The following is a 144179-nucleotide window of genomic DNA, read 5'->3' as shown; positions in this document are numbered from 1 at the left end:
CAAAGACAATAGCAATCAATTGAAATTGAGATATGAAATATTTTTTATGTACACAAGTGATGACTGCAGCTGACTGAAAGTTTTCTAAATTGTAACACTTAAATCTCAACCTTTGTGTTTAAAAAACCCTAGAGCCATGCACATTTTATTCTGTTAAAGGCAGCTATACGACAAAATCTGGATTACATACCTAAAATTCAATTACAAAAGAGCACACAGTTATTGTTCTTTCGATTAAAGGAAATAATATGTCATTGAAAGTTACGCAACGTAATGATTTTTATTGTGATATTTATGAAAAAAAACACAAATTGCATTGCTGCTTATTATCGACAAAGTATGTATGTAAAGAGGTTGTCCTGTAATGTTTAAACATAACTAGTCAAATCATATGCCTTTTGTTTTGTATGTTGATTCAGGAAACAAGTACAGTAACAGGAGTGAAAATTCTAATAACAGGAGGTGCGGGATATCTTGGCTCTACTTTGGCATCTTTACTTTTGGATAAAGGTCATGAGGTCACTATTTTCGATATTTTTATGTGGGGCATAACCCCTGTACTGCCGATCGCAGATAACATCAACCTTGAAATCATTAAAGGTGATATCTGTGATAAGGAACTTCTTGCCAATGTGATGACCGGAAAGGACGCAATAGTTCATCTTGCTGCTATTGTCGGCTACCCGGCATGCGATAATGATCCAGAATGCGCAATTAATACGAATATCGTAGGAACAGATAATATCACGAAATTAAAAATTTGAAACGGGATCTATTTCCGGTTCTAAAATGTAAACACGTAAAAATGTCTATCATGTAAATCAACGCATTTTGTGTGAATTACTGAACGCTTAAAAAGGAATTTATGTGTGTTATATATATAAAGGAATAGCTTCAAAATGGTATGAACATTTATGAAATCTATAAAGTATTTATGGTGATATTTATACAGAACTTTTTAGTATACATTTAATAAATAGGTGTAAAAAGCACATAGACAGTATTGCCAAAAAATCGTCACGCTTGGTTAGGTATAACAGTAATGACTATTATAGGATAGATATAACGGGAACTAACGGTTATCACGTACTCTGCTTGATCGCTTGTGACTTTTGATCATATAAATTATGAATGTTAAAGGCGGAACAACAAAACGAAAAAAAGAATCCACCACTAGCTGTAGCGACTTAGACTCTAGTGCTATAACGAACTCATTTAGCTCCTTAAATGAAACAACAGAAGAAACAGACCCAATGAATAAAAGTTTAGGAAAAGACCTACGAATAAAAAACAACCCCAATAACTCAAAGTCTCATCAAAGAAAACAAAAAAGTAAAAAACAAAAAACCGCGGCATCACCTGAATTGATAGAAACGAACGTGGAGATGAAACTAGAACAAAAACTAGACAAAATCGATGAAAAACTCAACAACGTTTTAACAAAAGATGACAGGTCATTCATCAGAGACATAATAAAAGACACATTTGAAGAAATGAAGGAACAATTATTAGGATCAGTCATCATTTTTAGAAGATGAAATTTATAACAAATCAGACTCCACTTCAAAACTTAATTCAGAGATAAGCGAAAACAAACATGTTATAGAAACAAGAATAGAAAAATCAGAAGAAAAGATGAACACTGAATTAAAAATATTAAAATTAGAAAACGAAAAATTAAAAGAAAATGCAAATGATCAAGAACAATACAGTCGAAGGAATAACCTTCGTATCACGGGAATAAAAGAAGATTCTCCCCAACAGTCTTCATTACAGACAAAAATACAATTCCAGAAAATGTGCAAAGACAATCTCGGATTGGTTGTTCTCGATGAAGAAATCGACATTGCACATAGAATTGGTCAGTTCAAGACAGGCAGTAACCGTCCAATAATTGTAAAATTCGTAAGAAGGCAAACGAAAGTTAATATCATGAAAAATGCAAAGTCACTTAAAGGAACCAGAATATATTTGAATGAAGATCTTACACACTCCAATCAGCAAGCTTTAATGTCATTACGTTTAAAAGATCCCAAACGAATCGAAAAAGCATGGTCTTTCGAAGGCAAATTATTTGCCATATTTAAGTCAACGAACCCCTTAAGACCAGACAACACAACAACACGGCTGATCAAATTCTCAGAATATGACCAATGGCTTTCGCTCCCGTGGCCGGCTCGTGAGATTGGAGGAAATTCTTCCGAAAAATCTACAACGAATGTTTGGAACAGAAAATAAAACATAACACGTTGAAAACAAACATATAAATACCAACAAATCAAATGAAGACTCTTAAGTGAAAAAAGGTAAATACATGTACATCATGAGAAAAGAGAAATGTTTAACAAAAGACGCATAAAAACTATTGTTATTGAACATTAAACTTTGTTGAGTTAGCTTCTTTAAATTAACGTTTTATAGTTTAAGTAACTTTCTCGTATCACTCCTGTTTTTTTGTTTGTTTTTTTTTAATCCCAATTATAACATAGATAGTTATACACGAATTTTGACACAAATATGTTATTTTCCTTTTCTGACACATTGTACATTCGTTTAGATATTTGTATAAAAACAATTTTAAATTTACAATGAAAAATAAATGAAATACGCTGTTACCCCACAGATTATTTATAGACAGCTTTTCGTTTTCGACGCACATGATATTGACTGTAATATCACATTATGAATACTAGAATATACATACATAAATTATATTAACATTGTTCAATCTTAAATAACATAATAACATTTGATTGTTTTATTTTTATTTTTTTCTCATTATTTTCTGACCAAAGAAGGTTTATTAGTATGGGGTAATAAGTCGTTTATACAAGATATTCCTTTGTGCTGTTTCTCTTCTCCCTTTCATGTTTTTCGATAGAAGAGAAACATATTACAAGGGTATAGACAATACGAATGTCAAATTGAATAAAAATATAGTTGCCTTGCGGTTAAGTTTATTAGATTTAATAGTGTGAATGTCAAAATGAATGTAATATGTTTTTGTTGCGATTTAATTTATTACATTTGATAGTTTGAATGTCAAAATGTAGGTAAAATCGTTCTGTTGGGTTTGAATTTATTACATTTTATAGTACGAATGTCAAAATGTTGCGATTAAATGTATTACATTTGATATTATGAGTGGCAAAATGAATATAATATGTTTTGTTGTGGTTAATTTTTTTTTTTACATTTGAGAGTATGAATGTCAAAATGAATGTCAAGTTTTTGTTTTCGGTAAAAGTTACACCATTAAATAGTATAAATGAACGTCAAAACGAATATAATATACTTTGTTTGCGGTTAATTTATTTAGATTATGGTACTATGATTGTCAAATTTCAAATTGTCAAAATAAATACACTATATTTAGCTTGTAGTTGAACGTATTAGGACTGATAGTATAAAGGTAAAAATTAATGTAATATATTCTGCTTGCTGTATTTATGTTAAAATGAATGTGATATATTTTGTTTTCAGTTAAATCTACTAGATTTGATGGTATGAATGTCAAAGGGAATACAATGTATTTTGCTTGCGGTATTTATGTACAAATAAATGTAAAGTGTTTTGTCTTCAGTTAAATCGATTAGATTTGATAGTGTGAATGTCAAAATGAATGTAACATGATTTGTATTAGATTTGATAGTATGAATGTCAAACTGTATGTAATGTGATTTGCTAGCAATTACATTTATTAGATTTGATGGTAGGAGTTTTCAAAATGAGTGTAATATTTTTTGCTTGCTGTTTAAATTAATTAGATTTGATATTAAGAAATATAAGATATATAAATGATTTTGATAGTACTGATACCAAAATTAGATAGATATTTTTTTTTCTGTTTCATCCTCTTATTCCAAATGTCACCTAAAATTCCTTCATAACTCATTTCAGAATAAAGTAACTTTAGTAATTATTGGACAATGACTTAATAAACATAAATATTTTTCTGTTAAAAAATTTTAATCCATAACATTTAGTTTTTTCTCTCCAAATATTCACATCTTTAAATGATATGTAAGAGTGTATGTTAGGTACCATAATAATATTCTCTTTCTGATATGTCATGTTGCATTATTTTGGTTTTTGTTGTTGTTGTTTCATTCATTTTTAATTCCTGATAGTAGATAAAAATGACGTAATGACTGTTTAACATTGATTTGCACCGAATATATGTATATGTATGTCATATTTGGTTTACTTAGGATTTAACTTAATAGCGATCAAGCTTAGATTAAAATTTATTATTGTTTTTTTTAACATACATGTAATGTTACCAAACAATTCATTAGGTATTAATAAAAAATGTCATAGTTCATTTACAATAGATAAAACATCAATTTAAACAATATTTAGTAGCGGTCATGTAATTCACAACTTAATCCTCTTTGCAGGAAGACTTTTATACTTGAACAATTTTTAACTGCTTTGGTAGTATATAAATTTTCTTCATCGATTCAATTTAATGTCTAAAACTACTATCTTTACTTATAATGTTAACGGAATTTCTGGAAAAGACAAGAGAATTGCTATTTTTCAATGGTTGAAAACACAAAAGGTTGACATAAGCCTTCTCCAAGAAGTGCATTTCAAACAGGCTGATAAAGAAAAGTGGGAAAAAGAATGGGATGGAACAATAATCAATAGTGGGAATTCAAGTAATCAGTTAGGCGTATCAGTTCTTTTCAGAAATGGTTTAAATATTCACATTCTAAATACTTTTGAAATTGAGATCGGACGTGTATTAGCACTTCATGTAAAGATTGAAAACAAAGAGGTATTTATCATAAATGTATACGGCCCAAATAAAGATGATATTGATATTTTCTGTAAATTAGAAGCCTTCGTTAAAGACAGAAGTGATCACCTTTTTATTATAGGAGGAGATTTTAATGTAGTGCTAGAACCTAATATTGACAAACAAGGTGGTAACCCTCATACACATTTGAAATGTCGCAAAAAAATAAAAAGTATACTTGAAACTTTTCAACTTAATGATATATTTCGGGTACAAAATCCGTTCACTAAAAGATTTACTTGGCGCTCAAAAGTACGGTTAAATATAGCGTGTAGATTAGATTATTTTGTTCTTTCAAATGATTTGGTAAATATTGTTGAAAAATCCGGCATAAAGCCTAGTTTTAAATCTTTAAATTTTGATCCTATAGTGAGAGGACCTGGTGTTTTTAAACTAAATAATAGTTTACTTTTAAATATGGAATTTAAAGACAGAATTAAAAATGCCATAACTGAAATACGTTCTCTTAATACAGACACAAACCCTTTAGTCAGATGGGAAGTTATTAAAAGTACAATACGAAATGAAACTATAAGATTTTCAAAATATAAAAAGAAAACAGAAACAGAACAAATTCAAAAACTTATGACAGAAATCGAAAAAATTGAAACTGAGATAGCCTGCAATTTTGACGAAAATTTAAATAGAAATTTAGAGTTGAAAAAATCAGAATTAGAACAATTTCATAATGAAAATATCAATGGAATTATAACGAGAATAAAAAGTTTTAAATTAGACAACAGTGAAAAAAACATTAAATTGCTAAAAAACTTAGAGACTAGAAATGCTGAAAGAAAACTTATTAATAATCTAAATGTCAATGGTAATGTTACGTCAAACCAAAATGAACTTCTGAATGAGCAAAAAAAATATTATGAAAGTCTGTACAGTGAAAGGATACAAAGAGACTCAACATATGACTTTTATGATGAAAATAAAATCCCTAAACTAAACGACAACGAGCAAGTATTATGTTAAGGAATTATTACAGAAGGAGAGTGTATCGAAGCAATTAAAACCATGAAAAATGGGAAAAGTCCTGGATCAGATGGTATAAACGTTGAATTTTATAAAATGTTTTGGAATGAAATTAATAATGATCTAATAAATTCTCTTAATTATTCATTCGAAACTGAATATTTAAGTCAGTTGCAGGCACAGAGTTTAATTACCTTAATCCCAAAACCAAAAAAAGATTTATCACTTGTTTCAAACTGGCGGCCAATAAGTTTATTAAACGTTGACTATAAAATACTGAGTAAAGTAATTGCTAATAGAATTAAACGTGTACTAAATAACTTGATCGACAATAGCCAAACTGGATTTATTAAAGGCAGATACATTGGTGAAAATATAAGATTGATTTATGATGTAATCGAGTACGCAGAACAAAACGAAAAACCTGGAATATTATTTTTTGCTGATTTTGAAAAAGCTTTTGATAGTTTGAATCATAATTTTATTTTAAAAACACTCGATCTATTTAACTTTGGACCAAATTTAAAAATGTGGGTAAAATTGTTATACAAAAATCCAACAAGTTGTATTCTTTACAATGGTTTCTTGTCGGACTCATTTAATATCAGACAAGGAGTCCGACAAGGCTGTCCTTTATCTCCTTACATTTTTATTTTAGCAATTGAACTCCTCTCCATAGCAATAAGAGAAAATACAAATATTAAAGGATTTAATATATTTGATATAGAAGTAAAAAACAGCATGTTTGCTGATGATGCAACAATATTATTAGATGGTACAAATAACAGTTTCAAAGAAATGTTAAATATATTTGAACAATTTTCATTCATCTCGGGTCTAAATCTTAATTATAGTAAATGTACAGCTCTAAGAATAGGCCCACTGCGAAACCAGCACGACCTTATATAGTAGAAAAAAATATAGTAATATTTCATGGACATCAGAAAGTGTCAAAACACTAGGAATAACATTTCATTCAAAAACTGACCATATCTTCAAATTAAATTACGATAACAGATTATCTCAATTCCAAATAGACATAAACAGATGGAAAGCTAGACATCTCACAACAATTGGTAATATCTCAGTATTGAAATCATTAATAATTCCAAAATTAACTTTCCTGTTTTCTGTTCTACCCAATCCTCCAAATAAAACTGTAAATACAATTAAACAACAATGTTATGAATTTATATGGAGCTCAAAAAGGGATAAAGTCAAACGGGATGTGATAATACAGGAGTACAAAAACGGAGGTCTAAATATGATTGACATTCCTATATTTTTGAACTCAATAAAATCGAACTGGATAAAAAGAATAATAAACGATTCAAATGATGGGTTGTGGAAAGAAATAATAAAGAAAAATATAAATCATTAGGTGGAATATCTTTATTTAAATACAATATAAACACAAAAGATATATTGAAATTTAAAATCAAAAATAAATTTATACACGAAGTATTAGTAGCTTGGAGTGAAATCAATTTTAATGAAAATCCGAAAAATATTTCAGAACAAATTCTTTGGCAAAATTGAAACATAAAAAATAACAATAGCCTTCTCTATTTCAGACAGTGGAGAAACAAAAATATATACCATGTAAAAGATATCTATGATACAAACGCGAAAAAATTTAAAACTTTTAGTCAATTAAAAACTGAATATAACATTCCTAATACTGAGTTTTTAAATTACCATAGACTTATCTCTTCAATCCCAACATGTTGGAAAAGAAAATTAGATAATGTCATTCTTTCTGTAACAACTGAGGAAATAAATATTTATGAGCTTTTAGAAAAAACAGAAACACATCTCCTAAATAGAAAATTAACACAGGTTCAAAAAGAAAGAAAGCTAAAATACCAGAATGAAAAACTAAAATCCCAGTTAAAATGGGAGGCAGTATTTCCAGATAAAAATTTCAATTGGCAACAAATATATTTAAATGCGTTTGATATTTGTAAGGATAATATTTTGCAAAATTTTTATTTTGATTTCTTACATAGAAATATTGCAACTAACAAATTTCTCTTTAGATGTAAATTAGTGGAGTCTAGTCTTTGTGATTTTTGTAATATGGAAATAGATAGCATAGAACATATATTTTGGACCTGTCAACAAACACAAATTTTCTGGAATGAATTGTTTAAATGGTTGGTTGAAATTGGTATACATGCAACCCAAGACAAATTTTTGTCCTTTTTTCATTCACGAAATAAAATTTTATCATATATTCTCTTATTTGCCAAATATTATATATATAGTTGTAAAACAAAAAAGAAAATACCAAATAATCTTGTGTTTAAAAGAAAATTGATTGATAGAATATCTTTAGAAAAATACATAGCATTTCAAAATGATTCTCTTGATGATTTCAACAGGAAGTGGAATAACTTTCTAATAATGCTATAAGAACTGATTGATGATATGTCAGAAGTATATTACCAAAGCAGCCTTTCTTTCTTAATATTACCATTTTTTTTATCTTATCGTAGTTTTTTATTCTCTTGCAAATTATCCTTTTATATTTTAGCACCTCCCCAAATTGTCAGTATTTTTCCAACTGACTCAAGAAATTTTTTTAAAAATTGATTTAAAAAACTCTATCTTGTTTAAAATATAATATCCTTTCTCTTAACTTTTTCTTAAAGAGATGCACGTTTAAGCTCTTTGAAATTATTTTAAAATGTCTACAACAACATATATATTAGTTTGTAACGTATGTTATGTAAAATAATTAATTGAAAAATGTAAAATGAATGTATTATGTAAAAAGGAAAAGTAAATAAAAGGGCCTTAAAGGTGGTTCAAAAAAAAAAAAAAAAAAAAATTAAAAACTGAAAATCAAATACTAGTTTACGCGAGCACAGGATCTTGCTATGGCGCTGTATAAGGATTATGCACTGAAGAAACGAGCACCAGTCCACTTACACTATACGGCAGCAGTAAAGCAGAAGGGGAGAAAATGGTTCTTTGTGTTGGTGGAATCGCGCTTAGACTTGCAACTGTGTTTGGTTTGTCTCCACGCCTTAGATTAGATCTTCTTGTAAACGATCTTACATACAAAGCTGTTGCATGCAAGCAATTCGACCTATACGAAGGAAGTTTCCGGCGTACATTCTTACACGTGAGAGACGCTGCTTTGGCATTTATTTTTGCTCTTGAGCATGCATCAGAAATGGAAGGACAGGCATACAACGTAGGTGATGAAAAAATGAATATGTCAAAGTCTCAATTGGCAAATCTTGTTCAGAAAAATGTTAAAGGAAGCAAAGTAACCGAATCAGATTTGGGTGAAGATAAGGACAAGAGAGATTACGAAGTGTCGTATGCTAAGATACAAAAGCTCGGATACAAGTCTACAATATCGGTAGAGCAAGGAATCAGGGGCATGCTGAAAGTGTTTCCGTATCTACTTCCTGATGATCTTTGCATGTACAAAAATATTTAGAGTTATTACCTTAGTTTGTTTGTAACATTCCAGTGTTGTTGGCATGGCATAATTACACATGACATTGTGCTTTTTAAAAGACATAGCAGTGATTATTACAAATTTATATAACATTTAAATTCTTTTCTTCGCCGTAAATCTGGTGCAGTGACTGTGAAATTATCCATGTCGAGATAACCAATATTTATGGAAAGAATGTCTACTATTTAGAGGATATATACAAAGGATATATATTTTAAATTTGTCTGAGTAAGATGAAATTTTATTTCATTGAATGGGCTAAAACAAAATTTTCTGTCAAGCGGCATAGCCACCGATGAGACTTATGTTTTGAAGGCCCAAGATGAAGTAGAAATACATCTATAACAAGAAACAAACCAATTTCTTTTTATTTTATGCCTAAATACAAGTTTATTCATTTTTTTTCAATATCAACTTGACTATCAAAATTTGTTTTCCCTTAAAGGTACATGTAGCCTCAATTTTAGACGAATATTTCATAAATGCATGAAGTATATCGCTAAAACATAAGTTCAATAATCAACGTTAAATGGCAATGATATTGTTGATTATAAACAAAATATATGAATGATCGCTTGTTTCAATAATTAAAACAAACAATTCTAGGAGATGAAAAAGTTACCCCTCAGATCAACGAAAAAGGGCGGAGTATACTGTATGTGTAGAAATATTCGCGGGTTTCAAGTTTTCGCGATCTTCGCGGTGACATTCGATACGCGAATTTATGTTCAGCGCGAATATATCTACACTAATAATTTCTTAATAGTCATATTTTCGCGCATCAATAGAACAATGTATATCAGTGTGTTCACGGCTGCCATAAGTCTGGTATCCGTGGCGCTTTCAAAGAGTGATGTTACTGTTGTATAAACTGTACATGTAACATTTAGCTCTGTATATAAATCAGTTTGCTAGTGTATTATTGTTTGACTGATCTGATTATCGGATTCTTGTATAAGTTTAAACATGTTTGAACAATACCATTGCATCACGCTATTTATTTCATAGACTGAGTCATAAACGTCTTGACATATGATCAGATTATATTTTGTTTTTCTAAACAAACAATACAAATAACACAAACATTAACGATTCTAACTGATGAAAACATGGAAAACAAAACACAATTACTCAGCCAACATTTTAACAAAATTGGTGAAAAGATTATGGTCTCATTCAGTGCTGTTGAAAACTGTGAAAAATCACGCACGTTAACGGACATTCTTTTGTTTGCCATAATCTGTCCGCTAGACAAATAAGTGTCATTGTTCTGTACAAAAGTGTATTGTTTGACACCAGGCGTTGAAAATAACTGTGAAGCTCCGCAATGATTACAGTAAAAACTATGTAAAATGAAAGATGACTGCTTGCGAAAACTATTGCCTAATCGTGTAAGAGTAATTCCCTTATTTTTTTACCTGAAGGGTGTACGCGAATTTATGATTTTCGGAAGTCATCTCCGCGAATTCAAAATAGCGCGAATATTTGTATATACCTCCAAATACAGTATTATATTAGTCAATCCTGAGCCATGAAAGCGATCGCCATTTTTTAAAAGTGTGTGTCACGCGAGGGAATAATAACTTGTATTTGACTAGGAGTGATTTCATTTGCATTTGAAAATGTTAAATCTATCACAAGAAATTGCTCGTAGCATACGTGAACATGCCCAAATATAATCAAGTCCGGTTTTGAATGAGGAAGGAAGTGTAATTATCAGACTGTTATGAATGATATAAACAATAGAGAAAATATTTTGGTGATTGACAAATTAAATGAATTGAACTATTTTAATTTTCATCTTTTATGCTTCCAAATGTATGGTTTATGCTGTGTGGCGGCCGGAAAAAGTCTACCCGCACATACAATCAATTTTGTTACATTTTCATCCAAAAGGGATTGTCGACGTTCATGTTCTGCCTACATTTCCCAGTTAGAATAAAAGAGTCCCTCCCCTGATTTCACCGCCTCTTATTTATATTACAACAATATTTCTTTTTAACAGATGTAGCTGACAGCGGTGCACTCCAAACAGTTATTGAAGTCAACGTTTTAATAACGTACAACCTGTGCTTCAACGTTATTCAGTCAATGACCGTTACTGCCTCTCAACGTAATATCCGTTTTCCCTTCCATCATTTAATCTCTTCTGCCACTTAAACACTTATGACCGTGCGATTTCATTTTCTTTGTTCGCCTGCTGATTTCTTTTCAAATGATTTTGTTGGTGTCATTCCCAAATAACAATAAAACTTTATGATTTTTTAATTCCTGCGTCTATAATGTTCCCGTTGTAAACAATAACCCTAGCGTCTGGCGTTTCTAGCGATATTAACAAGCATTAATAGAACTGACCTCTACATTTAAAAAAAAATACTAAAATGACATTATGGAAGAAGCATGTAATGTTTAGCGGTTTCCTACGTTGATTAATAGTTTTAAGCAAAATCAAAATCATTGCGCTTTCTACCGTGCGTCGGGTGCCGTTTATAGCTTAATTTAATATAAAATCATTATTCATTGATGGAGCTAACTGTTTTCTTTCAAAATATGTTGATAAAATTCTACAATTTATGCTGATAAAATTCATTACAATACACGTTGACGTTCAATAGATATTTAAAAAGTCTACGAGTTTTTGGATTAACTCTTGTATGTGTGTCTAATCAAAAGAGCCAAAAAGTCCCAAAAAGCCATTTTTCCTTGGAAATTACTGTTAATGTTGCCTTAAGTCCTCAGCACTAAGCCAAGTAATAAGCTTTCTTCTCAATATTAACAAAGCTGTTCAAAAATTAGATTCTGTAACACCAAAACGATCTGCAATCCTAACAGTATATGTTCAAACAATATACCACAAAGTTGTCTTTCAACGCTAATAGGGTATCCTCTTCTTCCTGGTCATGAATTCAGGAACATCTTTGATATAATCTTAAAGAAAATGAAATGTCTGAGATATCATGTGAACCAAAGCTACAGTTTTCATCTGTTTAATGAGGGACAACTTTCTCTACACAGCATTGAGTTCACATAAAACTCAAATGTATCTGGTAATTTTAACAAAAAGTATAGCAACTTATTGTTGAATTGAAACTTTTGGCATCTTCAATAAATCGCACAATCATAAATATTGTTGTAAAGATTTTACATGCATACTAACGATGCGTTTTGCCGCTCTGAAAACCATCTTCTGAGGGAGTATTTTTTAAATCACGATTTTAAGGGATTATTCAAAAGTTCCAATGGTATAATATCTTTATAATTACTTAATATTTTCACATACCTGATATTGATAATCAATATTCTTCTTAAAAGGACAAATCATCTTTTTCTGTGTCAACTGAAGTCGAGTCTTACTAGACTAGATGCCACTACGGAGAGTCAAAATGTATGACATAGGAATGGCTATGCAGATCAAACACGACATTTATGTTGATAACGTTATGACAGGTACAAAGATAATGACGCACTTAAACTAAAACTGAAATCTAAAGAAATATTCGATTATACTTCCATGAATCAATGAGAATGGGTATTAAACAGTGATACAGTAATAATGCAATAGTCATTCAAGATCGAGCTGAAGTGGAACACACAACGGTTGGATAAAAAATTAGATACTTTCACTAAGACAACCTAACATACAAAGTGATAACCATAGCTTATCAAAGAGATTTATTCTCGATATAATTATGTCAAAGTTTGATATGTTTGGTATGTTTGTTTACAAAAGAAGTTTGGTTAGAAATAAGATCAGATTTCAGAGTTTTCATTCCAAAGATTCTTATCAATACATCATTGGGAGCATTTGATATACATGTTACTTTGTTTTTGTGACGCATCTTTGAAATCGTACACAACTTCTACCTACCTTCACCAGAATACTTATAGCCGGATGAAAGTTGATCTCGTGTTTGCTAAATCAGGTTTAGACCTGCCGGTTAAAACAATGTCAGTTTCAAGGCTAGAATTACTAAGTGTTTTGATAAGTGTAAGATGTTTATAATTTTAACATGAACAGTTGAAATAGAAAATTGGCGAATCATACATTCGGACAGATTCCAGTATGTAAAAGTCTGGCTAAAAACGAACAAACCACTTCCCGTTTTCATTAACAACCGCATCAAAGAGATCGATTCATGTAGAGCAACCAAATTTAATTATGTGATTCAAAGGTTAACCAAGCCGACATTGCCTAAAGAGGATCAAAAATTAATGACCTACACGTCCAGTTTTAGTGGAAAAGACCTGCAAGACTAACAGACACTTTTAACGTGTTTTCAAATATATCGAAGAGTGATATTGAATTCAGATATTGAAAGTACATTGTACATCGGTTGTGAAAAAATGGAAATTTGGGAAACGTGTTATATGATGGAGAAAAAGTGTCAAATACATTGATGGGAGTTAAGGGAGCAAATAAATTAACGCTCCCTTTTAAATAATTGATAGTTCAAAATTTGTCTGTTGACAAATTATCCGTATTACTGCACTCTCTTAACAATTTATAAAGAAAAATAAAACAAAAATGTGAGAATGATTCACTGACATCTGAGGAATTAGACGCTTTGGAGAAAATGTAGATCGATACTTACAAAAAAAATAATGAAGCTTTATCTGGAATACACAAAAATGACTACAGTTGAGAGAGCTTTTAAGCAAGGCTTTCAACGAAAGCTTCTAGAACAGGGCTACCGCTATCGTATGAAAATATTTTTCAAAATTTTACGATCGAAATTTTGATTTAATTTCAAAATTCAATAGTGATTTAAAAACACTTCTGTGACAATAGATTAACCAGCCTGGTTTTTATGGCGATGTGATCTACAAAGTTCGTAAGATTTTGGGTCATGGTAATTTTCTCTACTGTTTTTTCTAAAATCATTAAAAGTTTTATTAAGAGAGGTTATGACCCTTATATTTAAAGACATACTACATGCTTAAGCTCAACTCTTTTATTTCATAATCAAAGGCCTCCGGCCCAAAATATATATCAAACAAAAAAGCAGCATTTGTACCAGGTTATGTAAATATAATATTAGTATTTATGACAACGTCCATTAACATCAATAAAATAGCAGTATTTATGACGTTGTCATCTTATTTCAATACAATAGCAGTATTTATGACACTGTCCATCTACCCCAACATAATAGCAGTATTTATGACATTGTCTATTAACTTCAATACAATAGCAGTATTTATGACATTGTCTATTAACTTCAATATAATAGCAGCATCCATGACTCTGTCTATTTACTTCAATACAATAGCAGTATTTATAACATTGTCTAATAACTTATATATAATAGCAATATTTATGACATTGTCTTCTAACCTCAACACAACAGCTTAGAGTTCAACCCTTTCACAGTTGGACACTGCGCTTCCATCTTTTGATTTTGTTTAAACTACCCAGTAGTTCTTATTCTGCTGACCGTTCCAAGGGGACGCCCCTCTGTGTTCCTAGGATTTATGTCTTGTTGTTTCATACTGTTTTGGTTACACTTTTGTTTGTCTCCCTTGTTGTTTTCTCGTCTACGGTACGTATCTTCCCTTTTGTCCCTAGTTTTATTTCTTTATTTCTCCCTTTCCTGAATTATCTATCCCCTTCCCCTGTGCCTTTTTACTTAGTGGGCCTATCAATCAATCAATCATTTATTTGTTTTCTTTGATTTTCATTTCGTTAGCGGTTACTATTATTTCTTCAATGTATAATTGTAGTGATAAGCCTGACCGTGCTCTCCCTTGCGCCCTGTCTTGTGTTTATTTAGGGTCTTCCTTGGCTCATTGCCACTATTTCTAATTGGTTGGTCGAGTAGGTGTTGCGTTCAATGAGCGCCGCCTTTCCTTGTTGATCTTGTTTATCATATTGGACTTTTTTTATGAAGAAGCAATTCTCCGAGCAAAGGAAGATAAGGAAATTTAGGATTGACAGAGGGAGCAAGGTAACCATTGTTGATCCCAAAAAGCGATATGCTGACAAAATTGATCGTTGAAAGGATTCATAAACACAACTTTCATAGGAGTGTTTCGAAAAGCTTCCTGAAGTGCGGTTTAAGTTCTGGACGTTCTGCTGTGAAATTGGTTTTAGGAAAGTGTAAAACTTATCGTTGTTATGAAAGTAGACTATATAAGAGGCACTTTGCACCATTGCCGTCTTCTAGAGTAAAAAAACAGTACCCTATTCTTAAAATGGACTTGATTTCTTCGGACCGCTCTTGATTTAAATAAAATAAGGGCAACAGAAGATGTGAATTTTTATTTGTCGTGTAATAAGCTACCAGTACCATTCAAATTGAGACTTTTAGAAGAAATGTCAGAAGAGGAAATCCTGTATGGATACAAACGTTTTTCTTAAAGAGGGTCACGGACAGAAATTGTTATTGACAGTTGGTAAAGTCGCTGTCCAAAGCTGCAAGTGAAACAAAAAACATCATATAGAGAAATATTTTCAAATTCTAGAATTTTTATAATCAAAAACAAATGCATTGTAGAATTAGCTCCGTGGATGGGAGGAGCAATGAAAGACTAGTGGGCATTGTCAATAAGTGTCATAACAAGGTCATGAATTACTTACTTTAATTCAATTACAAACAGTATTATAAGCAGTTGAAGCAACAATAAATTCAAAACCACTGGCGAACGTAAAAGATGATTTTATTTTAAATATTACACTTAAAACGAATCATTTCCTATGCTTGAATCAGAATATTGGCATTCTGACGATGGTGACAGAAGATTTTTCTGTACATATAAGTAGAAGTGATAAATTACTGGCAATATGGAAAGAATTCAACATGTTTTAAAAGGGTTCTAGAGAATTTGGAGAAACGAATAGTTGACAAACCTTCGGGAACGTATTGAGCCAGAATTGATAAAACAATCTGGACAAAGTGTGATCACTCGGAAGCATTAATTACAACAAAATTAAATGAAAATTACAGACTCGGTTTGAGTGAGTCTGTACATGAAAATGAATTAAAAATTTATAAAAATGTTAGTTCACACGAGGCGTCACAAGACAGAACAACGACAGGAAATGTTATTTATCTGTAATTGTGTACATTTTCTTTATTTCCTTTCTTATGAAATGGTATGATACAACCTTTGATCCAGATTTTAAGAAAAATGGAAAATTCTAAATATTGTTTAACGCTCTGTTATATGTTCAGATAAAATCTTGCTGTCTTCTATAAAATATTCATTGAATAGACTATCTATCCCAGTCGTGATATTTAAATAGTGTTATGCAGATCTACTTATGTACTTTTGTAAAGTAATATTTCCATCTATGAAAAAAACAGGATCAAAATCATTTAACTGATAGACCTTGTTAAAATATTCTGCTCTTTCATTCAAAGAAAACTATTTACCACAGAGAACATAGCTTCAAAATATGTTTTAAAATAATGCAAAAGTATTTCACAATTATTACTTCCCCTTTTGCTTTAAAAATAGCGCAAAAAATCACGTGGCTTACTTCTTCAAAATCTAATTTATTATATTTTCAAAATCTTTGTTGCCATTGAAATTACGTGGCTTACTTTTTTTAAATTATCAATACATTTGTTGCCATTTAAAACAATGAGGCATAAACAACATATTTATACGTGGCTTTAAAGATATACTATGCTCAAATTTGATATTAGAAAATATTAATAATTGATAAAAGTCTATTTCTAAATATAAAATAAACATGTTTTGACTTCACACTTAGTTGATATGTTATGTTTAAAAGTTTGCATATTATAGTGGTCACGGTATAAATATATAATATAATTAAAAAAACTGGCAGTTTCTTAAGAAAATATCAACTTTACTTCACCGGTAATAGGTAAATTAGTTTTTTCATAATTTTATTAACAATAGGCATATTCAATAAGAATTTTATAAATTTCAATAAATTTCTGCGATTAAAATACTCCAAAATAAGCATAGTTTATCTTTAAGTTGAACTTATTATAATCGAACAGATTATGAATGTGACATATTTATAAATAAATTGCATTTTTTGTGCAATTAATTGATTTGTTTTCTTGCAGTCTAAATCAAACCATTTAAAAGAATCATCAATTTTAGATACGTCAAATCTTGGAAATGTACATGTTTGTTTTTTTTTACAAAAGAGGATCTGTCACCTCCCTTACAACACCCGTGAATTTCAACGTATTACTTACACTGCTTATATAATTTACATCACATCTCAATTATACATCATTCAGGGAGGCTATGCTGCTAATTATTCAAGAACGATATAATCCTTTATCATAATCATTATCCATTTATCTTTTATACTCATAGTTTAATACTTTAGATCCATCTACATTAACTGAGTTAAGAAATGTCAAATAAAGCATCGTGACCGTTAAATTCATTAAAATAGCTGACATGACATTTGTTATAGTTTCAGAGTCTTTACCATTTGATAATAACTAATCTTTCCAGCTAGTATCAGTGTAGTTCTAACATGTAAAAACACCTTTTCCGAAATCCTCACCTTAGCGATTGTTTGCTTTTCTAAGGGAGATAGTTTACATCTGTCTATTGCTTTATTTCCATATGAGTTACTTCCTTTGTCTATTGAAAATCATGGCAAGAGTGCATCAATACAATAATCATCTGATGCGATGTCAGCCACGAATTGATCACATCTTATATAGTCATGTTTTAATGATGTCCTTGTATTACAATCACCTGAAACTATATAATTTTACAAACAGTTAAATTATAACATGAAAACCCTCATAATACAACACTGCAATACAACTCTTTAGCAAGCAGTTTATGAAACCATGTGTTAATATCACATTTGTAATCATTTTAAAGTGAACGAAATCAGATTTTAGTATGATTTATTACGGAGTAGAATGTCATCATAATATTATTAAAAAAGAACTTTTCTGCAAATAACAATATTAAAATATTTTATATAATTCTGTTTGAAATAATTGAGAGATTTTCGTGATAAATAACAACTGGAAAATAAAATACACGGAAATATTATTTAAAGCTTATCTAGTATTGTTTATATCTAATTTTTATTTGTGTATTAAATTTTCCACATTTCAGTTTCTTTCATTCTTTTCTTACATATTGGCCCATAAATTATTTTCACGCTAATTTGTGAAAAATCACCAACAATTTAGTAATTTCCATATGGATTATTGTTTTCAACAGATCAAAAACGGTTCATCTGAAAACAAAATTTGCCAAATCATTACCAAGAAGAAGGGGAACGATGAATTATACCTGAAACAGTCATTAAAGAATTTGTAGCATCTAACTTTACGGAAAAGTTTATTTTAAACATATAACGCAATATTCGAAATATTTCAAATTTGAAATTATAAAACTTGTCAATTTTTTTCTTTGAACATTCATGGATTGTCAGTGTCCCTTTGCCGATATTTAGAATATAAGTATTTTCATATTTGTAACATTTTTTTACAATATCTTTTTATAATTTATTTATAATCACATACTTATCTTTTTCATAAATAGTATCATACATTCATCGATCTTTTGAATTAATAATAATTATATTAGCATAATATCTATCTAACTTGAAACTAATTTAAATGATTAAATTGATTTTTACTGCAATAAAATTTAACTTATTTTCCCTTAATCATTCTATTTATTTATTTTCCAAAATTACTTTATTTATATAAAATAAGATTCATAAAAGGGAGTGAATATGGATGCTCCGGGCTCTTTGCAAGAATTTATGATATTAAGTTTGGGATGGATTCGAACCTTCGTGCACGAACTTTCCGTGCTTTAAGAAGTAAACAGATTTTAAACAATCTCATTTAAATTTGTAAAACAGTTTTCGCTTTACACAGAGAGTAATGTAAATGTATAAACAAATGCAGAATAATTGTTATCCGGAGCTTAGAAATAACATGTTGTGTTCATCACAAGTTAAAACAAAAAACAAGCTGCTCATTTAGATCCGTGCTCAGATATATATTTTGTTATGCACATTTAAACGGAAACTGACATATCAGTAAGGTAGCATGTGTTTTGTTTTGAATAGAGCAGAGATGTTTCAAATTCATATGTGTATGATCCATTCATTAGCATAGCGATTAATCTGGACACGCGTCAATTTGATAGTCTACAGTTGTTAATAAGGAACGCCCATTTTAATGACATTTGGGATGAGCATACATGATGTAGCCAATGCGATTGACAGTGTTATAGAAACGACAGAATGATTCTAGATTTGTTTTAGTTTAGCTGCAACACATTTCGTTTTAAAACGTTGATTATACAAATAAACGTGATTAAATAATTTTCGGAATATACTAGTTTTGACAATTAATGTGAATTTTGTGTGATATTCATCGCGTTTTATCTGGATTTATTTGTGATGTCTTTATGGAGTAAAGTTTGTTTATTTCTAATTAAATGGATAGTTATTTATACTGTTAAAAGGAATATTTTTCTTTGTCGTAGTATTGAGGATTTCGTTTTTAAATTCTAGTCATTGTCTTTTTAATTTATGTTTTGATTTGGTTTATTATTGTTTATTTGATATAGATCGTGCAATACAACTGTTTTAACTTGTGACGGTATATAAGTATCACGGAATTATGAAGAAATTATTTTCGCAGATCGGAAAAAGAATACCAAATAAAACAAGAATAAATGCCGACGTTGTGTTGGGAAAATTAATATTGTAAAAGTAGTTAAACACATATAAAGAAAATATAAGAATAAAGGTAGACAGATAATCGGTCATTTGGAAAAAGTATTTTATTATTTTGTTTACTGACATTAGATGATGGTAACGTTTCTATCTATACTCGTTATTTAAGATTTACTGAGTAATCTGTATTATAAACAATATCGCACCATAATTGTATTTGCCATCGCTCCGATAAAAAAGCCGTTGAATTATTGTTATTAATAATTTGAACCAGGATGTTTTCATTTATTTTGTTAGGATGTATATATACCGGCTGTATCAGACGTAAAACTTTTCTGTAAGGAATATTTAGTGATCAATTAACTTTGTAATTCCGTCAGTAAATGACTGTGATGATTTTGCTTCTTTATGAATTAAACATAATTATTCTTACAATGATCATAAATTTTGTTTCTTTTGAAAATAATGTATAACCTTACAAGCAAGGTAGTACCGTAATGTTTATTCAAATATAAGTTTAGTTTAGAAATATATGAGTGAATGAAAGATTATTTTACAAAATATTAAAAGGTGTTACTTGATTATTTTATAAATTGCCTTTCAGTATGCAGCGAAATTACAGTGAAATAACAAAATATTATACACAGTAACCGGACTATATCTGAATGAGGGTTAACAAATATATCTTAAATAAAGGGAAGTATACCCCGTCGCTTATAACAAGAAGCACATAATAAGCATGCAATTTGTTTTGTATGTAAGATCAAAACATATGTCACTCGTGAACACCAATTTTATTATTTTCATTCATGGCTACGCTACCCGTAAATATATTACATCTGGTATTAACTATTTTAACCATATTTCGACCTTACATACAAAACAAGCAAATATATTCTATATAATAAACGTATTAGTGATATAAATGTGCATCAATGTGTATTATAATTCCCTTATTGTCAGTCATTTAATAAATCATAAACGAGGGTTTGATTCCCTCAACAAAGCATTATTAGACGGGACGGATTGACTGGCTCAATTTAAATAAATTAAGAAATGAATAGATAAATACATTATGTTATTTATTATCATATAGATCAAGTAAACGACCAATATGATAATAAAGAAACAATATAAATATATATTAAATAAACAAATGTGTAATTTTCCTTTTGTATTATTTGCAATGTTTTGTGTTCTCTTTGCTTCATCTTCTCAATTTATTTCAGTTATTATATCTAAGTATTCACTGAATATTATCTTTGATACATCTCCAACACTTATATTATCTTTTTTGCATTTACCTTTACCTTAATGTTCAAACATTTAAGATTTGTTTCATCTCCTTGCTGAACTAAATCTGAATTCAATATACAATTTAAATAAAATAAATAGATAAATAAATAAATATATAAATAAGTAAATAAATAAATAAATTACCTATGAAAAGAATTATCGCAGATAAATGAAAGGAAATTCTGTAGACCTCAGTCTGCATTACTTTTATTTCATTACATCTTTTTGAGAACATATTTGTTTAAATAGGTAATTTTATAAGTTAATGCATAAATAAATATATGGATTAGAAAAACACAAATTAATAAGAAGATAAAAAAGTACATTATGAGCCATGCATGAGGGTTCGATTCCCTCCCCAGGCAGTATTTTATGCTGGTGAAAACGGGACAGATAGGCTGGTGCTCCACATGGTTTCATTTAAATATTCAACGAAAAATTTTAGCAAAAAGGTAAATATAATATATAAAAGTAATTAATTCTTTTTATTTGTTAAACAATAAATAAAGATACGTATATCTTTATTTTGTATGACCATCGTTGTATCTTCTAGCTGATCTCAGTCTTGTTTTTATTGTATTTCTTGCATTAAATAATTGACCGTATTATGTGTACAATATTATTTTCGTTATTTTGCTCCTGCGCCTTAACATTTTTATTTTTTCCTTCTTCGCTTTATCTCCAAGCGGGCGCTATACCTCATTAGTACTTATTTGTGTATTTATTTCTAATATATCTATATTTCTATAGCATATTGAGTTTTCCTCATCTTCTCAAGGACCTTGAATTTTCATGAGGCTTCTTATCTTTTTCTTATGTTATCATTGTTAAATTTGGTGATTCTTAATCTTCATATGTATAGACGACATCTCCATAGTCTTGCAATCTGATCGTGATACTTCAGAAATAAATAAATAAATAAATAGAAACATAAACAAACACAACAACTACAGATAAATTAAAAACGAAATTAATAAATTAAATAATTATTTGATCATTTAATATATGACCACCTTAACGGTCGCTATAAGGAACTGACAAATTGAAAACATAGATCAGTTATATGTCTTATGCAAAATGTATTTTAATAACCAAACTTTACCGTACGATAACACATTTATAGGCACTTTTCTGAATTTAAGCTTGGGCGTTAAAAGGCCTTTTTTTCAGAAATGAGGAACCTTTAAATAATGCATAATATCATCCTTATCATAAGATGTTACCCAATTAATTAGTGTTAAGAAACAATTATTAACATTCAGCTAACGATCTAAACAATCAATCTTAAAAGTTATGAAATACGTATCAAATGTTACCCGACCCCAATCATTTTAACATGTGTTTGACCATTTTGCTACTTAAAACGTTTCATTAAAAACCCTAAATTTTCTTAAAAGTATATTGGTTGATCCTGTAAAATATTGAATATTTTTAGCGAGTAGTTTTTGATTTTGTTAGACTTTGAAAATATAAATCACCATAGGTCGGTTATACCTTATCAAATGAATAGATTACAAAAATGTTTAGATAAATAAATAAAAATAACGGTAATAGAAAAAGTATTAAATGAGCCATGCATGTGGGTTCGATTCCCTCCCCAGGCAGTATTTTATGATGGTGCAAACGAGACAGATAGCCTTGTGGTCCCTCATGGCTTTATTTATATACTTATCAAAGCGTCTAATTTTTTTACTACTACATGTTTAAGAAGAAAGAATTATCGCAGATAAAAGTATGCATTACTTTTATTTCATTACATCTTTTTTAAAACATATTTGTTTAAATAGATAATTTTATTAGTTAATGGATAAATAAATAAATGGATTAGAAAAACACAAATAAATAAGTAGATAAAAAGAAGTACATTATCAGCCAGGCATGAGGTTCGATTCCCTCCCCAGGCAGTATTGTATGCTGTTGAAAAGGAGACAGATAGCCTGGTGGTCCACATGGTTTCATTTAAATACTCAACGGACAATTTTAGCAAAAAGATAAGCATAGTATATTAAAGTAATTAAATATTTTAATTTGTTAAACAATAAATAGAGACACCTATATCTTTATTTTGTATGACCATCGTTGTATCTTCTAGCTGATCTCAGTCTTGTTTTTATTGTATTTCTTGCATTAAATAATTGACCGTATTATGTGTACAATATTATTTTCGTTATTTTGCTCCTGCGCCTTAACATCTTTATTCTTTTCCTTCTTCGCGTTATCTCCAAGCGGGCGCTATACCTCATTAGTACTTATTTGTGTATTTATTTTTAATATATCTATATGTCTATAGCATATCGAGTTTTCCTAATCTTCTCAATGACCTGGAATTTTCATGAGGCTTTTTATCTTTTCCTTATGTTATCATTGTTAAATTTGGTGATTCTTAATCTTCATATGTATAGACGACATCTCCATAGTCTTGTCATCTGATCGTGATACTTCAGAAATAAATAAATAAATAGAAACATAAACAAACACAACAACTACAGATAAATTAAAAAAGAAATTAATAAATTAAATAATTATTTGATCATTTAATATATGACCACCTTAACGGTCGCTATAAGGAACTGACAAATTGAAAACATAGATCAGTTATATGCTTTAAACGACACCTTCATGCAAAATGTATTTTAATAACCAAACTTTACCCGTACGGTTACATAGTTATAGGCACTTTTCTGAATTTAAGCTTAAGTTTCATTAAAAACCCTAAATTTTCTTAAAAGTATATTGGTTGATCCTGTAAAATATTGAATATTTTTACCGAGTAGTTTTTGATTTTGTTAGACTTTGAAAATATAAATCACCATAGGTCGGTTATACCTTATCAAATGATTAGATTACAAAAATGTTTAAATAAATAAATAAAAAATAACGGTAATAGAAAAAGTATTAAATGAGCCATGCATGTGGGTTCGATTCCCTCCCCAGGCAGTATTTTATGATGGTGCAAACGAGACAGATAGCCTTGTGGTCCCTCATGGCTTTATTTATATACTTATCAAAACGACTAATTTTCTTACTGCTACATGTTTAAGAAGAAAGAATTATCGCAGATAAAAGTATGCATTACTTTTATTTCATTACATCTTTTTTAAAACATATTTGTTTAAATAGATAATTTTATTAGTTAATGGATAAATCAAAAACGAAATTAATAAATTAAATAATTATTTGATCATTTAATATATGACCACCTTAACGGTCGCTATAAGGAACTGACAAATTGAAAACATAGATAAGTTATATGTCTTAAACTACACCTTCATGCAAAATGTATTTTAATAACCAAACTTTACCCGTACGATAACATAGTTATAGGCATTTTTTTTATTTTAAGCTTGGGCGTTAAAAGGTCTTTTTCAGAAATGAGGAACCTTTAAATAATTCATAATATCATCCTTATCATAAGATGTTACCCAATTAATTATTGTTAAGAAACAAATATTAACATTCAGCTAACGATCCAAACAATCAATCTTAAAAGTTATAAAATACGTATCAAATGTTACCCGACCCCAATCATTTTAACATGTGTTTGACCATTTTGCTACTTAAAACGTTTCATTAAAAACCTTAAATTTTCTTAAAAGTATATTGGTTGATCCTGTAAAATATTGAATATTTTTACCGAGTAGTTTTTGATTTTATTAGACTTTGAAAATATAAATTACCATAGGTTGGTCATACCTTATCAAATGAATAGATTACAAAAATGTTTAGATAAATAAATAAAAATAACTGTAATAGAAAAAGTATTAAATGAGTCATGCATGAGGGTTCGATTCCCTTCCCAGGCAGTATTTTATGCTGGTGCAAACGAGACAGATAGCCTGGTGGTCCCTCATGGCTTTATTTATATACTTATCAAAACGACTAATTTTCTTACTGCTACATGTTTAAGAGGAAAGAATTATCGCAGATAAAAGTATGCATTACTTTTATTTCATTACATCTTTTTTAAAACATATTTGTTTAAATAGATAATTTTATAAGTTAATGGATAAATAAATAAATAAATGGATTAGAAAAACACAAATAAATAAGTAGATAAAAAGAAGTACATTATCAGCCAGGCATGAGGTTCGATTCCCTCCCCAGGCAGTATTGTGGGAACAGATAGCCTGGTGGTCCACATGGTTTCATTTAAATACTCAACGGACAATTTTAGCAAAAAGATAAGCATAGTATATTAAAGTAATTAAATATTTTAATTTGTAAAACAATAAATAGAGACACCTATATCTTTATTTTGTATGACCATCGTTGTATCTTCTAGCTGATCTCAGTCTTATTTTTATTGTATTTCTTGCATTAAATAATTGACTGTTTTATGTGTACAATATTATTTTGGTTATTTTGCTTCTGCGCCTTAACATTTTTATTCTTTTATCTCCAAGCGGGCGCTATACCTCATTAGTACGTATTTGTGTATTTATTTCTAATATATCTATATTTCTATAGCATATTGAGTTTTCCTCATCTTCTCAAGGACCTTGAATTTTCATGAGGCTTCTTATCTTTTTCTTATATTATCATTGTTAAATTTGGTGATTCGTAATCTCCATATGTATAGACGACATCTCCATAGTCTTGCAATCTGATCGTGATACTTCAGAAAAAAATAAATAAATAGAAACATAAAAAAACACAACAACTACAGATAAATTAAAAAAACAAATTAATAAATTAAATAATTATTTGATCATTTAGGCACTTTTCTGAATTTAAGCTTAAGTTTAATTAAAACCCTAAATTTTCTTAAAAGTATATTGATTGATCCTGTAAAATATTGAATATTTTTACCGAGTAGTTTTTGATTTTATTAGACTTTCAAAATATAAATTGCCATATGTTGGCCATACCTTATCAAATGAATAAATTACAAAAATGTTTAGATAAATAAATGAAAATAACGGTAATAGAAAAAGTATTAAATGAGCCATGCATGAGGGTTCGATTCCCTCCACAGGCAGTATTTTATGCTGATGCAAACGGGTCGCACATGGTTTTATTTATATACTGATCAAAACGACTAATTTTAAAGGAAAATTTCATAAATAATGTAGTCAGTCTTCATTTTATACATGTAAGACGAGTATATTTTTCATCAAAAATGGGACCTTATATTTGGTACACTTATTAATTTTCTTACATTTATTCCTTTGTTTCAGCTTCTCTGCGACTGTTTTTATTTCTTGTTATGTTTGTTACAGAGCGTCACTGACCTTAACAATCATTCTATATCATTTATGTTAACATCCTTGAGGACTTCACACTTTATGCCTTTAATCTTTTCAATCTCCTTCTATATTCATTATTTATAACATTATTTGCATTCCCCATGGACATTCATCTTCATGCCTTTATTTTTTTCTTTTCGTGGAACTATACTACATTCGATATAAAATGAAAGAAATTCAATAAATTAATAATTCATTCGAAATAGATTTAATGACAATAATCTTCCGTTTACCTGTGTAATGTAAATATCTACGTTAAATTGACTCTCTCGTTACTCTGCATTCCTTGTTTTTGCAGTTGCATTGAAACAACTTATATGCCTATTTTTCTTCTTTAATTATGATATTATTAATGTTGCATAAATTCATGGCCCTTTACCATCATGTCGCATAAGAAATTTAAGTTGAACTTTAACTAAATAACTTAAATAATCTGTTTAGCTCCCAGTTAAAATAATATCTGCAATCGAAAAATAATGAAAGGAATAGATATATCAAGAAATTCTCAATTTTATTTATAAAATTAATTAAGCAAACCTTCAATGTCATACCTTGATCATCTTCCCTTTCTTAGAAAACGTAAGCCTGTGTAAGCTAAACACGTGGTCAACAGGTAGCTAATATTCGTGTTGAATAACGTGCGCACGTGATAGTTAACACATTAACATGTTTACTTAAATATGCAGATATGCAGGAACAAATTCCATTGTAAATTGACTAGCCTTTCGTTTTCGTATCTAGTTAATTTTGAACCAGTGGACATTGTTTTTTGTCAGTTGTTTATACTTAATAATTGTTACTATGAATAACGCTTTTGTCTTCATTTCTTCGTTTAGACAACTGTGAGATTCTTAAGGACGCATTTGCTATTTTGATTCTGATTGATCTGTACATATATCTCTATTTACTGTCTGTAAAATGTTATTAATTTGTTACATGTATCATGCTCTTCAATATTGGAGGAAAAACGATATTATAACGTGTATGTATTATGGGAAATAAGTTTTAAAAAAGTTGTAAGGACATACACTTGTATAAGCTCTTGTATGCGCAAGTTATAATAAACTATCGGGTGCAATGAAAGTATGTATTCAAAACACGTGTATACTGAACAGTAACAAATTTGCACGTGATAAATAAATTATTTCAAATGGCCCCTTTATATTAATGTACATAAAATGGGCCAATGGAATATTTCATGTGCAAATTTCATTTTCAGTTAAGTTTTAAGAAAATACTTAGTTTCAAATTTGTGAGAAGAAAAGGGTTAAAAAATCATCCATTGGAATTTCATTTGAAATCATTTTGTTGTCAATTTAACTAAAATGAGGATAAGGTTCGATAAGGTTCTACTGGTTAAAAGGTAAAGAAGGAACTATTGGGACATACATGACGTTGTAACTTCTAATTAGAAAGTAGATAATAATTTTGAGTGCACTGTCGCCGAATAATGTACTGTTCGAGTTCAAAAAGGCAGGATGATAATGACAAACGCAGATATGTCGGGACATAAATAACAAAGCTTTTGATTGATAAATGCATGTTAGAGTAGAATGAAATAAATAATTAAATAAATATAAACTAGTAATATATATTTACATTCTAAAATGCTATTAAAATGGAATTGATAAAAATATGTTGAACTACATTAAACGTAGAAGTAATTTTCCTCATGCCATATGGTTATAGTCTAAAATATGTAAACAAATATGGCTGTCGGGGACTGGTAAGCATACATAAATTAGGTATTATACCTTCGGATATTTATATTTTCCGTGTTTTTTCTAGATGATTATGTAAATTAAATGTTTTGACTAGATGAAAAAAGGGGTTTTTCCCCTTTTATAACAGGATCCGTTTACAAGGACCTTTATTTTCTCCTTAGTAAATTCATTTTACATTTTACTTCCCTTTTGCAAATTATCATGTTTTTCTTTTTGGGCTGACCGTTGAAATTATCTGTTCATGTATCAAATAAATATTTTGTATGTATTTATGTGTACTTGGTTCAGAGATCACAAATTTCGACATACAAACAGAATGATTTCTAGGTATTGTTTCTCACTGACTTTATAAAAAAACACCTCACGATTCAAGCATCAGACAAAATATAGAGATAGGGAAAAATGGAATTAGATTATATTGATATTTTAAATTTTGAATTGATATTGAATTACTGGTGAAATAATACTCCCGTCAGGTACTGTATCCTGGCATTACGGTAATTTGAACATCTGCTTATTTGTAATAGTAGAGCCATCATTTAACTCGGTAGACTGATCTGAAGAGAATCGCCATTGATCATTTACTTAGATAGGATTGGTAAATTTATTTTGTTTCTGTCAATTTTCTAGAAACATTTTGAAGTATAATATTAACATTTGGCTGATGCTACAGCTCCTATAGTTTAAATGGTAAAACGCCTCTGGTTTATTGATAACACATACAAACTAAGAGGAGTTCTGAGTTCAAATCTCAGTGGGAGCAAGAACATTGGCTACACAACATTAAAAAACAAGCAACAAAACATGTAATAATAATGTAAAAAGATAAACATGGGATAATTTTGGTACATGTAAAATGCTTAGTCTTCCCTTTAGACTAATGCTTTTGTAACTTAAGAAGATTTTGCTATTAAAATGTCCAGATAATGCCATACAAAGTAAATAAATATTCTACAATATTTACAATATTTATTTAAAACCAGAAATGTGGATAATAGAAATAAGCAGCTCCTATATACCTTATTGAAATATCATTCATGCCTATCAAAAAGTGGAAAGTAAGACATTTTGTAGCAGTAGATTTGATCCTTTTATAATAATTATAAGCCATTTGAAAGTCTGATATTTTATTTATTGCTGCATGTTAAAATATTGGTAACATTATATGCCTTTTACTCAAAAGAAAATGAGCAGAACATACTCACGGAGCGAGTTTTTCGTCATATGCATAGATATGTAACAAAAGTTGATAAATAGTTCTCTTCAAAACAAGGTGAATTATTTATCTGAATAGAAACTTGCAGGTAAAGCCAAATAATGTATAAGCTTACAGAAAATGTTTTTATATATTTATTTTGATAACTGGTTATTAATAATAAGTTTTAATTTTAGCAAGCACGCATGATATCTATACTGGTTAGGAAGTTGCCTATCTCTTTCATCTATGTCTCTGTTAAAATCGTTCTTTTACAGTTCAACATATAGATAAATGTAAGGCTAGTAAGAAGAAATAGATGATATTCAGAAATTTGTTTAATAAATAATACAAATTAAAAACATGAGAAAAATGCATTTGTCTCATAATTTGGGACATTTTGTCGCTGTATTACGAAAAGGTGTCTGGCTAAATTGGGGGAAATTATACGGCAATTTGGATGATTTGAAAAAAAAATATGAGTTGATAAAAAATAAAGCATGCATAGCCAAAGTACCTGTTTCTTCCTTTTTAAGAAAATGTTGAAATTTTCCCAAACGTTGAACAAAAAAAATGGATCCCTAGCCCTTGGACTATTTTTTTTGTTGTTGTTGTTTGAGCTTTTCTTACATCTAAACTGCTTTCTACTTTACTTATTCAGTCACGTGTTCACGTGTTAAAATAAAGGTTCCTTTATTTACTTAACATAAAAGGGGAATGAAATATATTCAATTTGCCACGTGTGCACGTGTCGTCATACGTGCGCATGGGGTATTTTTAAGTACACAATGACAACAATGACAACTCAGTGAAATCACGCGTAAGCTGATAACCTATTTTATAAATATGAAATACAAAATACACGCGTAAAGAATTTGGTTTCTTCGGGTTTTAAGGTGGAAGAAATTGGCATTATTTTGAATATACAGAACATATTTATCAATTTATTTTCTCATATTTGTTTTCATTTATATACCTATTTAATTTACTTTTTGATTCTTAATTTTCTTATTTATATATATTTTATATCTATATATTTATACAGTGTTTTTGATATTTAAATGAAGTCATGTGCTATTTGTCCTGTTTGCACCATCAGGGAGGGAAATTAACCCCCATGAATTGCTAATTTAATACTTCAGATTAACGATAAAAGTAACATTTTATGCATCAATTATTTTCACTCATTCAAAATATTATCTTATATTTTCAGGATATTGTATTACATATAACATATATATCTATCAAATATTCTGTCATCTCTGAACTAGACAATTTTTAATTACAATAATAAAATCATATCCAGAATTATCAGGTAAATATTATAAGAAACAAGTTATTTTTCAAATAAGAAAAATAATATAATAAATTCATTTGCAAAGAAATACTTCTTTTGTTTTATTTTAAAACAATTGCAGCATTATAATCAATTAGAATTAAAACTATTTACAACTGTTACCATAAATACCCCAAGTTTAATAAAAGAAATGACTACTACTTTTCGTTTTCGTTTTACTTTATTTTATTTTATTACAAAACAATTTAACACGCAGTTCGGAATTAGAATGTCTGTATAAGTATACATTCAGGGAAATATCATATATAAAACTGGATGATTTGTTTAGTTTTCTTTTGTGAGTAGAGTATTTAACACAAGTTATACAGTATCAAAAAGATAAATGATCAGACAATAGATTTCGCTAGTCATTTTAGTGGAAATATGGATATTTAGGGTTTAACCATGCTGGATAAAATATACAATTTTTCTGCTCCACTTTAAATAAAAGGGTTTAATTGCATAAACACTTAATATATTTTCTTCTTTACCCAGTACAAGAATTTATCAAAATGTTGTCATTTCAGTGTATATATTAGTTCGTTAGTTTTTAATTTATCTCCATTTGTCAGGACTAAGTTAAATCACTATAATACCGCCCAAAGTATAAGTTATATGTAGTAAATATAAACATACGCAATTTTAATAAAAGTCAAAACAAATATTCATGGAAAAAATTAAAAAGGGAATAAATAGAGAGTAAAACAAAACCTTAAACAATACTGTGTATTAAGATGAATAATGCCCATGAGTGTTCATTGAATGAGATATCGTTTTACAAGTGTATTTCAACATGTACAATCTTAACCATTTAAAACAATTATTTCAAAATATATTTGAATATATCCAAGTGCGTATATTCAAACAATATCTCGTATGCTGTTCCTATATTATACAGGCTTTTGTCTCAATGAAATTTTAATTTTCATTGTCTCTTGCATACTTGATTCTTACAAATAACATTGAAATGGATGTCCCTACATCTGCAACAATATTCTAGCAAACTGTTACTTGTTTTAATTATTCGATATGCTAATGAACGGCTTGCGCGTATACAAAATTCAAAAAACTGGAAAGGGTTTTATACAACAAAACAATCGCAACTTAATGATATGTCAATTCCCGTTTTGATATGTACAACAGGCCGGATTGCACGAGTTAATAAGATATTTACACGTGCTAGATTATATCGTGCGCAAGTGGTAGGTAATATAGCAGTTTTCTATTTGTGCATTATATGAGTACCGTTAACCTCTACGTGCGCACGTGTAAGCAATTGTGTGTTTGATATTTTAAAATAGTTATAACAGTGGGGCGCGGTAATGCTAAAAACATTTAAGCTACTGGTTAGAATTAAATATAAATTAAATTATAAAGTTAATTATAACGTTCTCTTTGGTTCAATTCATAGTTGAAGTCAAGTTTTTTTCTATAAATATAGGAATTATTTTCACAATAAATATTTCATAAGGGTATCCGCCAGTCATAAAATATTTATTTTATACCACTCGATGAAAATAAATCCTGCATGTACTGCATGATTTTTTTATTTTTCTGTTTATCATTATATTCATTTTCTTTTCTTTTAGGCCATTATAATTTGAAAGACTTACCCTTGGATGTTGTATATTGGCTGAATATAGAATAGAATAGTCCGGCAAGGCAGCAGTGAAAAAACGGAAAAATATGTTTATTGCACTGAAGAATAAAAATTTACAGTGAAAATACGGCAAAATGAAAATACACATTTCATTTCATCAATATTTCATTTCTAAGTATATAATAAAGTTACGATTTTCAATCATGTGAACAAATAAAATATCATAGTGGTTGAAACTAACGCTAGCTCAAAGTCCTCGAGGAGATGTAACGAAGAGGGAATATGAAGAATGAAATCCAAGAAATGAACACGATAAGAATGCATGTCATCGATAAAAGTATGAAAACAGGGATAGAAAAAGAAATGACTAAAGAAATAAAAGGTGTGGAAAATAAAATCAACAATGTCAAAATTTGTTGTTAATTCATAAATAGATTATTTATTTATACAATATTCTATACGTAATGTTATTTAAAACCTTACGAAGGTAAAGGTCTGCGTGGGGATGGAAATATAAAAAAAGACATAAAAATGATGTCAAGAAAATAATATTTTCTAAAAGTTACAGCAGAATAATTAAATTATTATTATTATTATTATTATTATTATTATTATTATTATTATTATTATTATTATTATTATTATTATTATTCCATTTTATTTATTTATGCCAGCTCAAGAAATTCATATCAACGAAATCAATTTTTTTCTTAATAAAGACACTTAGTTACAAAAAATGATATGCAGATTTTTTTCTTGTGAGATGAACATCCTAAAAAGTCAAACGTCACAAGCAGGGATGACAAAACAATAGAATCATTTTATGACATTGTAATGAGAAAACTGAATGAGATGTTTGGGGCTTAAAGTTGTGAGCCCTATTTTGCTATTTCGATTATTATTATTATTATTTGCATTTTATTTCAATTATAAATCTAAATATTATTCTTCTTACTTTACATATTCTGATTATTTTCTTTAATCTATAAATTTCTTCATCTATGTATTTATTATTTATACCATGTTATCAATTCCAGACGAATTAAACTTTCAGCTACAAAAAATTTCTGCATGGTCACAACAAGGGATGGTTGATCATAATCTTCGAGTTGTCGCTCTTTCTCTTTGGCAGACCGTGAATATCAATGAAAATACTAAAATTGAAATTTAAACGCTCATAACTCAATGAAATTTAAATTTCTTAATTTAGACCAATATAGGAATATGTCTCAGTTTCTCTAGATAGCTGTCCTGGTGTAGAAAAAGGAAACCCTTAAAAACCCATCGCAATATGAAGCTGCAAGAATAGTAACTGGTCTTACACGCTCTGTTTCAAATTATAAATTATTAAATGAAATCGGTTTGGGTTCTCTATCAGACCGGCGGAAAACGCAAAAAAATACTATTTGTTTATAAAGAGAACATGGGTTTTTAGCAACTTATATTTCTGAATTATTCCCAACAAAGGTCAACGATGATCGGAGAAATAACCTTCACAAAGACGCACAGAAATTTATTCCGGATCTGTGCTCATTTCGTGTGTTAAACTATGGAATGAACTTTAACAAAGTATTCGCGATGCTCCAACCCTTTCAAATTTCATAAATTAAATGAAACATAATTTTATACCACCTGAAGTACCTAATTATTTTTAAGCGGTGAACGTACTTCTTTCATTCATCGAGCTAAACTAAGAAACAATTATTTTGGCAAATAGAACTTTTCACGCTTGCAATTCAGACAATTCTTTTTTATTCCTTCCAGCTTCCTTTTTATTTATTTGCTATTTATTTGGAAGAAACCTATTACTTACTGATGTCAAAATGATTTTTCTTCTGTGAAGTACAGATTTTGATATAATTGAAAATACAATACAAGTAACAACCAGATCAGGACTTGAACCTGAGACCTTCCTATAACCATGTCTATACAAAGTCTAGGCTGCTCTACCAGCTGAGCTATCTGGTCAACTTGTAATTGTAAACGATATTTGTTCTCTTTCTACTGATTTTAATTATTTATTTATTTCTATGTATTGATATTTAATACCTAAGGAAGATTAAGGTCCACGAGGAGATGGAAATATAAACAAAGGCATGGCAAAATTATGTTTTTGCTTTATTTTCAAAGCAAGTCATAAAATATTTATCTTATACCACTCGATTAATTTTTTTTTCTTTTCATTTTGGCCATAAAAATATCAAAGACTTACCCTTAGATTTTTGTTCTCTTTCTACTGATTTTAATTTACCACCGGTTAACAATTCATTATAGTAAATTTAGTAATTTATTTATTTATTTATTTATTTATTTATTTATTTATTTATTTATTTATTTATTTATTTATTTATTTATTTATTTATTTATTTATTGTAATAAAACTCTCATTAATGCTACTCAAATATTAAGCTATTGATGAAAGTCTGTAAAGTGATATGACGAAGCGAAGGTATTAAGGTCCACGAGGAGCTGGAAGGAATACGAAAGAATGTATATTAATGGTTTAAGAGGTAATATAGGTTTCTGAGGAAATGTAACAAATATTCAAGTGTGTAGATTAATGTTAACAAGGGAGTGTAAGATTTCACGAGATGATCAAACAAAAACGAAGGTAAGTTAATTGAAGTCGACAGGATAAAAGTAAGGGCCATGAGGAGATGGAACAAATACGAAGGTAAGGAGATCATTGTCAACGTCATTGTTGAAATAAGACGAATACATTAATTAAAAGATTAAAAACACCAAGAGAAGACAAGTATTCATGAGAGGTTCGAACAAATACGAGATTATGGAGATAATTGTCACCAAGTGAAGAACAGTGTCCTTGTGGAGTTGGACAAGTTCGAAAGTATGTAAATGTAAGACAACAAGAGAAGATCAGGGTAAATGAGAAGATGGAACATATACGACGGTACGAAAATTAATGCCAACAAAAATACAAAATAAGGTCCCTGAGACTGCTATTTTACTGTCAAGAAGGAGGGTGAATAATATTATCTGGCGTCTGATGAAAGACAAAATCCGAAACGCTAGATGGGGAAGGTAAAACTGAAGTCAAAACAGGTGTTTATAATATATTAATTTATTAATTTATTTATTTCTATGTTTGATATTTAATACCTAAGGAAGATTAAGGTCCATGAGGAGATGGAAATATAAACAAAGGCATGGCAAGAATTTATTTTCTTTGCTTTATTTTCAAAACATATATTTCATAAGGGTATCCGCCAGTCATAAAATATTTATTTTATACCACTCGATTAAAATTAATCCTCTATTTGAAGAACAAAAAATTTTCTGGTTTAATAATCAATTCATTTTGGCCATAAAAATATTAAAGACTAAATTTTTGTCTTTCTATTGATTTAATTTATTTTCATTTATTTATTTTTATTATTTATTATTTTTATTGTTTATAAAACTCTCATTAATGTTATACTCTCAAATATTAAATAAAGCTATTGATAAAAGTTTGATATAACGAAGGTATTAAGGTCCACGAGGAGCTGGAAGGAATACGAAAGAATGTATATTAATGTTTTAAGAGGTAATATAGGTTTCTGAGGAAATGAAACAAATATTAAAGTGTGTAAATTAATGTTAACAAGGGAGTGTAAGATTTCATTTGTATTATTTATTTATTTATTTATTTCTATGTTTGATATTTAATATCTAAGGGAGATTAAGGTCCACGAGGAGATGGAAATATAAACAAAGGATTGGCCAGAATTTTTTTATTTTTTTGCTTTATTTTCAAAATATATATTTCATAAGGGTATCCGCCAGTCATAAAATATTTATTTTATACCACTCGATTAAAATTAATCCTGTATTTGAAGAACAAAAAAAATGATTTTTTTATTTTCTGTTTAATAATCAATACATTTTTTTTTCTTTTCATTTTGGCCATAAAAATATTAAAGACTTACCCTTAGATTTTTGTTCTCTTTCTTCTGATTTTAATTTGCCACCGGTTGACAATTCATTATAGTAGATTTATTTATTTATTTATTTCATTTTATTTATTTATTTATTTCATTTTATTTATTTATTTATTTATTTATTGTAATAAAACTCTCATTAATGCTACTCAAATTATTAAGCTATTGATGAAAGTCTGTAAAGTGATATGACGAAGCGAAGGTATTAAGGTCCACGAGGAGCTGGAAGGAATACGAAAGAATGTATATTAATGTTTTAAGAGGTAATATAGGTTTCTGAGGAAATGTAACAAATATTCAAGTGTGTAGATTAATATTAACAAGGGAGTGTAAGATTTCACGAGATGATCAAAAAAAACGAAGGTAAGTTAATTGAAGTCGACAGGATAAAAGTAAGGTCCATGAGGAGATGGAACAAATACGAAGGTAAGGAGATCATTGTCAACGTCATTGTTGAAATAAGACGAATACATTAATTAAAAGATTAAAAACACCAAGAGTAGACAAGTTTTCATGAGAGGTTAAAACAAATACGAGATTATGGAGATAATTGTCACCAAGTGAAGAACAGTGTCCTTGTGGAGTTGGAAAAGTTCGAAAGTATGTAAAAGTAAGACAACAAGAGAAGATTAGGGTAAATGAGAAGAAGGAACATATACGACGGTACGTAAATTAATGCTAACAAAAATACAAAATAAGGTCCTTGAGACTGTTATTTTACTGTCCAGAAGGAGGATGAAAAATAATATCTGGCGTCTGATGAAAGACAAAATCCGAAACGCTAGATGGGGAAGGTAAAACTGAAGTCAAATCAGGTGTTTATAATATATTAATTAATTTATTTATTTAATTATTTCTATGTTTGATATTTAATACCTAAGGAAGATTAAGGTCCACGAGGAGATGGAAATATAAACAAAGGCATGGCAAGAATTTATTTTCTTTGCTTTTTTTTCAAAATATATATTTCATAAGGGTATCCGCCAGTCATAAAATATTTATTTTATATCACTCGATTAAAATTAATACTCTATTTGAAGAACAAAAAAATTGGTTGACAATTCATTATAGTAAATTTATTTATTTATTTATTTATTTATTTATTTATTTATTTATTTATTTATTTATTTATTTATTTAGTTATTTATTGTTATAAAACTCTCATTAATGCTACCCAAATATTAAGCTATTGATGATAGTCTGTAAAGTAATATAACGAAGGTATTAAGGTCCACGAGGAGCTGGAAGGAATACGAAAGAATGTATATTATTGTTTTAAGAGGTAATATAGGTTTCTGAGGAAATGTAACACATATTAATGTGTGTAGATTAATGTTAACAAGGGAGTGTAAGATTTCATTTGTATTATTTATTTATTTATTTATTTCTATGTTTGATATTTAATATCTAAGGAAGATTAAGGTCCACGAGGAGATGGAAATATAAACAAAGGATTGGCCAGAATTTTTTTATTTTTTTGCTTTATTTTCAAAATATATATTTCATAAGGGTATCCGCCAGTCATAAAATATTTATTTTATACCACTCGATTAAAATTAATCCTCTATTTGAAGAACAAAAAAAATGATTTTTTTTATTTTCTGTTTAATAATCAATACATTTTTTTTTCTTTTCATTTTGGCCATAAAAATATTAAAGACTTACCCTTAGATTTTTGTTCTCTTTCTACTGATTTTAATTTGCCACCGGTTGACAATTCATTATAGTAAATTTATTTATTTATTTATTTCATTTATTTATTTATTTATTTATTTATTTATTTATTTATTTATTTATTCTAATAAAACTCTCATTAATGCTACTCAAATATTAAGCTATTGATGAAAGTCTGTAAAGTGATATAACGAAGCGAAGGTATTAAGGTCCACGAGGAGCTGGAAGGTATACGAAAGAATGTATATTAATGTTTTAAGAGGTAATATAGGTTTCTGAGGAAATGTAACAAATATTCAAGTGTGTAGATTAATGTTAACAAGGGCGTGTAAGATTTCACGAGATGATCAAACAAAAACGAAGGGTAGTTAATTGAAGTCGACAGGATAAAAGTAAGGTCCATGAGGAGATGGAACAAATACGAAGGTAAGGAGATCATTGTCACCGTCATTGTTGAAATAAGACGAATACATTAATTAAAAGATTAAAAACACCAAGAGAAGACAAGTTTTCATGAGAGGTTAGAACAAATACGAGATTATGGAGATAATTGTCACCAAGTGAAGAACAGTGTCCTTGTGGAGTTGGACAAGTTCGAAAGTATGTAAATGTAAGACAACAAGAGAAGATTAGGGTAAATGAGAAGATGGAACATATACGACGGTACGTAAATTAATGCCAACAAAAATACAAAATAAGGTCCTTGAGACTGTTATTTTACTGTCCAGAAGGAGGATGAATAATAATATCTGGCGTCTGATGAAAGACAAAATCCGAAACGCTAGATGGGGAAGGTAAAACTGAAGTCAAATCAGGTGTTTATAATATATTAATTAATTTATTTATTTATTTATTTCTATGTTTGATATTTAATACCTAAGGAAGATTAAGGTCCACGAGGAGATGGAAATATAAACAAAGGCATGGCAAGAATTTATTTTCTTTGCTTTATTTTCAAAATATAAATTTCATAAGGGTATCCGCCAGTCATAAAATATTTATTTTATACCACTCGATTAAAATTAATCCTCTATTTGAAGAACAAAAAAATTGGTTGACAATTCATTATAGTAAATTTATTTATTTATTTATTTATTTATTTAGTTATTTATTGTTATAAAACTCTCATTAATGCTACCCAAATATTAAGCTATTGATGATAGTCTGTAAAGTAATATAACGAAGGTATTAAGGTCCACGAGGAGCTGGAAGGAATACGAAAGAATGTATATTATTGTTTTAAGAGGTAATATAGGTTTCTGAGGAAATGTAACAAATATTAATGTGTGTAGATTAATGTTAATAAGGGAGTGTAAGATTTCATTTGTATTATTTATTTATTTATTTATTTATTTCTATGTTTGATATTTAATATCTAAGGAAGATTAAGGTCCACGAGGAGATGGAAATATAAACAAAGGCATGGCAAGAATTTTTTAATTTTGTTTGCTTTATTTTCAAAATATATATTTCATAAGGGTATCCGCCAGTCATAAAATATTTATTTTATACCACTCGATTAAAATTAATCCTGTATTTGAAGAACAAAAAAAATGATTTTTTTATCTTCTGTTTAATAATCAATACATATTTTTTCTTTTCATTTTGGCCATAAAAATATTAAAGACTTACCCTTAGATTTTTGTTCTCTTTCTACTGATTTTAATTTGCCACCGGTTGACAATTCATTATAGTAGATTTATTTATTTATTTATTTCATTTTATTTATTTATTTATTTATTTATTTATTTATTTATTTATTTATTTATTTATTTATTTATTGTAATAAAACTCTCATTAATGCTACTCAAATATTAAGCTATTGATGAAAGTTTGATATAACGAAGGTATTAAGGTCCACGAGGAGCTGGAAGGAATACGAAAGAATGTGTATTAATGTTTTAAGAGGTAATATAGGTTTCTGAGGAAATGTTACAAATATTAAAGTGTGTAGATTAATGTTAACAAGGGAGTGTAAGATTTCACGAGATGATCAAACAAAAACGAAGGTAAGTTAATTGAAGTCGACAGGATAAAAGTAAGGTCCATGAGGAGATGGAACAAATACGAAGGTAAGGAGATCATTGTCAACGTCATTGTTGAAATAAGACGAATACATTAATTAAAAGATTAAAAACACCAAGAGAAGACAAGTATTCATGAGAGGTTCGAACAAATACGAGATTATGGAGATAATTGTCACCAAGTGAAGAACAGTGTCCTTGTGGAGTTGGACAAGTTCGAAAGTATGCAAATGTAAGACAACAAGAGAAGATTAGGGTAAATGAGAAGATGGAACAGATACGACGGTACGTAAATTAATGCCAACAAAAATACAAAATAAGGTCCTTGAGACTGTTATTTTACTGTCCAGAAGGAGGATGAATAATAATATCTGGCGTCTGATGAAAGACAAAATTCGAAACACTAGATGGGGAAGGTAAAACTGAAGTCAAATCAGGTGTTTCATACAAGAAAATTATAATTATTTATCCTTTATGTTTTATCTATGGATAAATGCCAACAAGGAGATGGATTGAGAAAAAATGAAAATTCGGGTCCACGGAATATAATATACAATTAAGACCAAGGTCCGATAGGAAATGTATAAAAGTTAAGAATTATGTGAATATATAAATATTATTATAGCTTCCATTTTTTGTTATCTTTTTATTATTTTTTATTTTTCAATAAGTAAATGCATATCGAGAAGGATCACAGATGAGGCTATAATGAACGTTAAAATTTTCTAAAGATATTGTAAGTATGATATGGATGTCACGTGTACATGTGTTAAGATAAAATTAGGGGGTGCGATTAAGAAAGATAAAAAGTATGAATATTAAAGTCTCGAGAACATTCATCCGTAATATTTTAAATAATTGTATGCCTTAATAAGGAGATGAAAAAAAATAATGCAAAGTCATAAATATTTACATCCTCGAGGGATGATATTGCTAGAAGATAAAGGTCTACAAGTAGATTATAGTGAGTTTCAATTCATCTACTAATTCATATTTGTTTTATTAAATTCAAAATAATAATTAAGATCCATTATTTTCTTTATAGAAAAGGGAAATCAAACATATTTCATTCATCACGTGCACACGTGTAGTATTACAGAGTTTTCAAATGAGTTTCCTACCAATCATCTTAAAACGATTATACCGTGCGAAACCTTGAACAACCTGTAAAGCAAAATGTAAAACAAAATCTTATACAATACTTAAAGTTATTCCATTAAATTATGTAAAGTATCCGCCTTTGTATAAGATAACTAATCACAATATTTTTCTACACATATATTTTAACATGTACTTTAAATCTAATCAGTTAAGAAATATTTTTTGAAAAATCCGAGTTAGTTATCCAAACAACGTCTAGAAGCACTATGACGTTCTTTTTCACACGGAAATTTGTCTCAATAAAAATCTTAATTCTATTGGCAGTTGCAGGAATAATCTTAAAATAAACAGTAAAATGGGCGTTACTATATAAAGAAGAATATTCTATCAAACTGTTACTGATTTTAGTTGTTGTTATGCTAATAAATTGCTTGCGACCATGCTAATTTCAAGCATGATAAGGAGTTTTTAATTTCACAATCTATCGAATCTAAATTACATGTCAGTAGCGGGATGGAAGATGCAGATCACTATTCTTTCAGATGTAAAACAGTTTACCGAACAAAGACGCAACTTATATTTAGCAACTAGACAACTTTTCACGCTTGAAATTCTGACAAAACCTTTTATATGGAAAAACCTATTACTTACTGATGTCGAAATGATTTTTCTTCTGTGAAGTACAGATTTTGATATAATTGAAAATATAATACAAGTAACAACCAGATCAGGACTTGAACCTGAGACCTTCTTACAACCATGTCTACACAATGTCTAGGCTGCTCTACCATCTGAGCTATCTGGTCAACTTAATACTGATTTTAATTTGCCTCCGGTTGACAACATATTTCAGTAAATTTATTTTAACATAATGTTAGAAGACTAAATGACAGAAGAATATAGACGAGTACAAAGAGGATACAATAAGTTTTTTCTATTTAAACAGGATTTACTTTCATTGAGTATTATGAAAATAAATAAATCATGAGTAACGATAGCCACGAATGAAATATGATAATTATCATATCACAAAAATATCAACAAAAGTGAAACTGAATAAAAATGAAACTTACACAATATGTATAGAGATTCAGGTCCTTACTTGAGAGAAGATTAAAAAGAAGGTCCACGTGCAGATAATAGATAATATGAATTTCTTTACTTATTATTAACTTAATAATTAATATTCATTTATTTATTTATTTATTCATTTATTTATCTATTTATTTATTTATTTATTTATTTTTATTTATTTATATGTAATGATATTCAATTAATATTTATTTAACACGTGCACGTTCACTTTTCCTGCACACATTTGTGTTAGTAACTTGTAGAAAATACTAGTTTCTTTTTATTATTTTTATGTCTTTTTTTCTATTTATTAATATGCCTCTTTGTCTACTTTAGATTCAAAAGAAACTCATAATAATTTTATTTAGCACGAGCGCAACGTGTAACGACATGATTGCCAACGTGGGCGTACGACTATCCTTTTGAGAACGCGCATGATGATAAATCTCGTGCACTCAAATTTTAAACCACGTATGCTCGTCTCAATTATTAGGATTGCACGTGCTATTTTATAATGTTAATAACGTCTGCAACGTTGAAACTATTTAACAGGCGCTTACTCGTTGACAATAATAATAAAAGTAAAGATTAATATAATTATTTTGTTGTCATTCTGGCGACAGTAAGGATAAGATTTTTACGGGATTATAGGTGCGAGAAATTGGCATTTTGAATATAAATAGAGTTATGCTTAATAAACCATTTATTGTATCATATTTCTTTTCAATAATATTCCTATTTAATGTAATTTCTAATTCTAAATTTCATTATTTATATATTTATTCTTGTACATCTATTTATTTATACAGTGTCGTTGATATCTAAATGAAGCCATGTGGGACCACCAGGCTATCTGTCCCGTTTGCACCAGCATAAAAAACTGCCTGGGAGGGAATCGAACTCTCATGCATGGCTCATTGACGATAATGGTATCATTTTGTACATCAATTGTTTTCACTCACTGAAATATTATCTTATATTTATATAGATAAATAATTACATGTATATTTATCTATCAATTATTCTGATACCTCTTACCTAGACATTTCATACTTATATTTCAAACAATGAAAACATCAAAACATCATTTCCGGTATCAGGTGCACTTGTTAATTATTTTAGGAAACATTTTATTTATCAAATAAGAATAACATTCATCTAATAATAAAAGTTATTTATTAAACACTCACACCATCATAGCTTATTGCAAATAATTAAAATTGTTTAATATAAATACCTGAATGTTAATAAAATAAATTACCAACAATGCATTTGTTAGTTTTTAATTCAACTCCGTTAGTCAGGAGTAGGTAAAATCCCTGTATACGACCCTAAGTGTAAATATATTTATTTCATAAATGTTAAGTAAATATAGACATATATTTATATAACACAAGCTAAAACATTGATTTAAGTAAAAGCAGAAATGAATATAGAGTTTCAACTAAGAAATACTCCTATATAATATGATGTTTTAAAATAATGCATACGCTTTTACTTTGAATGAAATACATAGATACATTAATACCTCGCATGTGCATTTAAACATGTAAAGTCTTAACAACTTCAAATGATTATTATTTCACAATGTAATTGTAAATATTCAAGTGAGAATATCTAAACACAATCTAGAAACATTACGCTGTTCCTTTTTCAGAAAGACATTTGTCTTCATGAAATTTTAATTTCCATTGGCTATTGCATATTTAATCCTCAAAACTGACATTAAAATAGGCGTCCCTATATAAACATCAATATTCTTCAAACTGTTACATGTTTTAATTATTCAATATGCTAATGGATGGCTAGCGCGAATGCAAATTTCAAAAACATAACAAGGTTTTATATAACAAAATCAATCCTAACTAAATGAGATGTCAGTTAGCGTTGTTTTGATGTATGCAACAGGCAGGACATGCACGTGTTAATGAAATATGTGCACGTGTTAGTTTATTTCGTGCGCACGTGGAATCTAATATAGCTGTTTTCTTTTACGTGGACAATTTTAAGGTATACTCTCAACCCAAATGTATTTAAAATTTAAACAAAGTTTACCTTATGATTAACAAGTTATGGACATTTATCTTAATTAATCTTAACTAAAACTTAGGTATTAAAAGGGTTCTTTTTCAGAAATTATTTAATTTTATCTAATTAAATTTATTTATTTTCATAAGTAAATTGGTTGATCTTGTCAAATATAAAATACTTTTACCGTATAGTTTATATTTTTGTTCGACTTAGAACATATCTGGTACCATAATTGTTATCAAATTTGGCATATTTTAACTAATAAATACCGAAAATAATTATATAATTAAAATCAAAGCATCCTTTTCTTTCCAAAAGTGATCTAAGAGAATACATACGTAAATAATGTTTAAAGGAAAGAAGAGAAAAAAAAATAAACAAAACAACAAAAAACAAAAAAAAAATGTTTCCCCTTCTGGGATTGCACCCGAGCCACTCATATTAACGCGTAAACATTTGTAGACAAAACTGTTGATGCCAACTTGAGTGTTTTATATATGGGCACGTAAAAATGAATAATTGTGTATGTAATACCAAAGAGATCGGAATTTAACACGTGCACGGATTATAGTTATCTCGTGCGCATCTATAAATTACCAGGTATGCTTCCGCTGACAAACAATATTAAACACGTTCAAATCTACTACTTGCACGTGGGCACGTGATGAATAAGATAGTTTAAGTCACAAATATATTGCTACAAATAAAACAGAAAATAGAAAATATTTTACTTATCAGGCAAGCACGTGTAAGTATTGCGTATGAACGCGTTAACCATTAATCGTCAATATATGCATGCGTATTAGCTATAATGAGCTCTTTTTGATTTAAACGTGAAAAAAATACAGTTCCACATGCGCACGTGGTAAACATAACGTTCTTACTTGGTTTTACTATGTGTACATTGTATTACTATGTTGACATATTTGTACTAACCTGTGCCTACGCTTTATCACGTTCACGCAGAAAGGCTTATACGTATCACATATAAATGAAACGTGCGCACGTTTTATTTTAAGTACCAACATAGTGGTCAACACGTGCACGCCTATCAGCACTTATATGCCAACGTAACAAGCTAATGCTGGTGTAAAAAATAAAAATGTGCACACGTTATGAATAAGAATATTTCTGATATCCCATTTATGCATAAAAGCGCACGGGTAAGTTTTCTTCGTACGAATTATTATATTACCTAGAATGCAAATAAAAGCGTTTAAAGGGCCCACGTGAAATTTAACCCGTTAATATGTTGACAACTACTTTGTGTCACCATGCAAGCACGAGGGACGTTATGTTGACAACATAATGCACGTGTTACTCTTTATGTCCGCAGATATTTTTAATTAATGCCTATGTGATGCTTACAAGCTAGCAGGATGTATGAAACACTTGCGCACGCAATAACAAGCAATATTTAATACATTCCAAGGTTGAAAATTTACACGTGCGCTCGTGATGAATAGAATATTATAACGTCCCCATTATCATAAAACATAAATAAGAAGATTGGAACTCATAAAATATGTACGTCCAATTATAACATGGGAACGTGATAATCATTGATTGTCAATATTACTGAAGATATATGCTACTAGGTTAGCACGTTATGATTAAAACGTGAAAATGTGTTTTTAACAACGTTCGCACTCGTTAAATGCAATCTTTTTAACGTAGTTCTATTACGTGATTTTTTTTAATTATTACATTGTTGGTAGAAAGAAACACGTGTTGAAGATCCACGAGGAGATAAAAACAAAGATGAAACAATAATGTCCAGCATTAAATAGATAAAATATAAATATATAAAACATAAAGTTGTATGTCCTCGAAACAAGATTGAGCAAAGAGTGTGTAGTATGAAGACAAGGGTGGTAAGGGAATGACCAAAGAAAAAAATGTGAAGAATATATCAACGATGTCAAAATTTATTCTTAGTTCATTATTTATTTATTTATTTATTTATTTATTTATTTATTTATTTATTTATTTATTTATTTATTTATTTATTTATTTATTTATTTATTTATTTATTTTCTTGTATCGATATTTAATACCTGAGGAAGATTAAGGTCCACGAGGAGATGGAAATATTAACAAAGGCATGGCAAGAATATTGCTTTATTTTCAAAATATATATTTCATAAGGGTATCAGCCATTCATTAAATATTTATTTTATACCACTCGATTAAAATTAATCCTGTATTTGAAGAACAAAAAATTGACTTTTTTATTTTTCTGTTTAATAATCAATACATTTTTTTCTTTTCATTTTGGCCATAAAAATATTAAAGACTTACCCTTACATTTTGTATGTTGGCTAAATATATAGAAAATAATCCGACAAGACAGCAGTGAAAAAACGGAAAATATGTTTCATTGCAGTGAAGAATAAGAAATATATTTATTTATTTATATGTATTGATATTTAATACCTAAGGAAGATTAAGGTCCACGAGGAGATGGAAATATAAACAAAGGCATGGTAAGAATATTTTTTTACGAATCGGTGCAGCATCAATGAAAAAAGAAAATAAACATAAATGTCAATGAAAAGAGAAAAATTAGAAAGGTTTATATGAAAGTTCTTATAAAGATTTAAGTAAGATGTTAAGGAATTCAGATAAAAAGGAGATATATCGGGAATAACGAGGGATAAAATTTGAGATGCATGAAGAAACAAATCATGATAAAGGGGAATGAATATTATATTAGATATCTGATAATAAAATAATTATAATTAGAAATGAAATGTTAAATGAAAAACGAGATAAAACAAAGATACTTAATCCATTGTGCCCTACTAGATAATAATAAATATATATTTATTTATCTTAAAGTCCAAATCAAATATCACATTCTTTCTTCACTAAAAATAAAAGATAAGAAATGAAAAGTATTGTTATTATCAAGTGGGCATGTGTATATATTAAAATGGAAACACGTTAACCATTGGTAACGAATAAAATATTTACTACTCGCGTAAAAATTAACACGTGCACACGAATCTACTTACAAGTGTGTATGTTTTAAATACTATGTTCGCACGTGGAATAATCACAAATTTAACAAGAGTACATGTCAATGTTTAAGTGTGTCCATGTTTGACTTACAGGTTTCTCGTGCCCACGTGAAAGTAAAAACATGCACACGTGGTACCTAAAAGTGAGCAAGTAAGAGTCAACACGTGCATGCATATTAGCTATTAAATGAATATACATCCCTTATATACCTCAGTATAATTTCACTGTAAGCAATCTATAATAAAATAACAAGTATAGTTTTCCATAAAAATATATAATTAATTTGTGATTAATATATTGTACTTTGCTTTGTGAGAAGAGCATATAAATAGAAGCCAAAATAAAGATAAATAGGAAATAAAATAAAAGAAATAGAATTATTTTATTGTCATTTTACAAAAATTGAGGGATTTAAATGCGGTAGAATTTAGTAAACATTTTAATAATTTGAAAAATATCTATTTATACGGTGTCTTTAATATCTAAATGAAGCCATGTGGGACCACCAGGCTATCTGTCCCGTTTGTACCAGCATAAAATACTGCCTGGGGAGGGAATCGAACCCTCGTGCATGACTCATTTAAGACAGACAAAGAGAGTATCATTTTACACATCAATGCAAACCAAAACATCTCACTAGAATTCTGAATTCTGAACAAACTATTCGTATATACTTCAATGTTATATAACATTTATAAATCACCCGTCTACTTCTGCTATCTATGAACAAAATAAAATAAAATAAATTTAAAATAAAATTTTAACTAACACTTTCAAAATAAAATAAATTTAAAATTATATTTTTATCTAACAATAACAAAATAAAATAAAATAAATTTAAAATAAACTTTTTAACTAACACACACTTCAATAAAATAGAAAGTCAGCAAAGATATTCAAGAAAATATTACATTTGCATCTAGATGATATGTAGTATTTCTCATTTCTTTTGAGAAAAGCGGAACATAATTAACAGAGTGAAATTCCCAGCCATGAGAACATCAGGGACGATATCTACTTTTTTCCAATTTCAGTGAAAAATGAGGATTAGGAAAATCAGGGTTTGATACGGGGATATGAGGGCACGTTTGTTGATGTATGGGATTTTTCTTTAATCATTGTATAACATGAAACATCTCAAAACATAATTATAACAGTTACATATTTCATGTTTATCGAGTATATTATATCTACATGATGTCAGCTATTTTCTTCATTGGTTTATTTCATATCTATACAATATTCTAGACAACGTCAATTCAAAGTCATTCTTGATTTTACAATTTGTTTATTAAGTTTTAATGAACATGACACAATTATGTATAATTACAATATTGCTGTCTTAAGTTTAACATATTTATTTTCTGAATATATATTACATATAAACATATATTATGATATGACAGTTACAAACATATATTTATTTTCAAACATATATTTAAAGAAAATTATAACAGTGTAAAACATCATATATAATACAGTGTTTGTACATATATTCCTGTAATTAGTGTTCATATGTTTATCCTTAGAATTATATTCATGAGTAAAATAACCCTTACAGCATAAATTAAGATACATAGTTTATCACACAAAGAGTTACATGTATTTTAAGATAATATACATTTCCATTTATTATGTATAATCCACGTTGAGTACTATTCGAACTAATAGAATTCTAAATGTATGATGCCATTTCCTATTTCAAACACACCTTTGTCAAAATAAAATCTAAGTTTCCATTGGTTATTGTATGTATAATCCAATACACGTTCAATAACATGGGCGTGTTCTTTCATTAACCACATTATGCTATCAACTTGTAACTTGTTTTAAATTATTCGCCATGCTAATCGATACATTAAAGGTGGTCCTATGTGGCTTGTTGTCATTAAGAGCTGCGTCCCGTGATTGTCGTTTTGCCTTGTTGATTTTTGCTTTCATATATTTGAACACACGTAAATGTTAAACATATGTGCTCAATGGCAAAGATGTTTTCTTAACAAAACCAATTGTATTTATACGAGATGTCATTTCCCGTTTTGATATCTATAACAAAAACTCTTTATGTAATCAAGGATCGAAATTTTTGTAGTGAACGTTTCTGATAACCACAAAGTGTTGTATCCTTCGAGAGTCTATAAACATTAAACATAAAATATCCATAAAACAAGATCCTCGTCCGAAGTAAAACTAGTTAACTTGCATATGTTATTTCAAAGATTTCGATACATACACAAATTTTAACAATGCTTCAATAACAATGGCATAGTAATTTCTTGTAGCTGAGAAAAATCACTTTGTAAATACAGAAATTAAATTGTAAGTGTATTGATATCAAAGTAGAAAAACTTCTATTTTTATTTAAGGTGTCCCTTTAACTTGTTTTCACGTTAAACTGTATAAATTTTGTAATAGTATGCACTATTGACAGTGTAATGTAAAGAATGTCATGCGAAATATTACAAATACGAACAAATGATAATGGATAGTATAAAATCAACAAACAAGTTATAAACATTTTAAATTTAACTTTATGTAAACAACTATGATAAAAAGAAACATATAAAGAACTGAAAAACCTTTGTTAACCCGTCTTTGTTTCACAAACAAAAATAATAGTATTAACTAGATGGAGTCCATAAATTTTTTTTCTCTTCCCACCACATGGTGTGAAAGTTTTGGGGGTCTGAAGCCAATTCTAAACAGAATAATTTATTTTGTACTCAATAATTTCGTTACAGTTCATTTTTTACACTCAATGTAAATTGATTATCTTTTACATACTGTATGTCATTTTAGATTTAAAAAATAATTACTGAAACAATAAACGTTTAATCAAAACAAAATTTGAAAGAATGAAAGAAAAAAGTTAAAGAATGAGAACGTTTCGTTAATAAAATAAATACACGAATATGCAGGAAGTACAGAGGGAAATACTGAAAAACCGAAATCAAAAAACGTAAGGGTTATTCATATTGAAACGGGAGACAACTCCTCAACCCATATTGCAAATGCCTCCAATATGTTCTGAAGAGTTACCTCTCTTTTCCATGCTTATTTTACCTTATAATAACATAGTATGACTTAGGCGGCTATAACTTTCATTCATTCCGTTGAAATGGGCAGTTCGATGTTGTAAGAAAATAATGTTGTGACATTGGCTTATTTAGGTTAATTAATGAATATACTAGCAATATAATTAATTATATGATAAAGATATGATAAAATTTGTTGTCTACATTTTTTTTTTTTTTGGGGGGGGGGGTATAACTTTGTTCAAATTTCATACAAGTGACCATCGTATTATTTTCTTTTTAAATTAATATAGCTTTGTTGGAGAATACTGTATTTGGGTAGAGTCTATATTTTGATGATAGGAAAATGTATATGTGGGTATGTTTGATTTTATCTTAGTGAACGTTTATATTGTAATTCATAATAGAAACAGCACTTTTTGTTATTAAACATTTATTTTTAGTATATTTGGACATTATTTTTAGTATATTTGGACAATATTTGTGTATATTTGTGTATATTTGGGCAATATTTGGGTATATTTGGGTATTTCGTGCTGCCCTCCTTTTTTAGGTTTAACCAAATGTCAAAAAGGGACTGATTAGCAGCTGTTTATTTAACTCTCATATATTTATTTCTTAATGAAATCTTATCAATGTATACCAGACATGAACAAATATTAATATACATATAAATCAGTGTATTGTCCATCTAAATAAATCCAAATATAACTACATGTATATGAGATTTACTTTAATACACCACTTTGTTATATACATTATCTAAATATCAACAGTTAAATGCTAAAATACCCTTGCTAATCTGTTAATAAAATCTACATAAACAAGTAAAACACTGACAACTAAATACTCTGACAAAATGTCCTGTTATCTGAAAAATATTTTAAAGTATGAGTCTTACTTTAATCAGAGTAAACTAAAATTGAATAACAAAAGTACTTTAGTCTGCCATAAAAGTTAGTTAACTAAAACATAAAAATGTTATTGTATTCAATTCAATTCTTTATTAAGATGATTCAGGCCACCAGCCCATACATCACAATAAACATAAACATAATTACATATTATAATACATAATCACAAAAAAAGTGAAAATTTACAGTAATTAACATAACAAGCAAGACTCGTAAATCACAATAAACACAAAACATATTTACATATTATAACACAAACTCACAAATACGATGAAAATCTACAGTAATCAACATATTTACAAATATAAACAGGTATATAAGTAGTTTTATAAAAAACGAAAATATAAACAGTGACTATTTAATTTGCCTGTTCCTGCATCTTGAAGAAACGAAAAACAAGAAAAACAGGAACAAGGTTGTATTAATTCAAATATGCCCTTAAATAAGGGTGATTACCTTCAAGTATTAAATCTAGATAATCTAGATTGTTGCTATAATCAATTGACATAAAAATAGTATAAAATATAGATAATCTAGATTGTTGCTATAATCAATTGACATAAAAATTAAAATTAATCAACATGTTAACACTGCAATAATGATGACCTCAGCTTTAGAGCATAATAAATAAACATAGCTAAACATTTTATTTTCTGTTCTTTTCTGGATGACATTAATACATGAAATTTGTTCAAAGTTGGATTATTATAATATTTTTTGTTAATATAATTTTCTCTTAGATGACTATAAGTTGAACAAACTAAAATAAAATGGAATTCATTTTCAATCTGGTCTTCACAAAAGAAACAAAATCTTTGATTTCTATCAATACCTACGTGTCTCCCTTTTTCAATCATTAAAGGGTGTGATGATGACCGAAGACTTACTAAAGCATTCCTAAATTTCTTGATGTCAACAATATCAAGGTAATTTTCATACTCAAACACTGATTTATAATTAATATAAGACGTAAGTTTAGCATTTGAATGACATTCAGCAGACCAATCTTGTAGATACTGATCTTTAAGCCTTAAATCGAGCTGTTTTAAAAATAACTTTATATTTGAAACATGCTGCTGTTCCCAAATATAACCAAAACCGTTTCTATATAAAAACAATTTAACATTAGAAGCCCAATTTCTATATCCAATACTGTCATAATACAACAACATATGGTAACATTTTTTGACATATCTATAATCTTGCATAGAGAGAACTCTTAGCCAAAATCTAATACAGCGTATACTACTTAAAATATGCATTGGGTATCTTCCACAGTCACCAACAATTACAGCATTACAAGAACGTAGGGGTGCATTCATATATCGTTTACATGCATACAACTGTATTTTATGTATACTTATGTATTGTAAGTTACACATAAAATAACAAAAAGTAAGTAAAAGAAGAAGTATTACTAAAATTACAAATAATACTGTTATATAACAAATTATTTCTTTCCTTTAAATATTGCGCAACTGGTTTTGACAGTTTGCCTTATATCCTTGTTGGAGATAAAAAAAATAAGTTTTTCCTGGTTATTGAGATTAACAAATTTATTAACTAATTCCATGTATTTAGACATGTACATCTATCTTAGATCGTGGTAAGCAAAGCATTCGAACAGAACATGATGCGGATCTATTACTAACAGTGCGCAGTTGTCCCCTTTAGCTAAGTACGCAATTCCTTTTTTAAAAAAGTTGTTTTCTTTCAGGTAACATTAGATTTCGAGTTTTTTTGTAATTCTCCCGTTAAAAAGCATATATCAAAAGCCAAATTTGAATGTATCAGGAATGAAAACGTTAGCCACGAGACAAACGATGACTTAAGTCACTACTTTGTTCGTAATTTTAGCAATAATAACATTATTTTATTTCATATTTATATTAATGATATATATGCTCAAAGTTGATGATAGAAAATATTGATTAAAGCTGCACAGTATCTTTGTAAATACAAAATAAACATGATTTACTGCACACAAAGAAGATATGTTATGATTAAAATTATACACACTATAGGTGGTCACAATATTAATATCTATTTTATTTATATATTCAGGAATGAAATGTTGAGGAAATATTTATGAAATAAAATGTGTAGTTTCATTTTTCCGGGGTTTATATTTTACTGTAAAAAAAAATTGTCATTGGAGTGATACATTTTTTTTCGTATTTTCACTGCCTACTTGCTAATAAATTCACCCAACAGAAAAAATTTAATTTAATTCAAGAAACAAAATTTAAGGGGAAGTCTTTCAAATAAAATGCCAAAGGAAAATATAAAGTATATAATGATTTCGGGATTTATTTTCATCGAGTGGTATGAAAATAAATATTGCATGACTAGCGGTAACTTGTATATTTTTCTATAAAGTGGCATTAAAATGCTGATAGTTCTTTAAGGAAATATCAACTTTACTTGTTACGTAATAGGAAACAAAGCTTCCTAGTTTGCTCTTTTATTCACTTTTGACATATTCAGTAAGAATTCCATCGATTTCAATCAATTTCTGTGATCAAAAGTGATCAAAATAATTTACTCAAGGATGAGGATAGAATATCTTTAATTAATCAATTTATTTATACAGGTATATTAAATTCAGTATTTAAATGAAACCATGTGGGACCACCAGACTATCTGTCCCGTTTGCACCAACATATAATACTGCCTGGGGCGGGAATCGAACTCTCGTGCATGACTCATTTAATACTTAGATGTGAATCATTATTAATCACAGAACTATAATTATTACTATCACCAAGCATTAATCATAAATGTTTGGTATATAATCATTTATTATTCCCTTTGATTTCTGATTTCCACATGTTTCACTTCTATGTAAGTTCGCCTGTCTAGCTTAATATTGAGAGAATCGGGTTTGTAATCCAGGACTGGAGGTTATAAAACCTTTTCCTGAGATCTGTCTCAAATTTCAGTATTTTCATTGGCCAGGTTTCTAGCAAATCAAATACCTTATATCTGAGTATGAGCTAAGAAAATTTCTTGATAACTCTAGCGCCAGGGGTCGGGAGTAGGAACGCAATAAAATCTCACAACGCATTTGTCATTGTTAGGTCACCGTGAAATCTCTGTCTTTATGGAAAACATTAAGATACCTTTCCAGAGATAAAAATATATTTTACATGATTTATATTTAATTTTTTGTATAAAAGAGGAGCGTATTTGCACACGTTTGATGAACAAACAAATGTGATATATATCGACTTTTCATGAAAATAATTTGTTTATTCACAATATGATAACAGTTTAATTCAAGTCTAAATTATTAAGTAAAAGCAGTGTTTATTTCCATATTTTTGGTATTAAAATAGTGAAATACTCTTAATAAATATACACTTGATGTATAATGCTACAGTGATTTATTTATTTATTATGCTAATTTAAGTGCTCTTTATGGCCTAATATAAAGTCAATTCATTTCAATCATGTTTAAATATATTTATACATCCATTTCGGAATAACTAAATACAAAGTACGTCTTTTAAAATCCAAATTAACAATAAAATAGTTTCAACAATTGATAAACAACAAAATTAATGTTAATATTGTGTAAATCCTTGTTAAAATTCAAATTATTTATTATACAGATAGCCACAGTAAACTGATTGCATTATGTCACAAATCGTTGTCGGTATATACTTTAATGTTATTGGCTGGTCATAAAATCTTGCTGAGTGGGCGTTATCATATCTATATCATTTTACGTATGAAGCTTTAGATATATTCATACAAGGGAATCAATGTTATATAAGGCGTATCGGAAAGCTTTCTATTTGTCCTCACGAACACGTTTACCACTGTCAGTTGTGCATACATTAAAGCACACATTATAATATCAAATATCGGTAGGTAGTAAATGGTTTACCAATTACACTGCTGTAAACTTACACACATAGAGAACGCAGATTCATCAGTCGATATATATTTTTTAAATTTTCCCGTTTGTTATGTTAGTGTATTTCAAATTGAAATGTACATATTTCATCAGATTTACATTAGGGGATTTGTTGTTGAAATCAACCATCATAAACCATGTAAACTCAAAATACCATGTTCAGTGTTTAAATATTTATATTTGTCTGTGGTAAAAAAACAATTTAAATGAAGTAAGTAAAGTGGGAAACTGTCAAAAATAAAATACTATTGACTGAGAGACATATTAACTAATGTCAATACATTAAGACATGAGTTCGTGATACGATATAAAATGTGATTTAACCCTATTTTTATTCAAGATATATACACATATTGATACTAGAAATGAATTAGATCGAGAACTGCAATAGATCATGATAGTCCTCTCCTTTAAATAGATATCAGATATGAGTAGATATCCGAGTTGTCAAACTATCTGAAGAGTTTAAGGTAGCTAAGCTTCCGTAATTATGCTGTTATTGCAATGGTTTAGAAATATTCTTATCTCTACATAAAGATAATATCAAAATCTAAGCACAAAGATATTTTTATATTTCCATCCAATGCGGTGGACTCTAACATTTGGCGACCATATGAACGAAATTTCTGCTGAGAAATTTCACAACTTGAAATACGGTTTACTTAACAATTATTATTGACTGAATAATGATATTACAGTTACACAGGGTTTAAATAATGGATAAAAAATTAAATAATAATAATAAGAAAATAATGTAAACATTATTTATGCTGCTTAAACGGATGTATTTCACCCAACTGGCCAACAGTCATTGATTTTGCTCTAAAAGACTTTTATATATCCACCTTTTCCTTATGTATGTAAACATCGAGAAATGTGGGCAGATAACTCCTACAAAGATAGGCAATAATTATGTGTAAAGTTTACATCCCTTACATCATTGATAATAAAAAAAAAACCTTTACAATATGTCGTTAATAAAACTGGCAGATGTTTAAGAAAGGATCAAGTAACCTAACAAGTAAGTGGGAATGCAGCTTCACAGATACAGTTTGTGCATCCTTTTATTCAAGTTAGACATATTTAGTAAGACTTTCCTAGATTTCAACAAATTTCCACAATAAAAGTACTTGGTATTAAACGATGAGCATAGTATATATTTAATTAGTAATGAGTGACACAAATATTGAATTTTTCATTGAAGGAAGATTTTTCACGGATTTTATTGTCTGACAACATTTCTATCTTTAGTAGGAGATATAGAGCCCTGAAATAAGCGGTCAAAAATAAATTGACACCATCAAGCTATTTGTTGTAAATGAAGGTAGACATGAAATTGTCAATGATATGTCCCTTGGTGTGGTGGTCTGGTCGATTGGTTAATGCGCCGTACTATTTATGTTAGTAACTGGTGTTGGTTCAAACCCCGTCACACAAAAACTGTTGTTTACTTCAGTAAGAATATTTACACTCGTTGCTTAGTGCTGGGTTAGTTCGAGAATGTTTCTATAAACATACTGCTTCCAACAAAATAAAAACTTAAAACATCATGTATAAACTAACTCAGTCGTTATTGATACTCTATGTTTATGGAATCAAAATTAGTAACAACTTTCCACGTTAGGAGGATTCGATCGTGAGTTTTGAACTTTAACAAAACTGAGCCTGCAACATCGTTTTGGGCGTTCTTCAGGATATCCCATTTGTTTTTCATTATATTGCGTTCAAAAGCCATTAAAATAATTTTGTACGGTTCTTTCAGAAATGGTTTAAACTTTTTCAATGCATGTGAGCACTTTACAAATACAATCAAAATAGTGAACAAAACTTTTCTACGTGTTTATTTTGATAAGGTTTAAATATAAAATATTGTTAAAATATGGAAGCCGAAGACCTTCACGGCAAATAATAAACAAGTCCATAAAGCATTGAATTCAAAAAACTAGAACATGAAAATGGAAAGGGTACTCAAACAACAAACATTCATGAAGCTATATTATAAACAGATGCAAATTTGTATTATTTTTCTAACAGGAAACTCCTAACATAACAATTTTATTATTACTACTATTTAAGTGCTGATTCATCAACAGTTTTACGCCTTGTCATGGCTAAGATATGTTATACGAGTGTTCTTCTCTTCGTTAAGAAGAGCTAAATCGAACGAGTTTATTTAATAACTGTAACAGATAACTCTTGAAGGAATATGTATGTATTTTATTGCAGTTACCTACCTTACATCATTAACTTAAATGTGTTTACACGATGTAAAATATCGTAAATGCATAATGTAACCTTTTGTATTTTAATTAGTAATAAATCTCATATTTGTCAGTAAACCATCATTTATATTTAGATATTGAATTAGAATGTGTTAGGGTCAATTTTTCTCCTTCTGCATTTGTCTTAATCCCGACTGCTGAAATATGGGATACTTTTAAGGTGCAAGAGATGAGCGCTTACTCTCTGCTGTTTGTGAACCTAAGAGAAACTTGACGTGAATATTAAGTGAACCAAACCTGATAGGTGAAAATATTGTATATACTCAAAACACATGGTATTAATAATGTATATGATAAGGTAAATTACTCAATTGTTTCAAAAAGTGTATTTTGCAGTCACAAAGGTTCAGTTTTAAATTTTTTTAATCTAGTATTTGGTTCCATGTGCATTTCGCATTTCTTAACCTTGTTCAGGGTTAGGGTCTGTCAGAAATTAGCCATTTTCGTTTATTTTAATTATGAACTTGTGATAAGATTTTACTTGCATATATTTTATCTCATGCCATTAATTATGAACACATATTTGAGCTTCTTGATAGCTGTGATATTCAAAGATTTGTTCTTTACCAGGTCATGTTAATCAAAATATGTGACGTTCCTAAATTACTTCTCAATCAAGTCATTTGATAAACTTTATAGTATCTGCTTTTTTAAAAATCTGTGATATGTTATAATTATATTGATTGCCGTTAGTTACATTGACCACAATTGAACTAAAGTTTTATTCTACCTACCTACCTTACTACCTACCTACAAAATATTTGATATATAAATCACATAATGAGATGCGTGAGTATCTAGTATTCATTTACGATAACATCACGTGATAAAGCCAATCATCATATAATGAGGCTTATACGACCCCATTTGCTCATCAAATCTTATTGCGTTTCTGGTAATACATCTGTATATCTGTATCTGTAGATACTTTGGCTATTTTCTCCAGTACCATATTTGTTCCATTTTCGTCGGAAAATCGTACTCTTGACCGTGTTTATTAGGTTTTGTTACACCTTTTAACTCTTACTTTGCGTTTCATCATGGTAAGATGGATTCATAATCTACCACAGAAACACCATGCTTGTGATAACTCAAATCATGTGCATTTTTAAGTCCATTCTTTCAGATGAATCTGAGTTTGGGCTTGGAGACGAAACAATAGACTCGGTTTTACTTTAATGTAGTAATATACTATTATGAACAAGCCATTTACTCATCATCAGATAGCGGTGAAGGGTAGGGAAGTATGACGTATCGGTGAGGGATTGACTTTAAGAGGTACAAGTAGGTTTTTTTTTTTTAGTGGGGGGGGGGGTAAGGGGTAGGGGTTAGAGATTATAGGTAAGGGTGAGGGGATAGGGGTTAGGAATAAGGTGTAGGGTGTGGTGATTACTAATTTAGACTTAACAAACGAAATAGACGGCACTCTTTGAACTCATTGAAAAACACTGAATAGAACTTTACGCTAATAAGATTTGATACATAGTATTCATTTATGTTATTTTATTACAAATGTATATTCAAAATGCTATAAATACTATTCGTTCGTTTTTATAAGTTTTTCTAACAGAAGTTTTTATGTCAATAAAATATTTATGTTTTGAATATAACTGCTTTCATTTTCGTGATATCTTTCGTGATCATTTTAATTAAAAAAACAATTCTTCTTCAATGATTTCAATGAAAACAATTTTTAAGTAATCAATTAAAATGCAGACTTTGCTAAAAATCACCAATGCATGTGCCGAGGTCACATCCTGTCTTTTCAAATGCTTTACAAACCTTTAATTAAAGTTCAGAATCGATATGCAGCTTACATTGCTTCATAAACCGAAAATGATTCTTGCAGTTAACAATTAGTGTTCTGATATCATGAAAGAAACCTCGTATATATTTTAGTAAAATTTTAAATAATGGATACTGTAAAATGCTTTAAATCAATGCAAAGAGAAAGATATTGATTGTTTTTTTTTTTGTTTTTTTTGTTTGTTTGTTTGTTTTTTATTGTTGTTGTTGTTTTTTGTTTTTTGTTGGTTTTTTTTAAAAATAACTCGTGTTGAATTTCTATTCTACTTATATATTTGTTTTTAATTACAAGTAAATTATTTTGCTATGCAGGATATGGAACTAATGAAAGAGGTAAGAAATTGATATAAATTTTCAAAATCAATTATACTGATATCGTGACCACAAAATCTTAAGAAAAAAGAAAAGATAGGTAAACAACAACATTAATCGAAAGAACAAATATCTTTATTCTTCTCAGGTCCAGAAATTGACAACTACATTGTATTAACAAAGTTTCGAAGCTCAATAGAATATATACAAAATATATATATAAACATACATAATACATGTAAAGGCAGGGTACATATATAACATACATATTTTCTTATATTCAAAAGTGCTATGGTTGTTTATATTCATAATTTTATCAAAAGAATAAATGTTTTGTCTAATATAATAATTAGATCATAGGTATTTATTTCTTTGTGATCAAAATATTTACATTCTAGGAGTAGTCTTCAACTGAAAAATTACATAATTTACATTTTCTCATATTAAGTTCTACTCTATGTCACGATCCCGTTTCTACTGGTAATCTATGGTTTCTTGTTCTAAATTTAATCATATATCTAAGTAAATTAGATGTGTATTTGTGATATACTTTTCAAATTGGTGATAAAGTGATACAAATGATTAACAGGCATGTGAAGACCACATTCAAACAGATCCCTTAACCTTTATTGCCTTGATGCAGTTTTGATGTGTCACGGTTCAGAACTGTTCACTATTTAGGGGAGAAGATGTGTAAGCGGCCGGATAGATCAGTCGGTAGAGCCGCAAAACGATATTCGAATGGCCCCGGGTTCGAGTCCCGGTCAGGCTGCACCCTTTAACATTTGGCGCCCAATGGGGGACTGTGAATGATATAGCTCAGAGTTTAATTTACAATGCTCTGTAACTCTGTGAAATTCGTGGACAAATGTCAAAATAGCAGGGGAGTATGTCACGGTTCAGAACTGTTCACTAGGCGAGAAGATGTGTAAGCGGCCGGACAGCTCACAAATGTAATGTAAACACATACGATTTTAAACCTAATACATACACTAAAATAAACAGAACATGCTCATTTAGTTCGACTTAAAAATGATTATTTGTAGCCTTATCAATACAATTAAATGGCATTTTGTTGTGTAAATTACTAAACAGCTTGCTTAGGAATAACAACATTTATAAAAAACGATGAAAGCTCTTTATAATGTAATGCATTTAAACTGATAGCACCACCCTTTCGAAAAGTGATATAACACAAACACATGTATATTCTACAAGATGTCTACACCTAGTAAAGTTCATTTAGATAAGCTTTCAAATGGCCCTTTCAAAATATAATCAGGTACATTATTCTACTGAAATGTCTTATTAAGATTGCCCCGAATTTATACGTCTGTCTACAGTAAGAATATCATGTTTCTATAAAATGTGTGAATAAAAAAGCGAGGAAAATGTTGCAATAAGCCAAAAACAATTAAGATGCTGAAATGTGTATATTCTTTTGGAATAAATAGAAAATGTGAGAAAAATACATTTTGAGCTTATTAATTGATACAAACCCGTTATTTGATGCAAGTAATTCACTAACATTTAAAAAATCCCTATTGATTTGCTCCTATAAAAAACAGATCATGCACTGTAACACCGCACTTTGGGGTCAAACGCACTTTGGGGTCCAACCCCAAAGTGCGTTAAACTTCGCACCGCACTTTGGGGTCCAACGCACTTTGGGGTCAAAATCGAGAAATTGACCCCAAAGTGCGTTAATATGCTACATATCAACGCACTTTGGGTTCAAGAGGTCTAAAGGTGTCATCTGAGTTCTGCTTAAATACTGAGTACTGACTTATTTTCTATCTGCGATATTGGAATATTTGGATGGAGTTCAAGATGGCGGTCAATACTTTATGATGCTTAAGTGATAAAAGTTTCATTAATTTTACCACTTGAAATATCTAAAAATTGTGTTCATATAACAAAATTACGATGGCATAAAAGTGACATTTGCATTTTTTTTGTTTTTAGTTTTGTATACATATTTTATTTTAGTTTTGCATACATATTTTTCAGTTTTGCATACATATTATTTTAGTTTTGCATTCATATTTTATTTTTGTTTTTCGTACATATTTTATTTTTGTTTTTCATACATATTTTAGCCAGTCAAAACAGCCTTCAAATCACATAACATCCCATAGTTGAGTATAAAACTAGCACAGTGGTTTGGTCACATTTCGGCCCATTTTTGGAATCGGCCCAGTCGTTTTCGGCCGGGCAAGTCTGGTTTCGGCCGACCATTTTCGGCACATTTTTTTATACTATATGTATTTTATATAATTATTGTTTTTATGATTATACTATTATATTAGTGTCTATTTGGAAAGGGCTGTTGATTGGTGATCAGTTATTATTCTATGAATATGCACCACTCAACCCCACCCCCTGAGAATTGAGACTTATAAAACTTAGGTGAATTCTTTAGCACATCCAGATAATGTGCAGAACTTATATGCCAGGTGTGCCGGCTCAAGATCGGGGTCACACCTACAGGTCAAAGGATAAAGACTTGGGTTCCATGTCCGCTCCTTATCTCCGAAACCCCATGAAGGATTTTAAGGCACCTTGTGACAAATGTTAACCACATCGAGACCATATGCAAAACCTTTTTTTGTGTTACCGTGGACTATATATATACTATTTTTTTGATACCTCCAAAAATGAAAATGTTGGTATTTGCAAATGGCAAATGGCATGTAATTTACAGACGGCGAAGTGTTTGAAAAAGGTGTTTTACAAATGGTGTAATTATCCAAACCTCTACTTTGCAAATGGCGTCATGTAAAAATATGTACTAAAAAACAAAAATAAAATATGTACAAAAAAAACTAAAATAAAATATGTATGCAAACTAAAAAAGAATATGTATGCAAAACTAAGAAAAAGTATATATTTAAAACTAAAAAAAAATATGTACGACAAACAAACAAAAAATATGTACATAAAAACAAAACAAAAAGTATCAAAAAAAATACAAATGTCACTTATATCCCACCGTTCAAAATACTCTAGAACAGAAATTGTATTCCTAGAATTAACAGATACTGCGAAAAATATCCCGTTCTGTCGGTCATTTACTTGGTACATTTTGGTGCCATATTGAGCCCCATTTTAAATATGTTGGGAATGAAATAAAATGCAGTTAATATTTTTTCCAAAGAACTATAAATAAATTATATTGCAATGTTCTGGTGAAACATCAAGTTTTCAATCGGACTATAAATAGTGATTTTTACAAATACATTATTAAGCTTATCAACAAACTTAAGGGTTTTTGTAAGCTCCGTAACAACCGTTCGTCAGAGTCTTTTTTATGGGAAATCTTACATACTTTTTTAGAAAGAGCAAACATGAATTTTATAATGTTACAATAATGGTATCAGAAAAATGTAAGATGCTTGTTACCTGAATAAAGTAGCGATAAATGTGAAATTATTTGTCATAAAAGAAGTCAAAACACTGTAGTATTTGACTTCCATATAAAATACTAATTCACTATAACTGTACTCATCATTGCCCCCAAAAAAAGCTTTTTAAGAAAAACAAATAAAAGCATAATGGGCCTTTAAAACGTTATTTTTAACCCTTGGGGGTAGATACCCCACAATTCCCTCTATATCCCCAGTGAGAATTTTACATTATTCCGCTCTTAATGTGCGACTACTTAAATAGTTGATATCTTTAGTACTGCCTGTACGGACTACTACTTAAAGCCGCATCTACACCTAGTCAAGTTTCTTATATGTCACATTTAGCAAAATAATTGGCTCTTTCAACATATTATTAGGCACATTTTTTACTGAATTGTCTTACTAAGATTTCCCAGAATTTATACCTTTGTCTATGCTAAGACTATCATATTTCTATAAAATGTGTAAATAAATTAATGAAAGGTGTACATTCTTTTAAAATAAATGGAAAATTTGAGAAAAAAATATTTTAAGCTTAACCTTTTCCCTTATATAAGCGTGTTTCGACGGCTTTTTGCCGCCCCCCCCCCCCCCTTCTTGAGGCCTCAAACAGTGAAAAAAAAGCCTATTAAGGCCCCAAACACTGTTTTTCGTTTGAGAACTGTTGTTAAAAAAGTGACCACTTTTTCGGCGCCGTCCCCCATCCAAATATTACATCAGGGGGTTGCCAGAAGGGGGATGTGCCCCCTTCTGTTTGGGAGGTTTGAAGGGGGGCGGAGTCCCCCTCATATCCAAAAAAAATTTGGACATGTGACAGGCTAAAAATGGCGTCAAGTCGATCTAAGGGTAACTAGTAACTGACGCTGAAAAGCATTTTACTCTATCTCAATTCATTGAGAAGTTGCAGCACTTTGAAATCAGTTTTGATGGAAAAAAACAATGCAAAATAGTGATTTTTGGCAATTTTGAGACGTCCCCCCGTTGCCATGGTAACAGGAAATTTACCATTGAGCATGCTGTTACAGAGGCTATGGTGTAGTCAACATTTGTGCCAAGTTTCATTAGTATTGAAGCATTTTTCACAGTTTCATAGCAGTTTGAACTTGTTACAGGAGGCTTTTCAATGAAAACGGCCATTTTTCGCAATATGCTCATGGGGTAAAAGGTTAATAAAAAAATAAAAAATGTCAAAAAACAACAATTTTTCACCAAATTTCGGTGTTAGGGCATGTGTTAACATGGAAAATCTAGTTTTTGTGTAATTCCAAGGTTTTTCATCATTTTTTGTTAACCTTTTCCCTTATATAAGCGTGTTTCGACGGCTTTTTGCCCCCCCCCTTTTTTGAGGCCTCAAACAGTGAAAAAATGCCCTATTTAGGCCCCAAACACTGTTTTTCGTTTGAGAAATGTTGTTAAAAAAAGTGACCACTTTTTCGGCGCCGTCCCCCATCCAAATATTACATCAGGGGGTTGCCAGAAGGGGGATGTGCCCCCTTCTGTTTGGGGGGTTTGAAGGGGGGCGGAGTCCCCCTCATCGCCAAGAAAATTTTGGACATGTGACAGGCTAAAAATGGCCTCAGGTCGATCTTAGGGTAACTAGATACTGAAGCTGAAAAGCCTTTTACTCTATCTCAATTCATTGAGAAGTTGCAGCACTTTGAAATCAGTTTTGATGGAAAAAAAACAATGCAAAATAGTGATTTTTGGCAATTTTGAGACGTCCCCCCGTTGCCATGGTAACAGGAAATTTACCATTGAGCATGCTGTTACAGAGGCTTTGGTGTAGTCAACATTTGTGCCAAGTTTCATTAGTATTGAAGCATTTTTCACTGTTTCATAGCAGTTTGAACTTGTTACAGGAGGCTTTTCAATGAAAACGGCCATTTTCCGCAATAGGAGGATTCGATCGTGAGTTTGAACTTTAACAAAACTGAGCCTGCAACATTTTTGAATTATTTCGTTTTGGGCGTTCTTCGGGAATACCATTTGTTTTTCATTTTAATGCGTTCAAAAGCCTTTAAAATAATTTTGTACGGTTCTTTCAGAAATGGTTTAAACTTTTTCAATGCATGTGAGCATTTTACAAATACAATCAAAATAGTGAACAAAACTTTTCTACGTGTTTATTTTGATAAGGTTTAGATATAAAATATTGTTAAAATATGGAAGCCGAAGACCTTCACGGCAAATTATAAACAAGTCCATAAAGCATTGAATTCAAAAAACTAAAACATGAAAATGGAAGGGTACTCAAACAACAAGCATTCATGAAGCTATATTATAAACAGATGCAATTTTGTAATTTTTTTTCTAACAGGAAACTCCTAACATAAACAATTTTATTATTACTACTATTTAAGTGCTGATTCATCAACAGTTTTACGCCTTGTCATGGCTAAGATATGTTATACGAGTGTTCTTCTGTTCGTTAAGAAGAGCTAAAACGAACGAATTTATTTAATAACTGTAACAGATAACTCTTGAAGGAATATGTATGTATTTTATTGCAGTTACCTACCTTACATCATTAACTAAAATGTGTTACATGTACACGATGTAAAATATCGTAAATGCATAATGTAACCTTTTGTATATCAATTAGTAATAAATCTCATATTTGTCAGTAAACCATCATTTATATTTAGATATTGAATTAGAATGTGTTAGGGTCAATTTTTCTCCTGTATTTGCCTTAATCCCGACTGCTGAAATATGGGACATTTTAAGGTGCAAGAGATGAGCGCTTACTCTCTACCTAAGAGAAACTTGACACGAATATTAAGTGAACCAAACCTGATAGGTGAAAATATTGTATATACTAACAACTCATGGTATTAATAATGTATATAATAAGGTAAATTACTCAATTGTTTCAAAAAGTGTATTTTGCAGTCACAAAGGTTCAGTTTTAAAATGTTTTAATCTAGTATTTGGTACCATGTGCATTTCGCATTTCTTAACCTTGTTCATCCTAAAACGTCTGTCAGAAATTAGCCATTGTCGTTTATTTTAATTATGAACTTGTGATAAGATTTTACTTGCATATATTTTTTATCTCATGCCATTAATTATGAACACATATTTGAGCTTCTTGATAGCTGTGATGTTCAAAGATTTGTTCTTTACCAGGTCATGTTAATCAAAATATGTGACGTTCCTAAATTACTTCTCAATCAAGTCATTTGATAAACTTTATAGTATCTGCTTTTTTAAAAAATCTGTGATATGTTATAATTATATTGATTGCCGTTAGTTACATTGACCAAAATTGAACTAAAGTTTTATTCTACCTACCTACCTTACTACCTACCTACAAAATATTTGATATATAAATCACATAATGAGATGCATGAGTATGTAGTATTCATTTACGATAACATCACGTGATAAAGCCAATCATCATATAATGAGGCTTATACGACCCCATTTGCTCATCAAATCTTATTGCATTTCTGGTAATACATCTGTATATCTGTATCTGTAGATACTTTGGCTATTTTCTCCAGTACCATATTTGTTGCATTTTCGTCGGAAAATCGTACTCTTGACCGTGTTTATTAGGTTTTGTTACAGTTATATCTGTATGCAACTTTTAACTCTTACTTTGCGTTTCATCTTGGCAAGATGGATTTTAAGATCTACCACAGAAACACCATGCTTGTGATAACTCAAATCATGTGCATTTTTAAGTCCATTCTTCCAGATGAATCTGAGTTTGGGCTTGGAGACGAAACAATAGACTCGGTTTTACTTTAATGTAGTAATATACTATTATGAACAAGCCATTTACTCATCATCAGATAGCGGTGAAGGGTAGGGAAGTATGACGTATCGGTGAGGGATTGACTTTAAGAGGTACAAGTAGCTTTTTTTATTGGGGGCGGAGGGGGTAAGGGGTAGGGGTTAGAGATTTTAGGTATGGGTGAGGGGATAGGGGTTAGGAATAAGGTGTAGGGTGTGGTGATTACTAATTTAGACTTAACAAACGAAATAGACGGCACTCTTTGAACTCATTGAAAAACACTGAATAGAACTTTACGCTAATAAGATTTGATACATCGTATTCATTTATGTTATTTTATTACAAATGTATATTCAAAATGCTATAAATACTATTCGTTCGTTTTTATAAGATTTTCTAACAGAAGTTTTTATGTCAATAAAATATTTCGGTTTTGAATATAACTGCTTTCATTTCCGTGATATCTTTCGTGATCATTTTAATTTAAAAAAAAACAATTCTTCTTCAATGATTTCAATGAAAACAATTTTTAAGTAATCAATTAAAATGCAGACTTTGCTAAAAATCACCAATGCATGTGCCGAGGTCACATCCTGTCTTTTCAAATGCTTTACAAACCTTGAATTAAAGTTCAGAATCGATATGCAGCTTACATTGCTTCATAAACCGAAAATGATTCTTGCAGTTAACAATTAGTGTTCTGATATCATGAAAGAAACCTCGTATATATTTTAGTAAAATTTTAAATAATGGATACTGTAAAATGCTTTAAATCAATGCAAAGAGAAAGATATTGATTGTTTTTTTGTTTGTTTGTTTGTTTGTTTGTTTTTTATTGTTGTTGTTGTTTTTTGTTTTTTGTGATTTTTTTTAAATAACTCGTGTTGAATTTCTATTCTACTTATATATTTGTTTTTAATTACAAGTAAATTATTTTGCTATGCAGGATATGGAACTAATGAAAGAGGTAAGAAATTGATATAAATTTTCAAAATCAATTATACTAATATCGTGACCACAAAATCTTTAAAAAAAGAAAAGATAGATAAACAACAACATTAATCGAAAGAACAAATATCTTTATTCTTCTCAGGTCCAGAAATTGACAACTATTAACAAAGTTCCGAAGCTCAATAGAATATATACAAAATATATATATAAACATACATAATACATGTAAAGGGAGAGTACATATATAACATACATATTTTCTTATATTCAAAAGTGCTATGGTTGTTTATATTCATAATTTTATCAAAAGAATAATTGTTTCGTCTAATATAATAATAAGATCATAGGTATTTATTTCTTTGTGATCAAAATATTTACATTCTAGGAGTAGTCTTTAACTGAGAAATTGCATAATGTACATTTTCTCATATTAAGTTCTACCCCATGCCACGATCCCGTTTCTACTGGTAATCTATGATTTCTTGTTCTAAATTGAATCATGTATCTAAGTAAATTGGATGTGTATTTGTGATATACTTTTCAAATCGGTGATAAAGTGATACAAATGATTAACGGGCATGTAAAGACCACATTCAAACAGATCCCTTAACCTTTATTGCCTTAATGCAGTTTTGATGTGTCACGGTTCAGAACTGTTCACTATTTAGGGGAGAAGATGTGTAAGCGGCCGGATAGATCAGTCGGTAGAGCCACAGAACGATATTCGGATGGCCCCGGGTTCGAGTCCCGGTCAGGCTGCACATTTTTCTCACCCTTTAACATTTGGCGCCCAATGGGGGACTGTGACTGATATAGCTCAGAGTTTAATTTACATTGCTCTGTAACTCTGTGAAATTCGTGGACAAATGTCAAAATAGCAGGGGAGCATGTCACGGTTCAGAACTGTTCACTAGGCGAGAAGATGTGTAAGCGGCCGGACAGCTCACAAATGTAATGTAAACACATACGATTACAAGTGGAGATTTTGATGCTAAAGCATCAAGTCGCCGGATAGAATAATGATTGTATTATCATAAACATTAGAAAATATAAGTTTAATGGTTCAAGTATAAAAATAAGAGGAACAATGAGTTGAGTAATGTTTGCCACTGAGGCTTGTAAGGCAAGTACTATGCTGGTAATTCTTCTTGTAATTATACTTTATACATATACTGTTGTACCATACATTGAAATCCGTATAGGTTACTAGTTCAGATTCAGATAATTACCGACAAATAATTACCGATCATCGAATATTTGCAAAGTGACTATGAAAATATATATGTTTAATTATTAAATGAAACAATACAATTTTACTGTAAAAGTGTTGTACATCAATATTATGTGCTATAGAAAAAGTATATGATTTAGTTGAAATCAATACACGTATTCCAATCGTTACATACGATATATAAAATTAACGTTTAATTGCCTTTCAGTGCGATAAACTATCAACACAAAGATAGTTTATTATTTTTTTCTATGTATCCAGGTACGTATATTAATATACGTAAAACCGACGGAATATACCGAAATCAACGATTACTATTATATATTTCAATAATGTGCCTCTTAAGCATAACATTATTTTGGGATGTTCAACCTAAACTAAACAATTGAACTTTCTTGTCGAATGTTTGACAGAAAGGGCCAAGTTAAACCCTTTACCAAGAAGAAAGGAAAATGTTTTGAAAATGTATTTTTAAAGTAAACAGGTTTCTCTAATGATATCAAGTATGAACCTGATTAATGAAAAATAACTTATGTAATCATCTGTACAAAATTACAATGATTTACATCTTATCAGTTACCACCATTAACAAATTACCTGTCTTATCAGCAATCTGTTACTATTAATAGATTTTATAACGATATACAACATATATAAACATTTATTACATGCTTTTCGGTGGTTTATAGAAATATATCAGTGATATAAAACTGGTAATTTCACTGTTTGAAACAGTGAAATTACCACTTTGATAATTTCACTGTTTTGAATTTAAGCCCCTTACGTTGTTTCAGTGAAATACCAGCGTGCACAGTACTGGGTACCAACTTCATGACGTGACGTCGTAAATGACGTCCCGTTGTATTATTATTTGGCGCGCTTTTCATTAAGTATTAGGTTTAATGTCTTTTAAAACGTTTCTTTGCATATAATAAAAAGAAAATTTGTTTAGTTTAGTGTAAGATCGAAATATATTTCACCTTGTGAACACCAAAAGTTCATATTTCACTCGTGGCTGCGCCACTCGTGAAATATACCTTTTGGTGCTCACTCGGTGAAATATATTCCGATCTTACACTGAACTAAACAAATATCCTCTATGTAGTCACGTGATTCTTACGAAAGACCAGGGAGCATTTGTTTATAATTAGATAAAATAATGTAATATAAAAGGTCTCATAAAAATAAACAACCAAATCATTCTAAAGAGTCATTTCAAATATCATTCATGATTTATTTATTATAAAATAGCAATGCTTGACACATAGAAAAAAGTAATAGTATCTCTAATATTCAATGACTGATCCTTGGGGATACGTTATTGATTCATTTTATGAAAATTGTAATGTTGCTTTTTAAGACGTCAATATGTGCATATTTCATTCCACTGAGCAAAGTTATCATATGTTTGATTTTTTGTGATTACTGAAAAATAATTGTTGTCTTTAATTGTTCAATGATTGATATGCTTTTATTTTCAGATTTTAAGGACTTCTCCTACCATAGGTATAATATTAAACTATTACAAATATAGTCGCCGGTTTCTACCGGCGACTAATAAAACCTAATACATACACTAAAACAAACAGAACATGATCATTTAGTTCGACGTAAAAATGATTATTTGTAGCCTTATCAATACAATTAAATGGCATTTTGTTGTGTAAATTACAAAACAGCTTGCTTAGGAATAACAACATTTATAAAAAACGATGAAAGCTCTTTATAATGTAATGCATTTAAACTGATAGAACCACCCTTTCGAAAAGTGATATAACACAAACACATGTATACTCTACAAGATGTCTACACCTAGTAAAGTTCATTTAGATAAGCTTTCAAATGGCCCTTTCAACATATAATCAGGTACATTATTCTACTGAAATGTCTTATTAAGATTGCCCTGAATTTATACCTCTGTCTACAGTAAGAATATCATGTTTCTATAAAGTTTGTGAATAAAAAAGGGAGGGAAATGTTGTAATAAGCCAAAAAATAATTGAGATGCTGAAATGTGTATATTCTTTTGGAATAAATGGAAAATGTGAGAAAAATACATTTTGAGCTTATTAAATGATACAAATCCGTTATTTGATGCAAGTAATTCACTAACATTTAAAAAAATCCCTATTGATTTGCTCCTATAAAAAACAGATCATGCACTTTTTATTGATTTATTTATTTTATCTTTTTTTTTTTGTTGTTGTTGTTGTTTTTTTTTTGTGGTAGTTTATTATTCCCGTTTATGCCGTACCTACATTTTACATTTCAGTGTGCAAACCACACCTCTTACTCCTCCCTAATATAATGCACTATTGTTAGTTAGACTGGACAGACTGATTAAGTATATTTTATTTGGTTAGTACAACAATATACACATTAAACAAAGTTAGACTTAGCAGAAATTTGAAAAAAATACTACAATGTGATTGGACAAAAAATAATGTTGATCATTAATTCAATATCATGCATTTTCAACGCCGACAAGAGGGTTAATACAATAACACCACAAAGGGTTATCATCTAATAAAACTTTTTTTGTTTTTCAAGATCTTTCGCAATCATTTCAGGATGCTTGTGTTCTCAACCTACAATGCCAGACTGACCGACAAAACTTAAACAATTATAGTTAATCAGAGAAAAAATGATCAACTTGTATACGAAATTTAAGCGCTTTATTTAAGATCTTACAACAAATTCGGAAGAAAATGTGCATTTTAAGCAGGTCTTCCTTCGCCAAGCTTGGATATATTAGAAGCAGGTAATTAGACCTAGGTTGTTTACTTTAAATGATAAAATACACAACGGAAAGCAGAAACAGTTACGAAATGTTAAGTGTCAAAATACATTGAAGAAGACAAGACTGAAGTAAGATATCTGTAAGGCTCATTTCTTAAAATAAGTGATGAAGGCTTTTTATAGTTTTGTAGTTTTTTTATATTTTATCAGACACAGTTACATTATCTATTATTAATAATTATGAACTTTTGAACTATTTCCTTAAAATCATTCTCCATGTTCAAATGTTTGTTATCAATATCATCGTTCCATGACATTGTAATTCATGAATTATGCATATTTCACTATGTACAAATATGTATACGTCAATAAAATCTTTCTATCTATTTTTTGTACTTCTAACTTATTACTTTTTTACATTTTACTGATGTTCATTTACAAGAGATTGTTGACATTCAAATGCGTAATATGATAATTCCACAGAAACCGGTGTTTTTTGCATGCATTTCACGCATGCGTATTCTGCATAATGCAAAAAAGCAATAACGAACGAATTAATTCTATCAGTACGCAACAACTTTAAAAATTATCAGTACGCAACAAAAATGATTTGATGAAATCTAAAAGATTAATTATTAGTTAATCCATTGCTGCATGGGCATTTTGTGAAAAAAAGGCTATTTTTATTGAAAAACCTTCTGTTACAAGTTCAGATTGCTATGACACTATAAATGATGCTTTAATATTCATCAAACTTGGCATAAATGTTAATTGCACCACAGCCTTTGTACCGGCATACTCAGTCTTACATTTCCTGTTACCATGGCAACGAGAGGTCATCTCAAAATAGCCAAAAATCACTAAAATAGTTGTGATTCCTAGATTTGAAAACGATTTGATTCCTACTGATGCAAGATTTACAACTAGGTATATAGCCCTCTGTAGGAGCCGCTCATATAATTCTCAGAGGTGATTAAAAGATGAGAAGGATAAGTGCTAGATGGTTACCACATCTCTTTACAAAAAAACTTGCTCGAGTTAGAATATCCAAACTATTGTTGAAACAGTTCCCTAAAATACAACAATCGCTCTTTCGCAAATAGCATCACTGGTGATGAGACTGGGTTCACTTTTCTGAGCCCAAGCGAAAGATACATAACAAAATATGGCCAACTAAAGGACGTCAAAAATGTTGCATAGCAAACGCACCATGAGCATCAAAAAGGTCATGTATTTAATTTTCTTTACCAATCAAGGTCCTGCTATTCAAATTGCCGTACCAAAGGGTAAATCTGTACATGCCAAGTTTAACAAAGGCAAGTACTTTATAAATTAATGAAATATTTCAAAACTTGCCAATTAGCAACTGGTCTCCGTGGTGACAGATTGTTTCATGACAATGCTTCGTCACACAAAGGGGCCATCGTACAAGAATAACTGAAATAGGAAAGGTTGTCGAGATTCTTCATCTTCGCTATTTAGCAAATCTTGCCCCTTGTGACTTCTTTTCCTATTTCCGAGGTTCAAAAACACCTTGCTGATAAAAAATCTCGGTTCGGCTATTTTCGAGTGTCTGAACAGAATACCTCAAAAAGATTATGAAAACGCATTTAAAATTTGAATTAAAGGACTAAAACTTTGTATATCACATGATGGTAAGTATTTTGAAGGGTTGAGGTAATTATTTTTGACAATGTTTTTAAGTACTTCTGAAAATTGATCAAGTTGCATTCATATTTGAACACCTCTCGTATGCGCAGAAATCTTTATACAAGTAAACTACTTACCAATACCTAAATTTGATATAATTTATAAGTTTCAACATGTACATTAAGACATTTTTAAACAATCTGTTTGCTACTTTGTTTATAATAATTCAGAACTCTTTGTATAAAATTAATGTACTAGTACTAAAATGCAATAATGTTAACATCGGTTGCTTTTATACATCTTAAAACCAGTATTCTTCATATTGATAATCACTTTTTGTCCAATTGTCATTATTTAAACATTGATTCATGAGGGGTTTGTGTCTTATCTATAACTAGAGTTATAACTAAAGCACGCCTACTAAACGGTGGCTCTTTCACATTTTGGTGATCTGTTTAAATGAGAGCCATCGACACTTCCGTTGCAGAGCCCTCGATGAAAACAAGTCTGAAAGAGGTACGAAATTTTAGTAAAAATATCAATTTAAAAAGATCATGCTTGTTTTTCAAAAATCGAAGAATGTCATGCCACGTAGAACATTTTTCTCACCATGTTGAGTGCAGTTTCGATTAGAAATACCCTGAAATGACGTTGCTAGAACTTTTACCAAATATAACCTTGTGAGTTTTCTTTTACGAGGAGACACATTTTGAGTGATTTCCCTACTGTAAAGTACATGCTGGCCCACTAAATCGTGCATATAGCATTGTTCCAACCTCCTCCTTGGCCAACACAAACACTTACTTACAGAACTTAGTTTAAAACCAAATAATCACATATTTATTATTGTGATTGAGCCATCGACAAGGTGCTAGCGCCATCGGCAATGTGAATGAGCCCTCGAAAATGTGATGGAGCCAACAATAGCATTCATTTTGTGATACTATGATGGAGTATTCGTAACTGATTAACATGTACAATTTCTTATGCATCGTATCATTGTGGTGACATATTGAAATAAAATACTTTGATTATTCGAATTCATTAAAAAAAGAAGTAAAACCTCTTTGTATAAAATATTAACAGATTAGGCACACACAAATAGTTTTTTACTTTTAGTCGGTAAAGTTTCAGTTTTTCATTTTGAAATTTATGTAAATCTCAGGTGGAATCTCGATATGAATAAGGGGATACAAAAAAGATTTTCGGAAAGACGTACGCCAATAAGGCCAGGGTTAAATTTCATATAAAAAACTATCATGAGCAGGCTGCAACCAGTACATTATGTGGTTTAGGTGAAATAGATAATTTTACTTAAATTTCGTACCTCTTTCAGACTTGTTTTCATCGAGGGCTCTGCAACGGAATTGTCGATGGCTCTCATTTAAACAAATCACCAAAATGTGAAAGAGCCACCGTTTAGTAGGCGTGTACTGTACACTCAGGAAAATACATTGAGATAATTTTGAATCATTATTGGCTATGATCGAAATTCAAGCAGTTGAAAAGGTTTATTAAACTTACTCATTCCGAACTGTAGTTATCGTCCGGAAACCATGAAGTGAACAGGCCAATCGACCTACCGACCAACAAGCTTTTTAAATCAATATGTTACCTTTTGAAAATAAGGATTGTATAATTATGAACAGTGCAAGTTCGAATGTGTAGGAATATAATATATCTTTCCATTCTAACATGTTAATAAACTTATCGAATTGTTAAATTGCAGGAAAAAGATACTCTTGTTAAACTTTGTAAATTTAGTAAGATTGCTTTTAATCGTAGAAATAAACAAATGAGTCAAGATATATAATCATAATCATCCTCTTAATAACTCATTTGTTGATACAACATTTGTTTTGTTTTAAATAGATTGTGTGACTATAATTGTGTTGTGTAAATATGTTATTTATGTGCACGATGTACATGTTGTACAAGTGAAATAATTGTTCTGTTCTGTTCTATTCTAACATGTTAATAAAAAAGAGAATAGATAAGAATATGTTTATGTTGAACAACATTAAGCGTATTTGTAAGTATATTTTCATGACGTCATTTGGTTTATTGACGTCATATATGAAATCATACCACGCGTAAGTCTCGTTTATATCATTAAATTATGCACGATTGTCCTATCTGTGTGATGGGGAGTAGTGTAAAGATAGTTATAATATACGTTTTCATGGTAACTTCATAACTATATAGAGATTCTGCACTATTACTAGTCTTTTTAACTTCGAATATTACAAAATAAGTACGTGTTAATTTTTTCTTTATTCAGAAAATCTCAAGACAAGGGAATGCATTATTTAGAATAGAACCACCAAATGGCTCACACATTTCTTTAGAGTTTCAATGAGACAATTCTACCTTCTTGATATTATTTAATACTACATAGTCGGCTTCAGGAGTATTTCCAATGATATATGGATTATGCAATACAACTTAAATGGCTTATAAATACATGTAATTAGATTTTTAACTTTCTCTAATTGTTTATAAGTAATTTACTGGCAATTCACGTATAGTTTACCACGATAGAGATAACTATAATGGGCTATGATTTGTGGTAAAAGAAATGTGCCATTGCGAGGGAAAATTTATTAAGAATGTTGAAAAGACAGAGATAATCTAGTAGGATTAAAAATCTATTTTATTAACATGTTCCGACTTTACAGTCTTCTTCTGTACAAACAATAGGAAAGATAAAACAGACGTATGTCCGGAACAACCAAATTTTTAACATTTCTTAAACTGCCAGCAACATTAAAAAAGAATAGTTTTTTATGTAAGCCCATTTATACAAGATACAAAAAACAGCATGCTTCATTTCGAAAAGTTGTTTTTAAAGTTGATCAGGTTTAAGATTCTTACACTTCGGCCAGTCTACATGCTTTTCTGATATCATGAAAAGAACCTCTATATAAAAGCATACAATCTTGACCACTTTTGTGTGCATGAATAAAAATGATAAATTATAGGTAGAAATAATAAGTAAGAAGTTATAAGTTATAAATATTAAATGCTCTTAGATTATGGTTCCGTAAATATTTACTAATTTTTGAAAGTTTTTTTTTTTTTAAATTTTAGTTTTGCTTTACAAAAGTGCTCTTGGAAAATAATATTAATGAATCTAACGACCAAAGTTTTCTTTGGATTCCTTTGTAATACTTAATTTTATCGCCAACTTCATACATTTCTACGATTTTTGTCCCGGTAATACTTTGAGAACGTTAAATGATTTGACATCCAAGTGTGAATTCGGAATGCTTCTGAAAATTGATAAAATGTTCGTTTCTTCAATAGTTATCATCGACACAGTCTTTCATTAAACGTTTTTAGAATATTCAACCATCCACAAAACATGGTTTGATCAATGTCATTATCACTTATTCATCTGGCCTATGATTTATCTTGTTTTGTTCTAAATCATCCTTTGAAATATAAAAATAAAATAACATTTCAAAGGCAGGTTTTTAAACGTTATCCACATTTTATGTCTTTTATATATTATTGAAAAACTGTTAGAATTGAAATTTTATGACATCGTTTTTATTTCATACCAATCAATAAACCATTTTGTTCAACAGTGCAATGGATACTTTTAATAAATCATTAAAAGGTGTTTTTGTGGTGACGATTATTGCTTATAAACAATAAAAAACTATATTCACTAGCATGGGAATTAATCTTCTTATTTTTATGAAGAGCAAAACGTACATTAGATAGAGCTTCATTGATGTTAATTTTTCAAAAATAGCCGTTACCCTCTCTTATTGTGTTTCTACTTTGCTCTCCTCCTTTTGTTACTTTAATACTTATTTTATCACTGGATGACAATCTAGGCAAATAAGGGTTCAGGCTGTTCCTGTCTTGCTTACTCCACGAACATGTGACTCAGTTTTATATAAGTTTACCAAATAAATGCTTATATAAAATACCCTATAACTTCCTTTTATATACAAACTGTATTTTAAATAAATTAGATAACACCAACATTTAAATTGGATTTAAAGTAAACCCCGGATCGTTATTTGAAAAATCACAATTTGCTTGATATTTTATTTCCCATAAGACCCGCTTCTTTATAACGTAAGGAAAAATGTTCAAAAAGTGTCCGGTTTATGGTCCCAAACCAGTAAGTGAAGTAAGTTTGACAGGTGTTGCATGCCATTGCCTATTTTCTCTACTCTATCGGGTTGAATATGTTTTACATTGATTAATAAATAAAAGTAGTTTTGTAGAATATTGTGAGAAATAAGTAAATATGAGTGGTTCTGTTTGAGATAAAATGCTGATAAAAGTCATTATCATCCTCTGTTAAAGGCGATGTTGCTTGTCAACAGGTGATTTTGTTGCTTCTTAGTGTGATCTTAACTAATGCTTCGATCAGGTGTAAAACTTTTTGCGATGCATTTGTAAAATTATAAAAAGTACGGTAGGTGTCACAGTAAAATTTATGTAGAAGTTACGTTTCGATGACCCGTGAACAACTACCGGTATGAGAATAAATAATTGTTTATAGGTGAATGAATAAACTGTTCTAAATATAAAAGTTATACGTGATGAAAGAAATGTGACGTTAACAGTATTATTCGTGTTATTTGAAGTGTTTCCTATTTTCTTTAATAACAAATTCTAATTCTTAGCATCTGTATATAAATGCAAACACAAGTGGCGCTCAACACTTTTCCACCTCGCAGATATCCCATCTTTTATTTGGATCAATAGTGTAACACCAAGGGGTTCCTTCACCGTCTGGATCACGGCAGTAATTTTCGGCCTCTTGTAAGGTTTCTTCGGGAAATGTACTAACATTGTTTCTAAAATGCTTATGTGGGTTCTGCGAATCCCATCGCTGGCATAGTATACCATTTATTGTTGAATTACGAATCCCTTTGTATTGGAAACTTTCAACATAGCATGCCACGTTTGCTGATAACAAAAAGAAAATTTTCTACTAAACATGTCAACATTTGATTATAAAATGATTCTGATTTACTTCCGTAATATTTGTTAAACATTAAAAGTAACGTATAAGAAATAACTATATATATATATGTTACAGTATTATACTGTGCCTTGCAGGAGGTAACTTATAAATTATAATTACTTTGACTTCTTAATAAGCAAATCAGATATAAATTATTTGTACCAGACTCAAACATTCAAGCTAAAATTTGATATTGTCAATTTATATTTTGACCTCATTATCAGATACTCATATGTCTTCAAAAGTAAAAAAAAAAGTGATTCAGTAATGTGGTAATTACGTATTGGTGAACAGGTAGGTTTAGTTCCATTCCAAGTTCCTTGAACACACGTTCGTTTGAAATCATCTCCCTTAAGATCGTAACCAAAATGACAAGTGTATACAGCTTCTGCACCATGTGTTGTCATATTAGCATACACCGTTCCAAATGGGAGAACAGAAGGTGTTCCACAATCTAAAAATGGTTAATTGATTGATTGATTAAAAAGTATTTCTTCACAAAACGTAGTTTCTGTGTATATATCATACTAGTTTATCAAGTTGTCTAAAATATATGGTTTAGTTCGCTTAATTTAATCAGTTTCACAAATATAAGCAAGTTTGGTATCTAATACCATGTGGAAGCTTCAATGTAAAGAAATAGAAAATGTTTAAATTCGATACACTAATGTGTGGTCTCTAATTTTATACAAAGGATTATGTGTAACCTCTGATGTTATTAGATTACTCATTATTTGTACTGTTGTGGTTGCATCTAATGAAGTGTGTAAACTTTAGTATTATACAGTATCTAACTTGCAAATTGTACCCAAGTACAGATGGATGTTCCGTAAACGGAAAAATAATGGGAAAATCTAAATAAAATGAAATTTTGAAAGGATAACAGAAGTTATCAGCCATGCGTATCACAAACAGCTAAAACAGGCAGCATAAAGTGGTCAAGATCATAGAAATATGAAATAAATTGAAATTCGGTATATTACCAATGTATTTGCAAAGGTGGCTGATTTTATCACAACTTTTACCATACTCGCATTCGCTGCATGGATTCTGCAATAAAGAATTATGAAGTAGCTTATTTTTATTCTCTTATTGTATTTTTGTTTTCTCATTTTAAATAATCATCATACATAAAATTATAAATTATTAGTTATACAAAGATTTTTGACAGGTTATTTGTTAAAACTTTAACTTGTTAAAACTCACTTATTTTAGAGGTTTTATTTTGACTGACTATTTTTTAGGTTCTTACCTGAATTTTATTATTTATGTGGGTCTTTTTAACTTTTTTTTTAAACTACATTTGATTTGAATTTGTGACTTGAGCGATATTGATGTTTTAATTTGTTTCTTTTGTTGCTTTTTTTTCTTTCAAATATTGTATCATTTATTTGGTTATACTGTACAGTACTTTTGAACGTGTTAATGTGCATGAAAAAAGTGCCTAAGAAGTTTGGTATATAATAATAATAAATAATAATAATAATTTGGCCCTATATAAACGGTAGGTAAGTGTTATATTGCAAACAGCCGTTTAAATACGGCCATATAACCTTTCAGGAATCTTTATAAGGAATTTTTAATATGCAAAATTCCATTTTGAGAAAGAATAATGACAATTCTTCATAATTTGAAAGCGGTCGTATAATTATATCAATCTATATAAAAGTCAATATTATCCAATGAAAAGCGACGTTACAAACGTGCAGTATTAAAAACATAAAAGTAAAATTTACAGTTTCCATGAGATAACTGTAACAGTTTCACTTGACACAGATTTTTATACCACTATTATCCCATCCGTTAACATGTATGGAGTAAAACAGCTTGATGCAGGTAACACTTACTATAAAAATGTCAGTTTTTAACCGGATTACCAAGATATAGTTCTTTGTCTCTTTTTATAGACAAAATTTTCTGTGATATATCAGCAATCTATTGCAGGATAAAAAATTTACCCATTTTTGAATGTAAATCACGTTTAATAATTCTCTTGAACATAAATCGAAATGATTTTCTGTGTGGACGTGGTAATATTTTATCACTTTTTTGTTTGTAATTATCAAAAAATACGTTTCTTACGGGGGAGGAACTGTTAATACGAAATCCATAACGTTTTTCAGGAACTCTGTGACAGTTATTAGAAGAACTCCTGACAAATAATCAGGAGAACTACACCCTTCTTGTAACTTCATCCAGCCCCCACCCCACCCCGTGATTCTAGCTGAAAATGCTTTTTTATCTAGCAAATGATTGTGAAAACACACTTTTATCTACAGTTTGTAAAATGAACACATTAAAGGCAGTGCTTGCATATATTAAAATTCATGTTCTAAATGGTTAAAGATAAAAACCGAAAAGGAAAATCTATTTCAACAGTGTCTTAAAATAAGTCTTATCTCAACAATATTGATATGTGGTCACTTCAGTTGTTATTAAATTGGGAAAACAAAACTTTGTGGTTTGTTTTATGTAAACCCATATTTTAGGCTAAATGGGCTATGTGTGTTTTGCTCCTAAAGATATAAAGTTAACACTCAAGTACAGTGGGTTTTTGTGGGTATACAGCCTGTAATGTGTAGCTCGTAATGATTAAATTAACACTTGAACATCCCGTCTAACAATATTATATTATAAATATTTCCTTCATTAACATTCCTTTTCTCTATTTTTCAGTTCAGGTTGAATGGAACATTTTGGACAAAAACATGCTAAGACAGCGTTCATTTAGTTGTTAGGTTGCTTTTGCTTTGTGACGCTATTAATGTCAAAATGATTTTAGCAACAATTTAAAACAAGTAAAATAGTTAAATAAAAACAGTTTTTCTTTTTGCTCATTTCTAATATATGAATTAAAACTATAAGATACCGGAATAACTTTGATGTCTGATGCAGGTGTGTATATACAGTCTCCAATCTTTTCCTCGCCTTCTGTTACTGAAGGAAAAAGTTCACATTTATGTATTCTTCTTTTATAATTCAAAGCCGCACATTGTGCCCGTATTCCACATTCCCCTATACATTCAGCTATAGATAATCCATACAGAAAAGCAAATGTTCCATTTTGTGAACGACACATTTTCTTGAAATCAAGTACATATTCAAACTTAATACCATTTAAAGTCGTGTAAAATTTAGAAAAGACAAGACAGACCAGGTAAAGGCTTATAAAAAGTTTTATCATTTTCATATTTGTAAGAGATTTCCAAAAGAGAATACGTAACAAAATACACACGATGCTGGTTTCAGAAATCACATTAGATATACAAATGTAAATGGAGTACATCTGAGGATCGGTTGTCAAGTAATGGTAAAAATGCCGGATATTTTATATTTCCATTACTTTTCAGTAAATCCCTATAAAGAAGATATTGTCCTGAATGTACACAATGTCATATTAAAATCACCGGTTACAACTTCTTGGCTTCGTAATGATTCCTTGACTTTTACATTTGACGTCTTCCATTTAGTTGGTCGGATAGACTAATGATCACTAAATGGACAATGAACAAGTGGCATCTTGATGACCTTTATAGCACTGTGTATCTGGGTAAATGTTAATAGTCACAACAGTCAGATGTTGTCAACAATCCTCATATTAAACCCTGGTTCTCCTCTTTATAAGAGTCGTCACATAACATGTTTCCAACGACCACCCGTTTTCGAAGAAGTAATTTCTAGTTAATTTGCATTCTTTGCACATGTCAAGTGATTTCCTTCCGACTTGATATACATGTATAAATGCAAACATGACCCAATGTATCATAAAATCGACATTAGACAGGTAAGTGAAATAATAATATGTTTTCTCAACTCATTATAAAAGTCAAGACTTAACAATTTCCTAGATAACTTATATTGACCAACTTAATAGATCAACTATTGATATTTTAACAAATCAGACATAAATAATCAGATACAGCCAGTATTTTAAGAATCAAAATTAAAATCTACATTACATTATATGATTTTAGAAGTTACAAAATTATATGACCCTCACTGAAAAATCTAAATTTGCGATATTTATGTAAACTCATACATAAATAAAAATCACACATTTTGCAGGCTAGATACCAGAGTCAGGACCCTGGGTGGTCCATATATATAGGGTTAGTAAATCTTCTAGAACACCAGTCTGTGCAATAAGAATGGTGTGATTCCACGTTGGTGTGATGTTCCATTACCGTTAATAAGAATGGTGTGATTCCAAGATGGTGTGGTGTTCCATTACCTTGAATAAGAATGGTGTGGTTCCACAAATGTGAAAAATAGTGTGAATCCACGACTGTGAATAAGAATTATGTGGTTCCACCGCCGTGAAAAAGAATAGTGTGGGTCCACGACCGTGAATAAGAATGGTGCGGTTCCACGACTGTGAATTAGAATGATGTGGTTCATGGCATAAATATGGATAGTGTGGCTCCACGACCGTAACTTTGAATAGCGTGGTTTCATGAATGGTGTGGTTCAACGACCTTGAATAAAAATGGCGTGGTTCCACGACCGTAAACTATAAAATCAGTTTGAAAATAATTTTATCTACGTAAATAAAATATGTGGAAGATTTATATTATTGAAAGACAATTTAATACAATGCTTTCTGTTACCTGGGGACCATACGCCGCTTTTCATGGAATGGCACGGAAGTGTCACATTGAATGTTCTATGAAGACTGCCGTATGAACACACTTGCGGATGTTTCTGAGTTCCAAATTTAACCATTTCATGTTAAAATGTTGAATTCTGCTGAAGCCAGTTCTATGAGGCGTGGACGGTAGTTTGCGCTTGACAGTACCGTTTATGCACAGGCTCAATCAAACCGAATCTGCAGCATTTTCAATTTTGCAGTTTTGGGCTTTCTTAAGGGATTTTTATTTTCTCTATTTTATTGTTTTTTCTATTTTTTAAGATCTAAATTGTAAATATTAACTTCCACGAAAACTGGTATCATCTGGTACTATCTGGATATAATACGGCAGTAAGAGGTTCGCATACACTTTTCTATTGCGACAACAATGCCTAGCGGTTCGAGTTTCACATAGCACGTACTCTGCTCGTTAAAGTAAATTTTTAGAAAGTGTGATGTCTTTTATGCTTTCAACTACAAATAATTTCAAATTGCTTGGGAATTTTGTGACTTTTAAGTCATTTGACAGGATAATTAGTTCTGTTTATATTGATTTTAATACGCGTAAGAGAAACAGACCATTGCCATAATTTTTCGAACGGCCCTCGTTTACTTGGAAATTCAATGACGTATGAACAAAATAAACTTTTGTTTTTCGTTGTTCCAGACAGCATAAATGCTTCGAAGCGGATAAGCTATTGAACAGTGAACAGAGCGTATTGAACCATATATAAAGTCGTTTAATTATTTAACACGTGAATATGTATTATTTCAATTACAAACTGTCAATCAAAAGCAGCTTCGATTATTGATAATAGATTAAAACCAAGTACTGCTATTAATATTAAAGTAAGCCATTGCTTAAGTTGCCATTAGAATTAATATATTATAACAAAACGTTTACAAAATACATGATCAGATAAAATTGATGAAAAAAGTTTGTATAATATGTCTCATTCTTTTTACATCTAAATATGTTAGAAATACTAACTGAGCCGTTGTATTTAGCTTCCATCATTTTAAAAGTTATTTCTTTATCATTAATGTTCTGATGCAATCTAAGTACGTTGTGTAAAGTATATCTACTTTCATGTTTCATTGTAAATGTTTGGTGAATTAAAACAAACTACATTGTTTTTTTTTGTGTTTTTTTTTCAGAATTTTAGTTAAAGGAAGACACAGACAAACTTTTCATTTCTTCGTTTTGATTTTTTCATTCATTATTCTGTTAATGTCCTCAAAATAAATACACTAGGCAGTCATGGGAACAAAACTTTTCTCCTATAACGAATAAAATGCTGGTTTCCTAACTTGACCCGCGTGGGTCAGGTTAGAGCGTGAAAATTTCACATTAGTTGCCACAGTGAACTCTGGAAACGTTAAAGAACATTTCAAATGAATGACTTAGACTTGTTTCAATCATTCAATATCCACAATATCTGTTTTTGTAACTTCAAGGGTTTGTTCAAGTCACATGGCTTGTTTTAAAACTACTCGGTGATTCTGTCTGCGTATAAATTTCGTTCAATACATCTCTCCAACCCTAAAATAAATAGAATTTATACAGAATTTCATGCTGGAACTTTAGAAAATGTCATTTTAGCGTGATTTGAGTACATTATATCATTTTGATATTTTTGTCATTTATTTGCCTGAGTATCCCTGAGTATCAATAAACATTATGATAAAATAAGTATTCAATATGTAATGACAACTTTAACTGTTTGATGACAAGTGTTGACAAGTGTTGAACAATTAACAATTCAAATCTATAATAGTGGAAAATTCAAAAGAGACATAACAAAAGTCTTAGTTTTCAATGGCTTTTATGACACGTAGACTTGCTTTATGGAGGAAATGTTACTTAAAGGGTATAGCAATATAGCCATTTAGTTTTTGAAACATTTTGTCTTATGTTTCTTTAACAATAGTTTTAGAAATACTCCGTTTCTTGTAACACATCCATAAGCAAACTCAGCTCTTCTTTTTCATCTTACAGTACGTTTCATTATAAAACGTGAACAAAATCATTTCTAACTACTGTTATATTTTATGTCTTTATCACTGAAGCACTACACACAACTTGTTTAGTGTTGTTATATTTTTCTAGTCCTTCGGGATTATTGATTCCATTTAGAAAATTAAGTATCGCTCAAGCTGATGATAGGGGCGTGATTGCACTTTTTCATTATCCCTCATGTATAGACTCAATCAATCCATGTCTGCAATGTTCATGTAATTTTCTTCTGGTAAATGCATCCGAGGGATACCATTTTACCAGATCTTTATAATAATTCTAATGAATATAGATAAGTTCATAATTCATCGTTATGTAAAGTTTTAGTTAGCAGATGTATTAATTAAATGATATCAAATTTTTACAGGACATTTAAATGAATGGAGTAAAAGGGGACCTAATTTGAGCAGGTTTACGTTAGAATGGCCGAAAATTTAATTTATTCAAGAAAATAAAACACTTTAATACAAGACGTAAACCAGTTGCTCATTATGTTCAATGATATATGGTTCAACGAAATCCTACAGCAATATCAACCTTAAAAACTAACGCATTTACAAAATAATCTATCGTTTCTGGCTGATGTTCATAATGAGAAACCCAGTATCATAGACACTAAAGCATGTCCAATGGACACTCTATTTAGCCAAAATAGAGAAAATAAGAATCCCTAAAGAATGCTCAACACGGCATAATTGAAAATGTTGCAGGCTCGTTTTGATTGAGCCTGTTCATGGACGGTACTGTTAAGTGAAAACTACCGTCCTCGCCCCCTAGCACCGGCTTAAGCAGAATTCAACATTTACTATAAACTGGTACAATTTTGAATTTTGAAACATCCGCATATGTATTCATATAGCGGTTATCATGGAACCTTTTAATGTGACACGTAAGTGCCATTCCATGAAAAGCGGCGTATGGTCCCCAAGTAAAAAAATGCGTGTGCCCTCAACGAGAAAACAATGGGCGGAACTAAATAAAATGGCATTTTGAAGGGGATCAGAGGTTATGAAGCCTGCATATCACAGATAAGACGTCAAAAGACAAATTTAAAAAGAAGGCCACATATCCTAAGGGTGATTCAACAGTATTCAAGTGAGGAATACTGGAACCACCCAACAAGAAAAAAGCCGAATAGAAAGAGCTAAATTACCACAAGCACAACAATAATGTCGTGCTGAACGTAGGGCTGCATAATGATTACATGAATCTGATCTCTATACAGTAGACCGGTGTAAATAAGTTTAGTGGCAAAAAGTGACCTCTTTTCTATAAACTATTTATTGACTCTATTCATAAGAGCCAATAAAGAGGTGCAACATCTGTCATGCCAATTAGCACCGGTTTAAGCGATATTCAATTCACAACAAAAATATTCTAATCAATGAGTTGGTGAGATAATCACAATTTCAAGAGTGATTCATATTACTTCGTGTATATAGGTCACAATGTCATGCCTAGGGTGTCAATATTCTTTTTAGAAAATGACCTGGGTCATTTTCATAAAAAAGAATACTGACACCATGATTATAATTCTATAGGAAAAGTGGCCCCTTTTCTGAAAACACAATGAATGTAAAGTAATGCACAATTGTAAAATGTTGACCTAATCATAAGGTACCTTCACCTCCTCTGAAACAAAACATAACCGTTTCGGATTTTAATTTTATGGAATATATAATATCAAGTTAATACTACATACTGCAATCTTACTGAGAGATGATACTAAATTTGGCTTACAATCTTGAACATGAGCCTAGGACATGGCATAACAAAGATAACCGGTTCTGAGAAAAATAAGTAGTTCATGTCCCGTTTAAATTACCGTGTTTTAAAGGTGTTATATTTTAGATCCATGAAGATCGTTCAGCACAACATAATTGTTGTGTGTACATATTTTGGTGTTTTAAGTTTCTTCTATTTGACCTTATCAACATGGGAACATTTTGAATACTGTATAATCACCCTAAGAATGTGTTGCCTGATTTTTAAATTTGTCTTTTGACGTCTTATCTGTGATAATGCAGGCTTCATAACCTCATATCCCCTATCAAAATTTCCATTTTATTTAGTTCCGCCCATTGTTTTATCGTTTGTGGCATCGTTTGTGGTAAATGTTTTCTTTTATTTGCGGACCATACGCCTCTTTACATGGAATAGCACGTTTTTTTTTTGTTGTTTTTGTTGTTGTTGTTGTTGTTGTTGTTATCTCTTGTTTCTATTTTAGTTAAAGTAATTATACTCATTAGAGTCTCTACAAAATAATATAGAGAAAACCAGAATTCCTAAAGAAAGCCCAACACAGTAAAGTTGAAAATGTTGCAGGCTCGGTTTGATTGAGTCTGTTTAAGTTTCAGATAAACAAGCAATGTCATGTTTAATCAAGTTCAAAAAGTCGTGGTCGGTGAGTTTTTCTTCCGTTAATCTATTCAATATTTTTCAGCACATTCTTCAGCAAATCCTATTTCTGTTGAAGCGGTTCCACGTCGATAAGACAGTCACGCTCGCTTACCGGCGTCTTTAGCAGCACGAAGCTGTAGCACGAATTTGCGTCGTTTCTCAGCTACCACTCTCGGAAACTACTCATTTATTAAAATTCTTATTGTATCGATATTAAAGGGAAAGACAAGGTTAGAATAAAAACTTGATTTCAGAAAAAGAATACTATAAATAATAAATCTGCAAATTTTCTGCCGCCAAATAATAATATTAAACGAATGATAACAAAATTTAAATCGCTAAATCACCGATTTCTGCAAATCAGTAAGCGCGGCCATGTTTGTGTATTGGCCGTATAAAAACAGGTGCGCGTGATGTCATTTCCCCACATCTTTAGATTTATGATAAATGTAGTTGAATCGGAGGGAAATATTAATATAATAAAGTATTGACCAGACAATTTAATTTTCACAGGAGGTGAAGAGGAGATTTTTTTATGATTCAAAATACGTAACAATATCCAAGAAATAAAAAAAAATAAAAATAAAGAAACAAAAAAAATCAACGTCTACCGGTCGCACCACTTCATGCCAGTGATGCCCGTTACTCCAAGCAATGCTATGTTCATTAAAGTCTCATCTTAATGTAATTAAACAATATTTCAGAGATTTAATAAATACACATGTTATTATTTAACAAAGTTTCACAATCAAATAATGCAATTAAATAAACAAACGCACCAACGAATAATTGGCTGTTAATTATTGAACGGCGATAGTTATCATTATTATTAAAATCCTACTAAAACGTGTTCTTAATAGTACATGTAATTAAATTTTTGCAGTTTGATTCTGACTTTCAAATTAAAAGGTGTGAACATATGTTATAATTGATGTAGACATTTCAAAAATATAAGCAATTCTTTTGAAAAGTAAATTGTTAACATGTCTGTCAACGTATGAAGCTGCGCATCGTTATCGTAGCCTAATATTAACTGCAGGCAAAACATTTTTATTGGCTGCTCAAAAATCTAATTTGCATAATTTATTCACACAATTGCTGGTTCTTACTACTTATGTCTAATACTGTGCATTGTCCATTTTAATTGTTCCTAATTTGCACCAAATGTTCCTGTCACACTGTGTACTGACGATTTTTATTGCTCCTTGTATGCCTCTGTGCCGACAGACCTTTTGATCATGCACAATGTTGCCCTGATTGGTTAATCACCCTTGTCAAATATTCTAATGACGAAATAGACATCTATTTTTTTACGCTTCATCAGTGAACTGAATGACCTTAGGGGAAATTAAGTTCCACACCTATCAAATTATACTGTAAATTACAGCATGTCATAAAATAGCAACACATTTTTTTTTCAGTTACCAATAATCATTTTAAATATTAAGTAGATTAATGATGTTTTGTTTTATTGGATTAAATTTACGGTAGTAGAAATATGTATCTGTGTGGGAAAGGAATTGGGTAAATAGATTACGTGGAAAAAAAGCTATAGGGAACTGGATAAACCCGAGAATATGCGTAATTACAGGGGAATGGGCAACCTGTTGCTGTTGGTACCAGTTTTGACTGGGTGCCTAAATAACCTAACGGACAGTTTTGTTTTCATACGATATTAGTCTGGCTGCCGATTTTCCTGCGCCATTCTCATTTTTAGCGTCAATGGCTGAAAATGGCGTCCTCAGCAGATCGTTGCATATTGTATTTAGTTGATATTTCACGCTGAAAATATAACATGACCGGCGATGTACCCTATTTCGACAGCTTGTCAAGCGAAAATTAAGTACAAAATAAAAGGATATATCGTCAATTTGAAGAAGTTTCTCACAGTACCCAAATTAAATTGATGGTTTATCTTTGAAAATTAAGCAGTCATTGCTTAAATCATGTGGTGGGATCATCAGCAAGCTTGAAAATCGGACAAATGATAATTAATGTCGCGGCGTCTTCAATTAATTATTTAAAGCAATTCAGTTTCATATGATGTTTTCATAAATAATATATAATGTACGCAATAAGATTAATAAGTTCTTCATCAAGATATATTTCAGTTGTACCAGCGGGTACACCTATACCGGAAGTGGGTGTAACACGTCACAATCTCGGTCTCGTCTGTCTCGCGAGAATGACAGAACGCCAAAATGGCGGCGCCCATGAACTTATTTCTCAAGTAAAAAATAGTGTCTTAAAACACGAATTTCTCACTTATAGGATTGATTTCAACAGAAAAACTGTCATGGTACCTCTTTTTAAATGATGAATATTTATATTAGACAGACATCAATCCATCCATTCCTATTCCTTTAAAGATATATTATATTATGCTCAAATTTTATACTTGAAAATATTGAAAATTGCTTCACTCTCTTTGTAAATATAAGATCAATAAGTTTCTACTTCACACAAAGTGGATATGATATGTTTTAACTCTACGCACTATATAGAAGGTAACAATATGAATATATAGTGTCATCAAAAAATATGGCAGTTATTTATAAGAAAGGGCAAAGATTACTTGACCTGTAATAGGGCATGCAGCTCCCCATACATAGATTGTGCATTCTTCTATTCAAATTATCCAGTTAGACTTATACAGTAAGAATTTCGTAGATTTCAATAATTTTTTGCGATATTTTACTGAAAGAAGAGCATAGTATCTCTTTAATCTATTAATGAAAATAAAAGTGTGGTGGATCAGCCTGCAAATATTACAAATATAGAGGGAGAATCATCAGGGTAGAAATTGATTAGGGATAGAATAATCTGACAACCGATTTGTGTGTGGGGTTTGTAAAGTTCCTGTAGATTATTATTTTATTAGAGGTGATGTTAATCTTTTATGTTTTAATTAAAATTTTGATAAACAACTATTTTTGCAAGCCCCTAAAAAGGAAAAAAAGATTGCTCCCACACACTTCCGGTTATCGCATATAACACGATTTGCAGATTTTTTTGTTCACGGGGAATGATATGGCATCTCCCGGTTTCAAAAAAATAAATCTTAACATCGTGATTATATTTTTCTTTTCAGTTATGATACTCAAATAATTTTCTAACTCGAATATATGTTTGAAAGTACACTAGTATTTTTAAACGATTAGAGTTATTTATATCGGAGTACCATGATGAATAGATATGTTTAATCATGTTAAACAGCATGTCAATAATTTTGAATTTGTACAATAGCCCAATATCGCTCAGTAATGTTTTAATAAGGGAAGCCCAGTCATTATTTCGGTAAGTATAAACCTGGTAAGTATCAGATTTTAAAAATAAATACGTTTTCTTTATTAAAGATGAATAATTTTGTTTCATTTGATCATACTTATTTTTCTGTATAAATGAAATGGAAATCGCCCTAGTTCACCATATAATGCTGTTGAATGGGTGGAGTTTTTTTTACACAGAGTACTCGTCTCCAAAACTTATTATGTATGAGTTCTGTGTCAGCTGTGCTATTTCCGAGCCAAAATTTAAAATGGGTAACCAAAGGGAAATAATCAGTTGTAGTTTATTGATTGAAATATGTAGGAGTGATTTCCCTTGGCTATTGTATTATAGTTAGCCGTGCGTGTAATTGCTCCCGCCGTTTTATGGGTCGTCACAATTTTTGTAAAAGGCAGAATGTTTTTCAGACGACCGCTCCTCCCAGTTCTGGTCGTAATTTTATAACTCATGAAATAACTCGATTAAATTTACATCCTCCTCAGTAAGATCCACAGATTCCATAGCCTCTGTTGTACATTTTACCTCTCCTCCACTAGCTCACAGACACTCAATTGGAGTGTGGAGCTTAAAACGCCTTTAAAATCCAAATAAAATGTATATTTGTCAATCCCATCACATGTACTGATCATATATATATAAAACTTAATATAAGCCGTTTTGAAAAAAAAATCGTATTGCAACGTCTATAATATTATGACCTAATAAGTATATTCATATGCTTCGCAAAGACCAAACAAATTATATCTGAAATATCACAATGTCAAATATCATTTATATTTTTCATTGTGTCTGATGTTAACTCGAACGCGAATGAGAAAAATATATCACAAACAAATTCATTTTTTTTTAGAAAATAGTGTTACAAGTAGTACATAAGAAAATGGATATTATTTTTAACACTTAATAAAATTTAGATAAATTTTCAGATAACATACATATAATGACAATGTTACTTTATAATTTGATGTAATATTTGCAAACACTTGACATTACATGGCAAAGATCAGTCTCTTGGACCTAAAACCAGAGACATAAATATGTTATCTATGTCTCTGCTAAAACACAAGCATAAAAGCAGTAGGAAACTTGTTTGACTTACATGCAAGAGAATAACACAATTTGCCCGCCCGCACCAGCTGTTATATTTACACTATATACATATTGTGATTTGAGTCCTCAATGCTCCTCATAAATGATTGGTGCTTTATAAAGTGCGTGTGATTTGACTTTAACCTTGTATGTATTAAATGCTTGGAACTTCTAATATACTGAGATCATAAACTGATGGACATTCCAATTAAAAGTTATTGAACGAACTCAGCCTCGTTTATAATTTATACCTTTACATTTTAAAGGGCATAATTCCAACAAAGGTAACATTTACATTTCTGTGCGACAGTTGTTTCTATATTTGTTGAAGATTAAAAAAGTTTGTGCAGCGCAAAAGATGCATGTTGATCTATACGTTTTTGGGTTCGGTGCCAATTACCGTTTTTGAATTAAGTGACCCCAATTTTAGATACTGATCTATATCACTTTATCATTATTGTAAATAACATACTGGGTTTGTCTACTTTTTTTCTGATATATTATTTTTCAGACCCCATTCTTCTTCTTCCAATACTGTACATAACCCACTCTGGGGCATTGACGTACAGGGTGTATGTACAAAGTGTTGTGCGGCGAATAAGTGCAGATTTAAAAGAAGAACATGTTAAAAATAAAATCGACTCCGGCATATTAGGGCCCCATGACTAGTCCTCCCTTGAAGGCCTCAAGGTTGACTGCTGTGGCTAGGTGCTCTGGAAGCTGGTTCCACAGGCGGATGGCCGAAGGTACAAAGAAGAACTTCATGGTGTCTGTTCTGCAGAATTGGACATGGAATCTGTGTCCGTAGCCATGGCAACCAAGTGTCAGGGGGTGGAAGTACTGTGCAGCTGGGATGGCTATGAGGTTGTGCGTGATCCTGTAGACTATTACTAGCTTGGCATTGGAGCGGCGATGCTGTAGAGTTAGCCAGCCTAGGTCTGTCATCATTGCAGTGGTGCTGCTGGTAGTTTTGTAATCGCCTTTTACAAATCGGACAGCTCGCCTTTGGACAGCTTCCAGCTGGTTGATGTTGGTGGCTGTGTGTGGGTCCCAGACTGCCTGCATACTCCAGGATTGATCTAACAAGGGTCTTGTAGGCCTGGGCCTTGATGTCTTGTGGGCAGCTTGTGGTGTTTCTTCTAAGGAATGATAGAGAGTTGTTTGCCTTCGTGATGGTAGATTCTGTGTGTATGTTCCACGAAAGATTATTTGCGATGTTGACACCAAGGTTTTTTCCACTTTTGACAGATTGAAGAGTTGACTGGTGGACCTTGTAGGCATAAATGATGGGGCTTCTTTTCTTGGTGATGTGTATTACTTCGCATTTGCTGGAATTGAAAGACATCATCCACTTGCGTTCTCATTCCTGGAATCTATCTAGGTCTTCTTGAAGGGCTAATGCATCAGCTTCTGATTTGATTTTCCTGTAGATCAGGCTGTCGTCAGCAAATAGGCGGCTGATGGAAGTCACGCACCTTGGTAGGTCGTTGATGTAAAGGAGGAACAGTAAAGGACCTAGTACTGTCCCCTGGGGTACACCGGATGTAACTGGGGAGGATGCAGAAATGAATGGCCTTCAACGACAACTTGTTGGCTGCGGCCAGACAGGAAGCTGTCAATCCAGCTTCTGACTGTCCCCCTGATGCCGTAGTGATCCACCTTGGAAAGGAGTCGTTGGTGAGGCACAACGTCGAACGCCTTACTGAAGTCTAATAGTATGGCGTCTACTTGTTCCCCTTGATCCAGGGCTGATGACAGGTCTTGAAAAGTGAGAAGAAGCTGACTTTCAGTTGAGCGTTGTTTTCTAAATCCATGTTGTTGATCTGAAAGGATGTTGTGATGGTCAAGGTGTTTCATAATTTGGCTATGTAGGATGTGTTCTAAAAGTTTTCTGCATACTGATGTGAGAGAAATGGGTCTGTAGTTGGCAGGGTTGCTACGGTCACCTTTTTTGGAGATAGGTGATACATTTGCCTTCTTCCAGGCTGAAGGTACTGTTCCTTGTTGCAAAGAGGCGTTGAGCAAGAGGGTGAGAGCCGGAGTAATGTCTTCGGCATAGTCCTTCAGGAATAGTGTAGGGATATTGTCAGGATCAGAGGCCTTATGGGGGTTGAGGCTGAGGAGAAGTTTCTTGACGCCCTCAGCTCCTACTGTGAAGTGAGGCATGTCTGGGTATCTTTCTCCGTCCATGGCTGGCACATCTGTTGTGTCTTCTGTAGTGAACACCCCAGTGAACTGTTTGTTCAATATTGTAGCCTTCTTACTTGGGTCGCTGTGAGTCAAACCATCAAATTTTAGTGGAGAGATTCCCGTGCTGTCAGACCGCTTCCCTTTAATGAAAGTGTAGAGCTTCTTAGGGTTTTCTGTAACCATGGCATGTCTCTTACATAGGCTTGGTTTGCCTTCCGACATTCATAGTGTTGCTCCTTTTGAAGGTATTTGTACCGCTTGATATCGTCTGCTGTCCCTGGGCACTGGGCTTTCTTGAATGCTCTCTTCTTTTTTCTAGAAAGGCGCTAGATCTTTGCTGTGATCCAAGGTTGGTTGTGCCTAGTTGTTGACATCTTGGATGGGACCGTGGTTTCTATGATCTGTGAGATCGCAGATGTGAAGTCGGTCCACATGTTGTCAATAGCAGAGGTGACAGAGTGGTCCTGTATGAAGCTGTTTGTGAAATCTTGTACAGCAGAGCGTATGATGGTCTGTTCAGCCCTTTTCCACAAAAGTGGATACAGTAATTCTCAACATCGTTTAACATTGACTGAAGGGTTTCGGGAAATTTTGCAATGAGTACCTGATAATCAGCGAAAAGCATTAATTAGGAATAATTTTAACTCATTTACTGTACATTTATATATCACTTAGGTCACTGTCTATATTATCCATGAGATCGTTCATGAACAATTTAAAGATCAAAGGTGGACTAGGGGATCCCTGCTTCAATCCTGTGTCGGAGGTGAAGAAAGAGATCTTTTATATTTAACACATGATTTAACATTAAAGTACATTAATCTACATTAAAATTGCTGTCAATTTTCTTCACTTTGGGTTAAATTACATGCCTTAATTCCCTTGGCTACTCTTTTAGTAATATTCTTTGAAGTTTTTTACACATTACAATGGCATTTAAATAAACCAATTCCAATTGTTTAATAAACAGTTTCTATGTCCATATAATGCCACTCCTAGTATATATTTGACTGAATTACTATCTATTACTTTGATAAATACAAGTGCTAAACGTGGGAGGTAATAATTTAATATGGTTGTTGCGCATGCGTGCTGACTCACTGTGGCGGTGATTTGTAATTTTGTAAAATATGGGTATGTTTTTGTATTTACTTATTATAATATTTGTAGAATCAAGAACAAAAGTAATGAATATTGTTTAAAAGTTTATTAATCATTCAACCTTTCAAATCTGTTTATTTTATTTTTTTAATTAATATGCAAACCTTGCTCAGTGTCGGCAGACACCTAACGCTGTTTTTATTGATTTTATTTTGATGCAGCAAAATTATTTCCGGGTTGAAAACAGAAAGAATAAACAATTGAATTTCTTGCTTACTCATCTGTCGAATGTATCAGATAACGTTCGGTCATATTCCCAGTTGAAAATAGTATATAATTATCCCAATCCACAGGGAAAAAATCCCAATTGAAAGTTACAAAATAAAAAATATTGAATAACAAATTCTAAAATCTTTGAAAATAAGGGCCTCTTCACTAATATGAAATTAGGCAAAGCCTTTGAATGGGGAAGTCAGTTAAAATAATCGTTCAGTTTTATTTATATTTCTGTTTTAAAAGTGCAATTTGGTATTCCATAATTTTATTCTGGTTCCTGTCCTATTATGCCATTTATGGTCCACATAGGCGCCTTATTTCGCAGACTGCTGAAAATTGTATTGATAGGTATAGAATTCTATTATATGTTATGTCTTTCTAAGTTTCTTTATTTAATTTCCCTTTAAATATACACGTGTAGTCTATAGCCGGGCAGGCTTAAGCCTGGGCCCTCTATTTTTGGCCCCAGGCTTTGACTTCCCTATATTATCGGAATTATCGCTGTTTAAAATTATGTGCAAGCTATGGCGCGGAAAGCATTATGATTTGATATCAAGCATAACATATTGTAAACCAGATCTTTTGTGCATTTTGTAAATTATGTAAATGCAGATCTTTTGTACCGTAAGGCGTAAGCAAGAAATGAATTAAATGGTGGTGTTCAACATTTTATCGGTGTGCTTAATATTTCCGAAAATCTCCTAATGCCTCTGTGTAGGGAAGCAAAGGGGGACCACTGCATCCGAGTTTGAAATCCCATCTGCCATTTTGGATAATCTCTAATCAAAGTAAAGTTTTTTTGAGAAAACACATCATGAGAAATTTAGATCTTGATTGAATAGTTAGGTAAAGGGAGATCTAATGTTTCACATTCATATAAATGATTCTTTTATCAGGGTTCCCGCTGTCGCTCGCCAATGGCGCCAAATGCGACAAAATATTAATTCTGGCGCATAAAATCTTCAATTGGCGAATTTTACTGGCGCCAACGTAAGATAAAAGCATCCGACAACTAGTACACTTAAATATCATAATCGGCCGCGTCAATTACATAAGCGACCCTAATGTGAATGGTCATGCGCGATTAGTTTGTTTATCAACCTGTATAATCAATTATGTCATCAAATGTGTGACACTTCGGTAAAAGTGTCAATGTGTTAATTGGAACAATTTACGTCTTTAATCCTCTGACTTGGACCACTGATAATTACACACGTGGTCAAATGGTGTTAGTAGCGAATCAGAGAAATGAAAGATCGTCCGTGATGTTGACAAACATTAAACTTTAGGTAAGTTGGCTCGTCAACTGATTTAAATAATTACAGTTTGAAATATAAAATCGGATGACAATTAAAAGAATAATTTCACTAATGATTGATCTAAAGCCACCGTTTACTGCAGCGTTAATATTTTCATATCTGAATGTAAAGTGCTGAAATGCCTAATCACATGCAAAATCTATTAAAATAAACAATATTCTTCATTGTTAAAAAGTACTTAGTATCTATTTCATTTTTGTTCTTATTGATTTTTAGATGAAGTCAATTTACAGTAATGTTTTTTTTTTTAATTTTGTATCTGTAGATCACCAGAATGTCGGGAAGAAGCTGGAAAGATCATGGCTCAGTCCAGTCAGTGAGAATGAATGAGTGATAAGAACTGCTATAGGCAAAACGGTGGAAAACAGGACCTCCAAACCTCACTTATAACTTAAAATGATGTTTTTGATTACATTTATTTATTCAAATGGAATTTGAAAACCACATAATACTAATACTATGTCTATATTTTAGATAATAAACATGTGCAGCTGTAATAAAATGAAACATTATAAATATGTGTTTTTAATTTTAATGATATATAACTGCTAAAGATAGGCATGTCTCCTTTGCAGAATTACTGGCTCCATATTGGCTCCAACTTTGGAGCCATTGGCTCCAACTTTTTCTGATTGGCGAATTTGGTGGCGCAAACTAATTTTGACCCAGAGGGAACCCTGTTTATCAAATACAAATAAGACAATTTGTTTCATCAAGTAACTGAATTGAAATGGTTTTGTCTATCCATATGATAACTATTAACACAATAATCATTACAGTAGTAAAATTCATAATCAAGCAAATATTCAAACATTAAGATGACATGTCATTCATATTATCTAAGAGCACTTCAGCCCTTGTGGGCCTGTCGCCCAGCTTGGGCCCAACATGAAATGATACTGAAAATTTCATTGATAGGTATAGATATATTGAAATCTATCTATTTTTATTGTTTTTTTATTTGATTTCCTTTGAAATATACACCTGTAGTCTATAGCTGGGCAAGCCAAAGCCAGGGCCTGCCTTGTAAACCCGGCTTTTGACTTCCCTGTAATAATAATACACTAAAGAAAACGGAATGAACCTTATATATACTCCTGGTTTAGACCCTTTGGTTTATTCCATTCCAAGATATAGCCAAACAATCAATTAAATCATGAAAAGTTAGGCAACAGGGCACTTCATCAAATTTGAATGACAGATTATCCTCCCTTTTACCACTTGATGTACCTTATGCAAATTAAGCTGTCAAAACTAAATTTAAATGATGTTATTATCAAACAGGTCATTGATATTTTTAGTTTCTTTAGATGTTATTTGGACAGGATGACTGACTGTAAGGAAATTATCTTGGACTGCATGATTTTTATCCCAGACTTTCACACAGTTGCCTGCTACACAGGTAGCTGCAACATGCTACAAATAAGCTGGGACATATATAGAAAACAAACTGATCAATCCATTGGACCTGGTTGTTTTATTGTCTGTCCATCTGTCTGACTGTCTGTGTTTAGCCTTTCTCCTGGCCTTTCTAATTTTTAACAACTAAGTATATTGATTTTGCATCTTACTGTCGTGTTTAAGTTGATGTGCACAGCAGTCATTTCAGGTATCTGACATTAAGGTCAATTTCACTTTTAATGGTCAACTAAAAATTTGAAGATCCAACAAATAATTGTTGAGAGCAAAAATTATAGATAGTATCATAGTTGATATTCAAAATTTTTAGCTGTTTTGGCTAGATAAAATCATACATTCTTGGATCATAATCTGGGCAGCATTGAAATTCAAATATATACCAACAATTGTGCAGGTTTAACATTAGAAGTGTCAGCTGATGATATAGTCTATGTAGCTGCTCTGCATTTTTACTCATCAATTATTCAGCAAAAACGCCAGACTTCTTGTACATGTATATATAGTGTGTCAAATTTGATGTCTATGAATGAAATGAAGTTTATATTTATGTTGTTCACTTAATATTCATGGAGTCATAGAAAAATGTTTAAGAAAAATTTGAATAACTGGAGAAAAACATATTGATAATGAACCAGGCAAGTAACAGAATGTGTACCATGAAGTGTTTGTGAAATAAAGTAAATTACAGACCCCAGACTCCCTCTCTAGAGACTAGATTATTGATTGTTTATACAGCTTGATACACAGTTGTTGTATTGCTATTGTGACATCATCACACAAAATATCAAATGTTTACTCATTATACTATATTAATTAAATAAAATTTTCTGATGAGAAATCAGCACAGAGTTGTTATTTTGTCAATATATCTGTTTAAACTGTTTAAATTGTTCTCTGCTTTTATATATGACAATGCATTTATTTTAACCTGTTTAAACACTGTTGAAGAATCATTAAGATATTTGTTTTGTCAGGAGTACTGTAACTAACATATAAACTTTTCAGCTTTTTTAAGGCACCCTCATTTGTTAACCCATCTCCTTCCTATAACCTCTCATTCTTAAAGTAAAATCAAGGATCATAACCTCTCACTTGTAGGTTTAGGGTTTGGATTTTTCATGGGAGTAAGCTATCCAACTAGCACTCTTGCCTGAAATAATGCACAGAGGAATTTACTTAGGTCTTCTTCCACTAGTAAAGCTGGAAAGTTGCCATATGACCTACCCTGTATTGCAGTCCTTAAATGAGATTAGCAAAATTTATGCCTAGCAAATTGCTTTATCCTTACCAAATCATTTTCAGTACAGGGACATCCAAACAAACTTGTACTCCTAACTCTCTTATAGAAATATGTGAAGTCTCAATTTTTTGGTGTGAGAATTAAGAAAGTCCCATCATAAGCCAGGCTTTCAGGTGACTCATTAATGACAGTTACTAATTTATTTTTGCTGCATCAAGGTAATTTTTTCAATGTTGAAAGAATTCACTTTTTGCATCAGTGTACTGATTTGTATAAAGAAATAAATTTGAAACATATCTACAAAATGATACTGATTTAAAGATTCAAAGTATTGTTCTTATAGTACTTATAGTTCTTTGATATAGTGAAATTTATACATTGAGAAACTGATAGATTATAATAGGCTAGGAAGTTACATTATTAAACACAATAAAATAATGTAATAACATGTTATTTTTATAACAATATGTTTCCTTATTGTAAATGTTGAAATAATTGTATAATACTTGGTGGTTTGTTAATACTGTATATATAATTTATTCTGCAGTAACTTTATTTCTGTGAAAATGTCTGTACATTTACACATTGTTGAAAAATTATTTTAAAATTTCCTTCATCTATTGACAGAATCCCTGCCCATCATGATATGTATGATTTCTTTAAAACTATAAAAGACTCATTGTGAGGTTGACTTCGCTGCACTACTTGTTTTAACAAAAATCACAGAATATTAAGCCCTCCAACATTAGTACTTATACAGTTTTCATTGTGTGATGTACTTAAACGAGTTAGTCAAACTTAAAGCAGGAACATCTGTGTTTTCCTCTTACCATTGCCAAGTATAAAACCATGACAGTTACAAGTAGTGTTGTGACAACTTATAATATATTTATAGTTGAATTAACTTCTGCAAGGAAGCTTTGTATTTTTCTCTTTGTAAGTTAATTGATGGATTTTAACACAAAATTTTTATCAACTAGCAAAAAGTAATTATTAATGTTAAGATAAATCTTCTTTTTTTCACCTAAACTTGTAAAGTTCAGAGAGGAATATTTTTTCTCAGCAAATCCCAGATGGCTTAACAATTAAGTGTTTTACTTTTGTGTATCCCTTTCAAAAGCACATCTTGAAAGTGATTTTCTCATCAATTGAGCAGAACAGAACAAGAAAATGTATACAACAGTATCTGGTTTTTGTATAACATAATTTATACAAGGTCAAAGAATGTGAAAGAAAAAAGTTAAATGAAAATGGTATAACAATGACTACCACATTGAAGAACAAATGTAAATGAACTTTATCCGGGGTTTTAGATTGTATAGAATGATTTATAAAATTACTTCAATACATGGGACATAACTTTTCAGTTGCAAAGTTCTCTGTGTTTGTTATATTGGAGTACTTTTGAAATATTGTTGTAAAAAATCTTAATTTATTCTTAGACAAGTTTTAAAGATAAATTTTTCTATATATTTTCAGCATCACACGGGATAGGCGGCTCGGTGAGTGATTTTATATTTTAATGAACATGTAATAATGTGAATTTAATAGGGAAGTCATCATTAGATTCTTGTAGTTTTAATTTTAGAATAGTTCGGTATTGACATATTATTTAATTATTGTGATACTTGTTAATATTATTATAGCTAAGTGTTGTATACATAATAGTATAAACTTTTATTTTAAAATCACTCTAGAAATTTAGTATTAAGTTTATATTTCTATTCTGTTATATATAAGATTCAGACATTATATAAATGTATTACTATCTGACATATATAATTTATATTTTAAGTTTTTTACTAATATGTAGCATAATTTTGTATAATTTTCTCATGAATTTGCCTAATTTCCTTGTATTCTTTCATAACTTAATTTGATAACCTTAAAAATGTCTGTCTTGAGTACATGTGTAATAGAAACTATTTCTTTAGATGAATGTTTTACTTGTGATTTAATGTGAACTATAATTTCACTGTAAATTAAACTATGTACAAATAATTTAAATGTTAATCAAACAGCAGGGTTTTCCAGATGGCCCCAAAGTTTGAGATTTTGGGAGTCCATTGAAGTTTGTAAGAGGTCCCCATATCAGATCTACATGTATATCTTAGAGATAAACTGTAGAGCTTGTGAACTGAGTATGTTGGATAGAAAAAGTGCAATAAGATCAATTTTTTCTGTGCAAAAGTTAACCAAATGACCATTATGGAATGGAAATTTTTAAAACTTGTATCTCAGTTTTGAGGCTCTTTCTATAATAAATGGCAACCGACACAGATGACATGCATAAGGGAGAGCTCACCCTGTTAAACAGGTTATTATACTATGAATAAAGATAAATTAATTTTAGATATGTAAGTCTATCACAAAATCTATATTTAGTAACTATCTATATACATGTATGAATAATATATAACCATTTAAGGAAAGTAAAGAGTGTTTCTGTTGGTAAAAACTTCAGTGTTAAGATGTGCAGGAAGCACTTGTTAAAACTTTTCATTTTTACTGATGTGTGACGGCGTGCTACTTGACGGTCATACTTAAACAGTAGAGCACTTACCAGTAGTACTTGGCTGATCAAAGTCAGTGTTTTTGCAAGCGCAAGTCATTTCAGCTTTTAAAACTATGTATCTTTGTTTTAAATATGGATCATTGAATTGAAAGTCACAAAGTTTAACAGATGGAGCATTTTGTTTTTATATAAAATCTTTTCATTGTGGATATAACAGCGTTTCTGTTTGGTCGTTGTTTAGGTTAGTTGACAGGTCAAATTTGTATTACTACGTGAATTTGTATAAATTGTGGGTTTTACAGTCATTGTCAGCATCTGAGAAAGTTGCTTTACAGATTTGTGAAGAATTTTAGTTGTCTTGTATTTTGTATTTTTGTATATTAAAATGTATTTTAAAATTTGTTCACAATTCTATTGAATAAAAGTAATTCATAGTAAATAATAGTAAATGATAGGAAAATAATTTAATCAGTGAAAGTGTGATTATGTCAATTCTAGTGACACAATTGATGAATGTAAACTGTGGTTATAATGCTTAAGTTTAGAATGCCTTACAGTAGGTGATTTGTTCTATATATAAATATGTACTATACTAACTTATACCACCATCACTAACCCTGGCTTGAACTTTGATCATTTTCCTTAAAACTATAATTTGATAGAGAATATAAAATAAGAAATAATAATAATATTATTATGTATAATTTATACATGTATATATATTATGTCATCAAGATGTTACTATAGTAACTGTAACTTGTACTAGTTTTAAGCTCTATTGGTGTACAAGATATTATGAGTTGATGTTATAATTCAACTCACACAATAACATTATTCATAAAATAAAGTGACATAAAAGATGAAATTGCAGTTGACATTATTTTGTTGTTTTCAGTGAACATTAAGAAATTAGGTGAGTCACCAGACTTGATATGGTGTATACTTTATAATCTTCACATTTCTTTCTGTGTGTTTTATCTGACAAACATTTGATGTGCTCTAAACTGATAAATACAAATATAACTATATTACACTGCCACTCTGTTATAACGTGCCCTGTTATTAAGCTAACCTCAGTATAATGCTCCCTTGGCTTCCAAAAAAAAAAGATTTACTAAGGTACACAACTAAAGCTGGAATGTAATGGCTATTTGTAATTTATATTTTTCTTTTCAAACGTTTTCTGTTTCTTTTAAACATAATAAGTACAAAATAATATATGTTTACAAATTATGAAATTATTTTAGAAAACAAATGTTGATAGACATTGATTAGAAATGGGAGGTGGGTGGAGTAATGCGGTAATTTCGCAATGAGCATTATATATCAGAACTTTGTAATGACACGGTGTTAAGATCTTGACAGTGTTGCAGTGTATATATATTATATATAGATATAAAACAGATATATAATATGCATGCTGTAAGGTACATAGAGGATATTCAAGTTTTTAGCTCACCTGTCACAAAGTGACAGGGTGAGCTTTTGTGATCGCTTTTCGTCCGTCGTCCGTCCGTAAACTTTTACTTTAAATGACATCTCCTCATAAACCACTAAGCCAATTTCATCCAAACTTCACAGGAATGTTCCTTTGGTGGTCACCTTTAAAAATTGTTCAAAGAATTTAATTCCATGCAGAGCTCTGGTTGCCATGGCAACTGAAAGGAAAAACTTTAAAAAATCCTTTTTTAAAAAAACTTAAAGAGTTATAGCTTAGATATTTGGCATGGAACATCTTCTAGTGAGTGTCTACCAAGTTTGTTAAAAAAAAATCCCTGGGGTCAAAATTGGCCCCGCCCCAGGGGGTCATTGATTTTCCCTATATGCATATAGTAAAAACTTAAAAATTCTTCTTTTAAAGAACCCAAAGAGCTATAGCTAAGATATTCAGCATGAAACAGCTTCTAATGCGTGTGTACAAAGTTTGTTCAAATAAAAGCCCTGGGGTCAAAATTGGCCTCGCCCCAGGGGGTCATTGATTTTCCCTATATGCATATAGTAAAAACTTAAAAATTCTTCTTTTAAAGAACCCAAAGAGCTAGAGCTAAGATATTCAGCATGAAACATTTTCTAATGAGTGTGTACCAAGTTTGTTCAAATAAAAGCCCTGGGGTCAAAATTGGCCCTGCCCCAGGGGGGTCTTTGATTTTCCCTAAATGCATTTAGTAAAAACTTAAAAATTCTTCTTTTAAAGAACCCAAAGAGCTAGAGCTAAGATATTCAGCATGAAACATTTTCTAATGAGTGTGTACCAAGTTTGTTCAAATTAAAGCCCTGGGGTCAAAATTGGCCCCGCCCCAGGGGGTCATTGATTTTCCCTATATGCATATAGTAAAAACTTAAAAATTCTTCTTTTAAAGAACCCAAAGAGCTAGAGCTAAGATATTCAGCATGAAACATCTTCTAATGAGTGTGTACCAAGTTTGTTCAAATAAAAGCCCTGGGGTCAAAATTGGCCCCGCCCCAGGGGGTCATTGATTTTCCCTATATGCATATAGTAAAAACTTACAAAATCTTCTTTGAAAGAACTCAATGAGCTAGAGCTAAGATATTCAGCAGGAAACATCTTCTAATGTGTGTCTACTTAGTTTGTTCAAATAAAAGCCCTGGGGTCAAAATTGGCCCCGCCCAGGGGGTCATTGATTTTCCTTATATGTGTATAGCAAAAACTTAAATAATCTTCTTTGAAAAAACCCAAATAGCTAGAGTTTAGATATTAAGCATGAAACATCTTCTAGTGAGTGTCTACAAAGTTTGTTCAAATAATAGTCCTGTGGTCAAAATTGGCCCCGCCCCGGGGGGTCTTGATTTTCCCTATATATGCATATAGTAAAAACTTAAAAAGTCTTCTTTGAAAAAACCCAAATAGCTAGAGTTAGATATTAAGCTTGAAACATCTTCTAATAAGTGTCTACAAAGTTTGTTCAAATAAAAGCCCCGGGGTCAAAACTGGCTTCGCCCCAGGGGTGTCACTGTTTTTAACTATATGTGTGTAGTGAAAACTTACAAAATCTTCTTTTTAAAAAACCCAATGAACTAGAGCTTAGATGTTTAGCATGAAATATCTTCTTATGGATGACTACCAAGTTTGTTCAAATAAAAGCCCTTGGGTGAAAATTGGCCCTGCCGGGGGGGGGGGGGGCAGCGGGGGTTTGGGGGGGAGGGACAGGGGGATGAGATCATTGTTTTTCATTACATGTGTGTAGTAAAAGCTTAACATTGTGAAACATTTTCTAATGAGTGTTTTCCAAGTTTGTTCAAATAAAAGCCCTGGGGTTTAAACTGGCCCTGCTCAGGGGGCCTATATACAGGATGAGATCATTGTTTTTCATTACATGTGTGTAGTAAAAGCTTAACATTGTGAAACATTTTAATGAGTGTTTTCCAAGTTTGTTCAAATAAAAGCCCTGGGGTTTAAACTGGCCCTGCTCAGGGGGCCTATATACAGGTGAGCGACCTCAGGGCCATCATGGCCCTCTTGTTTCTATAAACACATGATTTATTTTCATTGAGTGGTATGAAAATAAATATTTCATGAGTGCATGGCGGTAGCCACGATTGAAATATGGTAATTTTCATGCCACAAGATGAAAATAAATCATGTATTTATAGAAAAACTTAAATTTTCTGTTTATTATATACATTTTCTCCTTTTTGATATTAAAATTTGAAAGACTTTCCCTTAAATTTTGTGTACTGGCAGAATTTAAAAGAAAGTAGTCTGGCAAGACACCAGTGAAATGACGGAAAATATGTTTCACTGCAGTGAAAAATAAATTTTTACAGTGAAAATACGGAAAATGAAAATAATCATTTTATTTCATCAATATTTCTCAATATTTCATTTATAAGTATATAATAAATGTTTATATTTACTGTTATATAATCATTTCTCTGTGCTCACTTGTATTTTTTTTAAAACAAGCTGAAGTGTGTTTTCTTGTCTAAATACCACAAGATGAATAACTCTGTCTGTACTAAAGAAACATTGTTCCAAGTATTACTTCCCTTGTTACATAAATTGTAACCGCCCATGTTTTTCAACTTGTCTGTGTCTTAAATGAACAAATTTCATGTTTAATATTTCTCTTTAACTGTCATATATCAGTATTAGTGGTAAAGACCTAACAGTAATTACATTAGTTACATTTAATGTCAGTTTATATGTCTCTGATCATAGAAGATTTTAAATAAATTTTCTTTTTCAAAGAAATATTCTGAATTTTCATCAGTGTGTAGCTGTCTTACAGTATTAACTTTATTGCAGAAAACATACATGAAAAATCTGGAGAGTAGACAAACAAATTGAGTTAATGAAGCCAGCATTGATTTACCATGATTATATTGTATGATTATCTGTGCCATATTGCTGAAGAAACACTCTCATATTTTGGCATCTCTTGCATATTTACATGCCTCTCATATCTAGCAATGCAGCTGGCGAGGGGGGTAATTCTTGGTGAAGTAAACATTTATTGTAGACATGTTGTAGACTTTCTCTAATCTACACTGTTGATTGACAAGAGGCTAGAACAATCTACCTTCATCTTCCTGTCTCTTGTCAGACATACACACAACTACAGTACCCTAATGGTTGGATAACTTATAATAATTGTAAAGTTTAGTAAAAGTTTTTATGTTTTATTATCTCAATACCCTTGTATTTTACATTGATGCTTGACTATAATGAAGGTTCATACTAAACAGTGCCTGAACTCCTGTAAGAGGTCACTTAGAGTTAATGCAAAAAAAATAGTAACAAAATGTACAAATGAAAGTTTATATGAATCCTAACCATTTACTAATAATCTCGATATACTACTTTAAACATTTTAAATTACTAGAGAATTATTATAAATTTAAGTTATATACTGATTTGAAGTGATGCTGATGAAGTTTTGTATATAGAAGTCGTCTAGGAACTGTCATATTTATAACAGATGTCAACCTCACAGTAATGATCACAGTGAGCATGTTGTTAAAATATTGAAAGAAAGTTCAAGTGCTGTATAATTTATTAGTAAACTGTATTATAACCACTACAGTAGATATGTTCATGTGTGTCCTATATACAGTGGAGAGACAAGTATTTCCTGCTACTGTATGCCATGTTTATATGATTTGATAGTTCAAATAACTACTGTAAACTGTGGCAGATTTACAGTACATTTATATCATAGCATCTTGGCTGCTCCTTGCAATTCCCTGCCATTTAGTTGCCATTCTCTGTCTCAGATTTGCTTTTCCCTGCCATAGTGTTGTCATCCCCTGCCTCAAGAGTTTATATTTTCTTGCAAAACGATTGTCATTCCTTCCCCAGAGTTGACATTTTCTTGCCATTCCCTGCTCTACAGTTTCCTGTCCGTCTTTTGAGTTCTGCCTTAGTGTTGACATTCCCTGTCTGAGGGTTAACATTCCCTGCCTGAGTGTTGACATTGATGATTCCCTGCCTGAGTGTTAAGATTTCTTCCCGAGTGTTGACATTGATGATTCCCTGCCTGAGTGTTGAGATTCCCTTTCTGAGTGTTGAGATTTCTGCCCTAGTGTTGACATTCCCTGCCTGAGTGTTGACATTCCCTGCATGTGTGTTGACATTCCCTGCATGTGTGTTGACATTCCCTGCCTGAGTGTTGAGATTTCTGCCAGAGTGTTGACATTCTCTGTCTGAGTGTTGACATTCCATGTCTGAGTGCTGACATTCCATGTCTGAGTGCTGACATTCTCTGTCTGAGTGTTGACATTCCCTGCCTGAGTGCTGACATTCTCTGTCTGAGTGTTGACATTCCCTGTCTGAGTGCAGACATTCTCTTTCTGAGTGCTGACATTCCCTGTCTGAAGGTTGACATTCTCTGTCTGAGTGTCAACATTCTCTGTCTAAGTGTTGACATTCTCTGTCTGAGTGTTGACATTCCCTGTCTGAGTTCTGACATTTTCTGTCTGAGTGTTGACATTCCTGTCTGAGTTCTAACAATACCTGTCTGAGTTTTGACATTCTCTTTCTGAGTGTTGACATTCTCTGTCTGAGTGTTTACAATATCTGTCTGAGTGTTGACATTCTTTGTCTGAGTGTTGTCTGAGTGCCGACATTCTCTGTCTGAGTGTTGACATTCCCTGTCTGAGTGTTGACACTTGCTGTCTGAGTGTTGACATTTGCTGTATGAGTGCTGACATTCCCTGTCTGAGTGTTGACATTCCCTGCCTGAGTGCTGACATTCCCTGTCTGAGTTCTAACAATACCTGCCTGAGTTTTGACATTCTCTTTCTGAGTGTTGACATTCCCTATCTGAGTGTTGACAATCTCTGTCTGAGTGTTGACATTCTCTGTCTGAGTGTTGACATTCCATGTCTGAGTGCTGACATTCTCTGTCTGAGTGTTGACATTCCCTGCCTGAGTGCTGACATTCTCTGTCTGAGTGTTGACATTCCCTGTCTGAGTGCAGACATTCTCTTTCTGAGTGCTGACATTCCCTGTCTGAGTGTTGACATTCTCTGTCTGAGTGTCAACATTCTCTGTCTAAGTGTTGACATTCTCTGTCTTAGTGTTGACATTCCCTGTCTGAGTTCTGACATTTTCTGTCTGAGTGTTGACATTCCCTGTCTGAGTTCTAACAATACCTGCCTGAGTTTTGACATTCTCTTTCTGAGTGTTGACATTCCCTGTCTGAGTGTTTACAATATCTGTCTGAGTGTTGACATTCTTTGTCTGAGTGTTGTCTGAGTGCCGACATTCTCTGTCTGAGTGTTGACATTGCCTGTCTGAGTGTTGACACTTGCTGTCTGAGTGTTGACATTTGCTGTATGAGTGCTGACATTCCCTGCCTGAGTGTTGACATTCCCTGCCTGAGTGCTGACATTCCCTGTCTGAGTGTTGACCTTTGCTGTCTGAGTGTTGACATTCCTTGTCTTATTGTTTTAGTGTGTAGATGAAAAGTTTATTTCACCTTCAACAAGTATCAATTTGTTATGCATGTATTCAAATTATGTAAGAATGCCAGGTCTGTAATGACCTTACAGGGGAAAGAGGTCAGGGTCCTTCAAGTATTGTTTTGAAGAAAAGGAGAAATTTTGTCATTCATTAGATATTGTTATGGGCAGGTATAGTCTTTTCAAATTCCAGGGATGGGGGATTTCTTTATAGAATAGAGAATAGAGGAAAATTAATTTAGTGAAAGAAATTGAGTTTAATTTTTGCCCCAAAAACTATGAAAAGATGGGTGTTAATGATATAACAGTATAAACCTTTGCAGTTGGTGTTAGAGGTGTTGTTTCTATGGTGGGAAAATATTGTGGGAAAGAAATAATATTGTTGTTGTAAAGATGTAGTTGCACTACAGAGGTTATTCTTTGAACAATGGAAAGTTATGACAACAACGAAACTAACAGTGTATTAACAATATGCCATTGTATTGATCTGAGACTCATTATTTTATACTTAACCAATGACATGCCTTTGTTTGAAACATAAAACTGACAGATCATAACACTGTTTGTTAAAAAATCGCTGATTATTGATAAGTTTTAATTGTTTAAACATAGAAAATCATGATTTGTCTTCACCAGATAAAGTCACAACAAACAATATTTAGATTATAAAACCAAAGAGATGATCTGTAAAAATACATTTGATTGATTTGTAAAAAAAAATGTTTAAACAAAAATATCAGTAAAATGAATGATGTTTGGTTTTACATATTATGATGTCATGAACAATGGAAAGTTAAATGATAAAAAATCCCTTGTGTTGTACAGTATTCATGAATGGTTTTCAGCAAATACTTCATGTAATGTAAACATAATAAATACGCAAAATTGCTTGTTTTTTTATTGACATTTATTGGTGAAGATTGTAAAAACACCTTAACTGAGTCATATTATAAAGAGAAACATTATCAGTGAAATCTGTGTTCTCTACAAGTTCTCATATTTCTCAATATTATTGATATAATTTCACGATTGGATGTCATCAAGGTTTTCATGAAGAAGTTAAGGATAACCTCCTCCCATTGCTACATCCCATCTGCTGTTAATTAGTGATTCATTGATAAGGCTAGAAATAAACCTCACCAAACTGCACATGTCAGTTTAGTCTGTGTGTGTGTGAAACATTATATGTTCATTCTTCACATCTCAGCATATTCTAATCTAAATTTCTTTGTTGTCACAGAAAAATAGCAAAAATACTGTGATAAAGTGATGTTGAATGGATAAGTCACTCATTCTACTGTGTGGAATAGAAAACATGTGATGTTAATAAAACATATATATATATATTTACGTTTGTATATGAGAAGAGTTTATCTTGGAAATTTGCTGCATGATAACCATCAGCCCTCATCACCAGTGTAGAGAGCCTTGGAAAATATGTGTATAAAAATTGCAGTTAATATAACACACTTGGATGTATCTGTTTATGAAATCTCTGCCCAGAAGTTATATTAAAACAGAGAGTTAGCCTACATGTGTTAGCAAAGGAAAGTGAACGAAGTACACTGAATAATTGTGGTTGACTCACTTTAAAACAAGCAACAGGCTTCCTGTGTGTGGATAAAGTGTTTCGTTCACATCTTGTTCATTACTCATTCAAGAGTTATATTGAAGGATTGTAAACAAGATGGCTTCTACAAATACAAGTGTTGGTGGAGTAGCACAGCCGGTAGGTACACGCGGGCCGGCACCACCACTTCCAGAAAAACCACCATCTGTTGCTGAGAGAACAAGATTGTTACGATCAAGTTTTCGTAAAGAAGAGGTGGAGAAGCCTCGTATGGACATAAATAGATCGAGTCCGTTATCTGAGTTAACAAGATCGGCAGGATCATCAGTTTCAAGTTTAAATTCTCACACTAATGGAGATCGTGAGGAGTCACCACCAAGTTTCGTGAATGGTGTTTCACCAAATACTGTGTTACCTAAACCAACTGTACAAGCAACATTTGTGCCACCACCAGCACCAGCTCAAAGTACAGTACCAGTGATGGATAATAAAGAAGCTGAAAAACAAGCAGCAGCTGTAAGTTGTCGTAATGTCCACATGATTTTATATCATACTTTATTATGTGTTGTTTAGTAAATTTGGTTTAGTTTAGTATAATATCTGGTGTGTTAATGTGTATGTCCATCATGATAATCATCTACCTTTATTCTAAACAACCTCTATGTATCCTGGTAACATCATTAACAGATGAAATCTTTGCCAACTTTAATGTTTTAAAGTCTTTATTGTAGACATAGATGTCTCTGGTTTAACCATACATATATTGATATATTTTAACTTGGAATTCTCCTTAAATAAAGGTCTCTTTTTCAGTAATAAGTCGTGAGGTTCAAAAAGAAAGACAACAGCTGTAATAAATGACATAATATTGAAGTTTATTACATTAATTAGTCCAATTGCACACATTATTGCCCGGGTTCTATTCCTACCTATATGAAGTTGATCAAGGGGTGATATGATTTGGCTTTGTATATTCGGACCTTTACCATTTTTTGTTGGTCCATCCTACTATCTTATACATGTAACCAGTTAGTCTGATTGTAATCAAATTTAACATAAGAAAATTAGGCTCACCAAATGCCATCAAAATCTGACGAGTTATAGTCCTTTGTAACTGCCTATATTGTAATAGATGTATTTTCTTTTTTATTTAGGATAAGATATGTGTCCAGACAGATATAAGATTTAGATTATGACAAAACTGAATATGATTGTATATAATTATGTATGTGAGCATTGTGCAGGCTGATCTTGAAGTGCCATATTCAACACCAAGTTACAGGTGGATTGTTGAGTTACGACTTGTTATTTTCCAGTAGACATTTTTGTAAGCAGAAAGCTATATCTTAGAACTTGTTAACTTCGCATTAATGTATTATTATCTTCATAAGGATATCAATTATTGATTGTTTAGTATTGATACAGAAGTTTTAGTATAGATACAGAGATATTAGTATAGATACAGAGATATTAGTATAGATACAGAAGTTTTAGTATAGATACAGAGATATTAGTATAGATTCATAGATTTTAATATTGAGACAAGGATTTTAGAATTTTTGAAGTGACTTCACTAAAATTTTCACTGGCACTTTCATTTGTATATCTCAAGTAGTATTGACTAAATATATCTATTTGGACTCAATAAATTTTGTTCATTTTAAATAAAGATAGAAAGTTGATGAATAAATGTTTCTGGCATAGTTCAGTCTGTAAAACAGCTGAATACGTCAGTGTGATATCAATTTTATGACCAGAATAAAATATTGTGCATTAAAACAATGATGGTCAGATTTATGACTAGACGGAACTTAATCTACATATATAGAGTTAGAACCTATTATACATAATTATGTTAATGTAAGCTGCAAGGGGAAAGAATGTAACAATGGAGTCTTGTTTCCGATGATGCATTTATTTTACACTACTAACTTTAACCTTTTATCTTGTTACAAGTTCTGTATGTCTGATTCATTTGATGTAAAGTTAATGATGTTCATTGTGTTAATCCCACTATTTTGTAACAAAAATTAATGGTTACAAGGTTTAGCGCCAAGGCTAGTCCCGAGGGAACTGATCACAACCACCCCCCACCCAACCCCACCCCTAAGGTTGGAGTTTCCAAATCCTCGATCTAACCCAATGATAGATTCTATTATCATTATTACACTATCCTGTAACAACAGATTAAAGGTAACCAGGGAAAGCATAAATGCTAGAACTCTATATGAATAAGTGCTTGACAAATTCTGTAGAAATTAATCAGTGTATAAGGGGTAGATTCTGAGATTCTATGACCTAAAACATGCAGTATAAACTAGTATCCTGCCAAGACTTTGAATTTTCTCTTGGAATGTTAATGGTACTTCTCAGGTGCTCGTTCGTGCCTGAAATAATGCATGGAGGGGCACCTAAGGAATTCCTCCACCAGTAAAGCAGAAAAGTTGCCATATGACTCACATTGGTGGTGCGGCGTAAAACCAAACCCCCAAAAATATATATTCTTGAATCTTCATCAGTTGAGCAAAGGTTTTATCAGAACAAGCCAAATGTTCATTTTACTGCAGTATAATAAAAAATATGGTGTTATTTTATGAAGAAAGGTGAGGAAGTTTTCAGATGCTAGTGTAGATGTACTTGTATTTTCCTGAGTTTACCAGTCCTGTTTCCTTTTACATTGCATGAAATCAAATATATAAGACCAGGAACTATTATATATACAAGTCATACTGTATAATCAAATTTGTTCTATTCTGTTATATACTATTTTATCAGAGCTCAGACTGTAACAGTTTTGGAGTTAATAGCATCATCATTAACAGATTATTGGTATCAAATTATATACCCCCTCTCATTTAACATTTGATATTGTTGTCAGGACCCTTTAACTAATATCAGTGATGTTTTCTATTGTATAAATCTAGGTTGAAAAATGGTAACAGTTAACCTAATATACCACGAAAGTTGACCTTAATACTGGGAGTGCCTGGGAAAGAGATTATATCTGCTAATTTCAGCATAATTGAAATATATAATAACCAGATAATAATACCAGGGCCGTCACATTACTACTCTTGATGTTTAATTTGTAGATTAGATTCTAGAAATTTTTACATTTCTCAGGCTGGGGTTTCATCACAATAGTGTATATATTTTTAGAATCAACTCTACCTAAGTACATGTTCAGAGAAATTATAAGGTATGCATTAAACCAGTGCATGTATACATCAATTGCCCAGCCGGCTACCTTACCACCAGTGATGTGCACTGTGTTCTATATTCATACATATTCTTGAAGTTTTCCCCGTTAAATAAGGAATGATTTTGTCCAGATTGAAAAATGGACCATTTTATATATTTAGCATCATAAGGAGTTGAAAATAGGTACATTTATCTTTTGTTGTTGTTGTCTGATTTGATATTCCAGGTGTGCTTTTACTGAATTAAGTTCAAATAAAATGTAATCATACAGGTGAATGTGTGACCTGTAATAATGTACATTATATAATCCATTTAATTTTATCTATTTGGAATATGTAGATTATGTCTGCACCCTGAGTCTTTTTTTTTGTTGTTGAAACATGTGATTTTCCACATTGACCAATTACCTTTGTGTAATGCCCGTATTAAAGTAGAATCAATGAATACCTTTACTTTAGATTGATTGAAACATATGTTTCAAGCAGGTCTCTGAGTGGTTGTAAAATACTTACTATTTGTTTATACATGCTGTCTGATTTACAAGATTATACTCTTCTAGTCTATTTCTTTAACCTGTGGAAACCAAAAGTGATTCAGTATAAAGCCTCGCAAGTCTGAATGTCTAGTTTTATTCTGAAACCAAATTTCTTTAACATGAAATAGACCATTCCCAGTTCAAACCTGGGCAAGTCCATTTCACGAAGAGATGAGCCGCCTCCGTGGTCGAGGGGTTAGAGTCGATGACTTCTAATCCAGTTACCTCTCTGGCGTGGGTTCGATCCCCGGGAGATGCTTTGGTAGTTTAGAGCGGAGGAAGGTAGTCTAGTACTGGTGTAACTCTCCAGGAACGATGGTTAGGAAACTACCCGCCTATATGACTGAAATACTGTTGGAAAAAGGCGTAAAATGAAACAAACAAACAAACAAACAAACGAAGAGATGAGTTTGAGAAAGTAGGATATGATTTATTGAGATCTTAATTACAAGTCGGCCTTGTGCTTTATAATGTTTACATTGTCTCTGAATGGAATGTCTGCTAGAAATTATCCCCAGTTAAACATGGAACATCTTGCTGGGGGAAATTATAAAATACCTTATGCCTCTGTTAAAGAATGAAAGATAGAGAAATTGATGACTCAGTTTGTATGTGCAAGTTTTACTTTATACTTGTCAGTAATTGTTTTTGCAAGATCTTTAGATAGTAGATAATCTACAAAAACAAACGATAAGTTTAAAATCTTTGAGAAAGTTTTCTCCTTCAACACAGCAAGAAGTCTTTTGTCAGAAATATAAGATAGCGAAATTTAGTGCAAACCTGTAGCTATGCTATTTTACTTATCTTGAAATCATTTTACCATTGTTCACTCCAAGTAAAATTATGTTGTAGAATATCTCTCAACTATTCTGTAAAGCAAAGCAACAAATTCTATTGTATAATGAGGTATAACATCGGTGTTGATTCTTATTTCTCAGGATAGAAATTTTGACCATTTATCCAGCTATACATGTATTTAGAAGTAACCTAATATTTAGCTATTCAGACAGTATATGATTGATATCTATAAGAAATGGTTGTAGGCTGGAATGTTAATTAAATTATTATTGACAGTTAGATTAGGTCAGTACATTACTGATGAATGTTGTAATTAATGTTTACATATATATAGATACATATTTATATGCATAATATAATCACTTACTCTGTCTATATACCCAACTCTCACTTTACAATCTTCACATTACCTGTCAGCATCTTACATCATTATAACATGTTTATCATGACTGGAGGAGTTGCTTCCCTTGTTACATATAACATTATATCTGCGTATAAAAGCCCTATAACTTAGAGACATGTTTGGTGAACATTGGTTTTAAGATACTCTTAAGATGTGTTATATAAACACTGTACAAATATTTTTCATTTCCTACAAACATGTTCATTTTATTTCAAAAGTTATATATAAGACCAAGAAAATATATTTGGTTTGGTACATAACCACTTGGTCACATAAATGCTAATTGAAACAGTTTTAATTGCATATATAAGTTTAGTACCTTAAGGCATTTTGTTAATATTTGAATCTTATTTAAATATTTAAGATCTTTGACTTCAAAATACATGTTTGTTTAAATGAGGGTTGTTAAAATATAAATCTTTATAAATGTTATACACTTAACCCATTACCCCATGAGCATTTTGTGAAAAATGGCTGTTTTCATTGAAAAGTCTCCCGTTACAAGTTCAAGTTGCTATAAAACTATAAAAACTGCTTCAATACTAATCAAACTTGGCACAAATGGTGACTGGACCATTGCCTTTGTAACAACATGCTCAGTCTGAAATTTCCTGTTACCATGGCAACTAGGGGACATCTCAAAATTGCAAAAATCACTATTTTGCGTTGATTTTTTCCATCAAAATTGATTTCAAAGTGCTGCCACTTTTCAATGGATTGAGATAGAGTCAAAGGTTTTTCAGCATTGGTTACACGTTACCTTATGATCGACCTGGGGCCATTTTTAGCCTCCCACAAGTCCAAAATTTTCTTGGCATCCCCCTTCTGGCAACCCCCTGATGTATCTTTTGGATGGGGGGCCGCGCCGAAAAAGTGGTCAATTTTTTAAACAACATTTCTCAATCAAAAACAAGTGTTTGGGGCCTAAATAAGGCATTTTTTCACCATTTGAGAAAGCAAAAAGGGGGGGTGAAAAAGGCGTAGAAAGGCGTATATATCTGGTAATGGGTTAATATACACTTTGCTTTCTCAACAGATATTAAAGAGTAACCAAAATATAAATTTGTTATCTTCAACATGTTAGGTTAGGTTTCCAAACCAAGTGTTAAGATCATGATAAAGTCAGTAGGGTTAGTGTTAGGTCTTGTTAGAATAGACTTACAGACCTATTTTGAAAAATTAAGTAGACATGTTAGATTATCATTAGACTTACAGACAAGTGTTAGGTCCTAATAGACCAAGTATGAGGTCTGCTAGATAGTAGGTCAGTAGACCAAATGTGAGGTCTGCTAGATTAGGACATAGTCCCAAGTGTTAGGTCTGCCAGTAGTGTGTTAGGTCTGCTAGATTAGGACTACTTCCCTAGTGTTAGGTCTGCTAGATTAGGACAGTTAATGTAGTCCTAAGTGTTAGGTCTGCTAGATTAGGACAGTAGTCCTAAGTGTTAGGTCTGCTAGATTAGGACAGTAGTCCCAAGTGTTAGGTCTGCTAGATTAGGACAGTTACTGTAGTCCCAAGTGTTAGGTCTGCTAGATTAGGACAGTAGTCCCAAGTGTTAGGTCTGCTAGATTAGGACAGTAGTCCCAAGTGTTAGGTCTGCTAGATGAGGACAGTAGTTCCAAGTGTTAGGTCTGCTAGATAAGGACTACTTCCAAAGTGTTAGGTCTGCTAGATTAGGACAGTTACTGTAGTCCCAAGTGTTAGGTCTGCTGGATTAGGACAGTAGTCCCAAGTGTTAGGACTGCTAGGTTAGGACAGTAGTCCCATGTGTTAGGTCTGCTAGATTAGGACAGTTACTGTAGTCCCAAGTGTTAGGTCTGCTAGATTAGGACAGTAGTCCTAAGTGTTAGGTCTGCTAGATTAGGACAGTAGTCCCAAGTGTTAGGTCTGCTAGATTAGGACAGTAGTCCCAAGTGTTAGGTCTGCTAGATTAGGACAGTAGTCCCAAGTGTTAGGTCTGCTAGATTAGGACAGTACTTCCCAAGTGTTAGGTCTGCTAGATAAGGACAGTAGTCCCAAGTGTTAGGTCTGCTAGATTAGGACTACTTCCCTAGTGTTAGGTCTGCTAGATTAGGACAGTAGTCCCAAGTGTTAGGTCTGCTAGATTAGGACAGTTACTGTAGTCCCAAGTGTTAGGTCTGCTAGATTAGGACAGTAGTCCCAAGTGTTAGGTCTGCTAGATTAGGACAGTAGTCCTAAGTGTTAGGTCTGCTAGATTAGGACAGTAGTCCCAAGTGTTAGGTCTGCTAGATTAGGACAGTAGTCCCAAGTGTTAGGTCTGCTAGATTAGGACAGTAGTCCCAAGTGTTAGGTCTGCTAGATTAGGACAGTAGTCCCAAGTGTTAGGACTGCTAGATTAGGACAATATTTCCGAGTGTTAGGTCTGCTAGATTAGGACAGTAGTCCCAAGTGTTAGGTCTGCTAGATTAGGACAGTAGTCCCAAGTGTTAGGTCTGCTAGATTAGGACCACTTCCCAGGTGTTAGGTCTGCTAGATTAGGACAGTAGTCCCGAGTGTTAGGTCTGCTAGATTAGGGCAGTAGTTCCAAGTGTTAGGTCTGCTAGATTAGGACAGTTACTGTAGTCCCAAGTGTTAGGTCTGCTAGATTTTGTGATCAGACCAATATATCAAACATTAGGGTGATGAGATGTATTAATAGATCAAGTGTAAAATACCACAATGATAAATGTGTATACTAATAATACTTAGTCTCTAAAAGGAGATTATCTGCTGCTTGTTTCTGACATGTATAAGCTTGGTTCCTGGGGCCCTAACAAAAACATGATCTTTACTGTTGAGTTAAATATTTGGAATGATTAAAGTTGATTGACAATTATGTTGATTGGCAATAACTTAGAAGACATCCTAGATTATCAAGGGAGACCTGTGAAAAATGAGCTTTTTTTTTTCAAAGTTCTGTACATTTGATATGTGATTTACATTCCTTTTCTTAAATCTCATATTTTTATGTAAAAATGTATTTTGATGCTTTTTTATGTGTTGATTTTTTATCACATTTCCTAAATGTTTTACTGAGGATGATCAATTTTGTTGATATTTAACAAAAAAATACTGCTCTCTTGAATATTTATTTGTGCAATAATCAAATAAAAATAAATTGATGTACATGGTATAAAACAATTATTACCCTGTTTTCTTACATACCAAACAGAGTTAATATCTATCTCTCTACCTTGTTATATCTGCATTAACATCTAACTGTTAGAGACGAATAATACGATATTTATGAAACCTTACATTGTAATGGGAGATTACGATAAAATAGTTTTCTGTCACAATTAGACCATGCATGGTATGTATTTTATTGTCACTGAACAGACTATATAAAATCATTATGTAGGTGGCTCTGCTACTTATTATAAATAAGCATAAAAAACTATATTTTGTTGTAACATTGTTTTGTAAATGTGCACTGTAGTATGTAGTCATAATCTGGTCGCAAGTTTAAGGAGAAGTTAAAACCTTATGTGAATGTGATTAAAATTCTTTACTTAGCAAGGAGCAAACATTTAAAGTAAGTGAATGTTTTGAGGGTTTTTTTTATTTTTGTATATATAAATAGTCTTTTGTTTTAAATGTGTTAAAGGGAGGTAATAACATATAAACTTTGTCTTTATCTGTCAATTTTCTCTCCCTTTAACTGTAGAAATTTAAAGAGAGAAAATTAGAAGATATTTAAATATATCACAGATATTGCAGCCCTTGGGGTACAATACATTGACATTAGAATAGATAAACTGAATATCTGTCTGTCTGTACATTGCTTCTGGGTATATCAGAGTGTGACATTAGTGTTTTAAATAGTCAAGATTGTAAGTAAATCACTAGCTGTCACCATAATGTACAATACTTATAGGGAGAACTTATTGTTGTTACACACTTACTTTCTCTCTGTTTTATTACTCTTATTTACTTAAGATTAAGTTTGACTGGATTTAAACATAAAGTATTGCAGGATAAATTACATGTAGAACAAAGTTTAAGATTAAAGAGATCTCAGGAAAAGATAATAATACATGCAGGGATTTTTATTGCCAGCGAAGCTTTATTTGTTACATGCACACATATTTTTATCACAAAAGTTTGCCACATACATTGGCTGGTAAGATAGGAACATTACTCTCATAGATTCTTGAGAATTTCAAATCTTTGATAAATCTCTTCAGTTTTTATACATCTGTTTAGATTTAGTAGCATGAGATAATTTTTTTCTAGATGAATATTTTGGAATGAGTCAGCACTGAGAACATTTCAGTGAAGTATTTCAGTAGAACAGACTTGAACTTATTTAATTTAGATACATTCACTAATATTGTCTATAATAATAAACAGCCTTGTCTCGTGAAAGTTTGACTTTTGTCTTGTACGGGATATTGTACGTATATTGCTGGAAATGGAAATATTGGATAATAGGCTTGCGTCATCGCTGGAGGGGTTGAATACGGAGGTAATGTTCTGTTCTCTATACAATATTTAGCATTGATTTTTATAATGGGACGAGGATAAATATATTATCGAGTGCACTGTTATAGCTTGGTGCAAAGATTGTGAAAACTACAATAAATGGAATTATGTTTCACAATTATGTAGGATTTATATAAAGGCAAGCAATGGTGTTCTTTTTTTCTAATATTATATGATGTTTTATGAAATGAATAGTTAGATATACTTTACAGTGACATAAAAAATGCATAAATATTTGAGCTAAGATATGGTACAGGTGTAAGTTAGGAAGATTGTTCAGGTATTTATAATGATAGTAAATTATCCACTATCATTTACATTATACCAGCTGTTAGATACAATAGATATACTATACTAGTATTGTATATATGCACTTCATTACTTTCTTACTTCTGTCAACTGTAAAGTATATAGTTCAGGTTAAATATATCACCAACTATTTATTTTAACAAACTTACTCCAAATTTTACAGTATAATCTTTTTAATGTGTGTCCCATAGATCATTATAATTGTCTTAATAATTTATCCATCAGTAAACTAGTTTGTTAGTTTTAGCCTATAGAACCACAACTATTACCAAAACATGTTAGATAAAGTACCTTGTACTGGTAGACAGTTCAAAACCTGTTAGATGTTAGACCTTGTGGTTTACCCCATAACCTGTTAGTTATAGAATCTGTAATTATCCAGTTTGGTGGTTTTGTATGTTAGTTGTAGAATCTTTTAGTATATAATACTGTTAGACAGGTTTTCCCTAAACCTGTATGATGTTGAACCTTATACACAGTAACCCTAACTAAACAAGTTGTAGAAATTTTATTTATAGTATACAGTTATGCAGGATTGCGTGGTGACCCCTTTTAGTACACATATAAGAAGGTGTGCCCTAAACCAGGTAGTTGTTAAACCTTTAAGTTAAGCTACTAAAAGTAGCTTTACCCTAAACCTATTAGTTGTAGTATACAGTAAGATAGGTTAGGGGTTTGTATAACCTTTAAGTTAAGCTACTTAAAGTAGCTTTACCCTAAAAAAACTATTAGTTGTAGTATACAGTAAGATAGGTTAGGGGTTTGTATAACCTGTAAGTGAAGCTACTAAAAGTAGCTTTACCCTGAACCTATTAGTTGTAGTATAGGTAAGCGATTTGTATAACCTTTTAGTATCCACTGATAGGTAGGTTTACCCTTAACCTGTTTGATGTAGAACCATATAGACAGTTAGGTAATTTTATGTTAACTTGTACAAGAATTCACCCTGTAAGATGTAGTTGGATGTTTGCTGACAGTATTGTCTAAAATTGACAGTGTCATACTAAACATGTATTTGTGTTCTCAGGGTTTCTAGCTGCTTGTGTTATTTTGCTTTTTTCTTTGCTGTCTGCTAGTACAAGAAGTGGTGTTTGAATATTGAACAGTCTACAAGTAGAGATAGTCGGCCATTATTGGTGTTATATGAGAATATTGATTGACCTGCTCTATGATAATACCAAATTTTGGTCTACTTTATAACTAGAACTTCCTCTCAGCAATATTTGATGAATTTCAATTAAAGAAAGCTATTACATGTACAATAAAGTCAGGAACAGATTTTAATAAGTCGAGAGAGAAGAGAAGAAAGAAAGATGGACAATCATTGACTTGATGACAAATACATTTAACATTAAACATATACATGTACATTTGTTGTTTTCATTAATTGATGTATTGTTACTGTTTTTGGTGGCATTCTCGCGTAGATGAATAGAAAAAGCTGTGTGGATTTGCTGGTTGTTGTTTATGATGTTTTACCTGTATGTAATATGTTTATTATCAGTGATTGTATTATAAGAAGATATGACATCAGATGAAGTCTACTGTCACTATATGATACAGTATAGGACATTAATGTGATATATGTTAAAACAACAATAATATATAGATACAACGTGATGTTTGATCTATGTTCATGTTACTGTTTCCTCTTTGATCTTCATTTCTTACTGTATATTAATGGGGATGGGAGAGAAGATATATATAGAACAGTAGTGTGTTATATAGTGCTGAACTATTAGTTTAAGAGTAGTGGTGTATGTTAGAGTATTTGTTGGTTAGTTGCTTGGTTGGTGTTTTAATGATTCAGGAATGTTGATGTAATGTGAAAACTGTGAAATGATTCAGTTTTAAAATGGCCGACCTTGGGAGAAAGGTAGGACAGTGTTTTTATGTCTGTTTTCTTAAGTATTGAATTTTTATTTTTGTATGTGAATGTATGTTTTTATGTGAAGGGAAGACATGTTAGATTGTAATTGAGGAAGATAATGACTAATGAGGTAGTTTATACAAGTTGAGTGGTTTTAAACTTGAGTGGCAACCTTTATGAAGGGAGGCTATCTTATATGTACATGTACCTAAAGCTGATCATGTACATGTACCTAAAGCTGATCAATGTTTGTGTGATATTTGAATGCATGTCATTAAAATGAGATTTAGTTTTCAATTGATTCAGAAACTGTCACACTAAATCAATATAGAGACTTGAATACTGCTAGGGTTTGGTTTTTGTTCACTTTTACAAAGCTGTGTGCACTCCTGTTTATTAGAGCAACACTAAATGCTGCAATCTTGCTAGAGAGATATGCACATTTTTCATCGAATGAAACATAAATCAAGGTGAAAACTATCGAATGAAACATAAATCAAGGTGAAAACTATCGTATTACAATGAAACTGTCAGAGGTATTGAAGATGTTCAGTCCAGTATAGAAAATATGTTTTGATAAATTTAGACTGAACTTTGTCTTTGATTGTTCACTGGTGAATGTAACAGAGAAATGTATATGGTATGACCTCACATCTTTAATAACATCAAGAAAATCACTGTCAAACTGACTAGTCAACTTGAAACACCTTGATATACATCTTTATATTTAATGGACCAAACATTTTTACATGAAACAGGTTTTTGTAATAAAGTTAAAGGCATTCACTCTGTGCAATTGGAAGTTTATGTGTTTGACCGATTTTATACAGAGTTTTATATGCATGAAAACCATTTCAGTTTTGTTACTTCACTTATATTAAAATTTATGATCTGGATATAGCATATAGTGTAGAATATTCAGAACAGAACTGGATGTTAGAAAAGTTACAGGAGAATATGATCAGTAATATTTATAAGCTGTAACATGTAGTTTATACCTAACTTTAACTGGACACATAGATAAACTGTAGATTATTTATTGTCTTATAGACCTCTTCAGTTGTGAAGTTAATATTGTTTTGATTGGGTGATAAAAGTGAAAGTTCAGTATGTCATTTAGAGAGAGGACTAAGGTGGATTTTTACAAGAATTTTGAGGTAATTCTTCTAATATCATCATCAGGGTGTCATAAATTGTTAGTACAGACTGTATAACATGATATCATTTCTGTAAACAATATTTCTTGTATTACAGTCAGGGCTATTCAACATCAGTATCATTGTCAACTTGAAACTTGCTTAATTTATGTAATGGATTTGCCCTGCTTTGAAATTGGAACAATCTATCTAGAGTTTAAGGGATTTTGATATCAAAATACTTAAAAATGATCTTTCAGTCAGGCTGCATGGATGTGCAGGCTGGTGTAGTTCTATACTGGTGGCAAAATCTTGTCACTTGGTCCAGCAGGTTATATAGGTTTAATATAAATGACAGATTTCTCTGCTTGAAAAGAAGATGGTCACCAAGTGTGTTACCTAGTTAGTTAGGTAATATAGTCCAAGTAATTGATAATATATTAGTGATTTAGGTATGACACTAGAACAATATTTGTGCCCAGCTAGATAGTGATTGAATTCCTATAGCTAGTAACAATGTTTGTTTAACCTTTTCCTGCTGGAACCAAAAATGATATGTCTTTCCCATCAGTATACAGCCAGGCTAGCTTGCACATCAATGCAGGCGAGGTCTGACCAGGCTTTATAATGTTAGCTGACTTACATCAAATTTTCTTCTTTATATCTCTAAAATTGATAATGGATAGTTCCAAATATCTAATAAGCTGGAAAGGTCATTTAAGAAATTCAGTAGGTTAAAGATTAAGGTAAAACCCTAGAATATAATAGTTGCCTATAATTATCACAAATAATGGAGGTTGTTGAATGTTGTAAGAAAATAATCGTACTAAAGTTCTAAAATAATATCTCAAAAAATATTAATTCTGCAATATAAGTTATTCATTTTTATATTGTGATATAACATTTAAAGAAATTATTGAATTGTTTGGAAAGTAAACAATTAAACACAACAGCTTGTTGTTTTCCTTCAATTAGTTACAAGAAGAAGAAGGAGAAAGTATGTATATCAGTAGTGAAGAGTTTATAGTAGCCCCATACATCATGCCTTGTCAGTAGCGGCCACCAGTAGTATCAGTTTCAAATAATTATCTCCTCATTTTTCACTAACTCTGTGCAAGTTAACTTGATTTGTTTTGTTACTTTTGTAAAACTATATGTGGAGCAAGATATTTTTTACCCATTTTGTAAAGTTGGTTGATATCAGTAGCATAATACCAGAAATATTTTAATGTCTGGAATATAATATTTGACATTCTTTCATGCACAGTAAGGTGGGAATAATTTACTTTATCTTGGCTTTCAGTTTGAAATGTTTTAAATGAAAGGCTCTTTGTTTCTTTTCTTTCATAATTGATAGTGGTCTGTGTATATTAAATTTAGATTAAATTTATGAATATAACAAAATTTTTCAAGAAATCTGGCTCTTCTTTTAATATTCAGTTTAGAGAAAACAGAGGTTTTGTTGGCATCGTTAAACACTGTACTTGCTCAAGATCTTATGCATATGGTTGTAATCTGGAAATCTTTAACTAACACAAAAATTGAGTTAACATAAACTTTTTGTTGAGTTTTCATTTCACAGGAAATTGAAGAAGAAAAAAAGCCTCACAGAGTGATAAAACTGTTCATTTGGATAGTATAATAAGATAGGCGACTGATGTATAGTTAGCAAACTACAGCCGTTTTTACAGATGTAATGTTTTTTAAGATGATAGCATGAGATTTACTATCTACATATCTCAGATAAACGACTACATTTTATTGCCTTATTTAAGGGATTTTGGCATATTACAATTTTGGAATATTTTCTTTATTTTATTTTTTTATTATTTTCAGCTAAGTGCTGCTAAACGTGAAGCCTTCTTTAAAGGACAAGAGTTACCTGCCCCTACACCAAAATTTGACCCTAATGCTCGTTTCACATCAGATCGACCAGATAGAAGTGAAAGAACAAGGGAACCAATAGCTCGAGAACCAATCAGAAACATGGAACCAGATAAAGAGAAAGAACGTGACAAGAAATATGGTGACAGTACAAAAGAGCTGGATGGATATGTGGGATTTGCTAATTTACCAAATCAAGTGTACAGAAAAAGTGTAAAAAGAGGATTTGATTTCACATTGATGGTTGTAGGTGAGTCATAGTTAAACATGGAGATATAACTCTACTGATAATAGTTGATTAATTAGGACATGATAAAAAGCCAATTATTTTGTGTCAACCTGTAAAATGCTTCTAAAATGTTGACTTTAAGTCTGCTATTCTCGGTGAAGTAAGTTCAGTTTAAGGGGTCACCAGAGTTTCATGTTCATTTTAAGGGGTCACCAGAGTTTCATGACTGGTTGGATCATCTAGGTAGTCCTGGTATTGTATATAACATCATTTGATGGTCATTTGAAGGCTCTAGTCATATGGATTACTTTAACTCCAGTTGAAAGTCAATATACCTGATAAATATAGAACAAATAAAGTGTAGTTTCTTATGAAAGATTATATAAATCACAGGGTTTGTAGTTCATAACACATTTATGCATTGTAACATTGGTTCACTGCTAATTTTTGCATTTGCTATTTTTTCATTTAAATATTGGCTGATTCCAGTGGTATATAATTTTCCATTGTAGCCCACTTACTTGTCCAATTTCGCTTGCAGAAATTTTTCGATGCAGCATTATTTTAATGATAATAAGTGTCACAATTTTTGCAAGCATATCGGAAAAGGCATGAGCTGCAAAAATATTTATCATCAGAATTGGAAAATATTTGCCTGGAGTTAACCTATAATGGTCTTGATTAGATTTGAGATAATAAAAAAGTTTAACCACCTATTAAACAAACATGAAACTAAATACTTTAAGAGTTGATTGTTACAGTTTGTTATTTAAAAGTAGTAAAAAACATAAAAGAGATTCCCCATCAGTATAATTATCAAATCTCAGTGAAATATGACCTCTATAGGGGATTAACCTCTATAATCTGGTAAGATTACCTCTAATTTACCACTTCCTCACACAGATTGTTTTCCTTTTCATATATCAGTACCTCTTAAATTGTGACTTTTTCTGTGACTCATTTGTTGTTGTTTTTTTTAAATTTTAAAAATGTTGACAGTTAAATTTCATGTTTATATGAGGTCATACACTTTAAAACAACAATAATAATATAAATTATAAAAGAAATCATATATATACAGATTATAATGTCACAAATTGAACTAATTTCAGTGTATTGAATTTTGCATCTGGTTTTCATAAGCAGCTCTAACTATCCTGTAAATTTAGTATTAAGTTTAACAAATTCAAGAAAAAGTAGCCTTCACACCAGAAGATTTGTTTGTATTCAGTTGAAATTGGTGTTGTACTTCAAATCCTGCTGTCTGTTGAGGCCTTAACAAGTAATTAATGCATCAATGTTATCTTTGAACAAAAACATCATGTTTTAATTTGTTGAAAAAATCATGCTATAATTATATACAGAAAAATGGGGGGAGGGGGGGTAAAACAGGTATCCGAGATGTTGTAAGTGATGATATTCAAGAATGTCACTTTATTATAAAACACAATTACCTGATATTTCTACTAGAAGAGAAATAATAATAAAATTATTTTATGTTCATTGTCTATCTATTATCAGTAGTTGTCAAGAAAGGGCGTGTATATCTTAGAGAGAAGTTCTCTAAACATTAACCATCCTTCACATGGTTTATATCTGTTTAATTACTATCAGGTATAACACATTTGTATTTTAGTGTTGTATGAACTATTTATAGAAATAATAATTGAAGCATAATAAAGTAAAATATTCAGGGAACATTCAGCCTGGTTTAAATAATTGTAGAGAGGATATAAAAAGAATCATTGTTTATTGTGCTAGATAATCAGTGTTCCATCAAGTCTGAAAACCTGTAATATTGTACTATAAATATTGATAACTTTAATTGATTAATATGCTTCAAGCAGGGACAAAATTTAATGGGAAATTTCACTGTGAATACATGCAAACAATATAATGCGATAAAAAGGGTGTTTACAAAATGAGAATGTTTCTCAAATAAAGTAGATCTGGCAGGAAAGATTTCATGGAAACAAAGAAGGCTCAGTTGAGTGTTAAGTGTTCATATTAATACAGCCTGGCATCTAGGCCAAATTCTAGAAATAATCTCAAAATGCAAGATTATTTATCCTAACTTTTGCCAAGATTTTTTTACTTTATTTTTTTATACCTAACTTTTAACCATGATTTCTTTGTTTCGTATGTAAATATAATTTATATAAAAACTTAACAAATATTTTGTTACTGCAAATACCTGTCCAGCTTTTTTAGTTGGACGAAAGGTAAAAATTATTATACTGTCATAGTACTGTACACATTATTCATAATTTGTAAGATGTATGTTTGTGTAGAATTTATGAGGTATTTTCACTTTTCCTTCAAATAAAGGACTTGTGCTATATTATGATTTCATTGTAAAGATTCCGGACTGGTTATATGGCCATGTATGAAGAGGTTGTTGGAAATATCTTAACAGAGTAAATATTAAAAAAAATGTAGATCTCCCATCTCTAGATTCCATGTATGAACATTTTAGACATGCAAGTAATAGTGATGAACATGACTTTGATGAAAATGAAATATTCAGCAGAATTAATATACAAGATAATAATGATATTCTAAATTCAGAAATAACTATAGAAGAAATTAAGAAATGCATCAAGTCCCTGAAAAATGGAAAATCAGTTGGTACTGACAATATCTTAAATGAGTATATCAAATCTACAAGTCATAAATTATTACCTATATATGCCAGCCTCTTTAATCTTATCTTAGATACTGGTTTTATACCCTCTAAATGGACAGAGGGCATAATAATCCCAATTCACAAAATAAAGGAGATTCAAAGTCACCTGTGAACTACAGGCCAATAACCTTACTAAGCTGTGTTAGCAAACTTTTTACAAGTGTTTTTAAATATTAGACTTAACTCATTCTTAGAATCAAACAATATTCTAAATGAAAACCAAGCTGGTTTCCGGAAAAATTATTCTACTTTAGATCACATATTTAGCCTTAATTGTTTATCTGAAATTCTAAAAAAGTCAAAAAAGAAACTTTTCTGCTTATTTGTTGATTTTTCTAAGGCTTTCGATTCAGTATGGAGAGTTGGTCTGTGGAAAAATTACTTGAAAACAATATAAATGGAAAATTTTTTGCGTTATTAAAAACATGTACTCCAGTATTAAATCTTGTGTTTCTCAAAATGGAGAACAATCTCCTTTTTTTGCATGTAACTGTGGAGTACGCCAAGGCGAGAATCTCTCACCTGTTTTATTTTCACTTTTTCTAAATGATTTAGAAAACTACCTCTTAGAAAAAGGGAATTCCGGAATAACTCTTGAAAATGATCTTAACTTTGAGAATCTTTTAAAAATCTTAATCCTTCTCTATGCAGATGACACTGTTATACTGTCTGATAATGCAAAACAACTCCAGGAATGTATAAATGACTTTGTTGAATATTGTGAACATTGGAAACTGAATATAAACATTGACAAAACAAAAGTAATAGTATTTGGAAATAGAAATAACAACTTCACTTTTAAAATAGGCAATTCAAGTTTAGAAATAGTAAATAACTACAAATACCTGGGAACACTTTTTGCTAAATCAGGAAGCTTTTTACATACAAGAAAACATCTAGCACAGCAAAGCCAAGAAAGCACTTCATTTACTTTACAAAAGAATTTATAACCTTAACCTCCCAATAGACCTAATTTTCAAACTTTTTGACCATACAGTATTACCAATTTTAACCTATTCATGTGAAATTTGGGGATATGAAAACTGTAACTTACTCGAAAAAATTCATACTGAATTTATACGTAAAATTCTACATCTTAGAAAAAGTACCCCATTGTATATGCTTTACGCAGAGTCTGGTAGATATCCATTGGAAATAACAATAAAATACAGAATGATAGGTTTCTGGAATAGACTAATTACGGGAAAACAAAAACAAAATTGCATACAGATTATATCAGTATACCCACAACTTAAATTTAAATTCAAAATGGCTAAATAAGATAAAATCAATTTTAGTTGAATCAGGACGTAATGACTTTTGGATACATCAAAACCAGATTGAAGCTAAAAATATCAAAACTATCATAAAACAAACTCTTCTAGACCAAAACATCCAAAATTGGCATGCATCTCTAAATAACTCTAGTAAAGGTAGGAACTATTCACTAATTAAAAGCAATATAAATTTGGACAAACCACCTTCTTAAACTTAACAAACAAGACTTCATTACCTTAATAAAATTTAGGACAGGCAACCATCATTTCCCTATAGAAACTGGAAGATGGAATGGAATAGATTTACCAGACAGAAAGTGCTTGCACTGTGACCTTAATGACATAGGCGATGAATATCATTATTTGTTAAAATGCCCGTTCTTTGAGCAAAACAGGAAAAACTTAATCAAACAGTATTACTATAGAAGACCAAACATGCTAAAATTCAAAGAATTATTGACAAATACCTCCATAAATATGCTGCAAAGAACATGTAAATTTATAAGAATACTTTTAAATGAAATTAAGTAAATTAAAATTACATTTAAAAATAACAAATAAATAAGTAGATTTAAAAAAAGGTAAAATAGATAAATAAATAAAAAATAACTTAGATACTGAGTACATTCCTGTAAGGTACAGACTACAGAATAAATAAATAAATGGTAAAATAAGTAGATTATAACAAATTTCTTTTTGTTAGAATCTTTCAAATTTGTGCTTCATCCATGTTTGAGCATTTATTAAATAATAAAATGATAGAAAGTCCAATGTACAGATATAATGCATGCACACCAGTTCTGTTCACAAACTGTATACATTTTAATATTTATACATGTATATCAAGTATATGTTACAGTATGCCAATGTCTAATTTCTTATTTGTTTTGTTTTCCTAAGTCGTTTTATCATTGGAATACATGCAATCAAGCCAAAGATTTGAACTACTGCTTCCTTTGCAAAATGTACAGTGGCCTATCAGATACTCAGAAAATGAACTTTCTCACCTTTAACCACGTGCTAAGTAAATCCAATCCTGCTTCGATTAAAATCCCATTGAATAACAATACATTTTTGTTCACTCTCAACATCCATCGTAATTTAACTATTATTGAACTTCCAATACTATGTACAGTAGAATTTTAACTGTACACTATCATTCAATAATAACTTCCATTTTGTGTATTGATTTGACCTAAATTTGTGCACAAACTTTTTTAACGGGACCTCGCAACAGTGCCCGTATGTAAACAATGACGTATTATTTACCACCTTCGCATTTCTATAGTCCGTTTCAAACTGGCATCGAGACACGAATACTTTTTTTGCGCGTGTGTATCTACCCCCCTTCAGGCGGTAGCTGTTTGTTTGTTGTTTTTCTTTTCTTTTTTCATCTCTCATTCTCCCATGATAATGATACAAATTAATTTTCCTCTTACAAATATCTTAAAAATAGTTTTGAACTGTGTAGAAATTTATTGAATAAAACCATGTCATGTGTTAAATTAACTAATATTCACTACTGTTATGTATACTCATGTGTTGTATTGTATGTAACTTGAGTTAATAAAGATATGTTCTGTTCTGTTCTGCAATATAACCCTCAGCTAACAATTCAGTTTTTTATTACCATTTATAAATACTAAGTTGTATAACCTGTCAAAAAATCTTCATAATATATAAACTCTTGCAGAAAATGATAATTTTGATAATGATAAAGTTTTATTCATTATAAGATTTAGATTTTATTTCATTACGATTGTAATTATAATTATGTTTGAACAATTATTTATTAGATGTTTATGTATGAAGAAGTGTACATAATCTGTTGTAGTTTGATTCTAGTACAGTAAATCTGTAAAATATAAGCAGATGTGAAAACATACATAACTTGATGAATTAATGATCCACCATGAATGAAATGTTAGCTGAATTAATGGGAGGAATTTATAGTGGTTGGATAGATGCCATGTCATGTGTTATAATGAGTTTATAAAAAAATACATCACTTTTACTTACCATCACTTATGTGTGAACATTTATTGTTTCCCTTGAATATTTGACCTCATTTCTTCATTGTTATAAAGGGGTTGATGGGATTTTAGTTAATAAAGTTGTTAAAACATAAATAAAACAAAGTAATGAAAAAGAAGCATAACCCCAAAAGTTGTTAAATGTGTAATTGACTGTTAAACTTCTTTTTATTAACATTTGTGAACCGATTCAACAATAACTAAAGAAGTTACATTTCAATACAGTTTAATGACCTACTTGGTTCTCTAGCATTTCTCATTTAAACACATTACAGATAGATTAGGTTTCCATAGTAATTATAAACTTACTGTAACATGGTTGGGTTCATGATTTTATAATCTATGTTTAAGGTAATTCAGCTACTGATCTACATATTTTGTACATAAAGTGAGAGTATTTTAACTACAGGTGTCCAACAAATGATTCATGTATCTTAAACTTTGAATGTTCATTTATTAAAAAAAGTAGGAAACTCTGGTCATATAATTATCAATTTAGTTTAAAGTCACAGTATAATAGTCTCAGTAAACAGTGCGAGTTATTTTCTCAGTAATTATTCTAGCAGGAACAACTAACTGATGATGTGTACATGCATTCTGCATGTTATCATCTATCATCACTCACAGTTCATAGTTGACTGGTAAACTCATTATATACATGTACAGACACATGTTCTATATGTTCTTAACCAATAACAAATTCTAGAAAATAATACATGCACACAAAAACACCATAGAAACAGAGTGCATATAGGAAGTATAAGTTTTATTGAATCCACATACAGTACATAAATTAGTGTCCCTGTTTCTTATGGTAGCAAATGTAAGAACAGTTTAATTAGTATATTTCATTTCTGTTATATGTAATGAAAATTGACACTACTGTATATATTTTTCAGGTGAATCTGGTTTGGGTAAATCTACATTGATAAATTCACTGTTTCTGACAGACCTTTACTCTGCCGAATATCCCGGACCATCTAACAGAATACAGAAAACAGTCAAGGTAATATTTTACTGTAGAAAAACGTAAACACAATCATATTCAAATAACTTCGTTTGTGGAAACTGTGTAGTAATAGTGTGTGTACTCTACCATCCCTTTATGAATTGAGGTAATATTTTATGATGTTCAAACCACAGAAATGTTATTTTATATTATCAAAGGCAATAAATGAATCACAGGACTGGAAATATAAAAAACAAACTAGTTTATAATGTTGATGAAAATACGTAGAATAAACCCTAAATATTTTAAGTAGCTTTTTGAAACTTTTGCAAGTTATAATGATTTTGATATAAACATGGCTGAGAAATTTGATTTTACTTAAGGTTTTGAATAATGAAAAGTTTTTCTATTCTTATAGTGGCAAAATAAGTGTTAACATCTACAAAGAATCCATTCAATTAAACAAGAATGGCCCAAAATGATATTTAATGGGAACAATACAAAAGTGATTAACAATTTAACTCAGTACTGTTAAATATAACAAATATACATGTTTTTATTTTAGGTTGATAAAACAAATGTAACATTAAAGGAGAATGGTGTACAGTTGAGACTTACAGTGGTAGATACACCAGGTTTTGGTGATGCTGTTGATAATAGTAATTGGTATGTTATACTTTATTCTGTTATAGGGGAGACAACTATTTTTATATATAAATCATATTGTCTCCCTTTATACATGTTATAAATTTAATGGTAAAAACAAATATTTCAGTGTTTTAGTAAAAGCATTCACTGACTTGTCAATCATATGAAAAAAAAAATCTCAAAAGTTATTTATAAAACTATGATTGTAAAATATTTTGTATTTGTTAACAAGCTTAACATAAAATATCAAAGTAAGCATTTGTGAACTGCTATGATACAAAACTGTTATTTTGATCTCCTTCAAGTAAAAAAGTAGCAAATTAAAACAAAATATTGAAATATGAATAATGATACATGTAACATATGTTTATTGAGTTTGCTTCCTATTTTTGTCATAATCAATGTATATATTTATTTCTGTTTGATTTAGTTGGCAGCCTGTCATAGATTTTATAGACAGTAAATATGAGGAATATTTAGGTAATGAGTCGAAAGTTGTACGCACCACAACAGCAGACACTCGAGTACATTGTTGTTTGTATTTCATCGCACCAACTGGTCACGGGTATGTCCTCTTATTATTTATGTAACATATTGTTTAACTATTACTATGATATGGATAATGCTCCTTTCTTAAAGTGATATTATGCTGTCAAGGTTCATTGAAAACAATTAATGGCAAAATTTACTGTTATATTACTTTTACCTGTTAGCTTAGATGGCCATAATTTCACTAAAAGTTCAAGATGTTTGCAAAATCTACGTTATGAATAAACATAAATGTATGTTAAACAGCTGCGATAAACATAGAGTGGCAGCATGGCTGATAGGTTAATGCATCAGACTAGTAATCTAAGGATTGCTGGCCGCGTGGGTGTGAACCCAGTTAGGGCCAAGCTGTTATTTCTGTGAGCGAGAAACTTTACATTCATTGCTTAGTACTGGTTAGTTCCATGAATGGATTAAAGAGTCTTTCTATAAACTTACAGTTCCAATGCAAACAATCTAAAATAAATTAGTATAAATTAAACTTATGTAACATCTGAACTGTTAATATATTTGCATTCTTAATCTGAGACTAGATGGCTGGAATCACTAGCACTATGACCTAATTCTTACTATGTCGTACTGTACTACTTAACACAGGTAAAGACTTAAATGAAATATATGACTTTCCTGTATATAACATTGAATTATAAAGTTAATATAATCATGCATGTTTTTATGTTTCAGGTTAAAACCATTAGATGTAGAGTTCATGAGAAGGTTACATGATAAAGTGAACATTATTCCATTAATAGCTAAAGCTGACACTCAGACACCTGATGAATGTAGGGAATTTAAAAAGACTGTAAGTCACCTATTATATAATGTTAGTTCTAGGTTGCTGTTTTTTGCCAGATCTTGTTAAGTTATTAAGATATTTAACAGGTCATGTTAACCTGTGTATACCAATTATATATGACAATATAACCTATTAAAATACATAATAACAATATTTATACCCCCACCACAAAATGTGGGGGGGGCTATAATGGATTCGCTTTGTCGCGTCGGTCGGTCGGTCCGTCCGTCCGTCTCCATTTTCGTGTCCGCTCTATAACTCCTATACCACTTGAAGGATTTTCTTCAAACTTGGCTCAAATGTTCACCTCAGCAAGGGGATGTGCAGAACCCATGTTGCCCATGTGTCAGCTCAAGGTCAAGGTCACAATTGAAGGTCAAATATCAAACACAATCATATATTAGACAGTATGTCGTGTCCGCTCTGTAGGTCCTACAATAATTGAAAGATTTTCTTCAAACTTGGCTAAAATGTTCACCTCAACAAGGGGATGTGCAGAACTCATGTTGCCCATGTGTCATTTTAAGGTCAAGGCCACAATTGAAGGTCAAATATCAAATAATCAAAATATTACACAATATGTCATGTCCGCTCTGTAAGTCCTACACTAATTGAAAGATTTTCTTCAAACTTGGCTCAAATGTTCATTTCAACAATGTGATGTGCAGAACCCATGTTTGCTCATGTGTCAGCTCAAGGTCAAGGTCACAATTGAAGGTCAAATATCAAACAATCAAATATTACACAGTATGTCGTGTTCCGCTCTGTAAGTCCTACACTTATGGAAAGATTTTCTTCAAAACTTGGCTCAAAATGTTTCACCTCAAACAAGGTTATGTGCAGAACCCATGTCACTCTTTTGCCGGGCTTCAGGTCAAGGTTCACACTTGAAGGTCAAAAATTGACTTAGAAAATGTTTCTTTAATTTTAACATATAATCTGAATATTTCTGAATCTAGGAAAGGTATTTGCTTGAAACTTAAAATATAAATGAAGTGCTCACAATTAAGATATGCTGGTCAAGTTTCATAACTCTGTATTGCATTTTAACAAAGTTATGCCCCTTTTTTAATCTTCAAATTTACATAACAATCACATATTAGACAATATGTTGTGTCCGCTCTATAAATCCTCATACTAATGGAAGAATTTTCTTCAAACTTTTCTCAAATGTTCACCTTTAACAAGGTTATGTGCAGAATCTATGTCACCTTTGTGCAGACTAAAGGTCAAGGTCAGACTTGAAGGTCAAAAATTGACTTAGAAAATGTTCTTAGATTAAAACATGTTCTTGAATATTTCGGAAACTAGCATAGGTATTTGCTTGAAACTTAAAGATATATGAGGTGTCACAATTACAATATGCAGGTCAAGTTTCATAACTCTGTATTGGATTTTGACAAAGTTATGCCCGCTTTTTAAGTCTTTAAATTTACATACAATCAATACTAGACAATATGATGTGTACGCTCTATAAATTCTATACTAATGGAAGGATTTTCTTCAAACTTTACTCAAATGTTCACTCCAATTGGGCGATGTGCAGACCCCATCTTACCCTTGTGCCAGCTGAAGGTCAAGGCCACACTTGAAGGTCAAAAATTGACTTATAAAAAGTTTAGTATATTGGGAAAATGAAAGGTTATTTGTAACTGTTTCGAACATGATTTGATAATAGATATTTTTACTATTACCTGTACAATTAGTCTTTTTTTCACCAGAGATAATTTCTTTTTATGTATTTGTGTCACTTAAGTTTTTCCCTTAACCACCTTTCCAAGTTGTCTTCTGTAAAGGACATTGGTGGGGGTATGAATCGCATTCAGCGATAGTTCTAGTTGTATCAGTGCTTGATTGCTTTCTTTAATAAGAATAAGAATTTATAAATATGTCGGTGTATATACCGTCACCTTAGGGTAATAACTGGTTAACTGATGTTAAATTTAGAAGTACTTAACCCGTTACTGCACTAAGGTTACGATATGGATGATATGAATGTAATAATTCATTAAAATATGGATGTGACTGACATGTAGTAATAGAATAAGATATTACCTGGTATAACATTTTATACTAGAATAATTTTTGTATCAAAACATACTTATTTTAACCTCTAACCTGCTGAATTTCTGATATATAACTGTCCAAAGTCTGACAGTATAGCGCCTGGTCAGACTGCCTGGATGTGCAGGCTAGCTTGGCCCTATACTGGTCACGTCACAGCAAATATTAATCAGTTTTTAGTCCAGCAAGTTAAAGATTAAGTAGTGTCTATATTTTTTATCTTACAGATTTTAAATGAAATAGCACAACATAAGATCAAAATTTATGAATTTCCTGAATGTGATGATGAAGAAGAAAATAAAATACAGAAGAAATTACGGGTAGGTTTTGAGCTTTATAGATCGGTTTGGTCAATATTAATTTTTTCAGTACATATCACATCATATTCACAAGCTAAAATGTCCATATTTGTATAATATATAATTTGTGTTGACAATGTTCACTTTATCATATGTTTGTTTTGTGAAATATATAATTTGTGTTGACAATGTTCTCTTTATCATATGTTTGTATTTTTATACGTATAATTTGTGTTTCAGGATCGGGTACCTTTCGCAGTTGTAGGTAGTAACACAGTGACTGAAGTAGGTGGTAAACGTGTAAGAGGAAGACAATATCCATGGGGTGTTGTAGAAGTAGAAAACCTCGAACATAATGATTTCCTTGCTCTCAGGAACATGCTTATCAGGTAATACACGTTTCAATGTATGTGCAAGTTGTTTACCTTTATGTATACTGGGTATATATTTAATTGTATGTATGTTAAGTGAATTTACTATACTGTGATCTTGTGAAGGTGCTAAGTGTGATTCATTGTAGTTAAATCCATGACTAGACAAATGCAAGGTCCAAATCAAAATAGTTATGTAATAACTCTTTTATTATATACCTCCACATATTCAAATTATAAAATAAACTAAATAATGTCATTCTGGCTCACATCCTCACACATTACAGAGTATTTTTCTGTCAAGTTGTATTTGTGTCTGAAATACATATAATAAATGGGAGAAATGATATCCATATATGTGATATAAACTGATCTATTTACAGGACACACATGCAGGATCTGAAAGATGTATCTAATAATGTACATTACGAGAACTACAGATACAATAAACTAGCTCCAGCAAATACTGATGGCAAAATTAAACCAGGATCACTTACCAAGTAAGTCCTTTTGAAACTCTATTCAAACTATTTTACTGAGAGAAATATTTTAATGTATAAGATTCAAGATTTTCACAATGTTAAAATTAAGGTGAAATAAAATTAAAGATTGGGTCTTTATATAAAGGTAGAGATACATTCAGTACAGCAAGTTAGTTAAAATGTCTCGTACAGTTTAATCAATTAGTATTTAGGCTCCTTTACACTATTAATGCTAAACCTATGCCGTCTGATTATAATCTGCAGTGTATTCAATCTGTATATATTTTGAAATGTTTCCTTAAAATGGTGGTTTTGTCCATATTGAAGTATGGACGAGTCGATTTTAGATATTTAGCATGGTTAATGTATTAAACTACAATGTACTCGTACATACCATCTTGTCATGTTTATTTTCCATCTAACATTGAAATATTTATTTATAAAGAGATCCACTAACACAGATGGCAGAAGAGAAAAGAGAACATGATGCTAAGATGAAGAAAATGGAGGCAGAAATGGAACAAGTTTTCGAGATGAAAGTAAAAGAAAAGAAACAAAAACTCAAGGATTCAGAAGCAGATGTAAGTATGCTAGATAATTTGTTTAAAGTTTGATTTGAAGAAAACTGTCACATCCCAATTAACAAAACTGATAAAGATTTCTCTCCTCAGAGAGGAAGACTTAAGATTTCTCTCCTCAGAGAGGAAGACTTAAGAGTTTTAATTGTATTCTTCATGTTTTTGCCCTTACGCTTGAAAATCATCAAACGAAACACAAATTCATGTATAGCATTTATTACGCAAGAATTGATAATGCCCCCAAAGTATATATTGATACAGGTTTGGTTTAAACATATTTATTTTAGCTTGATTGTGAAATATGTTCTTGCAACTGATATTAATCATTTTTGAGTTCGCTTCCTGGATTGATAAAGGTGACCCCCTCCGCGGTCGAGGGGTTAGAGTCGATGACTTCTAATCCAGTTACCTCTCTGGCGTGGGTTCGATCCCTGGGAGATGCTTTGGTAGTTTAGCGCGGAGGAAGGTAGTCTAGTACTGGTGTATCTCTCCAGGAACGATGGTTAGGAAACTACCCGCCTATATGACTGAAATACTGTTGGAAAAAGGCGTAAAATGAAACAAACAAACAAACAAACAAAATTGATAAACGTGGATAATGAAAACAGACTAGTCCTTCTTTTTTAGAATCTAAATAATGACTTGTTATTTAATGTTTATTTTATAACAGTTACAAAAACGACAAGAGCAAATGAAGAAGAGTTTAGAGCAGCAACAGAAAGAGATAGATGAGAAATGGAAGATGTTTGAGAAGGAGAGACAAGCTTGGGAAGAATCTACAGGATATAGTAACTCTCTAGAAAATGTCAAAGAGTAAGTATATATTACTTAATACACTTTTTACATATACAAAAATCTTATTTCTTCAAACTGTGGTATAAGTTGTCCTGGCCCACAAAACATAAGAGTTAAACTAGTTGACTGTCCTGTTTCTCCGCTCCCACAAAACATTGAGTTAATCTAGAGAACTAGACAAGGTTGGTAAGTGGTAAAATGTACCATAGGAAAGAGAAAGGAGAAAGTTTTGTTGTTTAGACAACATTAAGTGTAAACACAGTAAATAGTTTTGTATTTTTTGTCATATTTTAGTTTGTAGTCTATATTTCTACCATTAAATGAACTATTGCATGTTTTTGTGTTTTTTTTCCATAGGGACTTCTTGAATTGGTAGTAATTGTATTTTTTGTTTACATTTTTTAGCACAAAAGACAAAGGGTAAATTTTAAATACTTCCTTATTATTCCTGGCTTTTTGATATTACTTTGTCAGTTTACACTACCAAAACTACAATTTATTTTGCTGAATTTCTCTATTCTTTATAAATTAACTAGTGGTAGGGAGAATTTTATCACCAGGATTCTGTTTGGGGTATGGTGACTGTCAGTACTTTTGGACTTTATTATCTTATACCTGTAACTATTTTGTATCACTTACATTTTCAGTTTCATGGAGCATAAAAAGTTTTATTACTGTTAATACTTTATGATGAGATAAGAAAAGAAAAAATTACAATAGCCTAACAGTTACATATGTATTAATAAAAATGTCAAATAGAAAGTTTTAAAGATTTATTTTCTACTAATTGTGGAAAAGATTTAATAGATTCAAGACTAACAGTAGTTTTCTTACTAAACAAGTGGGGTGTATCTTTATTTCGTGTGAAGTATTTGCATTGCACAGTAGCTGGCACAGTAGTTTATTAGAATTACAGATCAGGTGTGCATACATGTTTATTTATAATTATTTTTGGGGATTTTTGTGCCAGTTTTAAAAGGGAAATTTTGGTGTATTTCACTTTGTATTCAAGACTGCACCCCTGCCCTAATTTTTTGAAACCAAAAAGGGTTGGTTTTTTATTTTTTTAAAGGTTTAAAAAAAGGAAAATTTTCACTTTTAAGAATGTGGGGTTTTTAAAAAAAAGGTTTTTAAAGAGGGTTGAAAATTTAAGGAACACACCCAATTTTAAAAAACATTTAAATTTTTTTTTACTTAAAATAAACAAAAAAACCAAACAGGATGACTTGCATTCCTTAAAATAATGGGCCTTTAGAATTTTCCCCACTTAACTGCAAAGGGCCCCTTCCCAAAAAGACTTTTTGGGACTCAAGTCTTTTGGAGTGCACACTGGGACTTTGGGGGTTGTTATAGGTTTTGCACACTAGAGTACTTGGGGTTTTGTTATAAGGAGTGCACACAAGAGTACTTGGCTGTTGTTATATGTGTGCACACTAGAGTACTTGGCTGTTGTTATAGGTGTGCACACTAGAGTACTTGGCTGTTGTTATAGGTGTGCACACTAGAGTACTTGGCTGTTGTTATAGGTGTGCACATTTTAGTACTGTCGTGTTGTTATAGGTGTGCACACTAGAGTACTTGGCTGTTGTTATAGGTGTGCACACTAGAGAACTTGGCTGTTGTTATAGGTGTGCACACTAGAGTACTCACAAGCTGCAACATTTATGAATGCTAGTGTACTCTTGGACAGGAGTGCACACTAGTGTACTCATATGTTAGGAGTTTACTCTGTACTTATAAGTTGCTATAGGAGTGCATGCGAGTGTACTCACTTGAAGTTACAGGAGTGCATGCCATTTTTTTTTAAATGTTGTGACAGATATGCACACTAGTGTACTTACAAGTCCATATAAGAGTGCACGCTTGTGTACTCAAATACCTTATGAGTGCATGCTTGTGTACTTACAAGTCCTTTTAAATGTGCACACTACACAAAGCGCTACAGGAAAAAAACACTAACTGCACATATGTAGTCTTTTGTATTATTTTGTCTAGGTAGTTCACACAGTTCATTTTCTGGATTAAATCCATGTTTAAGCATTTACTCGAAAATACTCACTTAGATTTTTACTATCAGAGAAGATTTATAGTATTGTTGTGTTCAAGTTTACATGAATATTATTAGTGTGTTTTTATTGTTTTCCAGTGCCCATAAGAAGACGAAGAAAGGACTATTTTGAACACCAGGTGTATGGTTGCTATGGGAACAAACACATTGCTACAACAGAGGGCTTCTACAGTTTCAGTGATAAAATACATGTTCAAAATGAACAAACTGCTTATTACAGTCATGTTTTATAATTTTTTGGATGACAGTATATCAATTTGTTTACACTACCCAGAAATCATTATGTTCTGCTCAATAATAATTGTTGTTTTCTGATATAAATAGAAAATTATAATTGAAAATATTGTTTAGAACCTAGTAGTCAGAAAATTTCAGATTCATAGTTTTAGTGGTGTACAGCCCGAATCTGTTTGTAAATGCGAGACACTAAATGTTGATGTTCTGAGGACCAATATAAAACAAGTGCCAAAATTCACCAATGGTCACCTTTATATGTATTGTCAATGTGTTTAAATCATTTATTATTGTTCTGGCAGGAGATAGAATATTACAGTTAGTTATGTGTACTTGTTTTTATGTTGTAGTATAGCAAATAGTGTCATACATACTGAACACAAGAATGAACTTAAATAAATACATACAATTAAATAACCAAAATTAATAATCAATTCCATGATTTATTTTTTGTCCTTTGGAAAGGAACTGACAAAACAAAAATGTTAGTTTTTTTTTCTTTTGTTTGAGTGCCACCTCCATATATTTATATAGAGAAATATTCTTATTGGCTTTTCTTGCCTTAATTTTCTCAACATATAATATGTTTTTAAATATTACAGTAATTATATATATATATATAAATAATAAGTGTATGATACAGATGTGAAAAAGAAACAAACACCTATCATAACTTGGAATGTTCTCAGTTATCTTGCATGCACATTGAAGATTTATATTATATTTATACTATGAAACAGAAAAAAATAATTACTGATTATATAGTCAAAAGAAAATACGTTTTCTGGTTTTGAATCAGTGAATTTGTATAAACTGTGGCAAGTAAAAGTATCAATAGCTTACATCAATTCTTTTAAAGTAATAATTATTTTTGTCAAATTTACTAGTTGGTTTTAAAAACATAATATTTGTTGATGTAATAGATATCAGAAAAAATGGCAGCAGTTATTTTCACTATTTTTCATGGGGGAGGGTTAACAAAGAGATGTACATGTTGAGGTAACAATGAAAGCTTGTATATTTTATGCTGTATATGTTTTGTTTTATAATTTGTTATGCTTGTGCATTTAGTAAAGAGTGCTAATATAAGTTTTACTGCATGTAACATCTAAACTGTATGAGGTCATGTACACTCGTGTTTATATTTTACTTTGTTTTATAATCATGTAGAAGACAGGGTACATGTTTGAACTTCCATCAAGTTTTTATCTTCTAAATTTTGATTTTTATTTTCTTAAGAGCGGACAATTATGCTGATAATTAATTTAAATTAAAGAAAACAAAGTTAATTATTTTTGTTCTGAAATAGCAATGTAATACTATTACATATAAGCTTGTTAATGGAAAGAAAATTAACTAATTATGTAACATAGTATTATCTTTTGTATATAAACAAAACTGATATTTATATCATTTCATCCATTATTAACTTGTATTCATATTTTAATCATTTTGTATGTTCATGTGAACTCCATGCAAATCATGAGATGATTGCTGTATTATGTATAACCCTCATTTTATCTTAAAGTATAAATGCAGTTAGTAGAGAAACATATATTTTCATTATTTTGTTCTGGGATTTATAAACACTGGAGATATTGTCTATCATATATATTATATAAGTGTCCATAAAGTCATGGTTTATGTCCTTAAATCAACCAAAAGTTCCCACCAGTCTTAAGTATTCCCTTTCACAAAATTTCATGATAGTCTTTTTAATGCTAACAAAAATTGCCTTTTATTTGCTCTATCCTGTAATGAATTTAATGTAATTATTATGTTTATTTTCCCAGCAAAAATTCCAATATGGCCAAAGTTGTCGAAAGATCTGAAATACAGACTTAAATAACTATATATTCTAAATGTTTCATGTACAAACACTTAACATTATAACTACATTTTTTGAGTATAGCAATGTGCAATATTTATATATAACCCCAAATTTCATAACCACAACTTCATTATTACTGCTTGTATACAAGCCTATGCTACACCAATGTCTGCCTGATGTACTGATTTTATTATACTTGTATTGATGTTGTGTAGATATTGTGCTTTTCTGTAACACATATTTTATCAACACAACAACGTTCAATACAACAACGTTCAGTCATAGATTTGTTTATGTATGACATTACATTCATTTACTGTAAACTTTTTATACATTTAATAAAAGTGGAGAAATAGACAAAAGTTATTTTGGTTTTGTCCCAGAAAAAGTTCATTGTAATACGGTGGAGAATGCTGTTGACGTAAGCTGTATAAACGGCGCAGGTAAATTTGCCCGTGCTGCAAGTCTACAGTGTATTTCTTCGAATGGAGGCCCTAACACGTCCCAAATGTATTCAATGGGATTAAGGTAGGGACTATTCGCAGGCCAGTCTAATACATTGACATTATATGTTAGTTATTGCGGTTGTATGTGGACGGGCATTATCTGCATAATGGTGACATTTGGACCATGTAAATGAATGAAATGAAGAGCTTTTACAATGAGCATAACGATTAACCTCCCATTATCCCACCCCACAATAAGACTGAATCACCTCCGAAACGGTCCCACTCAATGACGAACCCAACAGCAAAACACTACCGACGGCGATAAAGTCGTTCACGTCCGTCGGCATGGAACCGACCTTCGTAGGAAAACAAAATCAAATCTCAATCAGCACTTTGGAAGCTCAGGTGACGACGGAACCAATCCAGCCTTGCAGTTCGATGACATCTGGTGAGAATTTGACTGAAGTATGGTCGGTACGTACGAACAGGCTGAACGTTCTGTGGACAGTCTGTGGATGAATACCAAACTGTCGCCCACTTGCTGCTGCAGTAAGACGCCTGTAACATAGGTGCTGCAAGACAATATAGTTATCATCGGCAGCAGTAGTTACACATGGCCTACCACTTCGAGCACGGTCGGCAACGTTTCCTGCGACACGGAATCGTCTCCGTAAACGCTCGATAGTCTTTCGAGTACAACCAAAGTGCCGAGATACAGCAGTTGCTGACATGCCTGTATTTACCATCCCAATAGCTTGGTTTCGTTCCTCATTATTTACCCTTGGCATTTGCTAGACTTGTTTCAACGTTGTGACGGTTCGTGAAAAATTCTGTATAGTCCGATACTTTCACCGGATATGGATATGTGCCACAAGAAGCGCACGTGCTAAACTACATAAATTACTTTATTACGGGAACACATGGTTCACTGCGTGTAGGGTCAACATTATGTGTACATCTTACATTAGCTAGGTTTGTGTGAACACATAATAAAAACTATAAAAATGGTTACTTTTTATTTTGGCTGAGTATATTTTAAGTGGGTTTTTAATCTTTTAGCATTCATTTTGTGCATGCAACAATG

The 144179-nt window shown here is 31.0% G+C and overlaps 2 protein-coding genes and 1 pseudogene across 9 annotated transcripts; 2 read left to right on the top strand and 1 right to left on the bottom strand.

Moving 5' to 3' along the window:
* Nucleotides 1–12267, top strand: part of LOC132719686 (GDP-D-glycero-alpha-D-manno-heptose dehydrogenase-like) — an 18632-nt pseudogene extending 6365 nt beyond the window's left edge.
* A 64175-nt stretch (nt 12268–76442) lies between these two features.
* On the bottom strand, nt 76443–78610 carry LOC132719679 (hepatocyte growth factor-like). Its single transcript, XM_060703494.1, has 2 exons — nt 78442–78610; nt 76443–78103 (listed from the first exon to the last, which is right to left on the bottom strand). Exons 1-2 carry the CDS (start codon nt 78566–78568, stop codon nt 77850–77852), a joined length of 381 nt encoding a protein of 126 aa, XP_060559477.1. The 5' UTR covers nt 78569–78610; the 3' UTR covers nt 76443–77849.
* Nucleotides 78611–94698: 16088 nt separating this feature from the next.
* Nucleotides 94699–143008, top strand: LOC132719684 (septin-7-like). Of its 8 annotated transcripts, none has more exons than XM_060703503.1 (13): nt 94699–94906; nt 100607–100629; nt 124710–125007; nt 131882–131988; nt 132497–132597; nt 133010–133144; nt 133813–133930; nt 136216–136308; nt 136528–136676; nt 137042–137158; nt 137586–137721; nt 138389–138531; nt 140660–143008. In XM_060703503.1, exons 1-13 carry the CDS (start codon nt 94903–94905, stop codon nt 140691–140693), a joined length of 1458 nt encoding a protein of 485 aa, XP_060559486.1. In that variant the 5' UTR covers nt 94699–94902; the 3' UTR covers nt 140694–143008. The 8 variants fall into 8 exon arrangements, with proteins under 8 accessions (XP_060559486.1, XP_060559484.1, XP_060559482.1 ...); XM_060703501.1 differs by lacking the exon at nt 94699–94906 and adding an exon at nt 100374–100413; XM_060703499.1 differs by lacking the exons at nt 94699–94906; nt 100607–100629 and adding an exon at nt 109746–110652.
* The last annotated feature ends 1171 nt before the right edge of the window (nt 143009–144179 follow it).

This window comes from Ruditapes philippinarum, unplaced genomic scaffold, assembly GCF_026571515.1.
Source record: "Ruditapes philippinarum isolate M1 unplaced genomic scaffold, ASM2657151v2 ctg2668_1_1_1_1, whole genome shotgun sequence".
NCBI lineage: Eukaryota > Metazoa > Mollusca > Bivalvia > Venerida > Veneridae > Ruditapes > Ruditapes philippinarum.
The sequence above is the reverse complement of the archived record's forward strand: the minus strand, read 5'-3'. Positions and strand labels throughout refer to the sequence as shown.

Coding starts and splice junctions, on each gene's coding strand:
- LOC132719684 (XM_060703499.1), top strand. CDS start 110,254: ATGGCTTCTACAAATACAAGTGTTGGTGGAGTAGCACAGCCGGTAGGT. Junction 136,309..136,527: donor AAATACAGAAGAAATTACGG/GTAGGTTTTGAG, acceptor TTTGTGTTTCAG/GATCGGGTACCTTTCGCAGT. Junction 137,159..137,585: donor AAACCAGGATCACTTACCAA/GTAAGTCCTTTT, acceptor TTATTTATAAAG/AGATCCACTAACACAGATGG.
- LOC132719679 (XM_060703494.1), bottom strand. CDS start 78,568: ATGACAACACATGGTGCAGAAGCTGTATACACTTGTCATTTTGGTTAC. Junction 78,104..78,441: donor ACCTACCTGTTCACCAATAC/GTAATTACCACA, acceptor TTTTGTTATCAG/CAAACGTGGCATGCTATGTT.